The 105,128-nt window shown below is 39.6% G+C and overlaps 1 protein-coding gene across 1 annotated transcript; it reads left to right on the forward strand.

Annotated features, from left to right (window-relative positions):
- The first annotated feature begins 360 nt into the window (after positions 1-360).
- On the forward strand, positions 361-101,179 carry CRB1 (crumbs cell polarity complex component 1). Its single transcript, XM_030455437.1, has 12 exons — positions 361-436; positions 33,715-34,299; positions 39,603-39,798; positions 43,219-43,358; positions 45,019-45,201; positions 68,181-69,134; positions 72,621-73,165; positions 73,529-73,694; positions 76,347-77,253; positions 78,638-78,766; positions 81,714-81,840; positions 100,964-101,179. The coding sequence occupies exons 1-12, from the start codon at positions 361-363 to the stop codon at positions 101,177-101,179; spliced, it is 4,224 nt and encodes a 1,407-aa protein (XP_030311297.1).
- The last annotated feature ends 3,949 nt before the right edge of the window (positions 101,180-105,128 follow it).

The raw sequence follows: 105,128 nt of genomic DNA on the forward strand, positions 1-105,128 counted from the left end.
TGAGGTGTGTGATGTGTTTTGGAAGCTGATGAGATGAGGAGCTCCTGTGGCTCACCAGCACACAGCTCTGCTGCAGCCGCCCGGGGACAGACTCCAGTCCAGCTCCCAGACAAATCTGCACCAGGTTTGAAAAATCACTCGGATCTGCCAAAGTAAAACCTTAAACAAGCACCGACTGCCTCCTGAATCCAAGTCTGTGGGTCTGCAGTGAAGAGGCTGATGAGGGGCACAGGCAAAGATGGCTTGTAGGGGACAGGGTGCCTGGGGTGTTCCCTCAGTTTCAGAGCTGAGGAGAAAGCTGTGAGGCTCAGCACCAGACCTTTGGAGAACAGACAACTCGTCAGAGGATGTCCTATCAAGATGAATATGGCTCATTCAAGAATTAACTCTCTACTCCTCTTCTACCTCAGTTTTTTGCTGCTCATCCATTTAAAAAGTAAGATTTTAACTTTTTCTTACTGTTCTGACATGTCCTCTGGGTACAAGGCTAGCAGGAAGCTTGTGTTGTCAGAAGGCTTTAAAAATTTGATGGAGATGCCAAAAAGATTTGGTTCATGAAACTAAGTTGTATGTATAAACTCATTGTATGATAGTTTTCCTGATCTTCACACTTTTTTTTTCTTTTTAAAGGAAGAATGCAGGTATGTTTAATACCTTTCCTTCATGTAGTAAAAGTTCAGCAATAAAATCTTCTCTCAAAATTTTACCTTATTAAAAAGTCTGTGTTTTGATACTATTCATCCAGCAAATTTAAACCTATCTGATTAAAATCTAGACTAATTTATCCTTTGCTAAGCCTCTTTATGTTATGCATTCTAATAGCTCCCATTGCTTTATTATATAAGCATTTTTAATCACAACCTTTAGTAATCAGCTATCAAACAACTGTGTTATATTTGGTGTTCTAAACATATCCATTTGGAGAGAATATGAAAGTCCAACTATTTTTATAGAGACATTCACTCACCCAACTTCCCCATAAACAGAAGCAGGCAAAATATTGGAAGTCACAATGATGATTTTGTCAGATGGCTGTGAGTAAATACAAGGCAAGGAGGCTAAATGGCCTCAGCTGGGGAGGCTGCTATGTGTTTATGAAAAGCAGGAGCTCTTGAACATGTTTAAAATGAAGACAGGCAGGATGTCTGAGGAGCCTGTTTGATTTGTGTCTGCTGAATGTGAATCACAATAAGACAAAGCTCTGAGCAGCTGCCATTGAACAAGAAGCCTTGGCATTAGCACACAGCGTTGTGTAATCTGGGTCACCTTCTGTTGCTGCATCACTCAAATTGTTACTTGGACAGTTTACAGCCCAACATAAATTAAAGACTGAAATGCAAACAGATGCGGTTGGATCAACCCACACTGAAACAAAACACAACAAAAAACAACCTCCACCACTTTAAGATATGAGGGAAAAAACCAGAATGACATAGAAACAGAGTTTTCTTCTTTGGAGATGTACTGATGTGACCCAGGGAAGCCAAAATGTCCCTTCTAAATTAACTCACAACAGGACATATCCTTGAGGGGGAAGAAAAAAAATAAGAAAAAAAAAAAAGGAAAAGAAAGAAAGAGAGAGAAAATGGATCTCCCACTTTCAAAAAGCAATTTTTAGTCTGTATACTGTAGAATAAAGAATCCAAAAGTCTGCTATCCAACTCAAAAAAAAACCAAAACAGGACCAGTGTTAGTTAAAAAAGTATTTATAAGAGGCAGGCAAATTGGAACAAAATATAAAAGATTTTGGAAAGATAATAGAAGGCTATGTACTTGTAAAATAAAAAGGTAACATTAAAAGCATCATACACAAATAAAACTACTGCTAGAATGTAAACAAGAAAGATGCCCCAAATGGATCAGTTAAAAAAGGAAGTTTAACACAAGTTTTGGGTTTAACCTTGGGTGAGCTCTGCTCGATGCAGGATGCCAAAGGAGGGAAAGTAGCTGTGTGTCATTTAGTGCCTTTTACACAGCACAGTTGGCTCAGATGACATTTCAGATGTGGGATGAGTTTTTGCTGGGTTATGGCCATATGGACAGTCTGAGGCAGGAGGCTTTTCAGTCTGGGAGGACTCTCCCCCTCAGGATTTGTGGCTGTTGAAAACTGATGTGATACAGATTATTAAACCAGGCTGGAGCAGCTACAGTGGGAGCCAGAACCAGGCTCAGGAATGTCTGTGTCTATGGATGCAGAGTATTTAATGAACTTGATTGGTAGTTTCTTTTGAGAAAGTTTTCACACTGTTTGAGACTACTAACAAGTTATGCAAATAAAAGCATAACTGTCAACAGATAAAACAGAAATAGAAACAGAAGAATTGAGTACAATTAGTTCCCTACTTAAAGCTAAGAAAAGCCAAGATGGAAAAGCTGAGGATAAAACAGAACAGAGATGGTTGCTGATATTTATAAAACTTATATTAGACATTATATTTTTAAAATCAATTTACTGCACTTATCTACTGCATTCTTATCTTAGGTCCTGCTTGAAGTGTCCCATATGATTATTTATTCTAATTAACTTGGGAAATAAATACTACTTAGCCACAAAGGTGTCCTAAAAAAAAATTAAAAATGCCTGTATAGAACTTTTTATCAGCTCATCCATTTTCTGGAGGTGAACAGAAGTGTGCATTCATTGAGAAGTGTCCCATACAGACACTAGGTCTTTTAGTAATAGTTGCAATTAAATTAAAACATTTTTCAGAAATATTGCTCCATGAAAACAAAAAATTTTAAAAGAAAAAAATGCATATGTTGGACTAAAAAGAGATAAGAAATGGTTCAACTTTAATTCTGCCCCCTTATTTGTAAAATAACTCGTGTACTTTGGAACATATTATGAGATATTCTAATTCTTTTATAACACTAAGTGTTGATTAGATGGTAAACTTTAATAAAAGTCTTCTGGTTGCACATAAATCTTCTGTAATGCTGAAGACTAAGGTGTTAAAGAATGTAGTCCTGTCACTTGTGGTTCCTTTTGAATCCCCAGGATTTACATTTATTGTCCCTGCTAACAATACTTAGCATCAAAAAATACAGTGATAGAGATTTCAGCCTGTATATCACAGCCTTCCTACAAACAGTGGGGGTTTTGTTGTTGATGGGGCTTTTTGTTTGGGTTTTGTTTTTTTTTTTTTTCTTTTTACTTCAACTGTACAACACACTTTTGGAAAGACCACTTGTAATTAATTTAGTCTGCTGGAGCCCCAAACTGATACATGATGCTGTCTGCTGCAATATGATATAAAAATGCAGGTGCTCTTCTCAAATGCACTTGGTAAAAACCAACATAATAGTTGCATCCTTCAAAGTTATATGTTGGAGAGCCCTTATGCCTTCATGTTCACACAGTGGACAGCTTTGAGGCAAGAGCATCTAAAATGTACCTTTTATTCTTATTTATCCTGTACTTCTTCATCAGAAATTCCTGTTTTGCTGACACTGGTTGATTTTATAGGTGTAAAGTTAAATCAGATAAAATAAACTCATTATCTTTCCATTGCCATTGGTCTTTATATACCAAAGAGTTTCTCCAACCCATAGGTGCCCAAATCAAATATATGGCTTTTTTTTTTAATTCCCTGCATTTTTTTTTTTTTTTATAATCTCCAAAACACAAAACATGAATATGTCAGGCCATATAGAATGAATTATTTTTGCCTAAGGACTCTATAGCAGAGTTTGAGCCTTTGTCTAAAATTGCAATCATATGAATATATGAAGTAGTCTTCCCCATTCCCTAAATGTGAACATAGTGCTACCAACCTGCAAATGCATTTATGCCTTGTGCCCATGGTTATGAGTAATGTACACAAGCCCTCATTACAAGTTGGTTTTATACAGTGCTTTGTGGATGTACCTTGTGGAAACAAATGATACCAAATGAACTACTTACAGAAAATTAATCAGGGAGGTATCCAGAGATTGTCAGCTCTGTAAGAGGAGGCCCCACAAATCATTATGTACAGTAGGTGATAGGAAGCATGTCCCAAGCCCAGAAGAACATAGGTAACTAATTGGTGCCATATTGTTGCCTAACAGGAATTGCCAGCATGTAACTCTGGGCAGGGTTGCTTAAGAAACAAAGGAAGAGAAATTATATATAATATATAAATTATAAATATATTTATAGATCGATTTTGGAAGTGATTCTGTCTAGGGTCAAGTGCAAGTTCCAAACCTTTTATGTTAATACAACAACTAATATTTTTAAACAGGTTTTATAATGGATTATCTACCACTGATGCAGATTTTTTTTTTCCTAGCAAAAATTCAGAATGAAATTTTAAGGTAAAAATAATTCTTCTGAATTTTAGTGACTTCATGACCTTTCAGAGACAGAAAAAATTGCTATTTACTTCATAATAGTTCCTCTAAATGTTCATGAATTAAGAATGGGATTTAATTTGGGATTGCTGATAACGTGAGCAAAATATCTGAGCTTTACTCGCACCCTTTTTCCGCCCCTCTGAGATGTTGGCAGTACGCAGTTTTTCCCTGTGGACAAGATCTTTTAATTCCCTGAAACTGTTCCCATTACTCCCACAGCTTCCAATTACTGCTTAATTACTGTGTTAGGAATAAAGCTCTACTTACAAAGAGATTTGTGGGTTTGCTCATCCTGCTCATCCCTTGTGCACACTCAGATGCTGCAAGCAGCTTGCTGGCTCCGTATTGTTCGGCTGCACATTTGATGAGTCCCTAGCAGAGCCTCATTAGCCCATTGGGGGGCAGGGGCCTGTCAGAGCTGCCATCACCACTGTCTGACACAGGCACCAGGAGCCCTGCAGCTTGCTTTCTGTCCTAGCTGCCTGACATTGCTTCTATATCATATTAAAAATAAAATAAGAGACTTCATAGAATCTTAAGGGAGTTTAAAGCAACAGTTTCTAGACCCGCTTGTAAGGATGTTGGTTTGGTTTTGGTGTTTTGTTTTGGGTTTTTTTTTTTGTTGTTGTTTGTTTTCACTTACCTATTTTATTATGGATAACATCTCCTTCTCTGGAATTAAGGAAAATGCAAGAATGTAAAGTAGTAGCCCTATGATTTTAAAACAATCACATATCATCTACAAGATGGATCCATTTGCATAGAAGTGACATTTAGAGCATCCCAATCCCACTTGTATTTGAACCTTTCAATTCAGATTTTCAAGAGGCATCCGTAAGGTGCTGCACCTTAAGGCAGCATTCCACCATTCCAATGGCAAAGTGAGACTGCCAGGTGACAGGCGACTGCTCTGCTGTGTGCTTCATAAAATGGGAACTGTTGACACTGAGAACCTCTGGAGGTTAAATGTTTCCCCATGTCCTGCATTAGTCATCCAGAAATTACAATGCTTTGAAAATTCAGCCCTCAGGTGACATTAATTTTGGCAATACAGGATAAAACAGAGTGGTGTACTCACAACCAGGGAAGGAAAAGGGAATTTTGGAGCAAGGACACCAATCAATCTCTGTAAGCAGGTGTTGGTTGTGACTAATGATCTATTAGGAAAGAAAGGAGGTTGGGCAAAAGGGTGTTTATCACTCATGCTTGACCAGCAGCACAGACCTTGCACGATTCCTGAAACAAACACTGTGCAGCATCGGTGATAATGTACTGGAGAAACTGGTGCTGGAATATTAAAGTGTGTCATACAAGCAGAAGACATAAACCTAGTGTTTTATTATATGCATAAACCTTTCAAAGGTATCTCCTCCCAAAATTTACCTCTGTATCTATATCATCTACATCTATCTACCTACAGGTTTTCCCCCATTACTTTTGATGAACCTAGGACACTTGGGGACTCCTGTCCCACTGCAACTCCCCACACCTTTTTCTTCTCTGCAAGACTAAACTCAGAAAAAATAACACTTTTTAGAGCATGCTAAAATCCTGATGGCCAAATTGAATCCTTTTCCTTTGAAAAGCTATCTGGAAAGGTAAATATTTGACTGTTATATGTTGAAAGGAAAATGACATGTAAGGCAGAGGAAAGTAATCAATCCACTATTCAGTACTTGCTATATGCAGTTTTGAGTGCTGCTGTGAGCAAGAGATAAGCAATTAGGAAAATGCTGAAGAGGGACAGCAAAAATAGGAAGGCATTTAGAAAGATGCTGCCTGCTAGAAAGGGTCACTGGAAGCGAAGCCTGAGGGAGGACATGATTACAGCCTTACCTACACAACAGAGAATAGCAATCAAGAAAGATGAGATCAGATTCTCCCCGTGACCTTTGGAGGGGCAGGCTCTACAAAATCATAGATTTCACATGCAGCAGGGAAGATCTGAGTGAATTTTCCCAGTTGAAGGATAATTAAAGCTCTATATCAGAACTTTTTAATGAACAGGTTAGATAAATATCTGCCAGAGATTGTCTAGACTGCTATTTCCCAGCTGGTGTTACATAGATGAAGGGCAGACAGCATCACCTTAGGGGGGGATCTGTGAAGCTCTCAGCAATGGAGCCCCAGAGAAGCAGAGGTCCATTCCTGCCCCAAGCTTTGTCACCCAAGGGCTGTGGTGACACTGAGGCCTCCAGGCAGCTCAGGCACAGCTCCTGGGCTGGGCAAGCAGATGGCTCCCTTCCTTCCAGCACCACAACTGGGGATTCTCTGCTGTTCAAAACAAAGGCAGTGCTGAACCCAGACCTGGTTGTGTCATGAATGATAAAATTGTTGCCTTATTTTCAGTTATAGTTTACTCTCATTCTTTGGGATATCAAGTACCTAGTCTCTTTTTTTTTTTTTTGTACCCAAGGCTTTAAATAAGCTCTTTGGCTATTGAGGGTGCTCAGTGGGGATAGATGTAGTTGGATTTCAAGGTTTTGGAGTCAAATCACTTATCTTTTTACTTGAAATTTGAATATATTTGATTATCGGTACAATGCAAGAAAAGACCATTAATAACTGCATTATTAATAGTATAATTTCATGGTCAGAAAACCTGATAAGGAATGGAAGGCATGGATTGCCTGCTGGAGCCAAATTTTACAGGCAGCTTCTCACTCCATATAAAAAAATCAATCCAAGACCGAAACCTGCTGCACCAAAACAAGTAAAAGGGTTTCCCAGGAATGTCCTGATAAGTGGTCTTTCTGAATATATTACAACAAATAAACTTTTGTCTAAGAGTCTTCACTGATACTTCATCTCAGAGAAGTTTAAAAATTTGTTTTTATGGCAATAAATATCACTCATTTATAAAACATTAAGGTGTAAAAAACATATATATTGTACCAACTACCAAGCAACAAAAAGATATGCATTAGTCCATTTTCCTGAGCTCCTGATATTTAGTGCATTCCCTCTAATAACTAAGATAAACAGCAATATAAGTGCCTTTGATACTGCCTATACTCAAGGATACTTCTACTTTTTTTTTTTTTTTTTTTAAATAATTCACATCTCAGCATTAAGAAAATCATTTAGACACTGTTTCAATCTCTAGGCAACCTTGCTTACTGTCTTTGCTTTCTGTGGCCTGATATTTATGTTTTCTAAGGGAAGCCTTTAAGCCTAATTGACTCACCTAGAGTCACAGGCAGTAGTCAGCAAGTAGTTAAATGACACCTATTATTTTCTAAATTGATACTGCAGATTAATTTGTTGGGTTTAGACACTGACTTGTTTCACCAGTTCTTACTGTACTTTTCTGTTTCCTCAACCTCTCCCACTACCATATTGTACGGAAGCCTTTTCACACCAGCAAATAGCAGAAACACCCCGACCCGGATGAACCTTTTTCCAGTGAGATTCTTATGTTTACTGTATATTGATTATATTTTATTCACCCACAAAATGGGTCAAAACAGCAACTTGCTTCCATCTCTTGACAGATACTCCAGCTGACAAGGCTTCTCTGGGAGCAGCCCAAACTGTGGTGACACTCACCGTGTCACTGCTACTGGCGCTCTAAAGGACTCCTCCAGGCTGAGTAAATCTCCCTCCTCTCCAGGCATCAACAGAGCAAGGCTGCTACAACTTCAGGGTTAGGGCAGCTTCTGCTTCCCTGCAATCTTATCAGCGGGGACAGAAATAAAAATACTTCTCGGGCTAAATATTTCTGTGAGTAGGGAAGGGGCATGGGCTGCTAACCCGCTGCAGCGTGTTCCCGCTCGGCAAGTCAGGCTCAGGGCACTTGCCTGGTGCATCCTTCTGCTGGGGAGTGCAGTGCTTGAGTAATTGTGGCCTGGGTGGGTGCTCAGGGGAGAAAATCCTTGCTGCTTTTTTACTGCTCTTGCTTGCCTGCTCAAGGCTTACTGGAATCTGGTTTCCTTAACCTTTCCTTGAGTTATGAGATAGACGAAGCATCTGTAATTGCATTAGTCAGGGAGTCTTCCTTCAAAGTGCCCTCTATCCCAGTGACTGAGATCAAGACTGGGGGTGAACAAACCAACATGCATACCCCAGCCTAAGGACAGACCATGGACACAGTGGCCTGACATTTCCCTTGCAGGCAGAATCTGAGAGGTACTACTATGTTTCTGTATTGCAGGACAACCAGAGCCCTCTGAAGCAGGTTAACACAGGGCCATCGTATTTCCCATTCACACTGCCAGCAGATGAGAGGCAGCAGATACTGGTCACTTTCTTCCCTCTTCTCCCTTGTTGGGATTTCTAAGAGGGATGGGAAAGAGCAATTTGGTAGCTCTCTGTTCCACAGGGAGGGCCCAAGCTCTGAGCTTGACTATGACACATTTCTTCCTCCCTTTGAATGTGAGCCAGAGGACTTTGAACGCAACATAACTTGACAGGAAGCCAAAGCAAGGACATACAAAGATAGACAGTCATCAGTCTGCAAGGATCCAAGCAACTGCAATTTAAGTAACACACAGTGATGGATTACTCACAGCAAGGAATCCAAAACTCTCACTGTGATTGATAATTTAGCCTTGAAAAGACATCAGTATACAGCAATAGCTTCAGATGTGTTTTGCTAAGTTTTGTGGCAATTTTTAGGTACTGAAAAAGTGGCAGTACTGGTCCTGCTTGGCTAACCACATGTGAAACCGAATGTAGTCAAGTGTCCACACAGTTCAAAGAAGAGATCAAGCTCTGTATTCAGCAAAAAGTCTGAAGTGTAACTCCTCAGGCCCCTTAACAGCTGGAAAAAACCCCTGAGAGTGTGTCTGAACTCATACATGTTGCTGTGCTGCTGCTTGACATCAGCCACCTGTGGTGCAGTCCTGGTGTGGGGGTGTTAGCATCATGCTGAAGCCAATAATGTGTTGAGAGGCAGAGCATGTCAGATCAGGCACTGTGCCATGCTGATACAGAAAAATGGCAGATCAGGGCTGGCTCAAAGCATGCAAAAAGGTGTTCTGTCTGCACCCACCTATCTATACCTTCTAATTTATACAGGAACCTTTCCAGGGTCCCTCTCTCAAATGCCAGCAGGGAATGTTAAAGATATCACCACACTCTGCTAGTGATCCCCTTTTGGTGGGATGGGAGAGTAAACTGGAATGGAGAATTATGTTAATTATGGGGCACATGAGATGCAATTCAATTGCAGTGACCGAGATACAGGAACACGTTATGTACTTTATCTTTGAGTCTGCTGACTCAGGAGCCTCAAGAATGGCAAAACCACTGCTGAGGTCTGACAGTGTAAAGAATTCCTACTGTACCTGCTCTTCTCCAGTACCCTTTGCCTTCCCTCAATAGTCTCATGGGTAAGGTGCAGGAAGAAGACACCAATCTTGTAAGACAGAGGCTACAGAACAAAAGAAATACACAATGACAGAGAAGGTGGCAGAGAATGACACTGAAATATCAGAGATATCAGACCTATTGACCAGGACAAAAACGTGTCAGGCCTGGGTAGGCTTTTCCTGTCCCTGTTCAATATAAAAGGAAATTAAAAGAAAGTTGAAAATAAAACTTCACTTTGATTCCTACCTTAATATGTAGGGAAATACGAAAATTATGTTTGTGGGAATGATAATCAGAGCCTCTTTGATCACTATCTGTATATATATCTGGAGCTGCTTGTATCATGACAGCAGAGTGCAAATAAGAAACCTCTACAATGTAACTGTAAAAGGAAAATATCTGACCAACAATTTGTAGGACCCACCAATTCAGACTTTTTAGCTAAACTCACAGAATCATTGAGGCTGGAAGAGACTTCCAAGGTCATCAAGTGCAGCCCACAACCTAACACCACCACACTGGCTATACCATGGCACTGAGTGCCACAGCAGCTTTTCCTTAAACACCTCTAGGGATGGTGACTCCACCACTTCCCTGGGCAGTCCATTCCAATGCCTGATGATGTGAGGAAATGCTTCTTAATATCCAACCTACACCTCCCCTGGCACAGCTTCAGGCCATGCCCTCTTGTCCTGTCACTTATTATTTGGGAGGAGGCCGGCTCCCACCTGATGACAACCTCCTTCAGGTAGCTGTAGAGAGTGATAAGGTCCTCCCTCCAAGTCTCATCCAGGTTACACAACCCCAGCTCCCTCAGCCTCTTCTTGTAAGACTTGCCCCCTGGTCCCTTCACAGCCTCCTTGCTCTCCTCTGGACCTGCTCCAGCACCTCCATATCCTTCTTGAAGTGAAGGGCCCAGACCTGGACACAGGACGCAAGGTTAGGCAAGGGGAGAATTGAATTCCTAGACCTGATGGCCACACCATTCCAGATACAAGCCAGGATGCCATTGGCCTTCTGGGCCACCTGGGCACATTGCTGGCTCATGTTGGTCCCAGGTCCCTCTTTGCTGGGCCACCCCCAAGTCTGTAGCATTGCATGGGGTTATTGTGGCCAAAGTGTAGGACCTGGCACTTGGTCTCCTTGAACCTCACAGGGTTGGCCATAGCCCATTGACCCAGTCTGTCCAAGTCCCTTGGCAGTGACATCTTCCTCCCCTCCAGCAGATCAACACTTCCCCCAGCTCAGTGTCACACATTCTCTCATGTTAAACACAGCTGACATTCATAATTCTTTGGTCACTACTGCACATTCTGAAAGCCTCAGTCCATATAAAAATGCCCTCTACTTGATATAACAACTGTCTTTTCTTTCTTGACTATGTGTAAAAGGTCTGATACATTTTAGTCCAACATCTACCCATTTTGGAGCTCATTCAGAAAGTGCAAAGTGACTAAAGTAAGTTTTTATTTATACTTTCAAAAGGCTGTTTCCTAAGAACATCAGATTTCCTGAAGAACAAGTAGAGAACTCAGAACTTCCACCACTGTTGTGGTAGTGAAGTGTCAAGACAGAGGCGTATGGAGCAAAATTTTCACGGAATTAAACAGACTGGCACTGAAAACCTTTGAAGAATCTGGATTTAAAAAAAAAAATCTCTCCAGCATAGAGGCTGACTTAATGAGCTAACAAGTAATAGAAAGAGGCAAGAAAGGAAGATTCATGATTCAGTTCTGCACACCCAGCAGAACAAAATTAGATCTACTTCTGCTACATCATTTCTATAGCCTTCAGATACTGTATTTTGTATTATTTGGGGAGGTGCTCACCAGTTCATAGAGTCACAGAAGCACTTTCTGTTGCCATTGATCTTTATGGGCATTCTCACTGCACAGTGCCTAAGTTTTCAGTGCCATTCTCACTGGCACTGAAAACCTTTGAAGAATCTGGATTTAAAAAAAAAAATCTCTCCAGCATAGAGGCTGACTTAATGAGCTAACAAGTAATAGAAAGAGGCAAGAAAGGAAGATTCATGATTCAGTTCTGCACACCCAGCAGAACAAAATTAGATCTACTTCTGCTACATCATTTCTATAGCCTTCAGATACTGTATTTTGTATTATTTGGGGAGGTGCTCACCAGTTCATAGAGTCACAGAAGCACTTTCTGTTGCCATTGATCTTTATGGGCATTCTCACTGCACAGTGCCTAAGGGAAATGGCTTACACTGGACCTGCATCCCCAACCATTACCTAAGACCTGAGAGTAGTTTTGCTGCAGTGAGGTAGAAGTATGTTGCAGATACTTTTGCTCTCCCATGAGTAGCCTTCAGCAGAGTTTAATTTCAGTTTTATTTATTCTAGTTTAACTTTGTAAGCTTCTCATTTCTGTGAAGATGCTGCTGTGCAGTGTCCAGTCCTGACCATGCTTTGCTTTACATGAACAGGAAGCTAGTGGTTGGAATCCAGAGTGATGATTTTTTTTCTAAAGATGGAGAATGATGCCTGCTGAGATACTTGAGATGTATCAGGACTATATTCTTTGATCTTAATTAAGGAATTTGATGATCTGGCAACAATGACCTCTGCTTATTATATCCCAGCTCTTAAATTAAACTTTGAGGTAAATACATTCTTCATTTTTACTAAAAGTAAATGAAGACTTACCACACTTTACAGAGATTTTTGTGCAGCAGATAAGCAGCACTCTAGACTGTCTTTGCACCCTGAATAGCATAATTTCTTATTTTAGGCTAGCATAAAAATGTTGCTTTAGAGGAAACACACACAGAGAATTGCTAATGCTATTTATTTGTGCCTCGGTTTTGGACATGGTGTGTCAACTTTCCTACAGACAGGGGAACCCTGTCCTTACTTTTATGAACATAACAGCAAACTTCCAGAGAGCTGAGAGACTGATACTCCTGGTTTCTTGTAACCTGCACATAGTTTTATGCCATGGCTCTGAAACAGCCTGAAGAATTCCAACTCTTCATGGGTGACTGCTTCTTTTCTGCAGTCACTGATGAGCACCAATACTCCCATTAACCACAGGCATGTGGTTATGCATGCTTACAGTAAATCTGGCTCCTTGAAAATAAGGAATTTTTATTAAATCATTATAGAAAGTTCTGAGAAGTAGATGTATCAGAGGTAACAGGTGCTGAGATGTCTGCTCTATTGACGCAGTTGTGAGCAAGCTGGACTAGAAGATGTCCAGAAGACTCTTAGTCCCTTACAAGCCTGACTATTCCATGAGAACTGTTTTCAGTTCAGCTGAGCTCATTGATTGCTACAGTGCTGTTATAAAAGCCATTTCAGGGAGTATATCAGAAGTGCTGTCCGAACAGTTCTGGAAAATTTATCACCTTTCAGTAATAAAAAAATCATTACAGTTTGTGGGAAGCTGGCTAGTGACAGGAAAAATTGGTAAGTGCAAAGTATGAGGAAAAAGGCTGCAAAGTATATCTCATTGTATGATGTATATTTCAGTTATATGACGTCATTAGAAAGAAAAAAAAGACAGAAAAATCAGTTACTAGCTTAACTTTTTTGAAAAAATCCAAAATCTCCACTGTGTTACAGATTTGGTGACTGTCTCCTCAGCCCCCCTGCATAACAGTAGGAATGTGAACATGGCCCTGAATAACACCCCATGCTCAGAAATGTCTACTGACATCAAGGCTGCAAACAGTTTTTACACAGGGGAAACTCCTATGTGCAGAACAGAACTTGAATGTTACAGTGAATGTTCTGCTGCCACAGGAACATCTGCAAAAGTTGTCAATTCCCTTTAAAACAATTCTAGTGTTTTTAAGATCTTGACCTCGATAAGTCCAGTGATTCAGCCTTTCATACTGTGGTCATGCCCTATTCCAGCCCCTATGTGGCTCGTTTCTGTTAATCTTCTCTAATTAGTTCTGCTTCTCAGGTTGAGAATATTTTTCTGTGCTATTAGTGATGGCTTTGCTTTCATGTTCAAGGCCAGTCCAGAATTTTACCTTGTAAAATGCATTTGTCCTCCTAACCTCAATATACAAGTGTGAGTGTTTAATCAGCAGTTCAGGCTTTCTCAAAGACTTTTAAGGACTTTAAAGCTATCATTAAAAATGTGAGTGTGCCCAAAGCAAATCATGCAAACGTGGAGAAACAGGCTTCTTTTGGATTCTCTCTCTTCCTTGCAAATCTGCAGAGAAATTTTTTCCATAAAAAGACCTTTATCCTCATGAGATGTATTGCATGTTTTATAAACTATAAGCAGATTGAACCTTACAGATTGCAGGGAAACAGCATCTCAATTTTACAGGTCAGAATGCTGGACTGGAAAAAGGTGAGGTGAATACCTTGCTTGCAATAAGACAGTTGTGAATAAAATTTCCCCGTTTGAACCAGTGAATTTTAGATCTGTTTCTCACTTCATATGCTATACACACATATAAAGATATGTTGGATATATTGGGGGGAGGGGACACACTTCTCTAGATTTCTGTTGAGAGAAAGTAACACAGCAGTGTTACTGAGATCAGGAACACAGCAAATATTTTTTGTTCTCACTTTAAAAAGATAAAATGATTAAGTCTTTATTCATTCTTACAACAAATTTTGGCAGTCCTTGTATCTGCAATTTCTGTTGCTGCCTATAAGGATTTCCTTTGTGTATCAATTCTTTTATTTGAAAAATCTTAGCCTTATTTTAGGAAGGGACAAATACACCCTTTGTAGTCACTAACTTCCCATCCTTTGTGAGGAGGAGTGAGATTCAGTGGTTACTAGAGGTACATGATGGCAGAGGTGTAAACACTAATGGGAGGAGGCATCTGAGCCTCAGGCAAGAAACACATTCTTCTCCAGCTGATGCTCAATTCAAAATGGCAGACTATTTTCAGGTTAAGAAAACTTGACTGGGCAAGGGGAAAAGTGAGCCCTCAGCAATACATAACTTAGGCTACAATCAGTTTAAACAGCTTAGAGCATCGCTGCTGTGACTGTGGATAAAATTTGCAGTTCATCTAGAAAAGTCACCCTAGGTTAGATGATTTTATACTTAATGTTGTCATAAATTGCAAATAGACATAATACAGGAACAGAATAACAATGGGGTTATTCCAACATTCTATTGTTGGCATTTCTATTGTTATTTTCAGTTATTTCATAGGCAACAAGAAAATTTGTTAACTATTCAACCTACTTTATTAGAACAAATAATAATAAGCAAATACTGTATTTTGAAAATCTGATCTTTCTATTTAAAAAATGTTAATATCTAATTCTTGTATCTGAAAATACAAGCAGCAAAGTATTTTGAGGAGTTTATGATACATCATTCCCTTGAAACAATTTAGTGGTTAATTAATTTTTAAACCTCTTTGGTAGTATTTACTAAGTGATTTGGAAGCCACTAACAGTGGGGGGTTTATTTTTCCAGAATGGCAATGATACTGACTAATGCCCATCTAAACCCTCTTCTGACTATCTTGATGTGCAGAAGCAGGACAGAAATAGTAAGAAAAGCCTTAATTCTCACCACTTGTAAGGCTCAGGAGGAAAGCACAGAACACATGGACAAAGATCACAACCACAGACTCACTACCAGACCAGGTCTTAATCTGAAATCCTGAAAACTGCTCCAAAGGTGAGCAGCAGAAGCATTGCTGGACAGAGCTTTGGTGCCAGAGTTTAATCCCCTGTGATCTGTAAAACTGCCCCTTGTTTACCCTTGTGAGAATGTGTGTTTTCCAGGGATGTTTCAGAAAATATTGTGTACTGTGGGAGTGAATTAAGAATGCATCTTAATTCTGCACTGACATGGATACTCAGCACTGTGTAGTGAAGAACTCTGACTGCAATTTGATCCCACTCAAAACTGTTGCCACAAGCAGCTGTTGTGGTTCCTGACACCCAAGAACATCAAGTTCTGGAATTACATCAAGTTGGAATACCCTCCATCCTCCTGTAAATAGGCAATAGCATATCTTTCCACACTGAGCTATACTTTTTAGAAAGAGAAAAAATAAATACTTTTGAATCTCTATTCTTTGACTTGTGAGAAAGTGTGCTTGTTAAAAATGAATATACCAGAAGCTTTAATCAGAATGGTGCCCTATTGATAGGGTAACTAGGGACTAACATATCTAGAAGATAACAAGGAACAAGAATTTAGGAGGAAAGGCAACCTTGCAAAGTGCCTCTTTGACTTCAAGTTGTCACCCAGACATGTTCATAGTGCAGCAACCATCTCCATTCTCTCTTTCCCAGTGCATGGTGACAATGGTTTCATCATTGGAATGTTTTCTCTGCAGAGCACTCTGAGTTCTGACAGCTCTTTTCTCTTTCCCTCCTTCACACTGTCACCCTTCTGTATTTGCCTTGACACTGTCTTCACGTTGTCTTGGCATTGTTCTGACAGTCATGAAAACTCAATCACTGCAGCAAACAGCCTTGACAATCCAGAGGAGGAAAGGGAAAAGCATTATGAGAATTGTTAAGAAACTGTGAAGAATTAGAGACTAGTGGAAACAAGATCTTACTTTTTCAAAACCATATTCCCAGCGAGCTTTTAATAAAAACTGCTTTGTAAAAACTTTAGCCCAGCAAAAACCAACTCAACAAAGTCAATTGGCATTTATGGATTCTGTACCTGAAATTCAGATGTTCCTAGGTGACAACCTCTGTTACTGCCATGAGCTCAGATCCTTTACACGAAGTAATAGATCCCACTGCCCAGGGAGCAGGACAAGCTGGATTACTGGAAAATGCTGATTCCAGGAACTCGTCAGCTACACTTTCTCCTAAGCATGCTGTTCAAACTGGGATCCTTTTGGTATCTCAACCAGGAGAGAAAGGGGGCAGAGGAGGAAGAATATCACAAGTTAGAGGGCGCATATTAGTTCCATTTGCTAAAAATAAAATAGAATTTTTTTTTGATGGCTCAAAGCTTAGAAGAGAGCAGCCTAGAAAGAGCGTTACTGCCTAGAAATCATCAGGACCCACCCAGGGGCTTTGGGGAGTCACTTGTTTTTAGGTTTTTTGTTGTTGTTGTTGTTGTTGGTGGTTTTCTTTTGTTTGGTTGGTTGGTTTTGGTTGTTGTTGTTTTTTCCAGAAAAAAAAAAAATCCCTGCAGTTTTGAGCCTAATTCAGATTCCTGATACTTATAAGAATACTTAGGCAATACAAAAGTTACATTTAAAAACTATTTTACGTTTTCATGCATACAATCTGCATCTTACCTGAAGAGAGTAATGGAAGGGCATCCCTTGCAAAGCAGAACGGGGAGCAGAGTGCATTGCTCTGTAGGTGAGATGTAGAGTTCCCAGACCAGCACCAGTTCTCCAGAAGGAGCTTGGTTGCCCCTCTCCTGCTCCAGCACTGCAGTTTGCTTTCCTCTCACCAAGTGAATTAGGGAAGGAAGACAGCCTGAAGCTTGCACCCTTTACTACAGGGCCCCAGGGCTTTCTCAGAAAAGTCCTGGCCAAACTAAGCAGCCAAGCCTGGTCCAGCCCAACTAAGTAGCAATTCTCACTAGAGCTGAGCACCACATCTCTCTGGCAGGGCTGATGGCCTCAGGGCTGGTAGCCAGGCACTAAGCCTCTCTCCCCAGAGCACCTGCTCTCTACAAACCCTTTCCACGCTGCAGGGCTAGCCTGGCAACAAACACCCAAATAATATGAGAAACTTCAGCCATCACCTCTCTACTCCCATCAGCGCCCTAAGGAGCTGAGGAGGGGCAAGGGGCTGGAGGTGCTAATTTGTAATCTGCTGACAGATCTGCACCTGGCTCTGCTTATCTACCCCAAGATGTTGCTAGGGAGCTAAACTTTCTTCTTTCTAAGATGTAATCTATGAAAGCAATACATGGAAGATACAGTATTTCCTGCATGTAGCTCTAGCATATATATTTAAGATTTCAGGGTGATATCAGAACTTATAGAAATGAACCTTTCTCGGTCAACGAATGTAATTTGTGGATGATAAGAATGAATTAGCACATATAATAGAGAAGACAGGATGCTAAGAGTAAACTGACTATGCACATATACAAACTGATGCTTGTTTGGTTAATTCCGTGGCTAATTTCATATGTTCAATCAGACAAAAATAAAGCAGAGGCAAAATTAGCCTAAAGAATCATTAGGAGAAACAATATGCTTCTGTTTATCTAGAGAGGAAAGTGGGCTTTAAGTGCATCTCCCTGTGATCCTTTGGTGAAGCACAGATGGATCCAGTTAAGAAAAATGGCACAAAGGAGAGGGCTCCACATCAGTGCAACCACTACTGAGCTATAGGCTATAATCCAATTAAATGCTGTACTGGATGGTGATATCCTGACTGGTGTGGCAAGCTGAATGACAGACATTTTAGTGCTGTCTTACTGTTTTGCCTACAAACTCCCTTGAATATTGTTGGAATAATATTTATTACAGTAGGCTACTATGGCCAAATCAATATCAAAGTGTCTTGAAGAGACACCACAGCTTAACCTGTAATTAAGATACTTGTCCCTTTTAAATGAGTCACTTTTTGAGGAATAGAGCAGTAGTGCCTTGTTCTGTACAAGACTATCTATTATTAATAATCCAATGATCAAAGAAATGTGATCCTAAGAGAAAACTGCTTTTGGGAATCCCCAGGTATTAAGTACTAAGAATTACTCTGCAATCTGTCCTGCAGTCTCTCAGCACAGTGTATTGTATGATGCCCTTTGGAATTAGGAAACAAGCCCCCTCTTAGAGCTCTCAGCAAAAAAAGCTCCCAGGAAGATAGTCACTAGATATTTATCATGTATTTATTATTACCATCAAATTCTACTTAATTTTGTCCTTGCCAGGCCTTTACTATTACACAGATCTCATCTATTTCTAAAGCATATTTTACCTAAAAGCAGGATCAGGATGCTGCTCTATGATGTATTCTGTACTGGTAATCTTGAACTGGTATCACTGTGAGGAAGATTCCTTCCTCAAAATGTTTTCATCACTGTATGGGACCAAAGTTTCTTCAGATAGAGAAAGCTTCTTGACATCAAGCTGTGGAGGCTTCAGTTCCCTCCTGCTTGTTAATTTTACCTTCCACTCCCCAGCCACCACACCACCACCATCTTGAGCTCTCTCAGTGTTTTAGAGCAGAGCTGTGTGATACAAAACTCTGTCACTGAAACAGGGATGGTTAAAGCTTATATCCAGGGAATAGCAAGCCAGAGCATTTTTATTGTCTGGACAGCACTTCAACACAGCTCCAGAAGTACGATGCCTTGGGTGCTGACCTTGTATCCTGGGGCTGCAATTACTGCAGGCTCACTTACCAGCCACACGAAGTTACTGTAACTTCTGATTCCTGCTCTTCAAACACAAGTCTGCTTTGGATCAGGCCTCAGAGGAAGGAAAGGATGATGCATGGAAAAAAATCTAAGGCAGAAAATTCAGAACTAGGAAAGGAAGGAGAGAAAAGGAGACAGATCTCCCTCTTACATAAATTAAATAAGCAGAGGAAATGGAGAATATTTACAGAGAAATAAAATAGATTTTAAAAATACCTTCACGAAATGACACCACTATACTGGTTGCTTCAAAACAGTGTTTACTTATTCATGGTTTTAAATTTTTAATCATTTTACTGGCAAAAATTTTAGTGCTCTAATTTTGGTGAATGCTTGCTGGATGGCTCTTCATTTATATCAGATTTTTAGTATCCTAGTGACAGGTGGTTTTATTACAAAACAGACCACCATATTAAGCTTATAAAACCAATTTGACTTTTAGTGATATTCCTTTAATATGAAAGGCTTACTACTTAGTGTGTTCCCCAAGGAAAGCTCCAGGGAAAAAGGAAAGCTCACCTTCCAAGGAAAGCTCACCTTGATACTGGTGAATATTCTGGTTTTGCTTTACTTCCACAATAAAACATCTTCCAAAGGTTCCACAGAATGGCAGTCCTACTTTGAAAGTGTCTTTTCAATACCTACTCTTGTTCTTTCTTTGGGTCAGTCACTCCTCAAAGAATGAATGCAAACTGGAGACTGGTATCAGTGTTGTAAGACCAGGAGATTCCCTGCTGATCTCTGACTCTGCATGGCTCATGCTAGCACACTCATTGCAGTTCCTGGGAACCATATGATGCTCACAGAGTGCTATCAGCATGCAAAGTGCTTTGAAAGCATGAGCACTTCAGTGCAACACTTGAAGAAAACCCCAAAACTTGTCCTTCTTCTCCATGTCTGCCACGTGTAGGTTTGCAAATTGAAATATTCTTATTTTAAACTGAGAAACTGAGAAAACCAGTCCTATCTGAAAGGCACTGGGAAGCAGCAAGTGTGGATTGCTCAGCAAAGGAAGGGAAGATGGGGGCGCAGGAAGACAGCAGAGCAGTCAGGGCAGTGGCTGTACCTGGAAGGTATCAGTCCTACTGCACCTGAGCAAGTGAGGGCAGCCCAGGGAAGCCCCAGCCCAGGGACTGCCAGACAAGTCTACAGTGATGCTGCAGGCATTAAATGAGGATTAGGATCAGTTCTGGGGCACAGTAATCAGGGTCAAGCTGTGGTCCAGTGATCACCAGGCAGGTCCATAGTGAGGTCAAGCCAAGGTCAGGGTGCAGGGCTTTATCAGTGGAGTACAGGGCCAGCCAGGTACCAAGGGTGAGAGCCTGACCTTAAAAGTAACTTTCAAAAAAGGAGAGCCAGGTCTCTGCTTAGGCTTCCTGAAGGCACAGGGCTGTGCTATCAGTGTTGGCCCTGAGCTGTGGCAGCCAGGTCCCCAGAAAGGCAGACATGCTCTGGTCATGACAGGGAAGAAGCCTCAATGAAATCCTGTACTTGAGTTGGGGGTAACTACAAAAGAGGAAAAAAAAAACCAAACAAAAACCAAAACCAGAGACAAAAAGATGGATTTGTGATCCATCACATCAAGTGAACTTTGGGAGTCCTGCTTCTCTGATACTTTGAGTTAGAACAGAAACTTAGTATTTAAGAGACAACCTGCTGTAGAGACAGCCTTGGCTTTGGCTATACTGCTAAATGATCTGGCAGTTCTGGGGACAATGTACCATATCACTGAGCTGAGGAGTTGTTAAAGCTTGCAAAAATCAGGAATAAAAAGGACTCGAAGTTTTTTTACCTGTTGTCCCACAGTCTAAGTTCAATCCAAGTTCTCACAGGACAGAGAAGACAAAGAGATCTGCAGCTGTGATTGCCTTGGCTTTTATTTAACTTTCCCTTTCATCTGATTGCACTGCATTTCTGTCAGGTGCAGCTGAGTTCTGGAGTGTGATCAAGGGTGTGATCAAGCAAGTACTTGGCTGGTCCACTCCAGGATTGTAGTATGAACAAAGAGAGGGTGGTGGAGGGTCTTAGAGAAAAGGAGAACTGGTGGAACTGGTTTTATGGTGTGTTGAGGGTGGACAAAGAGTTTTGCCATTGTTCAGCAAACAGTTCTTGAAATCTAGGGAGAGGAAACCTGCCTGTGGACTGAACCTAGTCATTGTATATCATAAGCCTGAAGTAATTTTAGGATCTGCCTCTGAGATTTCTATGCAAATAAGATTTTGTAAAGCCATGAAACAAAGTCAGTTTTTTTTTTTTTTTTTTTTGATGCTACAATACAGACTGTTTGCATGTAAGCAAGGCTGCCAAAGATGTGTCAGAGCCATGATCATAGTAAAGCTTCATTTTTACATGAAAATGGCATTCAAAAGACCAGCCCTCTGCAAAAGTTCCCAGTATAGCATCCCTGTATTTGGCCCATGAGTCATTTTTAGCTGGATGGTATCAGTGAGAGTAACCTGTGCAGGTCATGATCATAGCACTGTTCTTCCCCCAGTCTCAGTTTTATGTCACTGGCCCTGGTGGTGGCTGCTCTCAGCACAGGAGCTCAGCCAGAGAACAGCTGGAACTCTGTGGTGCCCCTTCCCCTTCTTAGCCACCAGACTCTACAAAACTAGAGGAGCTGCAACTTCTGCCAGGCAGTTACTGAATCCCAATTGGTAATTAGGTCATGCAGAGCTAATTGTAGGTGACTTCTATTGAGAAGAGTTTAGTAAATAACAGAAAGGGCTGGAATGTGAACTCCTCTACAAAGTCTATGCTGGAGAAGAATGTCCTCACTGTGCATCGTATCCTCACCGAAGCTTTCTGCTGATTCCTCTGGCATTTAAACCAGAGGGCACTGTATGTACAGTGACATCATTTCTGATCTGCCACAGGGCTGATCACTTTTTTAAATCCTGGGGAGACAGCATCAAGATTTTGACACGAGAATGTGGTTACATAGTATGAAACTGAAATGGTGTGAGAAAAGGCCTCTGCATTCAGCAAGCCTGGAGGGTCAGCATGTGCTCTGGTGGCTGTGGGTATCAGTGTGATGCCAGTCCAAAGCTGGAGCTGATCTTGCTGTTCTGCTGCATTTTGTTGACTGCAGCAACATTTAGTTCTCAGCTGTGGTACTCAGAACCTACTGGAGGCAAACTCAACATCTGCACACACAGGTACACAGCTGTGCACTTAGAAACTTTGAAACATTCATTTCTTTACAGGCTTCAGATCAGAGAGTAGTGAACCAGCTGGGAATAGAAATAGATCTATAAAAACCTCTTATGTGTTTTGTCATGGTTTTTGTCCTTGTTCTGGCATGTTAAAAACATCATTTTCTGAATGTGTGTTTTGTTGCTAGAGATTTGACTGGGCAGAAGGGATATGGGGCATCTGATATGATGTGCCTTGATGGATCTTCTGGTTATATGAATGCCATAAAAACAAGTGCTTGGGGAGAATATGTTGAATCAGGAGTCATCAAAATGTGGCTGTGAACATACGCCTGGGTGATACACTTGACAATAACATTTCCCCTATTATTTACTAGTGTACTACATGTGACCAATGAGCATATATATATATATAGTGCTACTGCCAAAATGTACGAGTGAATTACAGACAGCAAAAACTGATTTTCTGAATTCTTTGACTTGCAGTGTGGATAGGAGAATATCCCTCACCAAGAGAAATTCTTGCCCTATGTTACAGGTTGATATGATGCATTTCTAACTGTAAGCTTGTCCAATTTTGACTGGCATAAAGCAAGCACATCTGGGTCAGCATCACAGACCTATGAGGATGTGTTTTAAAATCACAGCACCTTTTGCTGTGCTACTGTGTGCTGGAATGACTTCTGTACACTGTTTTCATATTAAGAAAAGGAAGGAGGTAATGAAATAGAGGGCAGAACCACAGATAAAGGAGATTGAAGAGGATGATTTCTAACTGCTTTCAAAAGAAAACAATACATGGGCACAGAATTTGGACCTGAAGTCAATTTTTTACTCAATTTCTTGCCCTCTACTCCAGCAATTGGCAGCATTTCTGACTGCTTTTTCTGTCCCACTGAGCACAGGGCAGCCCTGCTGCTTGCATGTCCTGGCCTAAATGAAATCTCAGGGCTGCAAGTCAGCAGTGGATGGGCTGTGTGAGGGGCAAGGTGTCCCAGCTCAGCCCCCAGCCCCCAGCTCCCTGCTGAGGCTGAGTTCAGTGGGAGCCGGAGCCTCCGTCTTACACAAAAGCCAAGTGCTGTCAACTCTTTCCAGACTCAAGAGAAGCTGTGAGACCTTGTGTCTCTCAAGGTGAGATTTGGCCTCTTTGACAGGCAACAGCTCCTTTGCTCCCTGTTTTCCACTCTTTGGAAAGAGTGGAAAACACCAGGAGCAACTGGATTTCACTCAAACTCACAAACCAACAGTTTTATGCTGTGCCACTCCCTCCGTGTTCCTGAAAATCCTTGAAAATTGATGCAGAAAAGAAGTGAGACCATGCTTTGGTCTTTCCACAACCCTTTTGAGTCCTAGCACCTTTTCCCTCATTATTTTGCCACATATCTGCTTCCGAGGTGTCTGTTTTAGGTTTCCTCGTCAGCATAGCTGTGAGTACAGGTGGTACCTTTTGAACTGCAAGCATTGCTTTCTTTTTTCTATTTCCCCAGCACCACTTCCACCCCTCACTGGGTACTGATATCAGGTTTGGAAATGCCAGATTATGCTTCTATTAATTTGAAGAGGCTTGGTGCTGTTGTCTTTGCACCTCTTGGAAGCAAGGCAGGAGCAACACCTTTCACATAAACCTTACCAATCCACCATCCAGACAAGTTCATCCAGGTGTGCTGAGAAACCTCACTAAGGGCAAGCAGTACAGGATAACATTATAGAGTATAAAATGTAATTCACAACCCCAACTACTTAGCTACTTAGGTTTTCTCTCTTTGTTTCTATTTCTGGAAAACCTTTCCAAAACATCCCTGGAGGTTTTTAAGAAGAGCCTGGATGTGGCACTGAGTGCCATGGTCTGGGAATCACAGTGGTAGGGGGTAAAGGGATGGACTCGATCTCAGAGACCCCTTCCAACCTGGCTGATTCCATGATTCTGTGATCTCACAGGAGAGATCTTAATGACTGTATCCTGAGTTATACGGTGAGGATGTCCCCAGCTTTAATGAAGCCCTAAGAGCAGTGCAAGCAGGAAAGGTATTGACCGAGCCCTTGGGAAAAATACATTTAGCTTACAGAATCGCTATATTCTTCCTATAAGCAATGAATTTTATTATCTAAATCTGCTGCTAAAATCTGCTGTTTCAGATTTTGAGCACAGTAAATTTTCTATCTGCTTTGTCTCTAAAGAGCTGTCAAAGGAAAACTTGAAGCTGACCCTCAGATTCTCACCTGTATCATGGTTGTTTCTCACCTATTTATCTCCCATGTCCTTGCAGGAATCATGTTCTGTACTATTAAAAAGATATTCCTCTGTGTGAATAAGAAAAGAAATTAAATAAAGAAATTTTGTCACTTCAAAAAGGAGAAGGAAAAGTTAAGACTGTGGAGCCATATTATGAAATTATTAAAAAGGAAAGTTATATTCAGACAGAATGTACATAGTTGTGGGGACTGCACAGCAGAAATCAGTTCAGTTTCTACATCAGTGTTTGTATCATTTGCTGTAATGGGTATCAGCTGCCTTTTGGCTCTGATCACCCACTGTCCTGCATCTTATACAAATAAAAATGTCTGTGTATAGTAAAAGCACAATGATCACTGAAACTGCAGTTCTTGAGTGCCAAACATAATGGAAGTAGCAGTGGGTAACATCTTTTGTTCACATTACAAGCCAATCTCTGCACTGCTAGTAGCACCATGCCATGCTGTCCAATTGAACCAATAATCTTCCAAATTCAATCTGCAGGAGCTGCTGAGCTCCTGGGACTCTTTATTCTACTATTCCCAACACAGGCACTAGGGAATGATGCCAAATACAATGAGACCCCAAGAACATTTACTTTTAGAAAGAAAGCACTTACCTCATCTTTGAGGGTTGGTTTTATTTGTCCACTTCTGACAACACAAGTCACAAGCTAAGAAGCTGCATCCAGTGCCCTGTTTTCTCCAGCTCCTTCCGCTCTGTGTGTGTGCACACCAAGCCTCTGAACAGGCACAGCTCACTCTGCATGGCAAACCTGCCATTGCCTGGCTGCTTTGTAGGAAGGGCTGTCAAAATGTTGCTGTGCTTCTCATCATCAGGAGGTGCAGCTGTAAGGATGAACACTGCTGAGGTGCTCCAAGGGTAAGAAACTCTGGGACTGCACAAAGGTAAAAAAGAAAGGAAAATGACACCAGGCAATGAGGGTGTTCACTCTAGGGCAGTGTGAGCTTGCAGAAGTTTGGAAAATAGCAAAATGGAGGAAGATTTAATAACAAGGTCTGTAATTTGAATCACAGCTTTAATCTTAAAGTGTTTCCTATACAACATTTTAAAATTTTCATCCTATTCAGTTGTTACACTTACTCTAATAGACAATACTTCTGCTTCAGAAAATAAGTTGTTAATTTATTTTCCCTGTTTTTGCTGATATAAATGTACTTGAAAACAAAACTGGCTTTTTTGATGGAAATGGAATATTTGTATTATATTATAACTGCCTTTTTTTCTTGTTTGCCTGTGTGCAGTAGTGGTTACTATGGTAATAATTCTAAGTCAACATTTAAAGCCCGAAAGTGGTTTCTATAACAACATGCTAGGATGTTTTGGACACACAATTGAAGTCAAAGATTCAGGATTAACCCTTTATGATCACAGTATTCACAGACACAATTATGAGTGGTTTTGCTTCTTTGGCAAAAGTTTGTGTGTACCTTCTCAAGATGCACTTTTTCCTTGAGGAGACTGAAGAATAATGACAGTCATGGGTAGAGCAGGTCAGGTCCAGGCTGGCACTTCCATTCCAGGTGAAGCTGGAAAAGCAGGAATGGCACCACAAGTAACAACAAGCTGCTCATTACATTAAATAACTAAGGCTGTAGACAAATGCTTTGGTGCATGGGCAGGAAAGGGGTAAAATAGCCAAATAGCCTCAATGCAATGTTTAGAAGTTTGAGATGTTAGTCTATCAAGCAGGACTGTGTGGAAACACAGAAACACAGATATTGTCTATTCATGGAGAATCAAAATGAAAAAGCTATTTTTAGTGCTAAGATGGGCCCCTTATCTAGTTCTGTTTTACCCAGAATGGCATGGCTTCATGTCCTTCCCCAGCTGCCAAATGCTGGTCCATGAACAGCATCTCTGCCTCAGTCCATGGGGAAGGTATCTGATCCCAATCTCTGTCACTTCAGTTATGCATCTGTGCTCATCTAGTTCTTCAAGATACATCAAGATTGAATATATATGCATATATATGCCCACCCACAACTTCCCAAGGTTGTCTTTGCAAGGAAGTTATTGTCACAGTGATGGAACTGCATTTTCTGTGCCATGGTGCACTGCATATCAACTGATACGCCTGGTTATGCCAAAGCCAAGCACTCTTCAATGCAGTAGTAAATGCCTCAGACAATATTGTAATATTTCCAGTTAAATGCTAATTATTTCAAGATCTCACTAAAGTTATGTATTTTAGTGACACAGATTCACACACTTGTTTAAAATCCCAGGGGAAGTTTTAAAGAACAAATGAATAGAAATATTGCAGTTTGTTAACTCCAGACACTGGGCTATCTAAACCCATCATGTTATCCCATGACTTCTTTAAGTGAGCTTATTTGATCATAAGGTTGTTCAGTTGTGAACAAAGGCTTTATGCTGAAGACAGTTTGAAGCAATAGTAAGAGAAGTAATAGTTCCTTCACTTATTCCAATGAAATTTTATCGTTCTAGTGACTGACCACAACCCGGATGTCAAGGATATAATCTATTTTAGCAAACTAAAAACAACAAAAGCCTTCACTCAACACATTTTCTGGGTTGTTGTTTGGTTTGGTTATTTGCTATTCTAATTTGATCATTTTTTTCCATAGCAGTATTACAAAATTTTATTTCTCAAGCCGTAGACCAGCATATTGGGATTTTTTTGCTATCCATTTCTTTCCAAAATATATGAGTGAATAAAAATTCAGGTTTTGCTGTGAACTGCTTTATCTGCATTAGCTGGTGCAGCTTCCCAGTTTTAATTCAAATGGATGAAGCACTAACCCTTTGTTTAAAAAAAAAAAAAAAGGCAAAGGAAAAAAAGAAGTCCCTTCAAAGCACAGATAATGTGTCGATGCTGATGACTATGTGGGCATTAAGAAGTATCTCAATGTTTGGATTTTTTTGGTTGTTTGGGTTTTGTTTTGGTTTGGTTTTTTTTCCCTAGAAAATAGACTGGCCTTGTTAAGAGGGTCAGAAAGTCTCTGCAGCATATTTAAAAGACCTAAAGCTGTAAGTGTTGGGAGCTTCTGTGAAGCTTAGAGTTCTCCTTCAGGGAAAAAAGGCACATTTGAAGAATAGGATTGATAGGATTGTGATTACAAGCAGCCTCCAGGCATGATGAGATGATTAGCAAAGTGCAGGCATGGCCACATCAGGTGAACTCTCGTTCATTACAATGTGATTAGTAGTGATTGAAAGTTGATTTTAAATGCTGCTGATTATGATATTTCACCAATTGTAGGGAGAGTCATGTCTGGGAAGAACAAGTCTTTGTTGAAAGACGTTCCTGCCAGGAACGTTTGCTGCCAGCACAGTTTGGAAGGTTTTTTTCTATGGTTTTGAATGGCTGAGGTTGCTAATCAGATTCTCAGAATTGAGGACCATCAATTTACTTTAAATTTTATCTATTTAAGATAAAATAATATTTTGAAATGCACATATGACCTCTTCAGTTCTCCGATTCAAATGAAAAAGCCAATAAAAAAATCAGGAGAGACATAAGAATGAGTTCATCCAAAACTATCCAATTTACTGCAGAACATCAGTTTCCTTATCAGGAGTCAGAAGACCTATTGCCAGATTCCTTAAGCCCTTTCAAAACCCCTGCCTTGTTCATGTTAACTTTCCCACTGATTTAATTTTGCCCTCCTATGCTCATTGTCAGGCACTTCCAAAAATTCTTTTGTATCACTTCAGTGGTTTCTGGTTACTAAGAAGTCTTTACCAGACCAAAACTATGCATTTTTAGTGCTGGTTAGGTATATAACATCAATTATTCATACACTAACTACATCAATTTGATGGGTTTCAGTAACATTATCATAAAGCAAAAAACCGGTTATTATTTAGCAGCATTGCTCGCATTTAGTAGTTCTAACTCTTAAAAAATGCAGGTAGTGGCATGTTTCTAGTAGTACTGACAATTTGTCAGTAGATGGCAACCTTTACTGCAAAGACTTTTATTGCCAAGCATCTTATCTGCATCAAAAGCATTTAACCATGGGGTAAAATGCTTGGCAGTAATTCCTCTCGTAATTAGATTAATGTACCAATGTTTATAAAGAGACTGATAATTACCTCAAGTGTCAGTCAGTGTAAATCCAAGTGATCAGCATTTTGTTTCGTTTTCCTAATGCTACATCCAAGTTTTAAGACTGTCAGGACAAGTCACTGCTGAACTGAACTTAATTGCTTAAGAATGAAAACGGCTCCTCTGTGTATCAGGGCTAGAACATGAGGCTTCTTCAGGTTATCCCTCTGCAACCTTAACAAAAATCAACCCTCAAAACACTGAAATGTTTCTGCCCTCTTCCTGAAAATGTAACAGAGAATACTCTTCAACCATCAGCTCAAACTCTGCCAGCCTTTTCATCAGACACAAGTTCACCTCCCATGTGCAATGCCTTTTTCCTTTTCATTTCCAAAGAGTTCTCAGTTACTCAATAGGTTCCCAAATCCATACTTCCACATCATTCCAGAGCAGCAGGGAAACTGAGTTTCCACCAGGCAGGGAGGGAGGTGGTGTGAACACCTTGTCCCAGAGATGTGAAAAACCATGCCCTAACTGGCAGTCAAGGATCCAAGGACTTTCTGAAGCAGTCAAGTCATTTAGCAACATGAAATTTCTCCAAAAAAACATCGGAATGTCCTAGTGAATTGCCCGCCATGTGAAAACCACAGTATGATAACTGCACACCCTTTGATAATCACTTTTTTTGAAATGCAGTTTTGCTGCTAGGGCAAAACTACTGTATAGCACCCCTAACAAATCTCTTGGTCCTAGCCTTTAAATCACAAATAAGATAAAACTCAAGAGTGACTACATCTCTGCCAAGACCTTCAGAACTCTTGTGTTCCTCAAATGCTATAAAAATAATAAAAAACATGGCATAGTGCATTAGAATGAATCCAAAAGCTTTAATGCTTTGCTGTAAACTTGTACTACAAATCAGACAAAAGCATCTTCTAGGGAGCATTGGATTAACTGAATTGTATGTTGGCAATTTCTGCATAAGAAATTATTTTATTAAAGCCAGAGGAGTCGAAATTAAAATACTAGTTTAAAAAATCAAGGGAGGTTTTCTGTTTCATGTTTTTCCCATTGTGGTGTCACCTTGGAGACAAATTGGTTGCCTTCATGACAGACTTTGCTTTTAGGGCTTTCTTTCCTCTTCTCTCCTTTTCCATCCACCATTCCTGCCTCAGAGAGCTATAAAACATTTTAACCAGTGCTCAGAGCTGGTTTATGTTCTAATCAAAACTGCAGACTGAAAAATGCTTCAGTTTCACCTAGCAGAGACATTGCAAGTTGCGCTGTTTGTATGGAACTTATCTCTGTAAAAGCAGTAATAATTAACTAAATTTCTTCTCATTTCAACAGTGGTTCCTGCTTAAGAAGCACTTGGATGGTTGACCTCAGCTCTTGTAGTATACACATACAGTGCAATTGTTAGATAATGTTATAACTTAATTGTAAGTAATTTCTTCAAATTTGTAATGTTTCTTCAACATTCATTCGTAGAGAATTTAACCAGATAGAGAGACTGAATGGAAAGCTCTTTAAAGTTGTTCAGTTCCAAGAAAAACATGAGATGCAAAAGTTCCTAAGGAATGCTGTTTTGCTCATTTTACTGCACTCTATTAATTGCAGTTAAGTTCCTTATTTGCAAGCTAAAGAAAAGAAACTAAACACATGGGTAATATACAAAGTTATGTAAATAGGAACAGCAGAACACATGTGAGGGTGTATAGAGGAGGAGAAAGGTCCTTGATACTGCTGACTATGGAGCAGACTATGAAGCAGATCAGCACACTATGGCCAATGTCTTTAATTTTGCTTTCAGTGAGAGCTCCGAGCTGGGGGTAAATACAACTGACACCCACATGAAGATGAATGATCTGCTCCCAGTGCAAAACTGAATGTTAAAACGTCTGGGGATGACCATTTTAAGGGTAGGCTAAATCAGAAGTACTGATGCTCCAGTTCTCCTCCTGTTAGTCAATGTTTAGCTTGCTTTCTTAGTCAGGTCTAACAGCCTGCATTAAATAAAGATAAACTTTACTAAGAAAAGACCATACCTTTCTAGATATGTCTCCCTCTGCATCTCTGGTATCTTATGAGCATGACAACAGCTAAAAAGAGTTCAGCATTTCTCAGTTTTTAGTTATACATGCAAAACCAGAAAAACAAACAATCAAGAAACTATTTCTATGTAATCCTTCAGACCACAGTTAATTTTAAATCATGACACAGTTGATACTAATGCTACTACATAAATCTCTATTCTACTTGTTCAGTATTAATTAGATATTTGACACAGTAAATGTACCTGTTTATGAGCATCAAGTCTATTCAAGACTGGGGCTTTTTATTCTTACAGGTACTACTGCTCCTGTACACACCTCAAGTCACAAGGCACAACAATGAAGCACATTCCCAGGCAACTCTCAGCAAGACAAGAGGGCATGGTCTTAAGTTGTGCCAGGGGAGGTTTAGGTTGGATATTAGAAAGAATTTCTTTACCGAGAGGGTGATCAGACACTTGAATGGGCTGCCCAGGGAAGTAGTGGATTCTCCATCCCTGGAGAGATGTAAAAAGAGACTGGATGTGGCACTCAGTGCCATGGTCTAGCAACTGCAATGGTGGTTCAAGGATTGAACTCGATGATCTCTGAGGTCCCTTCCAACCCAGCCAATTCTATGATTCTATAAATAACATTTCCAACCTCCCCATTTCTTATCATTGTGCATCTCTACATAGCTGGTTTTCCTAAGCTGGTAAAGCCTTCTGAGGCTTTCCTCCTCCACTTCCCCTTCCTAGGGAAAAGAATAGATTAAATTATATCATGTATTAAAATTCACATCATAAAATACATTGCCAGCAGCCAGTTTGTACCCGCTAACAGTCCCCAGTAGTTGTTTGGTATCCTCAGTGTCCCAGCCAGGGATCTGTCCCAGGACTTCATATGCACTGCTCATCCCAGTCCTGATAAGCATCTCTACATGCTGCTTCCCTTTCAGTGCCCCATCTCCTTCTCTGAGGTGTCCACCCTCCTGAATCTTATTTCCAAGAACCAGGAGGAAATTAGATACTGGTTTTAGATGTGTCTGAATTCCTCTGAGACGTCCAGCTCATCCACAGCACACTGTTTGCACAAACATACACTATTCTGCCTTTGTCTTTCAAGTAACTGTTGTAGAAGACACCTTCTCTTCCTATTTCCAAAAAAGATTCCAGAATAAAAGTTTAAATTGAAAGAAGAAAATAGGATGTTGGCAGGACCCTTGTATAGTTGGTTAAATGCAACTTTCAAACTTTCATTCTCCAGCCACACTGGTCCTTTCCATTTATGAACTACTACCCCCCCCCAGGGGAAAAAAAAAAAAAAAAAAGAACATTCAAGCTTTATTTGATAGCTTATATTTATGTACGTAGATTCTTGGCCAAGATATGACTGCTTTTCTTTTTTTTACCTATTTGTGAAGTATATTTTTTTTTCTCTAGCAGTATGCAAAATGTTTGGCTACAGTTTTACCCTCATATTTGAGGAATGTCAATCACTAATCACCATTAGAAATCTGATGGTATTCAGATGTTCACTATAGAGTAGAGGATTTCTTTGTAACACAATGAAAAATCAGTTGCAAAATTAAAAAAATATAGTGGATATAACTTACTGTACCCCAGATGAGATTTTCCAGTGTGATCAGCAGGAATTCAAATACTTAAGCATTTGGCTTTTTAGGTCAGTATTTATAAGGTCCTGGCTTCTAGGTTATTTATTCAGTAAATAGCTACTTCCTTCTTCTCTCCATTAATCTCTGTCTATGAGGTTGGATCTGCCATTGTTTCATTTTTACTAGTACTAGTTTTGGGAGGGAACTCCAGGATTTCTTTCACTAGCCCTCTTCAGCATTAAAAAGCTTGACTTCTAGGCAAGAGAGAGGCTAGAGCAAACTGCAAAAAAATTTGCAATTAATCCCATGGGTCTCACCCTCTCCACAGCCTTTAGTCAGTTTATATGTAAAAATACTCCCAAACCCTGCAGGATGTGCCCTGGTGATTAATACTGTTTCCACTGCCCCATACCAAAGCAATGGCAAGTCATGCCAAAGCCAGCACAATACTGGGAGATTAATTCAGTGATCAATTAGATCACTGCACTTTTCACCTATGTCTGTGCTGCTGGGGAGACCTGATTTAGCCAACATTAAAAGCAACACAAGCTTCAGCCTAGCTCACTCTGTACTGTTGGCAGTGAAGCTGCACGCTTCAGAGGATCAGCCCAGGTCAGCACACCTACCTCAGGCACTTGGAATTGGCACCTTGCTGCCTTGCTGAGCATGCCTAGCACTGAATTTAAGGCAGCAGGTATACAGTTATGTACATATGCTATGCTTTTCTGAATACAAAGCATTTATTTGGGATAGAGACAGTTAATAATTATTTTAAATTATACAGTTTTCACAGCAAAATTCTTGAGATTTGTTTTTTGGTTTCTTTTCTACTAAATGAACATCCTTCACTACTCTCACTGCTTCAATCCATCAGTGTTTCTCAGTTCTTTCTCAGAGCAAGCTGATAAGAGCTCCTCCCCTTGATTGGGAAGTGAGAAGTAGTTATTGCTGTTGTCTGTCAGTCTTCACAGCAGCAAGGCAACTCCAAGTGGCTTTAATTACTGCCCAGGAGCTCTGCTTCTGCAGGTAAGGAAATGTTTAAACTATGTTCACCATGTCCTCCAGCCTCAGAGGCTCTCAGAGGGCTATTTTGAATCTAGGTGTTTGGGAGATTCCTTGAGGTGGAAATGCTGCACAGCTGTGAAATTACTATTTATAATAAGGAAAGTAAATCAAAGTGCATGATGGTTTGAACCCGTACTTGAGTTAGAACTGCACCCAATCATTTAGCTTTGTTGAACTCAAATGCAAGAGTTCCACCACAAAGAATATAAAATGGTACTGATATGGTTCAACTCCTTTTCTAGTAAAAAAAAATAATTGTATTAAATATACCTAAATGCATTCCATATTGTTGGATATCTGTTGACAACCATCGGTTTTCTGTTGCAGTGTTCTCAATATAGTGCTAAGCACAACCTTACACTCCAGACCATAGGTTGCTTGGAAGAGGCAAGAACAGGAAATTACAACCTTTTCATACTTTCATAATTGTTTTCATGTTACATTTAGTAGTCTACTACAAGCATCACACAGTTACCAGCCCCATTTTCTTCTCAACAGTCAACAACTGGAGCTTGGGTTTTGAAGAACGGTTGTGCTAAGGGTTGCCCTTCTTTCACTGTTGGTTACTCTCAGGGCTGTGGACATCCTCAGGATTTTTTGTGTTTCCTTTCCAGAGTCCCTTTGCATGGGGAATGAATCCAGGTGCCTGTCAAACTCTTGCCAAAAGAACTCTACATGCAGTGCTGGTCATAAAGATGATCCTTGCCCTTGTGCAGATCCATCAGTGGACAGCGTGGAGGAGCTCTGCAATAAAACCTCTGATCCTTGCTCCTCAAACCCTTGTTTCCAAAATGCTACCTGCTTAAGCTCTGCTGGGAACCTCAGCTTTACTTGTGAGTGCCCTGCTGGCTATAATGGATCTACCTGTGAAATAGCTGTCAGTGTGTGTGACACAAACCCTTGTGAACACGGGGGCACCTGCCAGCACAGCCTGGCTGGACCCACCTGCCTGTGCAGAGCAGGTTACACGGGCACACTCTGTGAACTGGATCTGGATGAATGCATTTCTGAGCCCTGCCACAATGGAGCAGTGTGCAGGGATGGGGTTGCTGAATACTCCTGCTACTGTGTCCCGGGCTTCCAAGGCAAGCACTGTGACCTGGAAGTAAATGAATGTGTGTCAGACCCATGCCTGAATGGGGCAACGTGTCTCAACCAGATAGGACACTATGACTGCATCTGTCCCCTTGGCTACACAGGTAAGCACTATCACAGCTTCTTTGCATCTTGGAGAACCATCATAATTCATGTTCCAAGTTCAGGTCCCCCAGCCACTCACTTACTTAGTCATAATTACTAAATTACTAATTACTAAACCAGGTATTACTACCAGACATGTTGGTCCATTACCAGTGTAAACTACTGATCTCAGAAGTATTAAAGAAATCTCACATTTACCAAAAAATACAAAGCAGTTTGGGGAACATCAAGCTATACAAGAGGACTATGTTAACTTTCATTTAAAAGAAACAAACGTTCTCAAGATGCTTGTCCACAAAGTGCTATGTGCATTTTTTGATCCTCAGACAAAACCTGTGTTTCACAAGTTTAAAAATTAGATCTAATTAGACTTGTCTGATTTGCTAATTATGACAAACTGAACTCTTAAACCCAGACATTTCTTGTTAACTTCCTCATCTCTACTGTTCCCAGAAAGAGAGGAATCATTTGCAACTGGAACGTAATATAAGTTAAAAAGAAAGAAAAGTATTATCATGGTCTCAAACTGCCCATTTTTTTCTAATCTCATTTTTTGTTGCTCCATTTTTAAGGTATGAATGTGATTTTTTTTTTTACCTCCTTCCTCTACTGGAGGGTATATAAACCTTGCAGGAAACTGTTCTCTTCAAATTTCAAAGCTGTATTCAGGGCTGGAACTGCAAGAGGTAGGACACTGGATCATTAAGAGGAGAAAGGGGAGGCATTTTAGTGATAGATTACTAGTTGGGTAAGCAAAGAAAAAGAAGATTCATACAGCAAAAGGGGGGGAGAGAGGGGAAACATCTCTTGCTTCAAGTGATTCAAATGAATAAGAAATGAGCAATGTGGTTTACAGCTCCATCCCCCAATCCCCAAGCAGGAGGGGAAGCAGAGGTAAAAAGCAGCTTTCCCCTGTCTGACACAACACACACTGGAAGCCAGCCCTCAGTTAATATTCCTCATGAGCACAGAGAGTGTTATTTGAAGGAAGCTTGTTACCTTCCCACCACCCTGCTGCTGCCAGAGGGTGCCTGAGCCCAGGCCAGCCCAGGAGAAAACTGCACAACTGGGGCAAAGCCAAAGAGCAGAAGGAAGGAAAAACCTATTAACAACCAGCATGGTTACTCTGCAATGATCAGACCCAGCCCAGACCTCCTGTTGTATTCAGGAAACTGTATTTGTCTGACTGGCACTGTTGGTGGGGTCCAGGCCTGGATCCAGAGCCCAGGAACTCGGTTTGAAGCAGACGGAATGTGCACCTCAGAGACACAGAGAGAGAAAACATAATAAAATAGTAAAGCCCAAAACAAAAAGAAATTAAGTTTTAGCTCAACACAAACTGCTGGAGGAAAATCACTCTGTTGGAGTTGCTCCACTTTCATCATGAAATTCTGCTGTTTACCAGGCTGGAGCTCTCTGCTCTCACCAAAAATCAAGCAATGTCACCAAGTACTGTCCACTGAGCACAAGCAGAGTTAAGAAATGAGGAGAGAAACAAGGAAGAAGAGGTCCAAAATACAAAGCAGAAGCAGCTGCAGTGTTTTGATATACAGCTCTGACACTGCTCCCAGCAGCAGACCAGTAATAATGATTCTGTAGAGGAGAAGTGGACTATTCCTTCAGCAGTAAAGCACCAGCTTTTAAAGGCTCCTTAACAAAATGATTTATCAGAAGCATTCTTTGCTGTTGTTTTCTGCACCTTGCTGTGAGTTGCACTAAATAGGCAAGCCAGAGGGATTACTGGATGAAAGCCCTGAGGTGTCCCCACTGGTCATAAAACCCCTCATTTACTCTGTTAGGGGATCTTGCCAACCATTATTATCCTGGCCTGACACCATGAATTACTGGGGGAAGTCATCCAGCCTCATCTCATTTCCCTAAGATGTTAAAAAGGTTATATCTCTTGATATGTAGGTTGAGAATGTACAGTAAATCTACAGCAGTAATGTTAAACAAATGCTTGAGTTACTGGCTGTGGTTGCTACTTGTTTTTTCATGGACTATGACTGCTATTTTCTGTGATTGGTATGCTGCAGCACTTCTTAAAATAGCTGAGAAATGTCACACATAATTCTTACACAAATGGAAGAGGTTAGAAGGCACAAAGAGCCAAAGACTGGAAAATTTAGCATGAAATCTGCAGTTTCTATGATAATGCTCTGCATGTGTGAAAATTATTTACAAGACATGTGTCACACAGCTGTTAAATAATGAAACTCAATTGGTTTGTTGAAGTTTTGCTGGCTACCTTAATCAAATGCATTTTTTTTTCCCCTCCATTGCACTAATTGCACTAGCTTTTAATTCACCCAACAGAGCTTGGTGTAAGAGGCTGTTATTACCACAGCTGAGGGATGTTAATTACCTTCCTGGACACAGCTGAAGCCAGTCTGCCACTGCAGGGAACATTTGAGTGTGTGCTATCAGGAGTGCATGGCAGCTCCGAAAACCAGGAGAAAGTCTTTCAGTGGCAGATACAATAGGTACCAATGGGCTAGATTAATTCCTGGTGCAATACCTTTTATTATGGTTAACCATACAGTATGAGGAAATTATTCCTGAGGGATTTTTAATTTCTCGTGAAGTTTTATTAATAATATGTATGCCGTGCAAGTATTTAGAGGAGATGAATAATAAATCTTAGCACTCAAAGACAGGCAGAGGCACTTCAGCCTCTACCATGGGTCAGTGTACCTCAAGCACAGATTTGGCTCCCAACAAGCTCACAGAGGCATCATTGTGGGTATCAACTGCAAATATTATTGTCCATCCAACAGCAATTGCCAGTGAGGTGGGAAGTCTGTTTCCCTCTGCAGCTTTCAAGTTTCAAACCAACATTCCTGCCTCTGTCCCAGGTTATCAGCTTGCTGCTGGGATTCCTGACTGCGTGGCTGTGATGGGAGAGGAGCCCAGCAGTTACTGGCCACATTTCAAATGGGTTTCAAAATAAAAATTAGCAGAAAGCACTTAGATCTCAAGAGAGCTTGTCATGGTTAATAAATTCCCAGCGACAAAACCTTTGATTTGATTTAGCCCCACTGTTCTCTGCTTGTGTCTAGTGCAGCATTGCAAGCCTCATAACAGCTTATGTCTGTGCATGCAGGCAAGTGGTATTAGTGAGGACCTGTGTGCAAAAGGGTCCTTCCCTCTAATTTTTCACAACCTCTCTTCCTGCCTTTTCAAAGCTAGTGCCTAGAAAATAGCCACCTGATACACTCCATTAGCTGTAAGATTACTCCATAAAGATTGTGGAATTTGGGAACAGTCTTTTGTACCTGCCATGCCCAGGCACAGCACCACAGCACAGGAGAGTAGAGGGGATGACCCAGATGCCAATTTCCAGGCATACTAAGAACTCACACGTCCACCTGGAAATACACGGAGTCTCTAAAACTTTGACCAGAAGGTGACTTTGCAATATATCTGAAGGCAGGGAAATCTGAAAATGTTGTCTTTCTCTTTCATCCTTGCCTGCATTTACGTTTATTGACCAGGGATGTACAAAGAAGCACACAGCAGGACTCGTTTGAAAAGCAAGCAGTCTAAGAAACAATCTTAGCTCTTCAAAGAAACTGCAAAAGTTATAAATAGCACTTATATCCACCTTCCCAGTCTTTCGATTCAAACCACGTGTGTGGTTTTACACATATCTGCTGTAACACTGCCTGCTGTAACACAGGACACCTTTGCTCTTGCTGCTGTAGCCCCACACAGTAACTGTGGCAGGTTGGCATATGATATTTGGCATGCAGCATATAAATGACAGAACTTCAGCCTGGAGGTGCAAATGCATACCTAATCTTTTCATCTCTTTTCTTCACATGTAGGAAAGCCTGACAGCAAATTCAGCAGAGGCTGGGAAGGAATTCCCCCCCTTTGCATGGTGTATCACTTGGGCGGGACGCATGGCACACTGAGAAGTTTTCTTCTCGGGCAGCGTTGCCGAAGGCAGGTTCTGGGCTTGACAGATTAAACACAGGAGCCAAAACAACAACGCTGTGTTCTCCTGTTATCGTCAAGGGAGAGTTGAACAGGGCTTGTTTTGTCACATGATTTTTAGTGTTCGCAGTAAGCTGTTAACAAGCTCTGGCAGATTTACGGTCACTAGACAGACTTCTGCAAACACAGTGTTTACAATTACAGTGAATTCACAGGGCAGTGATCACAGAGGGATTGCTCACTATATCTGGCTGTAATGTACATTACCATAAAGCCGTAAGAGAGTGTTCCTGTGCTGGGCTCTCACAGCAGGCTCCTTCTGAAAATAGTGGCTTGCTGATCAGTGAACCTTCCACGGGAGGCACAGGACCAGTGGCTTCACCAATTCAGGGTTCTAGATGCAGTCTCAAGGAACTATATATTCCCTAAAATCACAGCAGTTACATTTCTTAACTACTGGGAATATGAACCTGCACCTCAATGCTGATATCCAATCAAAAATAGTTATTTGCTAGCATTCTCAAATTTTGTTTTGGTATTTTATTTCCACATATTTATCCATAAAATGGATTTTTATTCTTTTTTTAAACAAAGATGCTTTCTTCAAAAAGCTGCAGATTCTTTTTCAGGTAGGAAATTCTCCTGAAAACCATTTACGAAACTACTTCTTTACTCAAAATATTAAATAAGTGCATAAGCCTACAAAACTGTGGAACAATCAAAGCAGGAGCTGCAAGGCATTTGTAATGAAATTTTCTTTGTCTCCTAAACTGCCTGAGATAAGAAAAAGGAGTGTATATTTAAACTGCCAACTATCATAAGCAGCTGTAAATTAATATCAGAACAGATTTAGTTCCATCAATTATCTCTGAAGAGCAGCTCCAACATTCTGACCTGTTGCAAACATGGCTGATTACACATTGTTAAATCTTAACAGAAATGTAGCAGTAAAGGACAGATAGCTTCTCAATTAAATCAATTAACTATGCAGCTTTAAATGGACTTTTCTGAGGTCATTGAGTTACTATACACTTCTGTATTATATAAATAGGATAGTAGCATGGTTTTAGTAATCTGACAATCAGTTCGTTCTCTTTCCACGTTCAAGCTAACACAAAAAGTTGTTATTCTACCTATTATTGCAAATAATGGGTGGTTTGTTCTTTTGTAAACTCTCCCAAGCCTTGATAAAACTACTCTTGCACTGGAAATTGAGGAGGAAGTGCCTTTTGAAAACCAGCATTTGCTTAAACGCCAAAAGATTACGCGTGGAAACAGTCCTGGCTGAAATCCCCAAAACTATCTCCTAAGTTTGGGGGGGTTGCTTGGTTTGTTTGTTGTTTTTTTTTTTTTGCTTTTGAAGGTGCTAACTGTGAGCTGGAAATAGATGAGTGCTCATCACAGCCATGCCTGAACAGTGGGACCTGTCACGATGGCCTGGGGACATTCACCTGCTCCTGCACACCCGGGTTCTCTGGTGACCTCTGTGAAACCAACATCGATGAGTGTGCCAGCCTGCCGTGCCTCCACGGGGGAGAGTGTCTGGATGATGCCAATGGGTATGTTCCTACAGCTGGGTCACTCACATGGGAGGTGCTATTTATTAGCTATTAGCAGATGGACATGGTGGAAGAGCCTCCCACCTGCCTGGTTTCATTTCAGATTGTGGATTTTACTCCTTGGTCCTACACTGATCTCAGTTCCAGTTTGAGAATAATCAAAGAATGCAAACCTAGTGTCAGAGCCAACAGCACACAAAAAATATTTATGGCAAAGTCTGACCATGGAGTACATTTTTCATGGTTTGTTTTTGTTTTTTTTTTTACTTTAAATATATACAACTTATTGTTTGGCCCTGAGGATTGTCATTTAGAGATAAATTTTGTTTCTAACACTCAAACTTTAGTTTCCAATACAGATATGGGAGAGTATAAAGTTGAATTTCCCAACAGCAGCTGCCCACACTGCCAGCCAGAAGCATTAGAGAAAGGAGGCAGAGGAAAACTGCAGTAACAGTAACCATAATAATCCAAAGCATTAGGAAATGTGTCAGGAACTTTACAGGCATACAGGACACTTCCTGCAGCCCATGGGCAAAGTCCAAAAAAAAAAAAAGAAAAAATGGAGAATACATGGAAGCTGTGAAGAGCCCTACACAGAGGTCCAAGCACAGCTCAGGCAGCCAGAGCTCCAGCATCCATTCACCAACACTGGCTTTGCATACCCAACATGAGATTCTTAAACCAAAACCCCTTATCTGAGCTCAGTTGTTACTGTTATTATTATTACACTTATTGATATTGTTACCATATTTATGCAGGTGGTCCTCTCACCAGTATAAGGTTTATCCTCCATTCTGTATTTTCCATTTTTAGTAGAGCAGTTTTGAAGATTTTAGTGCCCCAAAAACAGGTCCAAAAGTCACATCAGCAAAAGGCATGCTTGCCTTGAATGAGAAGGGGAAGGAACATGTTCTGGGAATGAGCTTTTGTACAGTGTGGTGACACAGCACCAACCTTGGGGAGCTCCTTTTCAGCAGCACTGAATGACTCTGAAGAGGACAAAGCAATTTCCCATTTTTCAGTGCAGCCAAAGCACGACAGCAGGGCGAGGGAGGTCACCTTGCATCCCACTAGTTCACAGCAGACCCACTTAGTAACCTGCAAACCTTTTGAGGATATACACGAGGTGAGCAACTGGGATGCTCATTCAGGCCAGACTTAAACCTACTCATTCTTCTCCTAACTTTTAAAGCTGAGGTACACGTCAGAGCAATTTTAATTGGCTTGAAATACTGCAGGATACCTGAGGAACGATTGGAGCTCTTTCCACATTTGTTACATGATGAAAAGGGTCAGACAACAAAGCGATTCAAAACAGAAGGGTGTCTAGCAATTTCCTCCCTTTTGTGTAGTTTTTGGGTTAAATGAAGAATTTAATCTTTAAATAGTAGTCTTCCTTTTCTAACTAATGCTACAGAGCACAGCTGAGGCTTTTGTGCATGACCCCAGCTCTTGCAGAAATGTGAGGTGACAGATTTAGAATTTAAAGACATAAATACAAACACTGAACAAAATTCTCTCCCAAATTTCAGACCTATTCTTCCAGTGAGGTTTCATGAATGCAAAAAAGTAGAACTTGTGCAATAATTTGCAACTGGCTTTGGTGGGGTTTTTGTTTGTTTGTTTTGAGTGGTTTTTGTTGTTTTGGTTGTTTAAGAGCTAATTTCTCATTAAACTCAACAATTTACAGAGGTGCCTTAGTTGGACCTTTGGAACCTGGTTAGCATGGGCACAGAGGATACCACTGCATACTCCAACGCTTTTTTCCATAGGAAATCTTCCCAGGGAAAAGAACATCTTCCTGTACTGCATTCTGCATATTGTGAGAATATCAAAAAGAAAGTCTAAAAAAAAAAGGTTCAGTAGAAAAAGCCATCTGCCTGCTCAATCTACAAGCAGGTGCCCACAAGCAGGGCACCCTCCAGAATCCCTGAATGTCAACAGCAGTCTCAAACACTTAAAGATACCTGAGGAAAAAAAGCACAGAGCTGGGGCTTCACTTTAAGCAATAAATTGTGAATATTCCTCACTGCTCCATGATTCTGGACTAAAGGAAAAAAGAAGCACAGACTAAGGCAGGAAAAAAAATCTTTCACCACAAAGATGAACAGTACCAAAGTAAAGGCACATGCTGGAAATGTGTGGAAAATAGAGCAGAAGAAAGAGACTTCTGTTTTGAGAATATACCATGGAATGAAGATTATTTTTCTGATTCACATCTTCCTCATAACTTTTTATATCCTAAATTCAAATACCACCTGGTCTCAGTCATCTCTGATTTTGATTTAGGAATAATCCATACACTAGTAATAAACTGGCCTGCCAGAAGTTTTTGCTTATGTACTCTTAAATAGTATAGTAAAAAGTTTGCACTTCTTGGACTGAAGGAGCCAGTTGTATTCTGATGGTCTCTTAAGTTCAGCAAGTTCACTTCCTCTCCATATATTTACTCCAAGTCTAAGACTTAGTTATTAAGCATAGAAATCAACAAATATTTATGCTTAACCGTTTTTCAATTTGGTTCCCATTATTTTAATTGTACCATAACCAGTTATCATAAAATTAAGATATAAAAGAATAAATTTTTGTTTCTGATAATAATTATTAGACAAAGATGATCCACACATGCACATTTAACACAGTTATCCTGCAAAGGCCTATCTTTTCTTATGACATTCACAAGTTAACCTTACACCTTATGACCTCAGCATAGGAGTTTTGTATTTGTATATTTTGTAATAATTACTTCACCTGAAAAAAGCCACTAACAAAAACCCCCAGACATTTCTGATTGCCTGCATATTGTAAATTTATATAGACTAGTTTCTTTACGTCAAGAACCATAATAGTAAAATTGCTATCAAAACAAAGCTGGTATTACAGCTAATATCAGAACTAAGAAAGCAGTTTGACAATTTCATTCTAACCTAATAATAAAATACTGGTTTTCCTCAAAGAAAAAGCATCACTTTGTCAAGGAACAAAAATCATTTTTCTGCCAATTCAATTTCTACCATTCTAAGAGAAAGGGATACTAATACACTTACTCCCTCCCCAATTTTATTTTGTGAATAATGTTAAGTCCACACAAATTGGAAACTGCAAACCTTTCCCCCCTCAAATTAGAAGAAGAGAAAAAAAGGATCAATAATTCTTACAAGAAATGATCTGTCAAACCCAATTTGAATTCACAGGCCGTTTTTTTTCCCCAAGTAAAACCACATATTTAAGGAAAAAGCTCATTGTTGGTTCCTAATTTCAGTGGTTTCTCCTAGAGCACCAGATGGTGGTCTGGAGCCTGGGCTCAACTGCACAAGCTGCTAGCAAAGGCTACACAAAGAATCCTGCACAGGTTTGGGAACAAAGCCCAGACCTCCTGACTTCCAACTAGAGTGAACATTGTATTCTGTCTTGCAGATACAGCTGCAACTGCACTGGTACTGGGTTTATGGGCATACACTGTGAAACCCTAACTCCCTTATGTTGGTCACAACCATGCTACAATAATGGCACTTGTGAGGACAATGCTGACAATTACACATGTCACTGCTGGCCAGGTAAGCTCTATGTTCTCCTATAAACATTCTATCTTCTTGTGTAGTAGGCATCATTTTGCTAATATCATAAAAGGGTGATGCTACATAGCCTTAAAAATACTCAATAGGCTTGTGTTTAGATAGGCTTCACTTACCATGAGTCAGAGCATCTCTTTTCCTGCTAAGGATTGATTTTCTTGCACTGCAGAAGTGCCAGCACTATGAACTCAAGACAGGAGATAAATCAAAGCTGGGATCCATTTGAGTTGCTTAATCCAATCCAAGTTGCTTAATATTTCAAGCCATGTGATATGTGAACCACTGTTGCAGCTGACCCTTCTTAGTCTTCCATAACATGATCTTCAGTCTAAAACCTTACTCTTTAATGCAAAATATTATCTGTTTATGAATAAAAATTACAATAGGTGTTACACTGAGAAAGTAGTCTCCTTCATACCACTAGTGCAAGTTCTTCTGTGCAGCAAAATAGGTGAAACAAGCTGGGCCGTGTTCTCCTCTACCAGCAGTGCTTATATATCCAGCCATCTGCTAAAAGGGTTTCCTGGCCCCAGATGTGCTCTTGAGAGATTTTGGAATGTTTCTGCAGGTGGACTTATGACAAAAGGTGCCTCTAGGAAATTTTATGTCCAGGTCCTTACCAAGGATACAGCAGCCTGGTGCACTGTGAGGAGTAAGTGCCACAGTGTCGTTGTACTACACATTGCATTAGGAATGGAAAAATTCAGTAGAACCCTCAGCATTTCCCAGAAACCAGGGAGTTTTGGGACACTTCAGATAAAGGACTTTACAACCACCAAATAATTTATACTCCTTGCCCTCCTCTGTTGGAGGGGGCTGGTGCCAAAGAACTTCATGCAACTTCCCTGTACTCAGTACTGGTGAGGCCACACCTCGAGTCCTGTGCCCAGTTCTGGGGCCCTCAGTTCAGGAAGGAGACTGAGGTCCTGGTGAAGGGATCCAGCACAAGTCCTATGAGGTGAAGCTGAGGGAGCTGGGGGTGTTCAGCCTGGAGAAGAGGAGGCTCAGGGGAGACCTCATCACTCTCTACAACTCCCTGAAAGGAGGTTGGAGCCAGGGGGGGGTTGGTCTCTTTTCCCAGACGACTCTCAGCAAGACAAGAGGGCACGGTCTTAAGTTGTGCCAGGGGAGGTTTAGGTTGGATATTAGAGAGAATTTCTTTACGGAGAGGGTGATCAGGCATTGGAATGGGCTGCCCAGGGAAGTAGTGGATTCTCCGTGTCTGGAGATATTTAAAAAGAGACTGGATGTGGCACTCAGTGCCATGGTCTTGTAACTGCAGAGGTAGTGGATCAAGGGTTAGACTTGATGATCTCTGAGGTCCCTTCCAACCCAGTCAATTCTATGATTCTATGAACCCAAGGGCGTTCCTACACCACCAGGCAGTGCCTTGGCATCCACACATCTCCACCTTACTTCATAAAAGAGACCAAAGTCTGTGGAGCACAGCAAAGCTCAGTGAGCCACCACTACAGCGATATCCTGGGACATCTTCCCACCTCCAAGAAAGGAGGAAAGAGCAGAGGAAAGCTCTTAGTGCGTAACAGAGCCCCAAACCCCGTGCCTCCCATATCCACAATGATGTTTTTCGGGTCGGGACCGTCTGGATAGCACATCAGCTAAATGCCTTCCCTTCCTGCAGGCTACACAGGGTCCCGCTGCGAGGAGGACATCGGGGAATGCCTCAGCAGCCCCTGCCTCTCCGGGGGACTCTGCGTGGAGCGCTCCTGGGCCGCTCACTACGGCCGCGTCCCGGGACTGCCGCCCGCCTTCCGCCACGACCAGGCCGAGGGCTACGTCTGCAGCTGCCCCCCAGGCTTCTCCGGTAAGGATGCCGAACGGTAAGCTCCGGGAACGCTGTCCCGCAGGAGCCTGGTTGGTGTTGGCCTTCCCTTAATGCAAGATGGGTTTTTTAAGGCGCCGCGGTGCAGAGGGTCCCTCTGGTGGTCGCCACATGGAGGCTTCAGGAGGGGGTTGTGAGCGAGAAGGGAGGTGGGTGGTCAAGTTCTGGGGGTCTTGAGAGGACAGAGGGCTCCGTGTGAGGCCCCCGGAGAGAGCCGTGGTCTCTGCCACCGTCCTGTCTGCAAAGCTGCAGCATCCATCCCCGCATCTGGTGAAACGATGCCATGAACTTCAGTCAGAAGGTGTGCTGTGGTGTGTGTGAAATCGCCCGTGCCTCGGTGTTAGGTCACATGAATGAAAATAATAAATTATAAATCTGGGAGTATTTTCATATAACAACTACACAACAAAACTCTCAAGCTCTCGGTGCTTCTGTCTTCATGTAATTCTGTACAGCAGCCCAGGGAACTGGCAGGAATGCTGCTGCTTCTGAACAACTTTTTTTGTATCTAGTTGGCAGTGGAGTGTGCTGGTGATACTCTGCAGCTTAAATGAAAATTAATTTCAAGTTGTGTGCATAGCTGCATTCTTAAAGGAAAAAAACACAACCAACTATGGTAATTATAGATACCCATAATCCTAAGAAAGAAGATGTGTCAAAATTTGCATTTAACGCATCCTATGCTATTTAGCACAGCCATAAACAAGTTCGGTGTGGATTGTACGCTTCTGGGTTTAGACTATTTTTCTGTCAACTCCATTCCCTTTTCCCTTCTGAAGAAAAAAAAGCATAATAGCTGGATCATTTTAACCAGTCTTCAATTTCTTGTTTCATTCATCTCCTGAGCAGCTTACAAACTTTCCTGTGTCTCCCAGTGGGCTGCATGATGGATATCTGCAATACACCAGATAGAAAAATACACCTAGACCACATCTTTCAATCAGAAATCCCTGTTTATTTTTTCTTCAAAGTGGCACTGAGACTTGCTTTTTGTTCCATCCCTTCTCTTTGACTGTCCTTCCCTAGGCTGTCACTAAGTGTTGCTGTTGTACTTTTATTCTGCCTAAGAGAATACAGTGTGGGGCTCCTACTGATATCCTCCAGGCTGTCCTAAGCACCCTTACCTCCTCACCTCCCACTTCTTTCTCTTTGCTTCCTCCTAGTGATGTCCTGCTCTGGAGATTCTTTTGCTTGCCTCTTGCTCTGATTTAAAAACTCCTGTGCTCTATCAGGCAACCCCAAAGATGTTTCCTTGTTTAATCATCATCCTTCATCCTTTCACTTCCTTATCAATTGCCTTCACCTGGCTTGTTAGCCTTATTTGGGTTGTGATTCTGCTCATTTCACTCACAGGGAGGAATCTTTTACTCCCCAGGGACTTAGTGAAACAAAGTACAGGCAGAATCCAATGGGTTTTAAAAAATAGCATCATGATCTATTTAAATATATTAATTTTAAATAATTTATTTTCAGTAGGTAAGCCCTTTAACGAACAATGCAGGACTCATCAAAGCATGACTGTGAGAAGGCTTGGGATACTGAAATTTCTGCTGATTTTATATGCATTTATATACATTTTTTTAAAACCTTATATAAGTTTTGTAATCCCCGGATCTATTGGATCCTATATATAACTTTCATTAGAAAGAAAAACCAAAAATAGTTTTACTTACCAAACATTGTGCCCAGACAGCTGGAACCAGGAAGAACATGATTTTTAACAGGAATGGCTGTAAAAGCTGCGTGTGAAATGTCATTTCACAACATGCTGCAAAGTTATGACAAAACAAGGTTAATCTTGTTGCTCCTGTCAGCTCCTTCCCTGACTTTGTTCTTCAGCAGGGCCAGAATTATAAACTCTTTTCTTGCTGGCCTATGTGACTTACAGTGTAGTCAGAATATTTACATTATTTTGAAAACAGAAGGATTGCACTGACTGGCACTTAGCATCCCATGGTCCCAAGCTTTGCTCTAGCAGCCCTTGGGTACAAGGCAGCCAACCTCCCCAGTGCCTCCCAGTAGCACTGCACCTTTTCCTCTGGCCCTTCGTCTTACCCCAGCTAATCTAGAAATGGAGAGTGCTCAATATGAGCCCCAGCATCCTTGTGTGTCAGAAATGTTGACAAAAGTCTATAAGGTAGAATGAAAATAATCATCACTTCTGATGGTGGTGGGTAATTTCTTCAGTTAAAGCCAAATTCAGAATAAATAAACCATGTTTACATACTTAATCCGGAATTAAGTAAGATTTAGGATAAGATTTTATAGCAGTAGTCTGATTCCTGGTAGCAAATCAATCCCTGATTATGATCTCTCTGTATTTATATGAAGTAACAGTCACCAAAAAAAAAACCTAAACAGGTCAAATCCCTTAATCTGAGTATCAGTGCTTCTCACTGACAGCCAAATCCTATATTTCTGCAGCCACAGGTCAGGAATTCTTCCAGCCTCAAGACCCAAATAGTTGCACATGCTTTAGTTATAGAACCTCAGATTCCAATTGAAACAGGACAAATATTTGCTATAATTACTTATCATCAATATTTTATTATACCTCTTTTCTCAGTAAAGCACCCACAGAACATGATAATTATACTTCATTGTTCAGAATAATATGAAGAAATAATAATACACAGACCCTGAATTGTCAGGGTCTGATCCAAAAGCCATTGAAATCAATGGAAAGACATCATTCATTTAGGGAGAGTTGCTAATTTTGTAGCAAGCACAAAATGGCATCTTTGAACTTACTGGATATGATTGCAAACAAATTATTGCAATTCAGCTGAAAAACTGAGACTATCAAACTTTCAGACTACAGCTTTTAGCCCCAAGAGCAGGAAATAATGGAGACTAACCACAAGCCTACATCAGGACAAAATATTTCCCTGCCCAGCTGGGAGAATGGAATAAATATTATCTGGCAGTATCTTGTTTTTAGATATAGGTGATCACTCAGGTGTGTTGAAAAAATAGTCCCACTAAAAGTCTGGAAAGGAATGAATCAGTTACACAATTTCACTTATAAAAATAAAAATCCAACATCCCAGCCCGGAGACTTTATTTCCAGCTCTGAGAAACTTGTAGAGGCTACTTGCTATATATTACCCTGTATCCAAGAGAGAAAATTCTGCATAGGTTCTACAAAGGTTAAACTTCTCCAGCCCTTTTTAAGTCAGAGGGGCAGGGGATACTCAGATTTCAAGAGGTCTCACGTTTCTGCAGTAGCAAGCCCTAGATTTTTATATTACCCTGGTCTCTGCCCCCCTAACACAACAGCACTTTCAATAGATTGCACTTTCTTTGAAAGGGCTCATGATTTGTTACTGCCAGCTAAAAGCAATAGTTACCCTGGAACATGTCCTTTCATATCACGGACACATTGCATTGTTTCTACCACTGAACCTTTTTTTTTAAAAAAGCCTGTTATTTGAAAGGTTAAACTTTTCACTGTCCTCATGAAACATGTGGGAAAAAGAGGGCAGATCTATGGGTTTGGTTAGTGACTTATTTACCAGGTTGTAATAAACTTAACACCATGTCAAATCTAAAGAGCCCCTGTACTTGTAAGGCCATCAAGTGACAAATCCAAAGGAGGGCTCAGCATGCAGGCTTCCCACTGCCTCAAAAGTGATGCTGCCCATGGTCCCCAGTGGGTGGGACAGGGATGCTACCAGGGATGAAGAACATTCACTTCTCTTCAGCAGAATGAGTCTAAGAGAAGCAGAGCTCACTGACCCATTTGTTGGCAGGATACCTGGTTCCTGCCAACATGCAGAGAAGTACTGGCTGCTGAGGAGCTTACCCACTGCTGGTATCTTGTCATCTACTGTGTGCCAGTTGTGCCACCAGCACTGCTGCTTGCTTTGGCATCACAATTCTTAAGTGGTTTTTTTTGGCCTTTTCATTTATTTGTCTTTTTTCTGTTTTTTCCCTTTTAAATCCTGGCCCTTTTCCCAGTCTGTTGGACTGCTGCAAGAGAAAATATGATCAGACTGGCATATGCATGGGGGAAAGAAACTGTCTCCTGGAGCCAGAAGATGAGGCAGACAAATGGCCAGTGTGGGAGAGTACTGAACATTCTACCCAGATACTGAACTGGGACCATCATGGGACCAGTGCTTAAAAGCATTTCTGCAATTAAACCAGAGTGAAAGAAACACAGAAGCACCCAGGGCATTTCCCTGCACATCCTCAGATGCTGCTACAGGCAGACCACCCAGCAGATGACAGGGTAGACTGGCTTGGCATATCCTCTCCTCTCTGCCAGTATTATACATCCATAAATATTAATTTTGAGTAATTTGTAGGATAGTACGCACGTTATCACTAACTTGGAAAGCTTAAAATACATAATTTACTTTCGTTTATTTTTATAATTACCTTCTTAATCACCAGTGCAGTGATCACTGAGCTGCCATCTTCTAAGATATATAAAGCCACAACAGTCTTACAAAATGAAATAAAGCAGATGGATAGCAGAGTTCTCATCTCGTCCCCAACCTCTAAATTTTATTTTTTCCTTTATTTCTCATCTGTCCTTCAGTTGTTCACACCATGATCATCAATCATTCCTCCACGCTACTAGGTTTATTCAGCTTTATTTCATGGCTCATCATCACAGTTTAAAGGTTATTTTCTCTTGAATCTGAAACCTCAGAAGAAGACAAGACTGTTAAAGAAAAGAATGACAATTAAAAAGGGAAGAGATACAGAGAGAAAAAAAATATTTTTTTAAATTAAGGTGTCAAGGACAACCTCTATCTTTTCAGTGGGACTTGGGCTTCTCCCACAGGCAACACAAGAACTCAAGTTCAAAACTAACAGGTCTGGAAGTACTGTTACCTAATTATTATTCCTGTATAAGCAGAAGTTCAAGAAGGAAAATGCTGCTACTATCAAGCACCATTTCAAGGTCAGCTGCTTTCAGGAGAATTTCCAAATAAAGTACTACACACATGAAACAGAATTAGGGCTTTATGTATTTATGGCCTTCTTACCACTGCAGAGAGGCTGTAAACAGCTGTGTGTCACAAACATACATGTTTTCCACCTAAATTCAAGTCACAGTCAGTACAGGGCCCTTTTTACACTGTTAGACTGCTGTGAAAAGTTCCCTTACAAAATTGACTGTGGTGCTGGGCAGTTATGCAGCAAGACATGGGAAAGTGTTGCTATTTTCTCAGCTTGGGAAAGAAGTTACAGCTTTCCTAGAAATATTTCTACACTGCTACCTGATCTTCCAGGCTGTGATCTCTGTGTACCCCTGTGTTCAAAAGCAAACAGAGGAGAAGGAAGGGGAGGACTTTCTCTCACCACTCCTTGCTGGTCTCCAGCAGCTCCAGCATCACCAGAGCAGTGTAGGCAAGGGCTGGATCACACAGGATGCCTCAGGGCCTGGCAGGCACTTGTGCCTGTAAACCCCTCCACAAAGAAAAAAAGACAATTAGGAACTTTAAAGTACTTTTTCCATCTCTCCTAAAGGCTCTGATCTTGAAAGAATGTTTGGACAGGCTTTTCATAATTCTGTCCTCTAATAATATTTAACACTTCTTCACTCAGTTGTATCCTGGTAAAGAGTTGTTCACAGTGTTGTCAGCATGGCTTCTTCTTAGTTTTCCTCTGCCTCTACTTTTGTCACAGAGTTTTTCCTTCTTTTCTTTTTTCTTAATTATTGGAATTGTTCAGGATATTGTCTTTGAATGACAAAGCATGTCCTTTAGCTCTAACATATGGATTACTTCACAGAAGAGGAAAACAGCTTTGCAAATGGTTTCAGTCTCCAAGAATGCAGCATGGTCACTGGTTTTGCTTGTCTCTTTGTTCACTATTGGTCAAACTGCTTTCTTTGCCATAAGCACTGATCACTTCTCACATGCTTATCTCCCAGACCAAACTCGTTTTTAGCTTACTCTAATTATTCTTTCTCTGGTTGGTCCCCCAGAAGGAAAGCTGAAGTTGAACTCACAGTTTGCTACGTAACATAATGGCCACATGAAGAAAGCAAACCTCCCAACACTGATGGCAGCACTGATATATCTGGAGGATTTGATGAATTTTTCATTCTTTTACTGGTTTGCACTACAGAACTCAATAGTCATTTCTAATTTCTACTGCAGGTAGTGTTCTTCTCCAACAACTGTAAGAAATAACATTTAGTGCAAGAAAGTCTAATTTTTACATTCTTCAGCCATATAAATCACCACAGCAGCAAAGATTGATTCATGTTATCCATGACAGCTCTTTCCTTACCAGCCTATATCATAACTAATACCATTTTTTTTACAAAAAGTAATCTTATGACTTAGCTTGCCATCCCTACATGGCAGCAAGAGTGACTGTTTAAATGTACCAACTTCTGCTGTAATGGCTACCTAGTATATATCACTCTTTAAGGACAAGAAATTTCAGAAAAAAATCCGTATGTCTTTCTAAGTGATATTGATACCAGCTGATCATCTTTCTGTATTTACCACAGTATTCTGCAGCCTGGCTTTCACCTCACTAAAATCTGAACATGTAATGAGCACAATCACGTTCAGTCATCTGTTGTTGCTCTGAACTACATAAGTATTATCCCTACTTCAGAAAAAAGAGAAACAAAGACTAAGGAATTTGTTAGGATCATCAGGTATGACATTACCTTATAAACAGTGGAGTCTCACAACATCCATGGAAGATGTATTTGTACATCATTATCAGATCCAGTTACCATATTTAATATGCTCTCAGTACATACTGAAATAGTTTCAGATCCTAGGTACAAAGTATGAACCCAGCATGGGTGCTAACTATGTAAGGGCCTCTTTCAATGAAGAAAAAAAAAATCAGCTTTATAGAAAACTTCAGCTTTTTCCTATTATTCAGCTGTTCCTGTTCTGAAAAGAGAACCCTTTGAAAGGGTATCTCTACTGGCTAAGACCAATCTATGTTAAAATTTTGTAAAAGCTGAACCATTATAAAAGGAGCCCTTGAACTTTTCATGACAACACTTCACAGAATTAAGTCCCAGACCCAACAGTGTTTGCAATGTGAGAATCATATTTAGGTCCGTGATACACCTATGTACATGTTTATTTCAGGAAAATCATGTGTTAGGTGAAAATATCTCCCCTCCTGTTGGACTGGAAATGCTTTCAATCATCACTTCTTCATTATCCAGCACCAAAAGAGGCATAAATATCAAGATGTTGTGGAATTTTTTTCTGAGCTAGAAATATGTGAAATTAAACCACTTGGAAGTATCTACCAATATTATTTTAAGAACATGTATAGTTTTGCAGCTGACCCATCATTACTATGATCTATTCTCTCAAGTTACACTGATACGTTAAGTTGTATAATGTAGTTTTGACATGATTGACAGAGCCTGCAAGCAGTAGATATTTTGAATCTGGCATATCTCTCTGTGTTAAACAGTGTTGCACATAAACACTTTTTAGCATGAAAAGCTTTTTTTTTTTTTTCCTAGAAGGGAAGAAGGAGGGATGAATGGCTTTTCACCCATAAGGTCCCAGATCTTGCTAAACACAGATAGATAATGTCCTTAGATTTAAGGAATCTCTAAGTCCCATACCTGGCAGAAAGTGCACTGTAAAAAAAAAAACAAAAACAACCTCCAAACAAATAATTGCATATAATTTAGCAGCAGTAATAATGCTTTTCAGACACCTTTTTTTTTCCTGACACTCATTCTTGGTGGGCAGTTCCATCATATGACTGACTACTTGTTAAAAATAGTCTAGATATCCAGGAAGAATTTTCCTTCTGGGTATTTCTACAGGCTCTTCCTATTTACCTTTTTGATTTCTTTCTTACGTCTTTGATTAAACCTTTCCTTACCTTTTTAATTGGCAGGCCTCCGATATTTATAGTCTTCTACAATCTGGTTTTGCCAACTTTTGGCTGAGCTTATAAAGCTACTCAGTTCCATCTATCTCTATTGAACAACCTCCTTGGCCTTTATGTTATTTGTTCGTGCAGCCTGGGACCAACCAGAGGACTCATTTTGCCCTGCTCTTTTTGGGGCTCAAACCCCAGTAATCTTCATTTCCCTAATATTAAAGGAAACTTCTGTGTATTTTATGATACATTTCCTAATGCTACTTCCCTCCCTAGTACACCCTGGCATTACTGATGATCCTATATATGTCCTGACGTGAGGCATTTCTTACATACACACATACATCCAATGGCAAAGGCAACCAATAATGAAAGCAGATTTTTTAAGTGTGGTTTAAGTAATAACCATGCACAAACCCTGATGAAATCAAAGGTGTTGCACATACTAATTTGACAGCAAAACTTTTCTCATCTTCTTAAAAATTTGATTGTTCATCTCAGGAGCTCCATTGCAGCATATGTCTTTTAGCATTGTATTGTATAAGCCTGTATACTTCTGATCCAAGTACAATCAAATTGCAAATCAACCAGATGCAAATTTTTTCCCCAAACAGAAATGAACTTTCAATCTACCCATTGTACAGTTTTCATTAATCTGGAGAAAGTGCTTAACAAGCAGACAATAAAGAGAAGACCTGTGTTAAGGGACTAGTTTATTTTAGTTCCTTAATGCATTCTAATTTATGGAATATTTAAGGTCAAATGTCAAGTGATAAACAAAATGACCCAATTTAATAACTCAATGTTTTACTCAACAGATGATTTTGAAAACAGCCTTAATAATTTCACCATTGTGAAGCCCATTAAAATCCAATTTATTGGAAATATAGTAAATTGTACAGCCAAACATTTAAGAGGCATTAATTCTTTTCTCCCTCCATAATGAAGGAACTCATGAGTGACACTGGAGAAGCTTGAGGGGTTCAGTCAGAAATAGTACACGGGCAAGGAGTTCTGAACCGTACATGTATTTGTATGTGTGGAGGGATGGATAAATGTGTGTATACACACATGAGCTAATACATATATATATATGCAAACACATATATAATAACTGCTTCAGAGTATTTTCTTGCTATGCTTAAAGAAAACTTTTCTTTGATCACTAATTAAAAAAGTGCAGAACTTTCATCTTTTCTATTTTGAAGTGCACAGTCTCCTAGCTGGATTGTTTTGTGATAAGAATGAAAGATTTGCCTTTGTTGCTTTCTGGAAGATTTGCAGCATGCCATGTGTATGCTTGTTAATCAGCAGAGTTTATGCTGGTCTTCATTACTAATTAATTATTTTAATTGCATGGCCTCTCACAATGGGAAATGTGTGATGTTTGCATGCCAAACCTGTATATATTTGTTATGAAAGCATTATTGGCCTATATTCAGATAAAAATTCAAGATGCATGAGTAAACATATTTAAGATTAAGGTATGCAAGCTGCTGTTATCTTGCTATGGCATCAAATATAAAGGCAATAATGCCATTCATCACTTTGTTCTGCTAGAGGTTACATTTTTTGTATAGCTTAGATTCTCTGTTTTCATGCTCACAGATTTTCATATCCCTTTGAAATACCATTTCTCACACATAAACATCCCTGAATAATCCCCAGCAGTAGGATGCTGTTCTCATTCACCCTTGGTAAAGGGCTTTACTTGAGAAGCTGCAATTTGTATTCCTCCCTCCCCAAAAATATACACTGCCCTAATTTGTGAAAATACAAAAATTGTTTGAACTATTGTAAGCATTGATGCCAGCAGAGCTCTGAGACATCCAAGGTCTCTGTCCTCCTTCTGTACCTATTAGCCAGTAGAGGGAGTGTGAAATCCTATCATCTGCTACACCTTAGCAAAATCTACTTTTAGCTGATACCTCCATACAGCATTAGATCCTGACCAGAATATGCTTTTTCTCAGGGACTTTGTGATGATCACTGTTTGCTATTCCAGATTGTTTACATCAACTTTTAGCTTTTGCACCACACCATATGGAGTTCAGGGATAGCAGTCTCCAGCCACCCATGCAAAGTCCACTCAGGGCTGTAAGAGCTGTGGAAAAAAACCCAAGCACTACAAGTTTTATGTACAGATGAGTGATTTGATGACCCAGATCAGGGCTACTCCTAGGTAAAATCTGTTAGCACCTTGAAGGCTTGGCTTTCAAACAAGAACAGTAACATAATTTTCCATCCCAGAGTATTGGATCTTATTGATTATGCCAGTGGTCCTGCAAATGGAGCTATTGGGGTGAAAGGAGGCAGAGGAATTCCTGTGCTGCTAAAGGCTAAGCACCCACAACAGATTTTGAAAAAAATCTCACTTGAAAAAAAAATATGTTTGACCCAAGCATTGTGCAAAGTATTCATGTTTTCCTCTTGATCCTTAAAATACCAGTGAAGGACTATTTCGGACCCTTACATAAGGTTCCCATAATGCCAGTGGATAAAAGACATCAGTTTTTAAAGCATAAAAGGCACCTCATCTAGGCTTAGAAATGTCAGTAGTAATTACAAACTTTGTTTTCAAGTATAATCAATTCTTTATTTATGGTGTGAAATGTTATTTACCCTTTTGAACTTTCACTGTTTGAAGGCAAGCAATATTGTTGGCATGTTGCTTTAAAAATAATTGCTTCTGGACTGAGAAATTGAATGTCAAGTTCCAACTTGATGTAAATTAAATAGGTTACATTAATAGTCTGGCCCATGGTCGAAGTGAGTGTTTCGATTCTGGGTTTGACTTCAGGACATGACCTCTTGATCACACAGGTCAGCACAGATGGGAAATATTGAAGAGGTACCTTAGGTTGATGTGGGGAAGAAAGTGTCTTGTACTGATCTATCACAAACTGTCTGATCCATTAAAGAAAAGCAATGTCAGAATCCACAGAGAATAAAGCTTGGTTGTCATAGGTCATTATGCTCTTAAGAAAAAAAAAATAAAAAAGGTTGTAAGGAAAATCACAATGATAGGAATCCTCAGGGCTGTCGTGTACACATAATCTTCTAAACCTTCCTGAATTAATGCTGCCAAGCCTATATATAGGGGGGGAAAGAGGAAAGAATCCAAATATTCTTCAGTTTTACAGTAAAAGTATGTCTCAGATTTCCCACCTGTGCCTGCTATAAAGGATTGTTTGACAACATACAGTATTTTAAATTTAAAAGGAAGATATCTGTAGAGCTATGTCTCACACTTAAGTGATCAGGTCTTAAGAAGAATTGCATGCCTGAGAGCAATCCTGTTTGCAAGATCAGGCAATATATAATTCTTCAAGGGGAAGGAACAGGTGAATTGGGGAGAAATTTAAATGTGATTTTTTTTTTCCTTTAAAATGTTATCTCCTGTCTTTAAAATTTACTTTCATCTCAAGTTCTTTGCAACTATAGCTCTCTCAGCCTCTCCTCATGCCAAATTTTCCAGTCCCTTAATCATCTTCACAGCCTTCACTATTCACTACCCCAGTGCATTCACCTTTTTTCTTGTACCTGGGGTTCCCATCCCTGGACTTGATGTCACCTCTCCAGAAGAGGTGAAGAGTCACCTCCCTTGACCTGCTGAAGGACAAATGGGTTGCTGGCTCAGGTTTACCACTCTGGCAAAGCTGCTTTCCAGGCACACACTGCTGGATGGGGTTATTTGTCCCCTCGTGTAGGGCTTTGCAAATCCCCTTGCAGAACTTCATGAGGTTCCTGTAGAGCACCTGTCCAGGTTGGCTGAGGTCCCTCTGAATGGCAGCACAGCACTGGTGTATAAAGAACTCTTCACAATTTTACTATTCCAATTTTAGTTGTTAGTAAATAATAATAATAATAATAATAATAATAATAATAATAATAATAATAAAAAAAAGTCACCTAAAATCTGTTGTTGGATTGGACTCAGGAGTCTTACAGCTTGCTGGCAATTAATTAACTGATGAGTACCAGGTCTAAGGTCTTCTAAAATATGTTTGGACACTTAGTAAGAAAAACAAGCTGGCAAAGTGAACACCAAAATTAACTTTATGTGAAATACTGCATAAAAATTTTACATGAATTGTTCCCTGTAGCCTCTAGCTAATTATTCAGTGTTTGCTAGCGGGAGGGACAAGTGATCAAGTCTAGTTTTTTCTGTATGCTCATTTGCACTCTTTGAAATGAACTCTGAGATGAATAAAGCAAGGCATGATATGCTTCTGTTATGCTGACTGATTTTTTTCAGGTATAAGGAGAATTTCAAAGAAGTTAAACTCACCTTTTACTGGAATCTGGATGCCGATTCCTTTGAAAAAAATGAATTAACTTAAAAAAGGACTTCTGTTGGTTGCATAGGGAGAATCAGATTAAGTAAAGCACTCTCTTGCCCTGGCTGACAACGAACTTTGTGATTTCAATAATCATCTTCAGTTTAGATAGCTAATTTCTGCTGACAATTAACTGCTGGAAATTGATTTGGTGTGGATCGGATTCAGATTGTTCACCCACCACTGTAATTTTTCAAGTCTGTCTTTGCTAATAAGGTGACACTGTTACAGAGAATCATAATTATCAATACAGTTATGGCTCAGAAGAGGGCTCAGAATCTATGCCTGTTTGTGAGCCCAGGGCATCATGGTAAATTACTACCTACAGTGAAAAATAAAGAAAGCTATTTAACTGCTGTGCTGTGAACATGTCTGCAACAGCTACAAAAGTTAACTTTAGCAGATAAAATATACAGAAAGTAGATGTAATCTTGCTCAATCACATACCCACAATCTGACTCAGGAACCCCCCAGTAAGACAGCCAGCAGCAAGCACACACATTCTCAGCTTCAGGCCATGCAGTCCCAGTGCCACGGAGGTTGTTATGTGACCTGGGAAAAGGGAAGCTCCTTGGAATCTCATGCTTCCCAGCTTCAAGATGTGTCAAGCATATGAAAGTCTTGATAAGTAAAGACATTATTTAGATGAGTTTTCCCAATGCAAACGAGATAAAATCACAGGGAATGAGATAAATGAACACTGCTGCTGATGTGAAAATAGGTGTGAACTCCTGACATTCCCACTGATATGGAACTGGACCAAAAATTACAGCCCAAAAACTGAGATCTTCTGCCTCTACAGCTGCTCTATAGCAAGCCACAGTTTACATAGGAAAAAACCATCTATCAGGTAGCATAACTGCCTTGCAAAAAAAATGTAAAACTGGAGAGTTCAGGGTTTTCTGTATTCAAAGTGATAATAATTTATTTAAAAATATGTACGTAGGCACCGAGCTGTGTAATTATACACACCATGCAGATTGTATTCATCCAGATCATGTTCACCCTATTTATACAGATCTGCTATGCACAGCTCAAAATACACACAGCATAAACATGTTGTGGATGTTCACACATTCAACATTTATATTTTTCCATTCTCAAGCCTCCATTCTCAGTTAAGCTCCATAGGTCTTATTAAAACTATGATTTTCTAGCCTGCTGGATTTTTCAGTTCGCTTCAATATGGACTGACAATGAAGTTATGTAAATACAATCACTTTCATATGTTGAGAAGATTCAGATTGGTTTTAAAAAAATAAGAAAATCTTGCAAATGACTGAATATGTACTATTTTCAAAGCACTATTTCTAGGGCAGAAGCTGTTTCACACTAGACAGCACAGTGGCTTTGCTTGCCCATATCAGTTAAAACAAATAGGAAGCAGACAAGAGACAAGGTAGAAAATCCCTTTTAGGGGAGACTAGACACAGCATATGGATGTGTTCATCAAAAGCAAGCACCCTTTTAAAGCCCTTAAGTGTTTGTAGGACTGAAAATTAATTTGTTTTCTAATTCCAAAGATATGCTTCAAACAGATTTTAAAGTCAATGAAACATGACCTTGTATAATCTAATTAAATAACTTAAAGGTATTGGTTGTTTTAAGATCCCTCTGGACATACTCCAGTTCAAATGTACACACATCATCTGTATGTATAAGCTCATAAACCTACAAGAAATGCAAATCAGATCATAAATGCTTTGAGTTTGACAGTGTCACCGTGATTTTCTAAAAGGTAAAACAACAAATTCCTGAATCCTATGTACTCTTTTTAGAATTTAAGGGACACACAAAAAACCACACTGAAAGTATCTTTCATTGGTCCATAAATATCTCACCCATAAAAAAACAACTATAGACTAATCAAATTATTTAAAACTCCGTATCCAAATTTCTTCTCTGGATGATTTTCCAGCCCTTTGAATGAAGCACGGAACCCTATTATAACCTTCAAAGGTCACTTTCAAGCTAAATTTTTAAATTATTCTACTACCTTAATTCTCTACATTTTGTGAACTGAGTTTTCTGCTCCAGCACACATAACTGTATTTAATTACAAAACACATATGACTGGTTTTTTCTATTTTTTTTCCAGTCTTTTTCTTTGTCATTGCTCCTGTGGTCTCCTTTCTTCACTCTCCATTTTAGCCCAGACCTTTTTAGCAGACCTTAGCTCTGATCTGCATCACTCATACTTTCCATATAGATTAATGAACACACACATTCACACTCTCTCCTCTTACTACCCATAAATGCCTCTGCATCTAACAAGAATGCCAAACTCAAATTCTATCTTTGGGGCACCATCGATTTCTGTATTTCCATTTCCTTTTTCCCATTCACATTTTTCTGTAATTTTTCATCTGTTTATTCACCAAAATCTTTCCTGCTATTCCCTCTTCTTTCTTAAATCACCCTTTTTCATATATCCCCTTTCCCCACTTCAAGCTGTCACATGCCATAATTGTTCTCTCCCTCCTCTCATCGCCCCTTCCTTGCTCACAGCAATGATGCTGCCAGAAAACCCACTCCAGGATGCTTCCTGGGAAAACTGGGCTGCCACTGTTTGATTTTCTTTCTTACCTCCATCAGTCAAACACTTGAGCAGCTGCCTCTTTTACCTCCATACGAAGCTGACTGTGGAAGTAGGGAAATGAAAAGAAAATGAGTGCCATGCAGGGACATATTTCTTCACCAAGTTTTTCCCTACTCCAGATTCAGACCCTAATCCTACAATTGGATCCACATGGCTGGCTGTGTTAATCGAAATATGGGATGGAGGTGTAGGCTACAAGCACCAGTTTTGCCATTCTGCCCTTCTAGGACGTGGCCCCTCAGCATCCCCAGGCTGCACACGTCTGACCCCTGGTTCTGCTGCTTCACTTGCAGAGAATTCCTGGGCTGCAGAGCACTCCCGGGCTGCAGAAAAAGCAGATGGAGAAAGCTGCCTGATCTACCAGGAAGCTGAAGCCAATGCTTAACACAGTCAGCTGTTTCCAATATTTATAAAATAAAATAAACACACCACACCTCACTAAACAACTAATCACCTACACCATGTACACAATTTTCTTTCTGCTTCTTTTATTTTTTTCAAATGAAAACTATTTGAGGTGTGCCAAAAAAAAGATGTGAAACAAGTGGAAAAACATTTCCAAGTATTTTTTCTCTCAGAAAATGTTTAATGATCGAAGAGATTAAGGGATTGAGGTTTTTTACTACTTTAAACAAATCCATTTTTACTGAAAATTCATAGAGGTCTATGAAGCTTCAGGCCAGCAGCATTTAAAAAGATTGAGTTACAGCATGCCATTCTGAATGTAGCACATTATGAATTCCACATCCTTCAGCTAGAATGACATATTTAATGATTAAGCCAAGTCACTCAACTCTATTTCCATTTTACTTATTTTTCCTAGCCAGTATTAAATTTATATGTACATTTCAAATGGCGAGGGGAGAAATAGCAGAATAGTGGATTTGTCTGCAATAAAGGAATAACTAACAAGGGCTTATGACTTTACAAAATTAGAGTTCTGTGTGAAAAGTATCATGTGCAAATTAGCCCAACCTTAGCAAATGCTTATTATCCTACTATTCTTAAGTATCCAGTTTTCTATGTGCTCCAGCTCTGCCCTGGATTCTGTCTTTCATTTCATATGAGCTTTTCCTGCTCAGACAGCAACAAAAGTTGCCATAGCAGATCAGATCACTGGTCACATTAAGTTCAATATCCAATATAAGCCAGTTCTTTATTGAAGAAAAATAGGAGAAAAAACCCTCCACTTAAATACCTCTCACTTCCTCCACACTGCTGTACATAAGAGTAAAAGCTCCTTCCTGACCTCCATGACAACTGATTTATGCCCAGAAGCATGGGGTTTAATTACAATGACATAGAGATGGTCAATTTATTTCCTTGCGCTTACTCACTCATGAATGTGCATTTCCTCCTTCCAGCAAAGAGTAATTATCTCTTTGCAATTATCAGCACAGATGTGGCAAAGTTAGAATTTTCATGATTTTCTGCTAAGACCTGGAGCCCTGAAGAGTATATGCTCTGCCAGATCCCTCTGCTCGCCTTAGAATTAATGAATCCCCTGAAAAAAAACATTGTTTCTGCATGAGGATTTTGTAAACTTTTCTAAAACTGTAAAATACAGGTGGAAGAAGTGTTATTGCAAATTCTTTGTCTTCCACAAAGCAAATTTTAAAGGGTATGCTACAGTTTGAGTTGCTCCAAGGTTTACTCCTACGTGCATTTTATACCTAGATGTGTATGGATTTATACGTGTGCAAGTATGGTTTGACACAATATTGCTCAGTTGCTGGGAATTATTTTATTCAAAGAATTTATAGAAACTTGTAAAAAATTGAGTTGGAAAGGACAGACTTGCAGCTATCTTTTGGGCTGTCTACATGTCTGTGATAGGATCAGCTGATTCATGTCACACTGCACTTTTGTTCTCATCTGTTTTTAAGGATCCAAAATAAACCTCACGGCTCCCTCTTATGCCATGGCTTTGTTGCTCTATTATAATTAGAAATATTTTCCTACTGTGATTTAGTTCAGGACAAACATGACTACTTCACTTATTTACTATGGTCTCAGGGAACAGTGTGCTCTCTTTTTTGTACTAAAAACTCTTGTTCTGTCTCTTTTCCTCTGCTTGTCTATTAGCTGAACAGCCCTAGCTTTTTAGTCTCTCCTCACAAGCCATATTTTCTAGACCTGTGATTCTGCTCATTGCTGTTTTCTGAATTGTTCCCAGTTGATCCAAATCTTCCTCTCACCACAGAGCTAAACATGGACTCTGCATTCCCACTAAGGCATGAACCTTTTTAAACTGGTACTGTTGTTCCACCCAATGCTGGTTATCCTGGCCTGAGGCTGTAGAAATGGAATAATTGGAATAATGGAATAAATGGAATAATCAGTTCTTCCATAATTGAATCTAATACTCTTCAGATAATTTCTTCAGTTTCCTATATTTACCTATAAGGGTAATTTTGTCTTTAACATGCTCAAAGTTTAGCTCTGCTTTATGAAGCAACTTAGTAAGCAAGCTTTCTATACCATCATCTAAATCTTTTATGAAAACCCTGACCAGGGCAAACTCAGGACCCAAGTTGTACTCAGTGGAGACTCCCAGTTTGACAGAGACCTCTGAACATTTCTGGGCAGCATCACAGAAGTTTTATACCCACTTTATGGTGGTTTCATGTAGCTTTTTCTCCTCAGTTTGTATATGAAAATGTTATAAAAGACAATATCAAACCCTTACTGTAATTAGATTAAACACCACATTTTGTAACCCACTTGTTTGTGACAGGTTTGATCAGAACACCCACTGGTGGTTCTGCCGTGGCTCCAGGCAGTTCTCTAAATATCCTGGTAGGAAGATCCTCTGTCTCAGTGTCATCAAATCCAAGTTTTCACTGAGCTGTAATAGTGTGCCTGTCCCAACGTGTTGACAATGTCTATGTTCATCATCTTACCCCAGAATATTTACCCAAGTCACGCTGCAAAAGGACTGACAATTACTGAGAGCCTGCAACTTTCTCTTGCTATTTTCAAAGTAAAAATGCCTCTATTCAACTTCAAACTGTAGCACATCTGGTAAGAACTACTAATAAACTATGTGCATATTATCTTATCAACATGAACTTTATATTGTTTAAAGCTTCCTTACCTTTTGAAGAGTTCAGATGACATTCTTACCCCTTGGTACTTGAATTTATTTTAGGAAAAATCATTCAATGCATGCACGAGAAAATGGAAAGAGAAAGATTTTTTTGAGAATCACCAAAAAAGCAATTGTGAACTGTAGATTAAATTAATCCAGAATTATATCCTGCATATGTCTAGTTTTGATAAAATTAGAAATGTATTTGATTCAAGTTTAGGAAATTCCTAATTAATGAATAAATGAGTTGGGGGAGAAGAAGGAATATACAAACATGTTTGCCAAAAATGGGCCTTTTCTTGGGAAAGGGCTGAGAGAGACTTCAGGATCCATTTTTAAAGTTTTAAAATGAGAAACTGCCAAAACAAACATCTGATTTTGCCATATGCCACTTGGGTGGCATAAATACAAACCCAGGAAAGACTTTCTTGCTTTATAATTATTGTACTCATTGCACGAAGAGATACTGTTCTAGCAATATTCTAAGCAATTAATCATGTAAATAAAGTATATATATATATATATATAAAAGTTTGCTACTTAAATTATCACAACAATAAGTAGTTCAATCTCCTGAACTCTGTTCTCCTCTCAAAATTAGGTCCAAATCAAAATGACTTGTTCAAGAGCTGAAGAAAGAAACAGGTTTGATAAATGATTTTTTCCCCGTCTTTAGCACCCTTGAAAATCTGCAGACAGAAATTTCCAGGAGGTAGCACAATGAGAGCCAATGGAACAAAAATACTTTAGAAAATAAACCAGATACAATTTTAGGTCTTTTCCATCTTCTTATTGAGATACACAGTTTCTCTACATGACAATGAGTGTAAAAGAGTTGATCTAGGTTAACAAACCTCTCGAAAATGAAAGAAAATATGTCTTAAAAACCAATACTTTCTAAAACAGCAAAAAATGACAAATCAGTCATCAACAGATCTTAAAAATCAGCATTTCTGTGAAACAAAATCAAGGTTTAGTGTGAGCACACTCAGAAAAGAAATGCTGAAAACGAAGTTAAGTAGAATACATATCTATTGTGTAAGCAGTTTAATGAGTCTTACTTTAAGCCTTGTTGATCTGGCTTGGGCAAAATACACCATCAGACTACATCAGCAGGTACAGAAGTGGAGCAAGCTAATCCTGGAAAGGAAGACTTTATACTAAGAACTGGTTTGAATTTTTCAGAAACTTACTTTGTGGACTGCTTTAGTGCAAAATGTTCTTTTTCCTTGGGAAAAAGATGGTTGCAACTAGGATACAGGTTTACATCTTTATAATGACAATGTTTACAGGTAAATATTTTTTTCTTTTTCTGGCATTATATGTGCACTTAGACTGCATTGAATGCATAGTATCTATCCTGACTGCCTGCTTGTATTTGCTTGGTATTTATATAGTGTCAAGGAACTGGAAAGGCAGAAGGCTGTAAAAAGATTTCTAATCAAAAGTGTAACAATACCCCTATAATTGTTTAATCAAAATGAAAATCAGTGGCATTCAGCAGAATTATGCTTGGATAACTGCTTTTTTCATCTCGCTTCAGCATGAAAACTTTGCTGTTAAATTTGAAACAGGGAGTTTAAGAGTTCAACAGTTAGAAAATAGGTACTCAATAGTAAGAATGTTTAAGTAAAAAACAGGAGGCAGATATGAGTGATGTGAGCAATCCAAGTCAGAGGAGCTGTTTTGCCTCTGTTTTGAAAGAAACTTCATGTGAGTAAAAAGTAATAATTATCTATAAAAATATTTAAATTACCAGAAGATGTGGGTAGGTGTGTAATATATTTAGAAGACAAAATGTTGAATGATTTTACTTTACTTTTTACTTCAAAACCACTAATATGTTTAGCTAACTTAATGCATGTAACCACTGAAAAGAAAATAACAGTTCCACTTGCAGTTGGTTTTGGTATGTCTGAGATCTTCCGAGAGTCCTTTTTTTACATTCTAAACTTCTCCAACCTGAGCTGTTTGAACTGCTTATACAGCTCTATAAATAGTGACTAATCCTTTTATCTAGAGTGCTTTTATCTTGAGTGACAGTGGTTTTTACTTGCACAGCAATTGGCAGATAACAAGCAATATCTACTTGTAAGAACAGCTGAACTGTTTATTCTTTATGTGAAAAAATGTATTATTATTTGTCTTTTGCTGTGACCTATATTTTTGTTTGTGCTGCTCTTATTATGAAGTTGTAGACTACCCATGTAAGTGTATACAGGTATGTGTGTGTGTGTATATATATATATATATACACACAGACACAATCCTACAAAATTCTTATTTGCAACTTATTATTAACAGCATTACTTTGAGAATTTTATTCAGACACTGAAATGCTTATGAAATTACACATATTTAAGTGGCTCTATGGCAGTCACTTTGCATTTAGTAACTGATGTTATTGATTTTCTATAGGCAAGGAATACACAATGTATACCTCCTCACAAAACTAATTTTATTTCTTCATTAGACATCGATGCTTTTGTTATCAAACATGTAAGCTAAATTTAAAAGTAGAAACACGTGATTTCCAAACAAGATTAGCATTCTCATTAAATCATTTCATTAATTTTACATCTTTTTTCTTTTTTTTTTAAGGAGAGAACAACACAGATGCAAAACACTATTTTGAAGTTAGGTTCAGTTTATGCATCTGCTTCATCCTTTCCAGAGCCACTTTTGTAAGCTGTGACTCAGACCACAGCTACAAGGTGAAGGGAGGTGCCATGGGGTAAGGAACTGATATGCAGGGAGTCATGACATCTTCCTAAAAACACAGCAACTAAGTATCCAGACATTCACTATGCTGTTTTTTTCTATGAAAGGTTTTAGAAGGGCTCCCAGCCTATAAATCCTTAAGCACGTTCTGACTACTCTGAAACCCTCTGACAGGGCTAAGTACATCCCTGATCTTACTGCTTCCAGGCTGCAGAAATTTTATCTCTGCCACCAAGCCATGAAGAGACCTCATTCCTACAGCCCTCACATAAAGACTGAGCTTTACACAAGACCTGTGCACACATGGATCTTGCTGTCAAAGCAGGGAAGGGAGCAACACCCGGCAGGAGATGCACTAAAACAGTGACCAAAACAGGGAACAGCTCACAGTAACTTCACTTTTCATATGCTAGAATAACAAAACCAGGACAAGTCACTAACACAGAAATTGCCACAAACTGGGCAAAGCAGATATTGTCCTGGCCCCCAGTCAGTCAGTCGTGGTGTGGGAAGTCCACTTCACTTTGAGAAAGTCAGTCCCAATAAGTCATATTTCTGCCAGATGCCACAACTCATTAAGGTATAGATAGACATCTCCTCTTGGAATGAATACAAGGCTGGCTGGAAAACAGAGAGTGCTGCTGGAAACCCCCCCTGCCAGGCCAGGGAGATAGAACTACCTGTTTTTGATAATCTGGAGCTTCAAGTGGAAATTATAACCTGTTATTGAAGACTGATGAGTGAGAAGGGTCACGGCAGGGAGAGCCTTTTATATACATTCTATGACCAATTCATTCCAGTCTTTCAGATTATTTCAACCTATTTTCAGTTCCCTTCTGGCTCTCCTCTAACTTACCACTCTCTGAGATGGGTCTAGTTACAACTGTGATTGAATAAAATGGACAGGCAAGGAATTAGCCTGAGTAACATTTATCTATTCCTATTTGAAGCAATTCATTGTGTCTGAATACTGCTCTGTAACTTTCCGTGCAAAACGGCTCTGGTTTGCTGCAAAACTAAAGCTTGTTGCAGATTTCTATGAAGGTGTGGTGCCTGGTACCTACCTGCAGCTCTGTCAATCTCAGCAAACCTCCTTATCTACCTTACAGGCACCAGTTTTGCTGTGGGGATAGGCATAGTTATGGCTATTAACTACTTTGGGTGGATGACACTAGTTTGAAAAATAACTGCAAAATATTTCTTATTTTTCTCTAGAATAACTATGAAAGGAAGTGGGAATATTAGGAGTGCAACATAACATGAGTTTTTAAAAAAACTATCCAAGGATGATGAGAAACAGATTTCCTCTGATCCATTGCATACATATTGGTCACTTGAATGCTCAAGGGAGAAGTTATAATAATTCCTACTTTGTAGATGGACAACAGTGCAGAAGGATAATCAAACTAGTTTTACAAGAGGAAGATATTTGGTTTTCTTTGTAAAGTCTGATATAATAGACATACTTATATCTCTCATCTATCAAATTACAGCAAAATTGAGATGAGGAGCTCTACCTTTACCCAATTTACCAGTAGTCAAACAGAAGAAGAGAAAATATGAATCTGTATTACCTGTCTTCCACAGAAGTGTTGAGATTTTTGTTTGAGAAGATATTCCTTTCATCTTGTCTTACTTTATATTTTGTATATAGGAGAGCTAAAGAAAGTTCCACTGTAGATACATGGTACCAGGAATATTTTCCTGGATCATACAGCTTCTCAGATCCTCAAATCCCAAGTGAAAGCTCCTTACATTTTGCAGGGATGTTCAACTACTTGTCAGTCTGTCCCACTATATCATATAGTACTGATAAGTCCTGTGACTCTCACTTGAAGATTATAGCTCCAAGACATTTCATATATGACCAGGAATACTGTCTGGAATTCTTCCACTGTTCAAATGAATGAGAAACTGAAGGAAAGACCAGCAGACTACACTCCAGGTCATCCACATGTAGTTTTCTAAATATGAATTAGGCAAAAATTCATGGCTTTTTACCTGTGACAAATAATGCAGTTTCTCTCACAGCATTCTAGATCTCTACCACAGAATATGTGGGAAACAGTTGCTTGATCACATCCTTTGGAGGAGATATTTATCTCCGTTTCATGATTGTCCATATCAAAACTGCCAGTTTGATTTTTTTCCCAAAAATATAGATATTTTTATAATACTTTGCACAAGAAAACCATGGCATGCGAATGGTATTTTATATTGAACATGTTTAAGACTTGTGAGTCAATGATGTATTTATCAGGGCATTTGTCTCTAATTAAAAACAGTTTAATAAAGCACAATATCAAAAATGTCAAATTGAGTTCTAGATATCCAATCCAGAATGTCTAACTCTTTGTTTATTCTTCAGGTACTCACTGTGATGAAGACATTAACGAATGTTACATGAACCCTTGCCAAAATGGTGGAATCTGTGAGAATTTTCCTGGGAATTACACTTGCCATTGCCCATCTACAGACAAAGAAGGGATTTATTACGGTGGCTGGAACTGCACAGAAGTTCTCCGTGGCTGTACTGATCACCAATGCCAAAACAATGGAATCTGTATCCCACATCTGAAAAATGGCCAACATGGATTCACCTGCACATGCTCACCTGGGTATACAGGAACACACTGTGAAACTGAAACCACACTTTCTTTTCAAGGAAATGGTTTTCTTTTGCTGAAGAATCCCCTCATCTCTAAAAAGGAATTTTTCTACAACATAAAACTGAGGTTTCAAACTGTGCAGCCTACAACCTTGCTGTTTTACCGAGGGGAGAAAAATACATTTGCAAAGCTGGAGCTACTGAATGGCTACTTGCAGCTCTCCCTGCACGTCAGAAGTCAGCCACAGGCTCTTCTGCGTATCTTCCATAATGTCAGTGATGGAGAATGGCACTCAGTGGAGGTAACCCTGGCAAGAGCTGTGACTCTTCATTTGCTTGACAGCTCTTGCATAGAATCCTGCCTCAATAAAAAGTCTGTTATGATAGATAAGGACCACGTGATGCTTGCATTTCAGAGCACGTTTTTGGGCGGCTTACCAGTGGGGAACATAAGTGGCAGCTCTCTGCTTACCAGCTATAATATACATTCTGCACCTTCGTTTGTAGGCTGTCTGCAGGACATTGAAATAGACTTGAATGTTGTTACTCCAGAGAATGTATCACTTGAATCATCTTTAAATGTCAGGACAGGATGCCCAAGGAAGGACTGGTGTGAAACCCATCCGTGCCAGAACAGGGGACGCTGCACCAACCTCTGGCTGAGCTATCACTGTGACTGCTACCGGCCCTACATGGGGCCAACCTGTGCAGCAGGTAAGGGAATGCTCTTTGCATTGATATTGTAAGTGCTTGCTGAAAACACGATCATAAACAATTGTTTTTACCTGGTGTGAAATGGCCTGGCCTTTAGGATCTCTGGAGCTTAATGTCAACTGCTAAGAAAGTGCAAGGGGTTAGTAGTAGCATGCCTTCATTATTTCCTAGTTACCTTCCCAGGAAGGTTGAGTTTCAGCCTGACAAAAAAAGTCAGGCTAAACTGGTGGATTCCACTCATCCAGTTTTAAAATCTTCTTAGTGCTCTTAGCAGGCCATAAACTCTGGAAAACTGTAGTTCACTGGAGGTTATGTACCTCGAATAAAATTTAGAAAGCAAGCAAGTCACTTGGAGTTCAAGTCATACTATCAAAGCATTCTTTGAAGACTTTACCCTCAAGCTCTCTAGACTTTTATAAAGAAACTAATTTAAGACAATGAAAGGCGAGCAAAAGTACTGCAAGTCAAAATAAAAGATTCCAATTTTAAACAATGAATGAGATTATATTATTAACTTAATCTGATTAGCCTAAGGAAGGGTTTCAGAGGCTGGAAGCAGGGCCCATTCATCTCTCAGCTGGTCCCCGGGCAGCTTTGGACAATCACTGGCAAAGGTGGCTCTTACCAGAGAGCTGCTTGGTGATGGAGGTAAACAGGGCCATGGCTCAGCAAACAGAGCACATCTCAGCAAACATCCTCTTTGGTCGTGACAAGCAGATGCCCATAGCACTTCTCCTTCTAGAAATGATCTTTCCGAGTGCAGGCTGAGGCTAAAACAAAGGGCAAAAACTGGTTCCTGCCCAGCTCCATTGTGTAAAACTTTCTGGAGCTGTAGATGCAGAAAACCTCCGAAGCCCTCAGGAACATTCTGGACTGGACTCTTAAATCCTTCTCCAGTAAAAGTTTTAGAGTTTTCAAACAAGCAGTTTTGTTTAAGAAAATTGTAGAGGACCAAGTCTTCCACACAGCATTCTTGTCCCTGCTTCCTTCTTTGCCCCCATGCTAACCATCCACTCGTGTGAAATCATACCAATGTGTAGGGAGGAAGAAATCCATACATGCATATATTTATGTATATATATTTGCCAAGTGGCCTGGAAAAAATGAAATGCAACAGCAGAGCCATCATCAGATTGGAATGGACAGATCCTAAACTGGTGTAAACTGGCATGGCTGCGCCAGTGAAGCTGCATTGATTTACATCAGCTGAACAACTGGCCCCAGGGGTTTATTGAATGCATGCCTGCAGAAAGCTGTAGTCTGAAATAAATTTCAAAATGTTTAAATGCAATTTAATTTTGTATGCTATACTTAATAGTTATCAATACTTTTCAATAGTTTTTCTTTTTTGTTTTATTGCAAAATGACAAAGTCTGAGAGGTAATTGTAACAGACTTCTTTGAAGTCTAGCTGTAATTTATCCAAAGATTTGGAAAGCAACTTTGGAGTTTGGGACAACATCTGGTAAATATGTTGCCTTCTTATATGAAGCAAAATTAAAACCAGTCAGGGCCAGGAGAGGCTTATACTGGCATTAGAACTGTAGAGAATGATTAGAAAGCATGCATTATGTTTTTATTTTTTTGCTGACCACAGTATTCTTGCAAGTCATGGCACAATGCCACTTTGATACATAGGTTCTAGATATATGCCATATTTAAAAGACTGTGGCAAGTTTCTTAAAAAGCAGACTGGGGGAGACTTGTGGTAAGGGATCACATAAGAAATGCTAGTTGCTGCCAAGTATTTAATTGACAAGAGGCAATATTTTCACTACATATACAAAATAACAAACAGATGTTGACTCATTTTGATCAACATCCAGATGCTGTGGTCCTAGAGGTTAATATTGACCAAGGTGAGGCTAACCATCTCATCAAGCAGAAGATCAGATCATATAAATGCATATTTATAAATAGAAACGTAACAAAGCAACCTTAAACATGAAATAGCTTTTTGAAGATTAATGTGTCTTTCTAATACTGCAAATGTGCAACCCTCAGGAAAAAATATCTGTCTCTAGTACCACCTTACAGAGAAGATATAACTGAAGGAGATTTAATCCCTCAAAACACATATTTCAACGGAGACTTATTTCTACACATGGGCGTTTTAAGAAGCAGATGTAGATATATCAGTAATCTTATTCATAGAATTAAAATATGTCAAATGTATTTATGAAATTATCTGTTTAGGAGCAAGTGAGAGATTTATTCCTGTTGCAGAATGATATTACTGTGCCACATAGTAGGGCAGTGTGGCTATTAAGGATCTATTGGAGCTTCACAGACAGTCCCCTATTTTCACTGTTTTTTTTAATATAGTCATAAAAAATAAAAAAAAGTAGTGTTTCAGGCAGAAGCTCGGCCTATCAGGTCTTACTCTAGGAATTTTACTGCACAAAAGAGGACTGACTGTAGCTATGTGAGCATTTAAAAACAAACTTTGTTTATTCTTTCTATGAATTTGATACATTAAAAGTAGCTTTTGATAATTTTTAGGCAGGAAGTCTATATTATTGAAGACAAGATCACAAAAAGTGTAAAAATAGAAACACTTTGCTGTGCTTTAACAAGATGATTCATCAGAATAAAATACGGTTTGGGTTACATTTTTTGTATCCTTACAAGTCTGAAAATCATTATTGAAAATAGCATAAGGGGGAGAGGCAGATGGTTTTGGTTTAATCGTTTTAATTGATAAGCACACACACAAAAAAAAAAAAAAAAAAAAGAGACAAGAAAAAAGGCTTACTTGATCCTGAATCCTTTGTCTCCCATGACTCTGGCATTATGGTCACTCAGAGGACTACAGAGCAGGATTCATGGCTGGATACAAGTTGGTGAGCATGTGTTGAGACCCAGGAAAAAAAGTCTGTCAGAGAACTAGGAAGCCCATGCAGCACCAGATAGATGCCCTGCTTGGAGGCTTTCACAGGAGGGGTAGCTGAACAGCTTCCAGCTATTTCAATATTTGGAATCACTGCAAAAAATATGACAAAGCTTCAGAATTACATTAACTTCCATGGTCATCAGAGGATCAAAGTAGGTTTAGGTTAGGTTCTTTATTGAACCTAATTCTTTATTGAAGAACCTAACCTAAAAGTTAGGTTATTTTCAAAATGATCTTTCTTAGGACCAATCCAGGAAACTAGAGCAATCTGTCCTTGTTTAGCAATTTAAAAACACAGCATTATACAGAGCATGATAAAGGGGAAAAATATGCCTGACAGTAAAACATCTGGGCCCTGCACAGAGGCTTAATGCTTCAACCATGGAACCCAACAGGAATTTAGAAATAGAAGCTATTTACAGCTGGATCAAGTCTGTATTTATCCATAAATACCAGCACGTCTTACTGCCATAAGTAAACATTACCAGAAGTAGCTATTTTATCATTGCATTGGCTCCTTTATCATTCAGCCCTCGCTATTTTATTTCTCTCCCTTCTCTCTTTTTTATCTTTTTCCCTATCTCTAACCTCTAGAGTATATTCCAGGCCGTTTTGGATCTGAGGACTCCTCAGGCTATGCTGCTTTTTCTGTTGATGCCATTCAGGATGAAAATCTCAACATATCAATGTTTGTCCGAACACGCAAATCTTCTGGCTTGCTATTGGCTTTGAGAAACAGTACTCACCTCTACATTAGAGTCTACTTGGAAGGTGGGAAACTCACAATGTTAGTGCTAAATTCCATTAAATTATCAGGGAAACACTCCGTGAATGATGGAAACTTCTACTTAATAACATTAAAAATAGAACCAAATAAGGTGGAATTGTTTCAGTCCTCACAATACCTAGGCTTTATTTCCACCCCAGTACTAACCATCCAAAGTAAGCATATCCTTTACGTTGGAGGCCTACCAGATAACAAAGAAACTGATAGCAGGTATTTCAAAGGCTGCATCCAAGATCTAAGAATGAATAACCAGCTGCTGGAATTCTTCCCTATCACCAGTCCAGTGAATTCTCTTATCAACCAAACTCTGATCAACGTCACAGAAGGCTGCACTGGTGACAACCTCTGCAAGGTAAGTATTCCATTTTTCAGAGCATTTTCACATATTTATAATGGGAAATTTATTTTAATTTTTTACACGTTATTTCATTATTAAGACATGATAATGATAGGAAAATATGCAAAAATGCTAGAAAGAACAGATTTTGTTAAATTATGCCACACATGATGAACATCATCAGCAAATTGTATTTGCATAGGGTAGAATAAAAATATTTTAAGGTTGTAATACTGTTTTTTCACCACCTTTTGAACATGATCTTCACCACTTCTGAAACAGAATTCTCGTTTTTTCCCAAACAGCCCCTCTATCCTTAGAGTTGGGAGTCCACCAGGTTTTATTCATGCTTAGGTTATCTCTTCTCTTTCCCTGTAGTCAAACCCTTGCCACAACGGTGGTGTGTGCTATTCGATCTGGGATGACTTCACTTGCACTTGCCCCCCTAACACAGCAGGGAAGGCATGTGAGGAAGTTAAGTGGTGTGAGCTTGGGCCCTGTCCTCATGAAGCACATTGCCAGCTGGTGCACCAAGGATTTGAATGTAGGTACATTTCAGCTATTTCTGTCATCACTGGAGATTAGAAACAATAGAATTTTTCCAGCGTGTCTTTAATACTCAACATTCACTGCCTTTCAAGTTGGTTCAAATGCTATTTCTGTGTTAAAAGATTCATTGTGTCAATTTTAAGTAACATTAATGGGAAGACTCTGCCCTACAAACCCAGAAATTTTCATCCAGGCCCCCATGACACAGACACTGATGTTTACAGGACCTTTGCTTTTGAGTCATTCAACAGAGCTTTTTGGGGTTGTACAATAGATTGTAAGTGTACTTTTCCTATTTCCAGAGCAAAGAGATAAGAGGATATCTGGTGTTGGATTAACCTTAGGAAGTTCTCCATTCTCCTGAAAAGAAAAGCTACATGACATACATTGCATAATTTGATTTTTAAATGTTAAATATCTGTGAAGAAAGTCATCTAATACCAACACTACAGTTATTCAGCTAGTAACTTCATGGGAAGCACCTGCATGCCAAGCAGTCTGTTTGCAAACTGATGACTGTTAGCTGTCTTAAGAACTTTAGCCATCCTGCATCTCTCTCTTTCCTTCTTCACTTTCCTTCTCCTTCCCACCCTGGAGTGGAATTTAAAAGCAAGTAAGGATTTTGAAGCAATATTTTTTCTTTTTGCCATCAAAGAAAGCCCTAACGATGCTGTGAAGGAAGATAAGTGCACACACAGTCTGATGGAAGCTGTTAGAATGGAATGAGAAGGTTGGTCAACAAAAGATTTCTATCATAGACAATTTGCTGGCAGATCAAAATGATGCTCTTTTTGTTGAGACTGTTAGAATCTGCATTGCAACACTAGTTACGATTTATAACTGAAAATAATTGCACCTTCTCTAGTAGGCATCTTTAATGATAACAACAAAATAGGTTCTCTCATAAACTTTACTGTTGAGTATTATGGTAGAATATAAACACAGAGATAGAAGAGAAAAGTATCTGAGCTTGTTTCCTTTTGTGAAACTCAAGGTCATTTACACTGTTAGATCACATTTAGATTTCTGTGCTGTTTCATGTGGCAATAATAGGGAGTTCTCCTAATAGATATTTAAAAATTCCTGCACTACAGAGCAGCTATATTTAGCTACAGCCTAGACTTCTTGTTCAACACAGAGTAAAAAAAAAAAAAAGAGTTCCACTGGCCAGTGAGTTCTCTGCCTTCTGGTGTCTCATGCTCTGACTAGCTTTGTAAGCTATGGTAGAAAAGGAACTGTTTTCCAGGGGTGATCTCTCTCTTTCACCCAGAGAGCTGCAATTAGCAAGTCTTTTAGGAAAACATACAATCCCTAAAAAAAAGAAAAACAAGGAAAAAAGCCAAGAAGGGAAGCTAAATGTGGGAAGCAAAACTGTCCAGTGCCACAACTGAGAGTAGAAGCTTATGCATACAGCTTGCTGTGCTCAGGAATTTATAAGATTTGTACATGAGAATTTTAGCTTTATAAGTTTAAAAAATCAGATTTGCAAGACATTTAAAAAGATCAGAAATCATTTTGAAAAGCTCCTTCATTTTCAGTATGGTTTCTTCTGAGCAAACTTATCCTCTGAGAAAGATAGAACATTTGATGCACCAGGCAATGTAGTTACACCCCTGCTGCCTTAGAATCAGGAAAAACAGTCAATAATTTTGTAGTAGGATTCCCAGAGGTTCTTTTCATCAAGATTTACTGAGCTCAGAAATAGCTGAGGAACCCATCTTATATCAGTGCTAGGATCTTGCAAATCTCAATTTGTCTGTAGTACAAACAGAAGACATCCCTTCCTTCTGCCTGTCCATAATCCTCAGAAATCTAAGAACGTGCAAATTTGTGCATTTTAGTAGAAACCATGCTAATGAAAGTTGTCAAATACCTTTGTGAAGATGTCCATAAAACTGCCACAATGCTGCCCATCAATTTTCACTCACAGCAGTGCAAACTGAGTGCTCAGCTGCCCTCCCAGTCCTGTCAGCACATCCTTGGTGCTGTCAGCTGGGCTGTGGCACCACATGCACAGCAGGAGAAGCTGGCTTTAAATGTGACAGGCAGGACTCCTCTTATATTGATTTTGAGTTTTTGGGGTTTTTTTTGCCAACTGACTTCAGTTTAAAATCATTGGTTGTGCATCAGTGAGAGTAAACTGGGATATAATCAAATACTTTATAAAACCTCTTTAGTGCTTGGCCTAAAAAAATGGGAATGGAGCACAAAGATTCACTCCATCCAGATCTTTGAGAGGGAATAAACTAGCTGCCTGTACTTAGGAAAGAAACATAAAATGACAGATATAGATCTTCCTTGGAAATACCGCTCCAGCCTCATGTTTGAGTTGTACACAATGACAGTCACCTTCCTCACTTTGTCTAAAGAGGAAAAAGAGAGATTACACTCACCTAGAATGGTATCCTTAAAACTGATAACTTGAGATGATGCAAAGCAGCACTCCTTTGGTGTCACTCGAGCTGGTGCTGGCCCTGCCCTGTCAATCCTATGGCCATAAGGGGCAGGCAAGCACAACGGCAACACTGGTGGATTGGTTTTCAGCAAACCCTGACGTGACAGGGACCATGGGGCACTGAAGAGATATTGTTCCAATCATGTATTGGTTTAAAGTTGGCCTGGCTTCTCAATTTTTATCTTTGCACAGGTCTTGCTAATGCAGTGTTTAATGGCCGAAGCAGCGCGATATTTTACAGAAGCAATGGAAAAATCAGCAGAGACCTCACCAGTATCATCTTTGGCTTTCGAACTCGAGACACTGATGTGATACTGCTGTATGCAGAGAAGGAGCCAGAGTTTGTGAACATCAGTATCCACAACTCCAAACTACTCTTTCAACTGCAAAGTGGCAACAGCTTTTACAAGCTGTCCGTCTCTAGTTCAGTGCCTGTGAGTGATGGGAAATGGCATCAAGTGATGGTCTCGATGGTGGAGCCCCTGTCCCAGTTCTCTAGATGGCTCATTGATGTAGATAACAAGAAGGACACTGCAACTAGCACAACTGCAGCAGGAAGCCTCAACTTTTTAAGAGAAGAGACAGACATCTATGTGGCTGACAAGGCTTTTGACAGACTGGATGGCCTGCGAGGGTGTATGAGCACCATAGAAATCAGTGGCATTTATCTCTCATACTTTGAAAACGCTGACATCCCTACTAAAAAGCCTCAAGAGGAGCAATTTCTCAAAATATCCGCAAACCCTGCTCTTACTGGTTGTTTGCAGGTGGATCTCTGCAGCCCAAATCCCTGTATGCATGAGGGGATATGTGAGGACTTCTATACTTCTTACCATTGTGTTTGTCCCAAAGGATGGACTGGCACACATTGTGAAGTCAATATCGATGAATGCTCTTCAAACCCCTGCATCCATGGGAATTGCACTGATGGGATCAGCTCTTATGAGTGCACTTGTGAACCTGGGTACACAGGGGTAGATTGTGAAGAGGACATAGACAACTGCCGTGGCCACCAGTGTGCAAATGGGGCCACTTGCATTGATGGGATTAACAGCTATTCCTGCCTGTGTGCTGGTAACTTCACCGGGAGATTTTGCAGGTACTATAAACAAGACAAATCCATGTGATTTTGTCAGGTCTCTCCTACAGGGTTATTACATCACTGATGTCTCCATTTTAAATACAGATGTTATGCATCTATCTATATATTAATCATAACTAAAGAATTAATGTATAAAGAGTCTGCTATACAGAAAGCTGTACAGCTCAATTAGGTGTGGCCCAAGCTTAGGCAGACACTGACGAGGCAAGGAGGTAGGGAACAAGGTAGAGATCTTCTGCTGAGCTGTGCTGCCAGCCTGGGTCCTATAAGCTTTAAGAGACAGATGTGTTACATGCTTTTTAGAAAAAAAAGACTTAAATGGTTCTGAAGGTCTCTCAGGCCAGCAGTCCTGGTGGCTGCAGACACCTCACAGCCCACTCTTTCCAAAACTTCTAAGATTCCTTACATACCTGTTTCCTGTTCTTCTCAGACACTCCTGTAAAGGCTTCAAGGTCTTCCCAGGCCTCTCTGTCCTTTAATTACCCTTCTCTGCACACTGAAATTTCTCCCTTCTGAGCATGCCCTGTTGCTCTCAGAGAGGGCAAATTCCTTCTCCTCCCTCCAGAGGACTCCAAAAGACTCAGTCTGCCGCAGCCTGAAACATGCATACAAGCAATCATCTTCATGCTGCCCAACCATAGTCTTTTAGGCTATAATTACACAACTGTGAATTTTGATTGACTTTTTTTTTTTGAGTAGTCAGAACATCCTAGAATCTGATGCTTTACATTGGCCCAATAGGCCCAGTAGGCCGCTGTCTTGCATGCTGAGTCTCAGTTTTGAACTCTCTTACTAAGCGGTCAAGGTGTCGAACAGAGCCATGTCAATCATGCAGGTGGAGTATTGGTTTTATTGGGTTTTTTTGTGGGTTTTTTGTTTGTTTGTTTGTTTTTTGCTAAGAAATGAATATTTAAATTTTCAAAAAGTTAGGTAAAACATGTTTTAAGAGAATTAAGCCTCAGTTCCTGCTCTCCTTCCTTTGGACTATACCCCAGCCAGTAGCATCATTGCTCCTCTGGTTCAGTTGCCTCCTAACACAAAGCATGAGCACTCTGAGTACTCCATGCCTCAGGTGTGTCAGTGAATAGAGTTGTGGGTTTCCTTCCCAAAGAGGAAGTCAATGGGGCCCTAAATATTTGCAGCCTCTGAAACTGTTCATTTACAGGTAAAATCTAATGTCTTTCCCATTGGTATTGAACAGTATCTGCCAACAGGAGCACTGCTCCCTCTGCCTGGAGACCAACACTGCCAGATTCTGCATGAAGATAACAACTCAGCAACTAAAGCATTGGAGTGGGGCCAAGTGAAAAGCTGAAAGAGCATGAGACATCCAGAGACAAGCAAAGAGCTAATAACTGCCATTGCACTCTTATTTACCTAGGTACAGGAAATTACCGTACACAGTTTGTGGGAATGAAGACAGGAACCTCACGTGTTTCAACTACGGCAACTGCACGGATCTCAGTGGGGAGCTGACGTGTGTGTGCCTGCCAGGATTTGCTGGAGAACGGTGAGATGCTTCACCCAGTGGATCTTTGTGGAGCAATTCTTCCAAAAGCTGTTCCAGAAAGGTCCAGAGGATAACAGCCACAAGGGTATTCCTCTCCTGCAGAAATACAGACAAAGAAGTTTAAGTTCAGTGTTTTCTTGCTTAAGTGACTTTGAGGGTCTGAAATGATAGTAGTTTTACTCAGACAAAAGTGACAAACAAATGCAGCAAGATTCAATCCAATATAACACCATTAACCTTTAATTCCAGGGCATTATTTCTTAAACAGCAGTGAACAGTTGCTTCTGCATGCCTTGTTTTTGGCTTTTGTGTCAGTTTTTGACCAGCTAGAATGTTAACTTTCCATAGGTGGGAATACATAAACACATATCCTGCTCACACATAAAAATCAGCTGCAATACACTGACACACAAATATGCAAAGCCATTTCACTTTCCCATGTATGTGTCATGAATAGACAATCTGTTCTTACACAGGGAAGGTATGAGATGAAATACCTGGTGGCATTTCAGCTTGCTACGTTATTGCTGAATGCTGAAGTGTGAAGACAAAATTACTGTTTTAAAAAGAAATTAAGAAATACTTTTCACATGTTACAGTTTAGTCTGAAACAGAGAGGCTTTCCTCATGGTGAAATTCTTATCTTGGAGCATGTTGCAATTCACACTTACTGTTTGATAATGTTTTACAAACTCCTCTGGAGCAGGAGGCCTGACAGCTTCAGGGTGTTGGGTGCTGTAGAAATAATTATTGTTCCTGGGGTAATAAAGTCCCAACAGGTAAGGGCACCTTTTTCATAATGACAAAAGAAATATTGTAGGTCTCTTTGTGAAATTAGCATTACATCACAATATAATAACAAAAAGGTTCAACAGGACCAAGACACACTGGCCCTGCAAACACAAAGAAGTTTTCATTCTCTCAAAAACTGATTTTGTGGTAACATTACAGTAAGTTATGAAAGATAGATGAAAAGGAAATTTCCACCCACTCAGTGCACAGTGTAGCTGGCAGACATGTATGCATTTCACTGTTGAACTCAGCCAGCAGGTCCTTATACCACCTCACAGTATTCAAGAAAGAGGTGAAGGGAACAAAATATAGAAATAAAAGCATATTCTTACCAACTTATATTTCTCTATATTTCAGATATACAGATCAGCTATTTCAGATGTGGGGCTTCAAGGTAGAAGGGAAGTACTTTTTTCTTCTTTGCCCCTCCGGGCAACTTGCAAACTACAGCTTTGGGAATGAACCTTTGTTACATCCATCCCACTGGCTGGCAATAATCTCTATTTTATGGTTCCCACGGTTCTTTTATTGAGCAGCAGCCTTGTACCAAGGGCTCTATATTTTAAGTGACTACCACAGCATTCTTCTCCCATGTCTAAAACTGACTGTTTATACTCTTTTCCTCCAGGCTGCCAACCCACAAATGAGCCATAATTCTGTGCTTTCAGATAGTCAGATATTAAATAAGAAAACTGCATTTCCCCTTCCCCCCTTTTTTTTTTTTTTTTTTTTTTTTTTTTTTTTCAGAACAAAGTCAAATATATGAGTCATATTTATGTGTTAGGTTGAGAAAGCAGACATTTTCCTTTTAAAACAGTGTTTCATCCCTCAGAAAGCCACTGATGCTTTCTATGTCTATCAGTTGACTTGGGATCACACAAAAAATAAGACCTCAATCAACTTATTCATAGATGGAAAGAAAAATATGAAAAAATAAATCTTCATAAAAGGAGTTATAGCTGTCTCTTGAAAACATTTTTCATTCAATTCAGGCTGGGATTTTCAAAATTACTTAAGGAAGTTAGGTTTTAAAGTGTTCTGAAACTCAGCTGGAATTAAGTGCCTAATAATCTGAAAGATTTGGGGGGGTTGTAGTTGTTTTTTTATTTGCATAGGTAAGTTTATACCTATATAATTTTTATAAATGGTAGGCATACTTTAATTTAGCTTTTTCAAATATATGCATGTAATTTACCATTGAAGGAAAGTGTTGAAACATTTTTAGAGATTAATAAAGAAAAGCGATTAAAAGCATTTAATACAAAGAACTGCTCCTCTCTAATGTAACACTAAAAAAATATTGCACAGTTATGCATATGATTGAATTAAGAAATTCCTTATAATTCAGAGGGATTTTTCTCACGTTCTTCTTCAAGAATAAGCCTGCTTTTAAATCTGGATTAACCATTAGCATTACTAGAAAAAAAGAAGCATGGAATTAAAAGGAACATTGTCAGACATCTACTAACTTTCAGATCATCTCACACATTTCTCATAAACAACATTGGTTGCCTTGATTAATGATGAGAACTCAAATTTCCTTTGTCATCAGAATTAATTCCAAAATATGTGATAATACATATTTAAGCTTGTCAAGATGTGTTCTTCACCATTCTTACTATTCTTGGGGTCCATCTTGCAGAAACCAGAAAACAGTGTCTTATGGGATCTACTGACATTTCAAATGGCTATAGAAAAAAAAAAAAGAAGAAAAAAGAAAAGGAAAAAAAAAAGCAAAAGCAAAGCAGGTGAATATTCCCAGATTCCCAGGAGCACTCAACTGGGAAAAACATATATTTATTTGACTTGCATGCAAACAGCTGAGAAGGAAAATATGTCCTCAGCTCCCAGGAACAATGAGAAGGGATAAGCAAGTTGTTGGCAGGACTTGTGCAGATCTAGTTATGAAATCATACACAAACTTTCATGTCGTGTTGCTAAGCACCATTAACTACAAAACAGGTTACAGAAATGAAATTTCCAGAATACCTGTCGTGTTTCAAATAATGCAGGGAGCTCAGGAGCCTGGCTACCACAGAACTGAAATAGAGCATCCTCCTCTACCTTCCCCCAAAGTTTCTGAATTAAAAATGTGCCTGTTTAATGCCTTTGATTTTTGATTTCAGATACTGATTATTTGAAGTCTTTCCTCTAGGTGTGAAAAGGACATTGATGAGTGCAGCTCTGACCCCTGCCTGAATGGGGGCCTCTGCCAGAACCTGCTCAACAAATTCCATTGCCTCTGCGACATAAACTATGCCGGGGACCGCTGTGAGATCGATGTAAGCGACCTCTCCTTTTTTGTCTCTTTACTCTTGTGGCAGAACCTCTTTCAGCTTCTCTCCTATCTAATTCTACGAATGGATGATGAGCCAGCAGTTGAGTGGGGTGAGCAGGAAGACTACTAAGCAGTCTTCAAACATTTGTATTTTGATGCAGCAGAAGATGCCTTGACCAAACGGCTTAGTAAAGCAACACAAGCATCAGAATTTTAAAACTTGTTTTATATTTCTTTGAATGATTTGCTGTGAATCACTTTGGATCTGGTTTAGTTCTTTAACTTAATTTAAGAGCAAATGCCAGCAGATCTTAAAAAGTGTTTCATCCCACCTCCACCTGAGTACTTCACCACATGCAAACTGCCAGTGGGCAACAGTGGGGCACACCAATAGGCAGTGAACATTAACAAGAACTGTAAGATCTACTGATGATGGTGTTCAAACCCTATTGCTATCAGTGGCAAAGCCCACTGCCTTCCATTAGGCTAATTTGACACTTAAATTACTATCTTTGCATCACATACCATGTTTGCTGCTGTTTCTTTGGCAGGAAGGTCTCACATCTGTAAAATCATGTAGGATATTTTTGGATAATTAGATAATGGCTTGGATTAGCTATTGGCTGCACGCAGAGGACACTCTCACATCCATTTGAATTAGTGGTATTCCCACACTGATATCACTGATCCTGGACCTCTGCTCCAGTACACCTCCAGTATCTCATACCGAGATAAAATACATCCATCTTAATCTTCACCATGATTCCTCTTTCAAGAAGTGCCCAGTAAGTACTTCAGACTTTAATATCATAGAGTTGTTGTTTATTTAACAAATAACTTCAGGTTTTAAAGCTTGAAGGTATAAAAGTTATAAATTCAGGTAAATCTGTTATTTGTCAATAGATATGAGTGTCTTCAGAAAAAAACTATGGGATTATTCCTTCTGAGGAAGTGATCAAGGTAATTCAGTTGATTGGTTGTCTGTGGATTCTTTAAAGAGTAAAAATAAGGGGCCTGACATTTATGAAAATCAGGAGGTTTAGCAAAATCTATTGTAGCAAAATATGTGTGTAGTTGTCTCTGAAATTGCAGACACAACCTAAGTACATAATTAAATAGAAAAGTGAGGGGTTTTTTCCCCAGAAAAGTTCTTTAAGGCAAAAGGCATTTATGAATAGTGCATTTCTTTGGGCATTCAGGATCATAGTTTATAGATTCTCTATTCCTCTAAGTCATTTAAACAGTGTCCTCGAGTGCTGATTCAAAAGAATAAGCATGTATAAGGTGGTTTTTATTATTAGGTGATATGGCATGTAGCAGTAACAGGAAAGACTGACTCTATACAATGAGGTTTTATGACTCCAGAGGGAACAGCTGATCTTTTGCAGAACTCTTTGAGCCCACTGATATTAATTTCCCCCACTTCAAATCTGACCCTGGTTCTTCAGTCCAACCCAGCTTACTGTGGATTGGACCTGGAGTGTTTATGAAGAGCAAATCCCACCTTTAATTCAAAGTTTTAATTCCCTTTTAATTAAAGTTGCATTAAAACACCTTTAGTATGTGTATAAATGAGATGTTAAGGTTCCCATTTTGCCACTGCAGGATGTAGCAAAAGTCACTGCCTGAGGATCAAATGTCCCAAAGTCTGATTTTTTTCTAAATACCACCCAGCATATCATTGCAGAAACACTCTACAATCTACTCCTGTTTTCAGGGGTGGGGATGTATGGGGGGAACCCAAACACATTTTTTTTTCACATTTGAGGGAAAAAATCATGATTCATCCCTGTGCTATGTCACAGATTCCTGTCTCAAACACCTGCCTTAGTATGAAAAAAAATCACATTTACTTATAATAACTGCAATACACAAGGATAATTTCTTCACTGTCTTTATCATGCCAGAAAAGTGATAAGCATAATTTTCTTGTTAATCTCTTATTAGGGGGAAAAAAAAAAAAAGTCATAGAGCTGAAAGAGCCTTTCCTCTTTGTAAGCAATCAATAAACACAAAATGGAAATGCAGGTTCTAGCACTGGGGATAAAATTAATCATTGCCAGAAACAAAAGTGTATGTTCTATCAAATGCAGGGCTTAGTTACCTTTATGGAAAGCTCATGTAGCATTGTGAGCCATAAAACACAGGCAAAGACAACAAACAAAAACTAGGTTTGGACTGGATGATCTCTACAGATCCCTTCCAACTCCAGTGATTCTGTGAAAACCAAGCTGCATTTTGGATATTTTTTCAAATTAAGATACAGGTTTGGAAAATTGTTTTTTTATTCCAGATAAAGAAATATGGTCAAACCTAGAATGTCAGAGGAAAATATTATTACTTTTCTAAATTAAATCAGTATTTCTGTTTCAAATTCTGCTTACAGCATCAAAAAAGTAAAAATAAAATCCAACCTCATCTTTTGATTTAAAATGTCAGTTTTCTTTCCTCTGGATAAATTTTAAAATAATAAAAAAAATGATGCTAGAAATGTTATTCCAAACTGTGGCTTTCATGCAGCTAGAAATGTTACTTTGTTCAGTATTGCTGAAATGAAAAATGAAAAATTTAAACACAAATAAATTGAAATAAGAAGTATCATATAACTTTAAAATGGTCACTGAAAGCAAATAAATAAGAAATTTTGAATATTCAAATTAACAAAACTGCTGCCACTAACCAAGGCTGTTTAAGCCAAAGTTGTTTTTTTTAAAAAAACGATAAATTAAGAAAATCACAATAAAATTTGGGATTATTGTCACTGAGTTTAGTTCAGCTCCCACGTAAGTAAATTGAACTGCTTTGTACTTTATAGAATATGCACTACAGGATAGCCTACAATAAACTAAAATTGGTCCTGATGTTGAAGAAAACTGGAAAGCAATACCTGTAATGAAAGTATGTCTAACATACTACAGCCTATGCTAAATGCATAATGTAAAAAATAAAGGATAAATCTGTATAGAGATTCCAAAATTCTCTCTCTTCAATGCTAGAAATTTGATGTAAGAGGGTACATACAATACTAGATGCAGGTTTTATATGAATTTACAGCTATGTACAAGTTATCCACCCAGATTATATTAGCAAGACATTATTTCACCCTTTCTTTTGCTGAATTCATGTGTCATTGACTTCTCTCCTTCCTCTAATGCCTTCTCATCATAAAACAACCCCTGCAACCCCTGACTTTGGAAAAGCTTCTCCTCTCCTTTCTTTTTTTTTTTTTTTTCTTTTTGTACTTCTGTATTTTCAATGACATTGTGCACATGTACATAACTTTCCTATCTTTATACACAAAATAAACTTTCTGCCTTTGTCTCTGTCTGTCTGCTCCTCATTTTCTGCTGATGTCTCTGTTCATTCACTTCACCTCTGCCAAGTTTCCTGCACATTCCCAGGTTCAGCACCCAGCACTCAGGGCTGGGCCTCAGCACCTTTAGCTTTTTTTTTTTTGGGTTACCCATCAGGGTGCTTGCTCTGCTGGGGAGCTCTGGATGCCTTTCAGAGCCCAACCACCTAAACAAACCCCCTAACCAACAAATCTAATGCAATTTGTTCTCTGCCAGTGGTATCCTCTCCCCATTTCAGCTGCTGAGAACCCATCTGCTTGTGAATTTGAATATACCCCTGGAGTTGTATGCTTAGTTGGATTCTTTCACTCCCAGAACATTTAATTTTTAAGAAACTAGGTCCAATAGTCAATTTTACTCAGTGCAAGTGACTACACTATGCTGGGGAAACAGAAAACAGGGAAAAGGCTGATGATGAAATCAGGTTTCATTCTTTCATTGGAAATATTTTTCCTATCCTGATGGCCTAAAGTTCAGCTAAGAGGGCACTTGTATTTATTAACTTTTAGCACTTAAACTGACATTTTAAAATCTTGAGTTAGTGATTCTCCCTAAAAGTAGGAAAATTGCATTTGCAATTAAAAAAAAATCCTTCAAAATTTCTACTGTGACAATGACAAAGCCTGGTACTAAGAATGATAGCCTAAAAAAAAGCAACAGAGCCACTTCAGCAAATCTTCTGTGTTACTTACATTGCTACCACCTGAAATACACCTCTCAAAAGCAGAGTTTGGTTGTTCATTTTACTTTATATTTCAAGAGTTTCCTGAGGCCCCACGAGACCCATGAGCAGATCCTGCTCATGCTGGGAAAGGCAGAGGGGTCCCTGCCCTGGCTGGAGAGCAGCTGGGTCTGTACCCTGAAACTGCTGCTTTATCAGCTGTGCCTTTGAGACAGCACTTCCTCACAAAGCACCCCCCTTTCCTCTTGTACACATGAATATACATGGAACTTGCAAGTGATGGTGGATTTCCTGTCCCAGAATTAACGTTCTGCTTAAGGTTTCTGCTGCTCTGTGCTCTGATGGGCACCACTGTTGCTTTCAGACCCTCTTCCAGCTGGTACCATTCCATCCTCCTGTGTGCAAGGACAAGCATCATGTACCAGAGGTTACAATTCACAATTTAATGTCATTAAAAATACACTGATAAGCATGTAAGATATGTTCAATATTGAATGTAAATTCAATAAAATTCTCTCAGGCTTCCACACCAAAGACACACGGAATTTTGATTGAATCTGCTCTAGAGCAATTAGCTAATGTGTTCATTAACTTCAGAGGTTAGTAATAGGAACCTGGCAAATGATACTTAATTACAATAATTAATGCCTGGTGACTCATGAATAATGCACCCAATAGCTATTTACATATTCATACTTATGAGGCTATTAATGGATAATTATAATTTGACTAAAAGTTGGGAACATCAGGAATGGAACATTTCCATTTTCCACAAATCTCACTGGCTTTACCTGTTTATCTTGCTCTTCTATACTTTTATCTTGCCATTATAGACACACATATAAGCAATAATTTCATTTTTAGGATCTACAGAGGTATATAATGACAGATAGAGCCACACAGGTTAGTTTGCACATTGCACCAGTTCTGAGACAATACTCTCATCAGTTTATATCTTGAGGTTACAAAACAATTTGGAAGAGTTTTAGGATACTGTTCGAAAAGAAAGAACAATGTTTCACCTTCTCTTTCCAGAAGAGAACTTCTCAAATATTAGTAGGTGGGGGTGCAAGAGCATTGCTGGCACGGAGCCAAGGAATGAAAAAAAATCCCAAAGAAGAAATTTGCACAGTTTTAAGAGAAAGTATTTGGTGAAACAACTTTTTTTTTCACTGACATCAGTATAGATTTGCTTGCCCTGAATTTATGCTCTTTCCTATTGCAGAGGATTAGAACACTTCCATATTTCAGAGTTTCTTCATTTGTGAAACTAGGGTAGCAATACTGTCTACACCTTATATCTGAACAAATTATTCTGCATAAGATGTCTGGTGGTTATCCTCCAACACATAGGTTTCAGCCTCCATGAAAGCAGATAAGTTGCAAGCCCTCCCAGGCTTGGAGAGGACTTCAGAGCCATAGAAGGGCAAAAATACAACACAGAATTTAAAAAATAGATTTTATTAAAATATAATTATTTTAAGGCAATATAATTATTTTTCTTCATAGCCTAATGTTTAATGCTAAATGTTGACAACACCTTGATAGTAATATTTAGTTACCAGCCTCAATAATGTACTAAAATGAAGATGTAAAGCTGGATAAGTCACCTGAAACTGAGAAGTAGTACCCCCATCTTTCCAGACAAGCCACTCACCTACTGCTCCTCCACAGCAGCTGAGGACCTGTGGATGCCTCAGGTCACTGAGAAACTTATCCCAGCTGTCATAAACAGCAGAGAGTGAGGAGAAGCTCTTGCCATAGGTGGAGGTTCAGCTCCAGGTTCTCCTCTCATGGTGTGGCTGAGCTACCCATGGCTCCAGGCAAAGATCAGGTGAAGCCATTGGGGAGCATCAGGATGATGTCTCAGTAAGTCAGAATGTGAGTCCTGTGAGTTCTGGCTTCCCCAGTGTTCCTGCAGCCTGTGGAGAAAGACTTAGTATGCACAGCAAAATAAATAAATTAAATAATAAGTTAAATAAATAAATTAAACCATTTTTCTGAAATTTCCAATCCTTCCCAGCTAACTCGTGTCTGAGGTCCTTGCCTTGCAATAATGTAACTGTGAGAAAACAGATATTTAAACCCACTCATTTCCATGCTCTAAGGTCATACTGAAACCAGCAGTACTTGAGGACCAAAGGAGCCAGGACTGAACCCCAGCTCCAGGCTGATGCCGACAGCTCCAGCAGAAATGGTCAGCACGGCCAGCCCATGACACTTCCCTGCTGGCTTTCTTTGGCAACCAGGGAGCAAATTGAGGGATAAGAGAACTACCTATGAGCAAAATCCAGCTCTCACCTATCAGAATTCCTGATGGTTCTGAGCTCTAGGCAGGGAGCAGAATGCCAGAAGGACAGCAGCAGTCTGGTCTATACAACCTTCATCCTGTAAGGCACAAAAGGTGTTCCCTGGTACTTCTGATTTATTCTCTGTAGTACCTTATGCTGAGAAACCCCTCATCATGTCAACTATGCCATCATGTCAGCCAGCATGACTGAGCAAGGAAAAATCAGGAATTTATTTGTTTTCAAGTCATTTGCATGGCTGTAGCTCACCCATCACAGCAGAATCATTACCTTGATGGTAGGAGCCAGCGAGAGCCCAGATTTATTCCTGTGCCAGGTCAAATGTGGGGTAAGAAGAAACATCTTTAGATTTGTAAAATGAGCAGCTCTGCTCTGTAAGTCATTGGAAATGTCACAATGCCATTTTCACAGTTGATTTTCAGAGCAGAACAGCCCCTTAATATCCTTTGCTATTTTCTATTAGCCTGTATTCAAAACAGGGGATTTAAGTAAAACTTCTAAAAGGATATTGCAAGAAACACATTTAGTATGTGTCATAACATGAGGTACAAAACCATTAGGGTACAACAACAATAAGGTTATCTGATGTGTCTTAGCTGAGAAAGACAAGAAAGCTCCTCACAAGGCCAGCATTACTGCACGCATCAGTGAAAAGCAGTTGAATATTTAATGTGCATGGTAAATATAAGCAGAAAAGGGAGCCCAGATGACATATGACAGTGCAACAGCAGAGTGTAGGAATCAGCTCAAGTAAAGTATTCACATAACATGTTTAGTATTCAGACTAACACATTTTGTCTGTACACCATCCTTTATGTTGCAATGGCATTGTTTCCCTTTTTCTCACCTTCTGATGTTTTCCCTGCAGACTCACATTCTCATCATATGGACATTTACTTCACTCATTGCTCACTTTATAGCACATTCATGCACTCTGTGCCTCCAGTGTTCAGATACTAAATTTTATGTCTTTTTTCTTGCATGGTTCTTGCACGTTCTTTTCTCTCTTACCTATTTTTTTTCTTTCTTTAGATACTGCAGCAGGCTTAGCACTGAGGGAAGGTGTTCAAAAAGTTGCTTTAGAAAAATTAACTCATAAATATAAAAATAATACTCTCCTCATTTGTGGTATGAAAAGTATAGACAGTGAACAACCAAAGCATCAGGTCTGTGGGATTCCAGAATGGGATTTTGGCAGAGGATGAACTATCTCCAAACATTGCAACACAACAGGTGCTTTAACCAAGTGGTTCGTTGTTGTTTTGATGCAATTACAGGTAATGAGAATGATGGAGACAAATCCTTTCAATAACTGAGACTATTTAAAATCAAAGCAAGACTCTTCAGCAGTCTTTATTCTGTAAAAGCCCCTTGGTCCATGGAGCTGAGACCTCAAGGCCCAGCACTGAGAGGAGTTGTTGTCCAGCTGGCCTGGGGAAGAGCATCTGTCCTGGAGCTTAGATAATAAATAGCACCTGATGTGGAAATGGGAGCTTAGTCTAAGTTCAGACTATAAACCTCTAATAGATAGATATGAATAATGTTCTACCAGTGTAAATGGAATGATCTTGCAGTTTACACACAAAGAATATTGTATTTCACTCCTAAAATGAAACCTCACACAGTAAAAATGCCTGATTGCAACAGTTCCATAAAAGACCACCCATCTGCCTCAAGTTTTCCTGCTCAGAGATTCTTGCCTCAGTGCACTAGAGACTATAGAAACACCAAGCAAGTGTCTGAGTGCAGAAGACAGAGTGGGGGAGTAAATCCTAAAGCAGCCCTTGCCAGTTCTCATTCTTAACAGGAGTGCAGGAGCCTGGGTAGGGCTGATCACTGCCATGATCTACCAGAGACTGACCACTGACCACAGGTATTTGTGCAGGCAGCATGAAGAAGTTAAATTAAATTGTTATTTCCACCAGGGGTTGCCTGACTGGTGGTAGGCTAACCATGTCTCATTTTATGCTTCCTTCATTTACCCTCTCTGACAAAAGGATACCAGTCTGCTTCAAAGGGGATCTCCAGACCAAAAGCTATTTAAGAAATAAGGCATCAAGGATGGAGCTGAGAAGGAAGAACAGCTTAAGCTGCCTGTTCAATAGAGGATAACTCTGGTATCTGGGAAAGATGGAATCAAAAGGCGGATTGTGTCAGAAATAGATTACACCCACAGATAAAGGTGGAACAATGTTTGTCTCCACACATTGTAGAAAATTATATTTTCAACCAGATCTAAATTAATCATCTGGTGAGAAACCTGGTGAGTTGCACTCATATCTGTCCTCCTTGCCTTGGAGGACAGAGCTAAATTCAGTCTGCTGAACCAAAAGATTGTTTTCCTAGCTCTTAAGAAATACATGATCTTCAAGAAAACCCTCTGAAATCTTCTTAAAAGAAAGACACTCTCAAGGCTGCCCTTGCTTCCTAGCAGATTAGAGTAAAGCTCTCTAACCTGAAGTTCAATGTATTTTCTGTTCGTTATCTTTAGGTGGCAGTAAGGTAAAAGCATGGAGTAGAAAGTTAAGAGAAATCTCTAATGCTCTTTCAGAGATCTTTTTCTTCTATGCTCTGCTGTCTATTACACAGATAGAGAATTCATAAAGCACTTGCATTTGCAAATATCCAAAAATCAATTATTAGAGTTGGCTTCAGCCAGATCATATTCAGTTGCAAGCCAGCTGAATGCCAGCAATACTAATGCAATTACCAGATTCTATGTTAAGAATGCAGTAGTTGATCCAAGAATCCCTGAGGGCAGAGTTAAGGTTCACAGGTAAAGACACACTCCTATGTTCCTATCAAGATGGGAGTATACTAAAAAAACATCAACACAAGAAGAAATAACCAATAAATTAGAGGTCTAAATCAAGATCAAAACTGTGTTTCTAATTATAGATTTATACATTTTTTTCCATTTACACTTTTCATGTATGCATCTCTTCCAAAGTCTTCCCTGAAGCTAAAACATATTGATGGGTTTTGTCTCTAATCAACTTTCTGCTAGGAAAAAAAAAACCAGGATAAAAACATACTCAATTTTTTTATCATGAATATAATTAGCAAATTAACATGACAGTGTCACGGAGAGTGTTAAGGCAAGTATTATGAAGCCAATAAAGATCCATCTTATACCATTTATATTTACAGTTGGAAGCAGGAGATGGCTGCAATCGAAGTGCTGCACCCACCAAAGGATAACTGTTGCCTTGATACCTTCCTGTCTGACAGTGTGAAACAGCCAAATAGCTACTGACTTCATCACCACTTGACAGCATAATATTAATACTAGGTAGCAACACATGAATTTTTTTGCGGGAGCTTAACACCAATTGGGAGAAGGATTTCCTGGAATAGTTTTAATATTGTAGGCATAGCTTCTTAGCCCAGAAATGGGCAATTAGGAACAATAACTCTCTGCCTCTACTATAGCATAACTGCTGAGCCACCTATTATCACTGGACAGAGAAGGTTTTTATTCCCACAGAATTGGGAAGAGGATAGACTGACAGTTCCAGCAGAGGTTGTACCAATTACTCCAGAGATCCATGACCTGGAGATGGGCCTGCTTCCCATCGTCCCATCAGGGACCAGAGCCCACACAGCATGACTGCATCTGTAGGAGATGTTGCTCTTTGCTGGTTATTTAGTGCTGATTTCAGAAATAAAAGAACATCTTCCACTATCACCACTAATTTAGGAAAATTTTTTTTCACCTCAAGTGTTGTGTACCGAAATGTGGAGTTTTGAGCAACCAGTTCTGTGCCCACAATTTAGATTCTGCAACTTGATTAAAGTTAATTGAAATTGATAATGCAGCACACAGGCAAATCACCCCTGCTGAAAGCAATAAACATGGAAACATATTACTGAGGTGCAATAACATGCAGGTGTTCACTTGGGCTCTGTGCTTACAGATTGCAAATATCTTTCGCTTTTTTTCCCCCTAGTATGGACAAAATTCAATCTAGAATGAGAAAAGAACTATGTGGAAAATTCAGGAAAATCAGAAGTTTGTATTAGAAATAGTTTAGTTTCACCCTTGATATAGCTGTTGATAGCCTGTTGATATCATGCCCTTCCTTCTTCTGTTACACCAATGCTATCATTCCCATCAGCACTTCAGTGCTACTCTGCTCAGGTGTTGAATTGCTTCTTTCAATGAAGAAAGCAGTTTTGAAGTTCGTTTTTCTTCCTCATCATTTTAATTATTCCACTCAGACTACTGAATCTCTCTTCATCTCTTTTCTTCAGGAACTGTCCTGCCTTCATCATCATTCCTATTCTTTTCCTGCTTTGGGGTTTAACCTACTGACCTCCTTCCACCCACTCCACTCTCCCATGACAACAGGAGCAGGCTGCCTCAAAAGGCTACCTCTCTGTGTTCTTTAGATCCCCTTCAGGACTCATTTCTACTGCAGCAGCTACAGGGATGCAGTGAAGTCTACCTGGCTGTTTGCAGGGCAATGACAGAAGTTGCTGTTTTCTGTGACAGTCCCTTGATTTTTAATATCACCCATTCCTTCCTGCAAGATGCTTGCCTGATAAGGTTTTTTATCCACCACCAAGATTTATTCATATAGAACCTGCTGTCTCAAAGCTGTGACACAGTTATCCCTCATGGAGAAAACACCACCTGAAACACTGCACTGCCCATGTACAAAACCAATTCTGGATGATACCCTAGGGCATTTATCAAACTGGAAAGGGATGTTACTCCCTTGAGACTGACGCCTTTACTAAAACATTTGTGTAGTCTACGATGTAGCAGCAATGGGACAAACTCCCCCTCAGCATGGGTTGCCTGGATTTGCACCAGCTTTAGATTTTTCCCTCTCATCCTTACAGATTGCAGCAGATGGTGAAGTTCCTACACCAGAGGCTGTTGATAGAATTTTAAAAGGCAACCCAGAACAACACATTGGAGCTGCACATTTAATCTGTGTGGCACCACCAAGATAGTCTTAAAAAGAGCTGAAGCACACTCACAAAATTATCACGGGCTGTTGCTGCAGAAATGCTATCAAGGAGTCTTCCCAGAGCTTACTAAGAGCTTTCCTTCCAAACTGCCAGGGAGTCACCTCTCTGTCTGTGACCAGCACTGCTGTCTAGGAGAAAAAGGCTTTTAATACTTTTTAAATACTCTGTCATGTGAGACACTGATGCAGCAAAATATCTGATGGTGATTTGAAGGGGTTACTGATGTACTTCTGGCATTTTTGGCTCACCATGGCTGAGCTCACATAAAATACAGAGGTGGCCAACCCCAGAAATCTTAGTGAGATTTCTTAGTTAGAAGATTAGTTAGAAATCTTAGACCATTCCACCCCTACTAAATACCCCTGTTTTAATGGCTGGGTCATTACCATGAAGGAGTTAATATAAGTCAGACATAATACTAGAAGTAGTAAAAAAATTATAGTTACTGTATTAAGCCTGATCTGAACATCACTGCAGATAACAGCTTTGAGGAGAAGGGCAATTGTTTAAAATTAAAAAAAACAGTGCTATTTCCAAGTGATTCAGGACTGGTCCTGCAGCCTGATGTGGGGGGAGGAGGTCTGTGTATGCTGAGCTGGCTTGAAGATGGAGCCTAATGTGAATATCACCCTAGTTTAACCAAAGCTTGATTTACAGTTTCATTGCAACACTTCAGAGAACTCCATCTCCAGTCTCTTGCTCCAATATAATTAGAACAAACTTCCTTGTTAACTTCTCTAGTGTCACAACAGTGTGACTTTACGTGTCAGGAGAGAGGCTGTCAGAATTTTTTAATAAGGCACTTTCTTTCCATGCCCAGCTAAATCCTAGGCTTCAGTCATCTCTGTCTTCATTTTCTCACAGAAAATCAGAGATGCAGTTCTTCCTTGATAGAAAAAATTGCGGTTTTCTGATCTATAAATGGTCAAGCCAGATGATCAATTTATCATTATAGCTGCTAATACTAATTCTCTCTCCACTTGTGCTTTGATTTCAAGACTTGTCAAACTGCAATAAGCTGACATCTTCTGGGAAGGAATTAATTCAAACTGTCACATTTCAATGAAGACAAAGTTTTCAAACCACATTTTATGAAAAAAACATATACTAGACAGAGGTGGTAATGAGCATAATCCTTAAGAGAGATTTTAAGAAAATATTCAAATGCTGATGTCCACCAGAGAAAGAGAAATAAAACCCACATTACTTACAAGCATATATATATATATGTAATACTGTGGATCTTCTGCACATATCAGAAGTATTCACCTAAATTTTACCTTCAGCAGTGTCCACAGAGGACCACAAACCGAGTTGGGTTTTCACTCAGGCCCACCAGCAATGGGATTGTCTTTTCCTGCAGGTATCACAAAGACAACTCAGAGGCTGGTGGCAGAAACAGCAAGGGCAGTGATTACCCACTCAAGGTTATTTACAACTCTCTATGTACAGTTAGATTTTCAGAGGACTATCTCTATCCAAGGCTCCCAGTCTGAATCTGATCCTCCTACAAACTGATCTTATTACTCATTGAGGAAGCAAAGCCAGAAAGAAAACCTCTTTCTAGGTCTGTTTTGTTTTGTTTCTTTTGCTTTTTGCTTCTCAATTTCAGAGAATTCATACATTTTTCTTACCAGATAATCCTGCAGCTTGTTAGGCACCAGGTTTTAAAGTAGAGCAAATGCTGCACCTTTCAGGCATGATTTCCTTCAGAGACAGAAACAAGAATGGCTGAGCAAGGTGACTGCCACAGAAAATGAACTTTTGAAGCCCACAAGATAAACTGAAGAGTTGTAAGGTGTGTAGAAGGAAAAGGAGTTGGTGGCCTCACTGTGACACAGTGGAAAATCAGCTGAAGGGCACTGCAGACACAAAGTGCTGACTCCTTTGTGGCCACAGGTACCAAAGCAGAAAGGAATGAATTATTCAAGCACTTAATGATAACTGTGTGCAGGCAGAGGCAATATGGGTAAGAGCCCACACAGTCAACAGCATGAAGCAGGAAAGCAGGATGAATAAACCATCTTTCTATTTAAGAGGATAAAACAGTTAAAGAGAAAAGGTGATGCATATAGAATCTTAAAAACAATTTGCCATTTCCCATGGCCTGTGCAGTATTCAGCTCAGCTGGACACGAATCTGCTGCCTTTTAAGTAGGTTCAAAATGTATTATGGGTTCAACTCATCAGCCTAACATCTGGGTCAGCACAGGACTTGGGATGTAGGGGCTGGTGTTTAGCACAAACAGACCAGCTGATTTTGCAGGCAATGCAAGAGAGAGTGCTTGCTTGAAAAGATGAGAGGGAAAAAATTACAGAAAAGGGGACTTCACATGCCACTCATTTAAGCCACTTTTTATTGGACCAAAGTCAACTGACAGATTTATGGCCACTATACTGCTGTTGAAAATAAACTGTAGGCCCACAAGCTGGGGTTATCAATGCATCTCGTTATAAGATTTGTGTGAGATTGACTGGATTTCTTCTTGAACTACTGTGATTCTGATTTGCATTCAGCCCTTAACAGAAAAAAAATCCCATAGGACGGTTGTAAATCCTCAATGAAATAAAGCCAGTGTATCTATGGGATTTTTAATGGAGTTAATGGCTTTTCTTTGGCTGCTCAGTTTTATCCCTGTATGCCACCAAACTCTTCAAAGTAATTCTGATATGGATTAGGAACAATCAAGAAAATTGTCCCTCATTACTGTAGCAGATGGTTTTGATTTGGGGGCAGTAAATCAGGACAGTATGGGTCAGACATTCTTACCATGAATGAAGTGCAACCTCGTGAGTGGTGTCAGGACTTGGGATCTGGAGATCTTGCCAGCAGAAGCTCCACTCCACTCAAGTAGCTGCAGTATTCCCAGAAAGCACACACATGGCAAAGAAAGTAATTCACTGGGGTTTGGCAGTCCCTGGGTTTTAAAGCTCGTGCTGATGTCTCTGTCTCATGAAGCGTCCAGAACCAGGCACGTTCCTATGGGAGTGCTGAAATGAAGGGTGATTAATTCTTAATACCCAGGCAGAGAGCCATGCTCCTGCTTTCAGAGCACCTTGTGCCTCTCAGAGACACAGACTCTTGCTCTAAGCCACACTTTCCCACACAAAGAAGTGGCAGCATCCTGAGGAAGCTCACGCTGCTGCTCTTCCTGTGATTTCTCAGCCAGCACCCAGCTCACTCTTCTCCCTCCCAGATCTTGCTCAGCCCTTGATGTCTTTGGCCATAATTCTCATCCCTCATATCAACATAAAGCAGGATTAGATCTGCTAAGCCAGGCTGATGTAAAACACACAAGGGGAAGAGGCCCTGTGTACTTTGCTGGCTCCCTTGTGCTGTTCCACTTGCCTCTGACATTAGGCACACATGGAAACATTCACAGAAAGCAAATCCCTAATGTTTCCCTCTATACAATAACTGCTCAGGAGAGGGCTTGTTTAAAGATAAGGGTACATATACCAGGTTGATAAATGCTACTGAGTTTAGACTTGTGAACTGGGCCCTCCTTGTCCAAGCTGTTCATCTACAAAGCAAATCAAGGAACTGAGATGGAACAATCAATCAATTCCAATAAATGAATGAAAGCCAAAGCCAGGCCTACAATGAAGTTTCACCCTATGCAGTGATTTATTATATCTAATCTAAAGGTTTTTAATGGTTTTTATTTAATAATTAAAAAAAAAAAAAACCTTGAAAATTAATAACCTTTGAAATTAAACCACCAGTGAAAAAACCAAAATTGTTTGTCTTTAAAAAAAGACCAAAAAAAAATATTTATACACTTCCTGGCTTTATAGGTGAAGTTATTCGCTACATTAAAATTAAATTAAAGAATTTTTTTTTATATATAATTCTGCCCAAATAAATTTGTCTTGCTCCAACTGACACCCATAAATGTGTAGATAGAACATGATACATGAGATACGTTAGCAAGAAGCAGCTTGGCCTTCTAATCTTAGAGGACTTCATTTTGTTGGTATTACCATGGCCCATCACATCATTTTACCATCAGCACTCACCATCACTGAGGATCCAGCTCTTACTGACAGCCACTGTATATTAGGGGCAGGGGAGCTCTCACAGCTCTTCTGTCACTGAGTATCTTTAAACAGGCTTAGCAGGAAATGCAGGTTGGAAGAGCCCTTAGGAGAAACTCCCAGTCCAACCTCCTGCTCAAGAGTAATAAGAATCACTAAGGTATTGCTCAGGTAGTAAATTAACCCTCCTCCCAGTTACCCTACATATAGGAGCTATTCTGAAGTTGTATTCAGAAATAGCCTGTGCTTACCACATGCTATTTATTTGCAAGAATTATTGCTGCAAGGCTGTCGTAGTGTATGGGGGTCTCCCTGACAACAAATCTCTTCAGCAAAAGATTTGTTTTCTTTGTGAATTTCCAGTTGTCATGTGGCTTTTCTTGTTTGTGCTGAGACAGTGAAGTTTGGTTTGCTCTTTCCAGAGCTTTCCCCTTCTGCTTTTGAAGCTCTAAGGCCACAGGACACCTCCTGCCTGAGGCTCTGCCATGGATTTGTGAGAAACACACCCAAAAAAAAGTGTGTGTTTGTAGGAAGCAGCCACTTCCCAAGCAGCCAGCTCAGGATCCAGACCCTAAGGTGCTCACGTGGGGCACTGAACCTGTGAGACAAGAAGCTGAAAAGTGATGTTGTGATGTTTCATGATGTGCATTGCTGACCACCCAGTGCCCCAGGATGCCCACAGCCACCAGTGATGTGCTGCAGGCATGAGCAGTCCCACTCTGCTCTTTGAAACACCAGAGAGGTTCGTAGCCCAGATCCATCCAGGGTGGAAGCAACAAGTCAGGGCTTGCCAGAAAAGCCTGGGATCTCCAGCTTCTTAAACCCCACAACCTTCTACTATGCAAAACACACAGCAGGTACAGTAACACAAAACCTCTTTTCCTGTTGTCTCAGCAGCACTAGGTTTCTAAAAATGCTGCTGAGTCCTTTTTCTTTTTGAGATCACCAGTTACAATTATCTCAGTCTATCAGCATCACCAAATAGAGCCAACAGGCTCTGAGGTGACAGGGGACAGAGTTCTTCAGATTTTTTCTAGATCCGCCAGTTGATTTTTCAAATTAATTTAACTGTTCAGCCATTAATTACTAAGGCAGCAGTTTGATTTTGATGGGACCAGACTGCAGAGCCTTCAGCCACTCATTCAGTGCTGCTGCTGCTGCTGCCAAGGGGGATACCTAAATGGTGAACTCAGGCAGTGATCTATGGGCTGATAAACCAGGGGACAGCATTTGAGCAGCAGCTGTTTTGTTTGGAGAATCCACCCACAAATATGCCAAAAAGGACACATTTTTGTATTTAGAAATTAGAACCAAAAAACCCAAAGAAATAAGTTTAGCTTATGTATCTGCTCATGGTAACACACCCAGATCTCTAGATTTTATCTAGATCTCTAGATTTTAAGCACTGGGGTAACGTTTTTTACATACTGGATCAAAATAAAGTGTTTTGTCCAAAACAGGTAAGGGCAATATGGATAAAATTCAAGTCACTGGTCAACCAAACCAAATTCACCAAAAGGATAATAGTTATTAAATAGAAACTAGAATTGTAGCAAAATGTGTAGTGGACTGTTGTGGTACACTATGAGTAAGGCTTCTGTAATTATTGCAAACCAAACCAAAAACCCTGTTATGATGATTTTAACTTGAGAATGAGGTTTAGATATGTAACTGCATTTTAGCAACTAACAGGAGGGCTCTTTTTCTCTTCAATTCCTTTAAATTTAGTTTAAAAAATAAAATTAATTAGAAGAAAATCATAGAAGTCAGTTGTTTGCATAGATACAGATTTATAACATGAATGGAAGGAGTATGGGCTGGAAAACAGGAGAATAAGTTCAGGAATTTCACAAACAGGAAAAAGGCAATAGCACCAATTTGCCTGCAGCATGGAATTTCTGTCACAAATGTCCTGGTCAACTCTAGGATCAGAGTAAACTTGGACTATCTCAGTCCTCAGTTTTCTAAAGCTAACAATGCAAATACAATACAGCTTCTGAGAATAAAAAATCCATTAAAGTTCTACAGCATCTCTGAGACAAGAGGAACAATGGCCATACAGTCTAACACAGTACAGAATAAAAGGAAGACCTCAAATATATCTGTAACACCATCAACAGATAAAATGACCTTCTCAGTCCAATGCAATTTAATAGATCAACTTGCTTCATGTCACCTTGTTTTAGGGTTGGAGTCACACAGTCTGTATCCAGAATTAGCTTTTTTTCTATTGGGAAAAGTGTTTTTCTTCAGCCATCAAGGACAGAGGGGAATATTCATCCGGTCATGCATCCCCCAGAGAGAATCCCTGAGCCAAACTTGCTTTTATCATCATAGTGGGACCTTTTACATCAGTGTGGAGGTGGAAAGAAAAAAAAAAAAAAAAAAGAGCAAGGATTGTTTTAACATTTCCCCTCTGGCATTGTTGTTCTTCTGCAAAACCTCAACTCCAAGAAACACATGCACAGCAATAGCAACCCCTTACAGTAGATCCATCACTGAAGGCTAAATCATCATCATTCTTAGGGCTGTAATTCCACTTCCTTAGAAACTAGGAGCAAGCAGATCACTAAAATATCCTGTTCTATACAGTATCTAACTGGGAAATGGGCTCTGACCTGCTGTTTTCCACTTCTAAATATTTTGGGATTTGAAAGTTCAGCCTCAAGCACACATTCATCTATGGCAGTTCAGCTGTCATTTGTAATACAAATCAAAAGATGATGGATGGCAGAATCTGCCCAGAAGTTCAACTCCTACTAGGGCCATTCTGTCTGTAGTGACCACTTTTCCACACTAACCACATCATTTCATTTGCTTCCCTCACCATAAACTTTTTTTTTACACAATAAACCCCATATGAAAATGTGTGTAAAACATTTCATCCACCAACGATAAAATTTCTCTGGTGTAAAGCTTTTCAATTGGCAGATTTGTTTATGCACACTGTGCCTTCTGACATTATCACAATTTCCATTGCCACATGAAAACAGAAGAAAAAAGAAAAATCAGAGCATTCTTACATTTATCCTGTACTTACTGCTTGTGTTTCTGTAGATGAAGCTGCAGAGCCTGTGTGTTGAGGAAGAGCTGGATGAATATTTTGAAACATTTGCAAAAAGATTCTTATTAGTTGCTCACTGAACAGATTTGCACTCTTGTGCAGCCTCTGTACACTTACTTCATGCAAACGTGCTGGTAGAAAAGTTTACTGGCAGGAATGCCTATGGAGTTAATATCTTTTACAAAAATATTTACAGGAAGAGAATTTTCTATATATAAGTACAAGTATTCACATAAAGCTTTGACTTGAATATGTATCTAGTCAAAATAACTCATGTTTAACTTGCAGCAGCAAGGACCAGCAATACCCTGGTCACAACTAAACTAAGGATAATGAATTATTATTAAAGTGATCAAACAAATAACAGCTGAATTACTACCACAGTCTGCAGACATTAACTTATGGGTTATTTTCAAGCAGAAAGAAAGCTGTCGAATGAAATGGGTCATTGGATGAAATTCATCCAGCTCAGCCTTTTACATGAAACATCCAGCACCACGTGTGCACTTTTCTGAGGAGTGCAAAGAAAAAAGTTTGGGTGGGCTAATGGACTTCTCTACCAATAACTGGTGCCTCAGAAGTAGCTCATCTCTATGAAGCCCTGTCCATAAAATTGCTTTTTGTTTCCCTTCCATGGTAGCTCACCTGTGCCTCAGCATTCTCTTGCCGTAAATTATATTGCGATTATTTCAATCCTTCCAGTTGGCAGCTGACTTGATGTGGAACATATTCGCCTCCATTGGCTCAGTAACCCTGGCCTTGTTATTGATCCTCTTCTTGGCAGTTGTGGTTTCAGTCATTGCTGCCAATAAACGGGCAACCCAAGGGACCTACAGCCCCAGCCGGCAGGAGAAGGAGGGATCCCGGGTAGAGATGTGGAACATGGTGCAGCCACCGCCGATGGAAAGGCTGATTTAGAAGCAAGGGCTTCTCCCTCCTGGAAGATTGCTGAAAGGGGACAGTGTATATATGTTAGATATATTAATATTAATTTTGATACCAGGAATACTCATAAAGATTACAAGGACTTTGAGCTTTCGATATTTTCAATACCATTAAAATTCTTGTAGCATTTAAGTGAACCAGTGCCATTTACCACGGTTTTGGAGCAACTTGTCCAAGGACAATTTTTATTTGCACTGGAAGCTCCAGCCTTGATAATCAGCAGCAGGCATTACGGACAGTAATGGCTCCTGGAATACACATAAGTGCCTGTCTTGGATCCAGCACCAACAACAGCTTCTCCTTTGTTCTTTCCTTTGACTGCTGCAAAAGGAGATGCAGACAAATTGAATGAGCCTGTACCATAAAGACATTGCAATTCTCTTATCAAAGGGTTTAGTGCTAGAGCTGTTTCTCAACATATCTACTTTCATCTGTTAATCAGGGATTAAAAAGAAGTTGTGCAAAAACTCTCAAAAATAAATGCTTTGGATTTTAACTGGTTTTCTTTCCTCTGGTTCCCTCATTTTATCTGCTGTTCCTCCACCTTCTGTTGAAAAGAATGTCAATTTCCACACATTTCTCTGAGTATAAAAGAACATGCCCTAAAATGTCCAGTGAGCACAATCTGAACTCTTAGGAGACATTGGAATATAAACATCCTAAATAAATTCTGCCCATCTACACTAATGCTATTTTCTTATTACAATGTTGCTGTTACCAACAGTCCATTTTATAAAACTACTTCTTCTCATATTGTAACCATACATTGGCTGCCAAAACACATGCTCAAAAACATTTCCTAAAGCTCATGGAAAATACCAGAAAAGAGGCAGAAGTGGCCTACACATAAAGCACTGGCTTGGAAATAATTACAACAGACTTGGTGCTTCTCCTGGACCTCAGACATCTCGTATGATCACAGCAAATAAATTTTTATGCTTCAATTTTCCTCTTTTAAAACAGGGGTAATCCCGTTTAACTACCTCATAAACCTCAGCAGCAAAAGGATTGCAACTGTTTGTTGAAAAAGAAACAAATGCATAAAATGTGATGGAATAACAGGAGAAGTTTGGAAGAAATCTTGTCGTGAAATCTTCAAGAGTTTTAATGATCATTCTTGGAGCAGGAAAGACTGTGCCAAAAATACACCCAGCTCAAAGGGGTATTTGAAACGTAGAGGCAAATTTTAGCAGGATCTCATCCAGTTAATTTTCACATGTAGTCAAGAAACTAAAGCATAAACATTGCTCCCACACAAGCTGAACCCACAATAAAGAGGCAATGCAGCTCATCGTGGCATTTCTTTCTCCCTGCAGTTCAGCTCATACATTCCCACAGTTGTGGGAATACACAGATAACAGACATCAGCCCCTAGATGGTCATCCCAGGAGTTGCACAGTAGAGTATGCACACTCACCACCTAAGAGTTTAACTCATCTTTTTAATTAATGATCAATTCATAATTATCTTGAATGAACCCCTTGTAGAGCTGCTGAAGATCCGTGTCACCCACATTTGTTTTTGCCTGAGACAATTAGCAGTACCTGGGTCACTGCACTCATTTTGGACTTTTTGCAGTCATCACCAATATTTTTCAGAACAAGGCACTAAAGAAAATACAAGTGGATGGTAAGATTCAAGCTGAGTTAGAAGAGCAGAATGTAGTCACGGCAACAATCACAACAGAATTGATTCTAGCCCAATTTACAGCTTTACTCCTGCAGCTCATTATTTTGAATACAACTGCTATACAGCTGCAGTCTAAAACCAGAGTTCAAGTGGCAAAGAATGGTTACCAAAATATTAATGGTTACCAAAAATATGATGGAAGGTAAGAGATATCAGAGATTTAGGGTAGAGCTTTTCAAATCATGGCATAATGTAAACACAGATGTAATAGCTTTAAACCAAAACTTGCTTTAGCCCAGCATTTGCCCCAAGTCATTTCAGAAATAGCAGCAGAATGGTTATAACAAAGATCTAACTTTGAAGTTCACCTTTCTTTGAGCAGGAGGTTGGACTAGATGACATCAGCAGGGTCTTTCCAGACTCAATTAGTAAATGATTCAAAGAAAAAGGACAAAAGAGAGACAGCAGCTGAAGAGAGAGGCAGTTTGCAAGGGGAAGGAATTATTGTTCACGAAGACAGAGCAGGAAGAAGGAAGTGGCTGGAAAGAAATTCTGCTTCTCCCTGTGTTTTGGCTTTCTGAATGAAATTTTGGAGACAGAATAACAATCTGTACAGAGGTAATCAAATATTTGAGAAAGTTCTTGCCACACAGAGAATCTGTAGGGCTGATCAAGAAACCCAGGGATGTATACAGAATAATGAAGAGGCAGAAAAGATGAAAGTCTGAAGAGTTTTCATACAGCCCAAAGAGAGCTCTGACAGAATGTGTTCCTAAAGAATTAAAAAGACACAACAGAAGAAAATCTCACATTGAAATGAGTGAGCTCTGTAGAAGGTAAGTCAAGGAAACAGAAGGCAAGGGGAAAACCTTTAAACTAGGAATGGGGTAAACTGGGATTGCTGTCAGTCTCAGCAGAGAGGAAAGAATAAAAATCATGAAAATCCATGCAAAAATGAGAGAAGGAAGTGAAAGTGGATGGCACTTGAGGAAGGTGGAGGCAAAAGTGGGTTGCAGCAAGGGTGAAGCTGGGTTTTCATAGTAGTGAGACCACAGGAAAGGCAGGGAGGAGAGTGAGAGAGAGGTGAGTCAGGAATGAGAATTACCCACTGAAGCAGATCTGTATGAGATAACTTATAGGGAACGTTATGTTGCAAATAGGGATTAAAATACGAAATATTCAAACCCCTATTCATAGTCTTACAAGAAACAAACAGGCCCAAAAGGCACAAATGTCACTTTTAAATACACTTTCTGAAAATCTGAATTAACAAAGAAACATCCAAAGGAGGAAGGGAGCAGATGCTGCAGCTGGAGGAGCTCAATAACAGCCTGGAGAAACATAAAAATTCCCAAAGCCATCACTATATTGCCATGATATAGTGACCATGAGATGCATGTTTAGGAAGACTGACTCTTCTGGGCCATGTCCCAACCAGGGAACAGCAGTTAAGACAAAAGAAAATACATTATAAAGAGTGTCTAATACCATGCCTGCTGAAATTTAAACCCCAGATTTAGACTAATGCAGGAGATGTCAAGCTTTTTGCTGCTTCTCAGCCCAGGGATAGAATAAAATGTGCACAGAACAGGCATTCAGGGAAGAGTAATAATATCTAAGAGTTGTGGAGAACATTTCTGCTGCTTTGACATTGCCCTCTGGTTTCCTAAAAGCACTGATAGCCTCCAACAAAAGATCTCCACACAGAAGACTTAAAATATTTTAAAATTACATTTGTTTAACCTATCTCCCTATTTAATTAAAAATAAAATAATTTGGTTTTACCACTAAAGAAACTGACATACAACATACTCCCCATCTTTACACGTTGGAAGTTTCTCTTAATGTCTAACAGCCTTCTGCAAACTAAAACAAGTTGCTAAATTACAGCAGATGATCTGCTCTGCACCAAATCCCTCTGAAGATACTCAGAAGCAGGGGAAGAAGGATGAAGCAACTTACTCCCTTCTCACAGTTCATTCCCTTTTCCCAGTTCATTTCTTTTTCCCTTGTAAGAGGGGACACCAGCCTGTGAAACACTGAGGAGTAACTTCAGAGGCCCAGGAATATTTACCTAGGCAGCTCAAAATTATCACAGAGCATCCCTGCATTATGTGCCTTCTCTGTTTTATGTAAAATTAACTATTCCTTCTTTCTCTGTACATAGTATGTTTATAGCTTATTTGATGTATTGACTTTACTATTTTCTGTGTTCAGGATCAAAATGACCAATAAATAAAGACTGTGTGAAACCACATGTAACCTGTTTTGGTTGCTTTCTTTCTTTCTTTCT

The sequence above is a fragment of the Calypte anna genome, chromosome 8 (genome assembly GCF_003957555.1).
Source record: "Calypte anna isolate BGI_N300 chromosome 8, bCalAnn1_v1.p, whole genome shotgun sequence".
Taxonomy (NCBI): domain Eukaryota; kingdom Metazoa; phylum Chordata; class Aves; order Apodiformes; family Trochilidae; genus Calypte; species Calypte anna.

Bases quoted from the DNA above. Each gene is read 5' to 3' on its own strand.
- CRB1 (XM_030455437.1), top strand. From the start codon at position 361: ATGAATATGGCTCATTCAAGAATTAACTCTCTACTCCTCTTCTACCTC. The intron at 77,254-78,637 runs GTACTATAAACA...TTATTTACCTAG, and splicing joins TTCACCGGGAGATTTTGCAG to GTACAGGAAATTACCGTACA. The intron at 78,767-81,713 runs GTGAGATGCTTC...TCTTTCCTCTAG, and splicing joins CCAGGATTTGCTGGAGAACG to GTGTGAAAAGGACATTGATG.